Source organism: Zea mays, chromosome 2 (genome assembly GCF_902167145.1).
Source record: "Zea mays cultivar B73 chromosome 2, Zm-B73-REFERENCE-NAM-5.0, whole genome shotgun sequence".
Classification (NCBI taxonomy): Eukaryota; Viridiplantae; Streptophyta; class Magnoliopsida; order Poales; family Poaceae; genus Zea; species Zea mays.
This window is the reverse complement of record NC_050097.1, coordinates 210955447-211097549: the sequence shown is the minus strand read 5'-3', so window position 1 is coordinate 211097549 and position 142103 is coordinate 210955447. Positions and strand designations below refer to the sequence as shown.

The window sequence follows — 142103 nt, the reverse complement described above, 5'->3', positions numbered from 1 at the left end:
AGGATTGGATTTTGGGGAGACATTTGCTCCCGTAGCAAGATTAGAAGCAATCCGGATTCTACTTGCTTATGCTTGTGCACATAATATCAAGCTCTACCAAATGGATGTAAAGAGTGCCTTCCTAAATGGTAAGATTAGTGAACTAGTGTATGTTGAACAACCTCCCGGTTTTGAGGACCCCAAAAGACCTAACCATGTGTTCAAGCTTTCTAAAGCTCTCTATGGGCTTAAGCAAGCTCCACGCGCTTGGTATGAAAGGCTTAGGGATTTCTTGCTTTCCAAAGACTTCAAAATTGGGAAAGTTGACACTACTCTATTCACTAAAAGAATTGGCAAAGATTTATTTGTTTGTCAAATCTACGTTGATGATATTATTTTTGGATCTACTAATGAATTATTTTGTGAGGAGTTCGGAAAAATGATGTCAAAAGAATTTGAAATGTCTATGATAGGAGAATTGAGCTTCTTTCTTGGCCTTCAAATCAAACAATTGAAAGATGGAATTTTTATAAGTCAATCAAAATATTTGAAGGACATGCTCAAGAAGTTTGGTTTGGAAAATGCTAAGCCTATCAAGACTCCAATGGCAACAAATGGTCATCTAGACTTAGATGAAGGAGGTACTATGGTTGATCAAAAACTTTATCGTTCAATAATTGGTAGTTTGCTTTATATTACCGCATCTAGGCCCGATGTTATGTTTAGTGTATGCATGTGTGCTCGATTTCAAGCTTCTCCTAGAGAGATTCACTTGAAGGCCGCTAAAAGAATTCTAAGATATTTGAAGTATACTCCCAATATTGGTCTATGGTATCCCAAAGGTGCTCAATTTGAATTAATTGGATATTCGGATTCGGACTATGCGGGGTGCAAAGTTGATAGAAAAAGCACCTCCGGTTGTTGTCAATTTCTTGGTAGATCTCTTGTTTCATGGTCTTCTAAGAAACAAAATTCGGTTGCTCTATCTACCGCCGAGGCGGAATATATATCGGCCGGAAATTGTTGTGCTCAACTATTATGGATGAAACAAACCTTATTGGACTATGGAATTATTTTCAAGAATGTGCCTCTCATGTGTGATAATGAGAGTGCGGTAAAATTGGCTACCAATCCGGTCCAACACTCAAGAACCAAGCATATTGATATACGGCATCACTTTTTAAGGGATCATGTTGGCAAGGGAGATATCTCTATTTATTCCATTGGCACTGATGATCAATTAGCAGACATTTTTACAAAACCTTTGGATGAAACAAGATTTTGTTCTCTAAGAAGTGAAATGAATGTGATCGATATCTCAAATGTGGCTTGAAGTTAATCACACATGTGTCGTCTTGCATCTCGGGTCTAAGTATGCTCTTTATGCTATTTATTTGGTATTATTTGTGCATTTTTCATTTCTAATTGCTCTAGATAGTTTAATTCAAAAATTTTGCATTTCTCAATTACATCATATGTATATGCATGCATACCAACTCTTGGATTGGACAAAATGTCCATATATGAGCACCAATTCGGATTCGAAATTCAAAATCAGAAAGTGGACCGCAATTGGAAAAATGAGTGTCAGGCCGCGGACCGTCCGCCCATGGACCGCGGACCGTCCGCAGCATCAGGAAATGGACAGTTCGATCAGCCTCGCAGACGATCTGCACACATCAGGGCGCGGACCGTCCGCCGCCCCAGCGCGGACCGTCCGCGACAGGGCAGTAAAGTCGACCAATGGCCGCAGACTTGTCATTTGTGCTCACTCGCTCTTCCTCTCTTGCTCTCCACTCGACAAATACTCTCTTGTGTTGAGTGTGCGCGGACGGTGAAGTGCAGTTGCGTGAGGACAGTCCGACAGCTTGTGGCAACATTTCATCAACATGTCTTCATCACGGTATCTTCAATCTTGTGGATTTCATCAAATTTCTTCCATTTTGCGATTAGTTGGGTTTCCTCTCTGATCTGAAATTGAGCAGTGGGTTTCAAAATCTGATTGGTGGGATTGATAGTTCTCCTCAATGTCCATGCTATGCAAAATTTTGAACTTGTTTGGAAGGGTATTCACTGCAAAATCATCAAATTTAACATTTGTGGCGGCTAGGGTTCTTGGAGTCGCCCCTGGTCGGTCGCGGACCGTCCGCCTGGTGGACGCGGACCGTCCGGGCCTCTGGCGCGGATAGTCCGGCCCCCTTGCGCGGACCGTCCGGACCCTGGCAGAGCATTCCCATTCCATTCCTTATTATAAGTGGTGATTGGTATCAATTATTTATCTATGGATGTCTGTCACCTTGTTGCAGTGGTTTTGGTGGTCTCCGCAAGAAACTTGCAGGTCGCTTTAAATCCAAGCGCCCTCGTGGCAATGATGATGACTATACACCAACCACTGATTCAGAGGCCCAATCCTCAGCTGGGGGCACTGAATCCATGGATGCTGAAGATTTTCCTCATGTTCATCCCGATTATCCCATTGATATCCAAGGATGGACTTATCCAAAGCGGAGATTTTCTATGGCTGAGTACTGCTCTAGACGGACTGTGAACCAGTATACTCTGCCATCTGATACAAATATCCAGTTTTTCCACACTCAGCTGCAGTTTGATGTATTTTGGGGCACCCTGGTCGATACAAATTTTCATAAGCATCAGGTGATTGATTGGTCCTTCTTGCTCAGTCAATCAGTCATGGAGGGTCTCATCCCCAAATTTGAAACATGTGGATCACCGCCTCGATGACATGCAGTCTCGCTTTGACAGTAACTGGGATGCACTCAACTCTGAATTTTCTGAGTTTCGTGATCAAATTCACACTAATGTCACTGATCCTATCATGTCCAGGCTGAATAATATGCAACAGAGTTTTCAAGATAACATGGGTGCTCTCTCCAGTCAGTTTGACAATCTTTCTACAACTGACAACATGCATGATATAAGTCAGAGGCAGCAGCAGCTCCAGCAGGATTTTGGCCAGTTCTCCTCCCTGTTTGACACCTTCAGCACTCACTACTACAACATGCATCCTCCGCCGAGTGATCAGTGAGGCCTCTCCTTTGTGGCAATTGATGCCAAAGGGGGAGAGAATTGATGAGAAGTTGTCTGGCGTCTCCTTCAGGGGGAGTTGGTTGGTGGTTCTATGTGGACACTAAGACCATGCATATGCATATGCATTTTACCTTTTCATGCCGCTTAGTTTATGTCTTATGCATTTGGAACTTGGTTTGATCTATTAACTCTATGTTGTATGTCTGTGGACTATTATCTGTAATATTCTGTGGGATGAACTATGTTTTAGTTCAAATTACTCCGTGTGTGGTTAATCGAGATGTGATTATAATTGCTGCGCTCACTCTACGGATCATCTCTTGTATGCCTCGATAACCATGATTGTAGGAAAGTCTCCATCAAGCTCCAATATATTATGTGTGTTATATCTTCAACTTCAAATAATCCTGCACACACTTAGGGGGAGCCTTTCTTGCATACTGAGTTTTTATTGGGATTTATCTATCTCTCAGACAGAACTTCAAATCAAGATAAGTCCTATGAAACTCATCTCCAAGATCTATCCTATACCTTAGGTATGAGAGAGATTTGGAGAAACTAAACTTCTCTTTAATATACTATGTGGTGTTGTCATCAATTACCAAAAAGGGGGAGATTGTGAATCATCTAGGCCCCTTTGGTAATGTTTTGGTAATTAATGACAACTACTTGTGGACTAACGATTCTTGGAGAAATAAGAATGCAGGGTTGGACCACATAGAACAGGAAATGTTGAAGAGTCATACGCATTGGTTGTGGATCAGATGAAGGAAAAGGTATAATATAGGTTTTACTTTTGCCGGTCTTGAGGAGTTTAGAGAAGATACCTGACCGGATTAGTAGGCTAGATAGCCGTACTATTAAGAGGGGTCAATGACTCAGATCTGTGTAAAACTTAGTGCCTCATAGAGCATCAAGTAGTTGCATTTGCATGAGGACTAACAGCGCTTCTCATTTCGTGAGTTAAAAGTTCATTCAAAAGCATGTTTGATAATTGCGAAGTCTTGGTCGCGCGGACTGTCCGGCCCTTGGGGGCGGACTGTCCGCGATCCTCCAGAGGGTCCGAAGTCTGACCATTTGTGTTGTCACTGTGTTCTATTGCACTGCGGACCGTCCGGGCCTTAGGGCCGGACCGTCCGCAGTCCTGACCAGAGGAAGGTGGCTTCGGGTCAGTCCCTGAATTATAGGCGGACAGTCCGCATGTGTCTAACTCGTTTTTGGACAGGGACTGTGTGTTTTTATAGATTTGTACTACGGACTGTCCGGGGGACCAGTCCGGACAGTACAGTCTCAGGTCATGGACCGTCCGGGATTTATAGCCGGACGGTCCGCGTGTGTTAACTCCGATTGATCCGAGGCTCGGGTGTTTAAATTTGCCAGGTCGCGGACGGTCCGGCCTTCAAGGGCGGACTGTCCGGACCCACCTTTTGAGTCAGCTCTGACATGTTTCAACGGTCATTATAGCCGTTATGGTGTACGGCGGACCGTCCGGCCCTAGGGCGCGGACGGTCCGCGTGTGCGCAGAATTGCCCCCTTCTTGCTCATAACGGTTGGTTTTAGATGGGGGGCTATAAATAGAAGGGTAGCTCGTGTGAGAGAGCTCTCTTGGCCATTCCTTGCACACATTGAGCTCACTTGTGATCCTCCAACTCACTCTCTCACACTCTTTGCTTGAGATTGCATTCTAGTGAGAGATTGAGGGTTCCTAGTGCATTTGCATCATTTGGTGATTCTTGAGGCACTAGGTGGTACACCGAGCAAGCGTCGTTGGCTTGTTACTCTTGGAGGTTGCCGCCTCCTAGACGGCTCGGGTGATTGTCTCCGTCGAGCTCTCCAAGAAGATTGTGGAGAAGCCGCGGTGTTGATTGTGAGGGATTCGCGCCTACCTCGCCGGAGCGGCAAAGGTGACATTAGTGGAATCGAGGTATTGAGTGATTTCTTGTCCACTTGGCTCAAAGATCAAGTCGTGTCTTGATAGAGGAGCAAGTGAGAGCTTGAAGTCCACCTCAACGTGGATTAGGGGTGATCGGCAAATCACCGATACCACGGGATAAATTTCGGTGTCTATTCCTTCTAGCATTACTTATTGCCTTGCAATTGATTAGTGTTTTGCTTATTGTTCTTCAAGTATTCAATCTCCGTAGTTGTCTTTCATACATTGTTGTCGGCGTTTCGAGACAGGGGGGTCCCTAAGCCGACGAGTGAGTGTGCTGCGTGCCCCAGCCCAGATGGGTCGAGCGCGTGGGCGAGCGCGAAGGGGGGAGAGGCGAGGTGGCCGGAGTCGAGCGTGAGAGAGGTGGAAGTCCCGCGGCCTTCGTGTTCGTCCCGCGCCCAGGTCAGGTGCGCTTGCAGTAGGGGGGTTACAAGCGTCCACGCGGGTGAGGGAAGCGAGCGGCCCCAAGAGAGCGCCTATCCCGTCCTCGGTCCCGCGCGGCCAACCTTCTCTAAGAAGGCCCTGGTCCTCCCTTTTATAGTCATAAGGAGAGGATCTAGGTGTACAATGGGGGGTGTAGCAGAGTGCTACGTGTCTAGCGGAGAGAGAGCTAGCGCCCTAGGTACATGCCAATGTGGCAGCCGGGGAGGTCTTGGCACCTTGCTGGCGTGATGTCGTGGCTGTCGGAGGCGCGACGGAGCCTGGCGGAGGGACAGCTGTTAGAGTGGTCGAGTCCCTGCTGACGTCGCCCTGCTTTCGTAAGAGAGCTGGGGGCCGCCGTCGTCACAGAGCTTGTGGAGCGCCATCATTGCCCATCCGGCGGAGCTGGCCGGATGGGACGCCGGTCTTGTTCTCCGTGACCCGAGTTGATTCGGGGTAGGATGATGATGGCGCTTCCTGTTGACGTGGCGGGTCTGTGCCCTAGGCAGGGTGACGTGGGGGCTCCTCCGAAGCCGAGGTTGAGTCTGTCCTCTGTTGCCGAGGCCGAGCCCGAGCCATGGGGTCGGGCGAGGCGGAAGTCGTTCGGCCGAGGCCAGGGCGGAGTCCGAGCCCTGGGGTCGGGCGAGGCGGAGTTTCGTCGTCTTCCGGGTCTTAGCCCGAGTCCGAGCCCTGGGGTCGGGCGAGGCGGAGTTTCGTCGTCTTCCGGGTCTTAGCCCGAGTCCGAGCCCTGGGGTCGGGCGGAGCGGAGTTCGCCGTCTTCCGGGTCTTAGCCCGAGTCCGAGCCCTAGGGTCGGGCGGAGCGGAGTTCGCCGTCTTCCGGGTCTTAGCCCGAGTCCGAGCCCTGGGGTCGGGCGGAGCGGAGCTCGCCGTCTTCCGGGTCTTAGCCCGAGTCCGAGCCCTGGGGTCGGGTGGTGCGGAGTTCGCCGTGGCGCCTTTGGCAAGGCCTGACTGCCTGTCACACTCACTCTGTCGAGTGGCACCGCAGTCGGAGTGGCGCAGGCGGCGCTGTCCTTCTGTCAGACTGGTCAGAGGAGCGGTGGAGTGACGGCAGTCATTTCGGCTCTGCCGGGGGGGCGCGCGTCAGGATAAAGGTGTCAGGCCACCTTTACGTTAAATGCTCCTGCAATTTGGTCAGTCGGTGTGGCGATTTAGTCAGGGTTGCTTCTGAGCGAAGCCAAGGCCTCGGGCGAGCCGGTGATGTGTCCGCCGTAAAAAGGGGGGCCTCGGGCGAGACGGAAGTCTCTCGAGGTCGGCTGCCCTTGGCCGAGGCTAGGCTCGGGTGAAGCGTGATCGAGTCACTCGTGTGGACTGATCCCTGACTTAATCGTACCCATCAGGCCTTTGCAGCTTTATGCTGATGGGGGTTACCAGCTGAGAATTAGGCGTCTTGAGGGTACCCCTAATTATGGTCCCCGACAGTAGCCCCCGAGCCTCGAAGGGAGTGTTAGCACTCGCTTGGAGGCTTTCGTCGCACTTTTTTGCAAGGGGACCAGCCTTTCTCGGTAGCATTTCGTTCCGGTGGGTGCGCGCGAGCGCACCCGCCGGGTGTAGCCCCCGAGGCCTCGGAGGAGTGGTTACACTCCTTCGAGGTCTTAATACCTTGCGTAATGCTTTGGCTGGTCTGGTCGTTCCCTCATGCGAACTGGCCGTAGCCCGGGTGCACGGTCGGGGCCCAAGCTCTCGGGCTGGTATGTTGACGCTGTCAACGGTTCGGCCGGAGCCGGTTTTTGCGAGAGCAGCCCCCGAGCCTCTGCACAGGGCGAGAGGACAATCAGGGACAGACTCGGCTTTTTACATACGCCCCTACGTCGCCTTTCCGCAAGGAGGAGGGGGGGAGTGCGCCATGTTACCCTCGATGGGCACCGAACATGGTGTCTCCGGTGAGCTGCAAGCGGGTAATCCGAGTGGACGTCCGTGCCCCGTTCGTTGGGGGTCGGCTAGGGGCCCAGAGGCACGCCCAAAAGTACCTGCGGGTGATTTGCCGGACCCGGTCCCCTGGCGACGGGGTCCGAGGGCTCGATGCCTCCCTCCGATGGGATTCCGTTACAAGATCGTTCCCGCTGGTCTCGGAAATGTCCTAGGGTACCTCGGGAGCGCAGCCCGAGCCTCGGTTATGTATCGAACGTACCCCTGGTCATCCCTCGCTCGGTGTCTGAGACGACTGTGAACCCTTTGGGGGCCAGCCTTCGAACCCCTGATCAGTAATGGGCGCGGAGCCCGAGTAGCCTGAGGCGGCCATGGAACCCTTCGGGGGGCTGGCCTTCGAACCCCTGACCAGTAGTGGGTGTCGGGCCCACGCGATCTGAGGCGACTGTTGAACCCTTCGGAGGGCCAGTCTTCGAACCCCTGATCAGTAGGGGGGGGGCTCGGAGCCCGGTTCCTTCGTGGAGAAGGGTCCTTTCCGGGGTATCCCCCTTTCCCGGTCCCTATTGCAAGAGATAGAGAAAGAGGAAAAAGGAAAAGGATACTAAATCGAACGACGTGGCGTACCTCTTTTTGACGCGGTTATTACGGCGAAGGCGAGGCGTCGCGCGCTTCTCCCGCCAGAGGCGCCGCGTGTCCCGCCGCGGAGTTAATGCGACGGGGCGTGTAGTTGGCGGGGCGGCCGTTGCGCGTGCGCGATCCGTTCGAGGAACGGGTCACGGGTGCACCGTCTTCACGCCGTGAGAGGAGGCTCTCTTGTTGTCCCAGGATGAGACGTGAGCCTGGCTGACGACGTGACTACTGCGCCCGCCCGCCTGCCACCGCCATTACCGCCGGCCCACTTTCGGTCGCTTTGACCGACGCGCCAGGCTGGCGCTGCTGGGTCGCCTCGAGTCGCGGCATAGGCTCCGCAACCGAAGAGGCGCGACGGTGGCACGAGTGGCGGTGCGGTTGCTTGCATGCAGCAACTGGCGCGCCGGTTGCTTGACGCGTGGGCCTGGGCTTCCAAGCTGGCGTGTCAGAAGTCGGAGAAGCGCGTCCACCTGGCGCGGTTGCATGCCGCCTGCATGGCTGCCCGCCCCTTCCGCCCGTTGGTCTGGGCAAAAGTGGGGGGTCGCTTGTAACCGCTGGGCGGTCGTGCGCACCACGCGCGGCGGTTTGGCTTCTTCTGCCCTGAGCCGGTTTGGATGACATGCGGGACCCAGCCCCCGAGTCGCAGGGGAGGGCCTTGGAGCGTGTTGGAGAAGACTCAGCCCGCGGCGTCTGGGGGCGCACGTAGGGAGAGTTGCCTTTAAAAGGAGGGAGACTCCTTTCAGAAGGCAACCATGTCTTCTTCCTCCCTTATGCGTCGTGTCTTTCCATCTTCCAAGCCCCCGGATGGGGGGTATCCGCCGCCTTTCCGCCTCCTCGTTGGAGGGACGCAACTCCATGGGAGTTGGTACCTCTCCGGTGATGAGTGAGGTATCCGTATCCCGGAGGCGTAGGAATCCCTCGGCCCGTTCGGCCTTGTTATCTGGGGCTCCTCTAGCTTAGTTAAAGAGACCCCTCGGCCGCCCTTCGATGGACCGAGGCCAGGGGTAGCGATATCAGTATGAACAGAGGCGGAGTTGGCTCGAGAATGGGAACCTGGTTGGCCGGAGCCTAGTCGTGTTGTCCGTCAGCGGAGCCGACGCCAAAGTCGATCAGCCGAGGCCTCGGGTCGGGCTGGCGCCCTTGGAAGCCGGTTGGCCGAGGCCCCAGGGGTAACCGGCCGAGCCGCCTGCTCGGGCCGGATTCCCGGAGGAGTCCCTAGAGCGCGTCGCCGTCCGAGGCTGGGTCGGACTTTGCTGAAGACGTCGTCGATGCCGAGGGTGCTACGGCTCCCTTCAGCGTGACGATCCGAGCCTGCAGGATCAGATCGTCTTGTAGCGTGTGCCTTCTGCGGCCGCCGAGGCCAGAAAACACACCCTCGCCGTGCTTGCGAAGCTGCGTCTTTTTTCCTCTCGTTTCGAGCATCTGGACTCTCTGTCGGCAACAGGGATGTTTGTGCGAGCGAGAGTTGCTTCTCGCGGAAGGGACGAGTGAGGTATCCGTATCCCAGAGGCGTGGGAATCCCTCGGCTCGGTCGGCCTTGCCGCTTACGCGTACTTTCACCCGTCCATGAGGCCCTGTCCCCGACTTAGTCGAGAAAGCTCGAAGGACTGCTTCGGCAGGAGAGCTTCCGAACGTGAAGACTTGTTCGGTCCACGGAGTCGCTTTATCCGAGCGCGAGTTACTTATCGCAGAAGGTGATGAGTGAGGTATCCATATCCCGGAGGCGTAGGAGTCCCTCGGCTCGGTCAGCCTTGGCTGCTTACGTGTACTCCGTCGTTTCCAGGATCCGCTTTCCGAAGTAGTCAAGAGGCACGAAAGAAACCCTGCTAAAAAGAGATCCTTTTTCGAGGAAAAATTCGACGCAGAGGGGGTCTCCCCCCTTTTAGCCCCCGAGGGAGGGTCGGGCTTTACCGAGGCTAGGCCGACCCTTCCTTGACGACTAAACTTTGCGTAGGTGCGAGGTATATGAACAACTTGGAAACATCTTAAGGGTAGAAGCGACGTAGCTGTTTGATGTTCCAAGCGTTGCCGTAGATCTTGCCTTGATTGTTGGCCAGCTTGTATGTTCCGGGCTTCAGAACTTTGGCGATGACGAATGGCCCTTCCCAGGGGGGCGTGAGCTTGTGCCTCCCTCGGATGTCTTGCCGCAGTCGAAGCACCAGATCGCCCACCTGGAGGTCTCGGGACCGGACCCCTCGAGCGTGGTAGCGTCGTAGGGACTGCTGGTACCGCGCCGAGTGTAGTAAGGCCCTGTCCCGAGCCTCCTCCAGCTGGTCCAGCGATCCTTCTCGGCTAGCTTGGTTGCTTTGATCGGTGTAGGCCCTCGTCCTCGGGGAGCCGTATTCCAGGTCAGTGGGCAAGATAGCTTCGGCCCCGTAGACCAGGAAAAACGGCGTGAAACCCGTGGCACGACTCGGCGTCGTCCTTAGGCTCCAGACCACCGAGGGGAGTTCCTTCATCCACCGCTTGCCGAACTTATTGAGGTCGTTGTAGATCCGAGGCTTGAGCCCTTGTAGAATCATGCCGTTGGCACGCTCTACTTGCCCATTCGACATGGGATGAGCCACGGCGGCCCAGTCCACCCGGATATGGTGATCCTCGCAAAAATCCAAGAATTTTTTTTGCCGGTGAACTGGGTACCGTTATCGGTGATGATGGAGTTCGGGACCCCGAGGCGATGGATGATGTTGGTGAAGAACGCCACCGCCTGCTCGGACCTTATGCTGTTCAGAGGTCGGACCTCGATCCACTTGGAGAATTTGTCGATGGCGACCAGCAGGTGCGTGTAGCCCCCGGGCGCCTTCTGCAAGGGACCGACGAGGTCCAGACCCCATACAGCGAAGGGCCAGGTGATGGGTATTGTCTGTAGAGCCTGAGCGGGCAGGTGGGTCTGCTTCGCATAGAATTGGCACCCTTCGCAGGTGCGGACAATTCTAGTGGCGTCAGCCACCGCCGTTGGCCAGTAGAAGCCTTGTCGAAAAGCATTCCCGACAAGGGCTCGAGGTGCTGCGTGATGGCCGCAAGCCCCCGAGTGTATTTCTTGCAGCAGTTCCCGACCTTCGGCGATGGGGATGCATCGCTGGAGGATGCCCGAGGGGCTGCGATGGTAGAGCTCCTCTTCATCGCCCAGCAAGACGAATGACTTGGCGCGTCGCGCTACCCGCCGAGCCTCGACTTGGTCGGGGGGTAGCTCTCCTCGACGAAGATACTACAGGTACGGGGCCTGCCAATCTCGATCTAGCGTGGCCCCGCTCTGCTCTTCCTCGACGTCCAGTGCCTCGCCCTCGGGGGCCGAGGGTACCTCGGGCTGTGCCGAGGGTGCCTCGGGCTGAGCCGAGGGTACCTCGGGCTCGGGCGCGTCGTCGATCTTGACAGAGGGTTGATGCAGATCCCGGGAGAAGACGTCCGGGGGGACCGTCGTTCGCCCCGAGGCTATTTTAGCCAGCTCGTCTGCGGTTTCGTTGTAGCGCCGAGCGATGTGGTTGAGCTCGAGCCCGAAGAACTTGTCTTCCAGGCGCCGAACCTCGTCGCAGTAGGCCTCTATTTTCGGGTCGCGGCAGTGGGAGTTCTTCATGACTTGGTCGATGACGAGCTGCGAATCACCGCGGGCGTCGAGGCGTCTGACCCCTAGCTCGATGGCGATCCGCAACCCGTTGACCAGAGCTTCGTACTCGGCCACATTGTTGGACGCCGGGAAATGGAGGCGCAGCACGTAGCGCAAGTGCTTCCCGAGGGGCGAGATGAAGAGCAGGCCCGCACCGGCTCCTGTCTTCATCAGCGACCCGTCGAAAAACATGGTCCAGAGCTCCGGTTGGATCGGAGCCGTCGGCAACTGGGTGTCGACCCATTCGGTCACGAAGTCCGCCAACACCTGGGACTTGATGGCCTTCCGAGGGGCGAACGAGATCGTTTCGCCCATGATTTCCACCGCCCACTTTGCGATCCTGCCCGAGGCTTCTCGGCACTGGATGATCTCCCCCAGGGGGGAAGGATGACACCACAGTTACCGGGTGAGACTCGAAGTAGTGTCGCAGCTTCCGCCTTGTCAGGATCACAGCATACAGCAGCTTTTGAACTTGTGGGTAGCGGATCTTGGTCTCGGACAGCACTTCGCTGACGAAGTAGACCGGCCTCTGAACGGGCAATGCATGCTCTTCCTCTTGCCTCTCGACCACGATCGCGGCGCTAACCACCTGAGTGGTCGCGGCGACGTAGACCAAGAGGGCTTCTCCATCCGCCGGGGGCACCAAGACAGGCGCCTTCGTAAGGAGCGCCTTCAGGTTGCCGAGGGTTTCCTCGGCCTCAGGGGTCCAAGCGAAACACTCGGCCTTCCTTAAGAGGCGGTACAGAGGCAGACCTCTTTCGCCGAGGCGCGAGATGAAGCGGCTCAGGGCCGCGAGGCATCCCATGACCCTCTGTACACCTTTTAAGTCCTTGATGGGTCCCATGCTGGTGATGGCCGCGATCTTCTCTGGGTTGGCTTCGATGCCTCGCTCGGATACAATGAACCCTAGGAGCATGCCTCGGGGCACCCCGAAGACACACTTCTCAGGATTGAGCTTGACTCCTTTCGCCTTGAGACATCGGAATGTCACTTCAAGGTCGGAGAGGAGGTCGGAAGCCTTCCTTGTCTTGACTACGATGTCATCGACGTAGGCCTCGACTGTGCGACCGATGCGTTCGCCGAACACATGGTTCATGCACCGCTGGTACGTCGCGCCCGCATTCCTCAAACCGAACGGCATGGTGACGTAGCAGTACATGCCGAACGGCGTGATGAAGGAAGTCGCAAGCTGGTCGGACTCCTTCATCCGGATCTGGTGATACCCTGAGTAGGCATCGAGGAAGGACAGGGTTTCGCACCCAGCGGTGGAATCCATGATTTGATCGATGCGAGGCAGAGGGTAGGGAACCTTCGGACATGCTTTGTTGAGACCGGTGTAGTCTACACACATCCGCCATTTCCCCCCTTTCTTCCTCACAAGCACAGGGTTGGCAAGCCATTCGGGGTGGAATACCTCTTTGATGAACCCTGCTGCCATTAGCTTGTGGATCTCTTCGCCAATCACTCTGCGCTTCTCCTCGTCGAATCGGCGCAGAGGCTGCCTGACGGGTCGGGCTCCGGCCCGAATATCCAGCGAGTGCTCGGCGACATCCCTCGGTATGCCGGGCATGTCCGAGGGACTCCACGCAAAGACGTCGGCGTTTGCGCGGAGAAAGTCAACGAGCACTGCTTCCTATTTGGGGTCGAGCCCGGAACCGATCCGGACCTGCTTGGTGGTGTCGCCACCGGGGTCAAGAGGGACGGCCTTGACCGTCTCCGCTGGCTCGAAGTTGCCGGCATGGCGCTTCACGTCTGGCACCTCCTTGGAGAGGTTCTCCAGGTCGGCGATGAGGGCCTCGGACTCGGCGAGGGCCTCGGCGTACTCCACGCACTCCACGTCGCATTCGAACGCGTGTTTGTACGTGGGGCCGACGGTGATGACCCCGTTAGGGCCCGGCATCTTGAGCTTCAGGTAGGTGTAGTTGGGGACGGCCATGAACTTCGCGTAGCATGGCCTCCCTAGTACGGCATGGTAGGTTCCTCGGAACCCGACCACCTCGAACGTCAGGGTCTCCCTTCGGAAGTTGGAGGGCGTCCCGAAGCAGACGGGGAGGTCGAGTCGCCCGAGGGGCTGGACGCGCTTCCCAGGGATGATCCCGTGGAAGGGCGCAGCGCCTGCTCGGACGGAGGATAGATCGACGCGCAGGAGCTTGAGGGTCTCGGCGTAGATGATGTTGAGGCAGCTGCCCCCATCCATCAGGACCTTGGTGAGCCTGACATTGCCGACAACAGGGTCGACGACGAGCGGGTATTTCCCCGGGCTCGGCACATGGTCGGGGTGGTCGGCCTGGTCGAAGGTGATGGGCTCGTCGGACCAGTCTAGGTAGACTGGCGCCGCCACCTTCACCGAGCAGACCTCCCGGCGCTCTTGCTTGCGATGCCGAGCCGAGGCATTCGCCGCATGCCCTCCATAGATCATGAAGCAGTCGCGGACCTCGGGGAACTCTCCTGCTTGGTGATCTTCGTTCTTGTCGTCGTCGCGGGCCCTGCCACCCTCGGCGGGTGGCCCGGCCCTGTGGAAGTGACGCCGAAGCATAATGCACTCCTCGAGGGTGTGCTTGACGGGCCCCTGATGGTAAGGGCACGGCTCCTTGAGCATCTTGTCGAAGAGGTTTGCACCTCCAGAGGGCTTCCGAGGGTTCTTGTACTCGGCGGCGGCGACAAGATCCGCGTCAGCGGCGTCGCGTTTCGATTGCGACTTCTTCTTGCCTTTCTTCTTGGCGCCGCGCGGAGCAGACGCCTCGGGAGCCTCTTCCGATGGGCGGCCCTGGGGCTGCCTGTCCTTTCGGAAGATAGCCTCGACCGCCTCCTGGCCAGAGGCGAACTTGGTGGCGATGTCCATCAGCTCGCTCGCCCTGGTGGGGGTCTTGCGACCCAGCTTGCTCACCAGGTCGCGGCAAGTGGTGCCGGCAAGGAACGCGCCGATGACATCCGAGTCGGTGATGTTGGGCAGCTCGGTGCGCTGCTTCGAGAATCGCCGGATGTAGTCCCGGAGCGACTCCCCCGGCTGTTGCCGGCAGCTTCGAAGGTCCCAGGAATTCCCGGGGCGCACGTATGTGCCCTGGAAATTGCCAGCGAAGGCTTGGACCAAGTCGTCCCAGTTGGAGATCTGCCCCGGAGGCAGGTGCTCCAACCAGGCGCGAGCAGTGTCGGAGAGGAACAGGGGGAGGTTACGGATGATGAGGTTATCGTCGTCTGTCCCACCCAGTTGGCAGGCAAGGCGGTAGTCCGCGAGCCACAGTTCCGGTCTCGTTTCCCCCGAGTACTTCGTGATAGTAGTCGGGGGTCGGAACCTGGTCGGGAATGGCGCCCGTCGGATGGCCCGACTGAAGGCCTGCGGACCGGGTGGTTCGGGCGAGGGACTCCGATCCTCCCTGCTGTCGTAGCGCCCCCCACGCCTGGGGTGGTAGCCTCGGCGCACCCTTTCGTCGAGGTGGGCCCGACGGTCGCGTCGATGGTGCTCGTTGCCGAGGTGGCCCGGGGCCGCAGGCGCGGTGTTGCGCGTGCGCCCGGTGTCGACCGAGGCTTCCCGCATGAATCGGGAAGTCGCGGCATGAGGTTCCGAGGGATATCCCTGCCTTCGGGAGGCAGTGCTTTCGGCCCGTCGGGCCGCAGCGCCTTCCAGGAGATTCTTGAGCTCTCCCTGGATTCGCCGACCCTCGGTGGTTGATGGCTCCGGCATCGCGCGGAGGAGCATCGCTGCGGCTGCCAGGTTCTGACCAACCCCGCTGGATGCGGGCGGCGGCCTGACCCTGACATCGTTGGCGACGCGGTGCTGGAGACCTTGGGGCAGGTGACGCATTTCTCCGGCTAGGGGTTGGCCCGCCCATGCCTGTCCGACGTCCCGACGGATCGGCTCAAGCGCTCCTGTTCCCTCGTTGAGCCTGGCCTGCGCCTCGCGGACTTGCTCGAGTTGTGGGTCGTAACCCCCCGCCGGAGCGGGGACCACAGCTAGCTCCCGTGGGATGTCGACGCGAGGCACTGGCCTAGGAAGATCACCGTCCTCCGGCATGCCGAGATGGTTGCCTTCGGAGGGATCCCCTAGCTCGATGTGGAAACATTCGCGGCTTGGGCCGCAGCTCTCGTCGCCAAGGCTGCGGCTTCCGTCGGAACAGTCGGAGAGGCAGTAGTCACATGCGGTCATGAAGTCCCGCATGGCACTGGGGTTGCCAAGTCCGGAGAAATCCCAACAGATGCTGGGATCGTCATCTTCCTCGGACCCAGAGGGCCCGTAGGTCGAGACGTCCGTCAGCCGGTCCCAAGGCGACCGCATACGAAACCCCAGTGGGGTTGCACTCGCCTCAATGAGAGCGCCCGCCAAAACGAGGTCGTTTGGCGGGTTGAGGCCAAGTCGAAATGACGCAAGATGGGAGTTAGTTGGTACCTTTTGGTCGACGGGGAGCGACGTAGTCACATCGGGGACTGGTTGCACCGTCATCTCAGGTACGAGGGCGACGTCCTGCAGGCTTTCCGCGAGCGCGCCGGCGTCGTCTTCTTGTTCGGGGTCGGCGTGTCGCGGGGGGACTGAGAGCACCTAGAGGGGGGGGTGAATAGGTGATCCTGTATAACTTAAACTTATAGCCACAAAAACTTGTTAAGTGTTAGCACAATAAATGCCAAGTGGCTAGAAAGGAGTCTCAACAAAACACAATACCACAAGAGATCAATCACAGAGTTGACACAGTGGTTTATCCCGTGGTTCGGCCAAGACCAACGCTTGCCTACTCCACGTTGTGGCGTCCCAACGGACGAGGGTTGCAATCAACCCCTCTCAAGTGGTCCAAAGACCCACTTGAATACCACGGTGTTTTGCTTGCTTTTTCTCAATCCCGTTTGCGAGGAATCTCCACAACTTGGAGCCTCTCGCCCTTACAATTGAAGTTCACAAAGAACACAGAGCAAAGGGGGAATGAGCAACGCACACAAGACTTCAAAAGATCAGAGCAACAACGCGCACACAAGTCGCAACAAGAGCTCGCAACACAACTCAAAGAGTTCGCAACTCAACAAGAGCTCTAGATGCTATCACAATGAAACGAATGCGCGAGAGCGATGTCTTGGTGCTTAAGAATGTTGTAGGAATGCTTGGTGTGTTCCTCCATGCGCCTAGGGGTCCCTTTTATAGCCCCAAGGCAGCTAGGAGCCGTTGAGAACAAATCAGGAAGGCCATCCTTTCCTTCTGTCATCGGGCGCACCGGACAGTCCGGTGCACACCGGACAGTGTCTGGTGCCCGATTCCTTTCCTTAAATGGCGAAGCCGACCGTTGCAGATCTGGGAGCCGTTGGCGCACCGGACATGTCCGGTGCACACCGGACAGTCCGGTGCCCCCTTCCGACCGTTGGCTTGGCCACGTGTCGCGCGCAGAATCCGCGGCCGACCGTTGGCCCTGGCGACCGTTGACTCACCGGACAGTCCGGTGCACACCGGACAGTCCGGTGAATTTTAGCCGTACGCCGTCAGCAAAATTCCCGAGAGCGGCCTCTTCGGCCGAGGCAGCCTGGCGCACCAGACACTGTCCGGTGCACCACCGGACAGTCCGGTGCCCCAGACTGAAACAGCCCCTTGGCTGTACACAGCCAACTCTTTTCTTTTCTTTTTCTTCCTGTTTCCAATACTTAGACAAGTATATTAGTACACAAAACCAATGTACTAAGACATAGAAACATACCTTTGCTCTTGATTTGCACTTTGTCCATCCACAAGCATGATTTCACATTTAAGCACTTGTGTTGGCACTCAATCACCAAAATACTTAGAAATGGCCCAAGGGCACATTTCCCTTTCAATCTCCCCCTTTTTGGTGATTTATGCCAACACAACATAAAGCAACTAGAACAAGTGCAAAATCACTTCAAATAAAAATAAATTTGAGTTTTATTCAATTTTGGCATATATGGATCATCCTTTGCCACCACTTGGTCTGTTTTTGCAAATCAAACTCAAATCTCTATCTCTAGGTCAAACACACATGTTGAAGCATATAGAGAGTTATTCCAAAAGAGATTGGTCACAGATTTCAAAAACTCCCCCTTTTCCCATAATCAACATTTCTCCCCACAAGAAGCCAACTTTTGATAAGAGAGACAATAAAAGAGTTTTGCCAAAACAAATCTCAGGTGGTAGCTGATCCATTTATTGCTTTGGCCTTTATTTTCTCCCCCTTTGGCATCAAGCACCAAAACGGGATCAATCTTGGCCCTTTAACCCCATTGCCTCACCAAAATCTTCAATTAAGAGTACAAAGGCAATAAGATCATAGAGATGAACTTGGAATAAGTTACCCTCTCATCGGAGTGCAGTGGAAGTCTTGCATGGTCCAAGTCCACCTTTTCCCTTTCAATTCTCCTTCGAGACTAAATCAAGCAAACTCAAACAAATGGTTAGTCTCAAAGGGTCAAGTTGTAGCACATCTCCCCCTAAATGTGTGCATCACTTGCAAAAGGACTTGTGAGGTCCGGGGAGTGCTTGTACAACTTGAGCACCATCAATAAGCAACAAAATGCATAAGGAACATGATCAATGGCATAAACACATGTATGCTATAAGTCAATCCAAGTTCCGCGAATCTAAGACATTTAGCTCACTACGCAGCCTGCAAAAGGTCTTCTCATCTAGAGGCTTGGTAAAGATATCGGCTAGCTGGTTCTCGGTGCTAACATGAAACACTTCGATATCTCCCTTTTGCTGGTGGTCTCTCAAAAAGTGATGCCGGATGTCTATGTGCTTTGTGCGGCTGTGTTCAACAGGATTTTCCGCCATGCGGATAGCACTCTCATTATCACATAGGAGTGGGACTTTGCTCAGATTGTAGCCAAAGTCCCGGAGGGTTTGCCTCATCCAAAGTAGTTGCGCGCAACACTGTCCTGCGGCAACATACTCGGCCTCAGCGGTGGATAGGGCAACGGAAGTTTGTTTCTTAGAATTCCATGACACCAGGGACCTTCCTAAGAATTGGCATGTCCCCGATGTACTCTTCCTATCGACCTTACATCTAGCATAGTCGGAGTCTGAGTATCCAACTAAGTCAAAGGTAGACCCCTTTGGATACCAGAGCCCGAAGCAAGGCGTAGCAACTAAATATCTAAGAATTCGCTTCACCGCCACTAAGTGACACTCCTTAGGATTGGATTGAAATCTAGCACACATGCATACGCTAAGCATAATATCCGGTCTACTAGCACATAAATAAAGCAAAGAACCTATCATGGACCGGTATGCTTTTTGATCAACGGACTTACCTCCTTTGTTGAGGTCTGTGTGTCCGTCGGTTTCCCATCGGCGTCTTTGCGGGCTTGGCGTCCTTCATCCCAAACCTCTTTAGCAAGTCTTGCGTGTACTTCGTTTGGGAGATGAAAGTGCCGTCCTTGAGTTGCTTCACTTGGAACCCAAGGAAGTAGTTCAACTCGCCCATCATCGACATCTCGAATTTCTGCGTCATCACCCTGCTAAACTCTTCACAAGACTTTTGGTTAGTAGAACCAAATATTATGTCATCGACATAAATTTGGCACACAAACAAATCACCATTGCAAGTCTTAGTAAAAAGAGTTGGATCGGCTTTCCCAACCTTGAAAGCATTAACAATTAGAAAGTCTCTAAGGCATTCATACCATGCTCTTGGGGCTTGCTTAAGTCCATAGAGCGCCTTAGAGAGCTTACACACATGGTCGGGGTACCGTTCATCCTCGAAGCCAGGGGGTTGCTCCACGTACACCTCCTCCTTGATTGGCCCGTTGAGGAAAGCGCTCTTCACATCCATTTGGTACAACCTGAAAGAATGGTGAGCGGCATATGCTAGCAAGATACGAATTGATTATAGCCTAGCCACAGGAGCAAAAGTCTCCTCGAAATCCAAACCTGCGACTTGGGCATAACCTTTTGCCACAAGTCGAGCCTTGTTTCTCGTCACCACCCCGTGCTCGTCCTGTTTGTTGCGGAACACCCACTTGGTTCCCAAAACATTTTGCTTGGGACGAGGCACCAGTGTCCAAACTTCATTGCGCTTGAAGTTGTTGAGCTCCTCCTGCATGGCCAACACCCAGTCCGGATCTAGCAAGGCCTCCTCTACCCTGAAGGGCTCAATAGAAGAGACAAAGGAGTAATGCTCACAAAAATTAACTAATCTAGATCGAGTAGTTACTCCCTTGCTAATGTCACCCAGAATTTGGTCGACGGGATGATCCCTTTGAATCATCGCTCGAACTTGGGTTGGAGGTGCCGGTTGCGCATCTTCCTCTATCACATGATCATCTTGTGCTCCCCCTTGATCACACGCCTCCTGTTGATGAACCTGTTCATCGTCTTGAGTTGGGGGTAGCACCATAGTTGAGGAAGATGGTTGATCTCGTTCATCTTGTTCCTGTGGCCGCACTTCTCCAATCGCCATAGTTCGTATAGCGGCCGTCGGAACATCTTCTTCATCTACATCATCACAATCAACAACTTGCTCTCTTGGAGAGCCATTAGTCTCATCAAATACAACGTCGCTAGAGACTTCAACCAAACCTGATGATTTGTTGAAGACTCTATACGCCTTTGTATTTGAGTCATAACCTAACAAAAACCCTTCTACTGCTTTGGGAGCAAATTTAGAATTTCTACCCTTCTTTTACTAGAATGTAGCACTTGCTCCCAAATACACGAAAGTACGATACATTGGGTTTGTTACCGGTTAGTAGCTCATACGACGTCTTCTTGAGGAGGCGGTGAAGGTAGACCCTGTTGATGGCGTGGCAAGCCGTGTTCACGGCTTCCGACCAAAATCGCTCGGGGGTCTTGAACTCTCCAAGTATAGTCCTCGCCATATCAATTAGCGTCCTGTTCTTCCTCTCTACCACACCATTTTGCTGTGGTGTGTAGGGAGCGGAGAACTCATGCTTGATCCCTTCCTCCTCAAGGAACTCCTCCACTTGAAGGTTCTTGAACTCGGACCCGTTGTCGCTTCTTATCTTCTTCACCTTGAGCTCAAACTCATTTTGAGCTCTCCTGAGGAAGCGCTTGAGGGTCCCTTGGGTTTCAGACTTATCCTGCAAAAAGAACACCCAAGTGAAGCGGGAAAAGTCATCAACAATAACTAGACCATACTTACTCCCTCCTATGCTCAGATAGGCGACAGGTCCGAAGAGGTCCATATGCAGCAGCTCCAGGGGTCTTGAAGTGGTCATCACATTCTTGCTGTGATGTGCTCCTCCCACTTGTTTACCTGCTTGACAAGCTGCACAAGGTCTATCTTTTTCGAATTGCACGTTAGTCAAACCTATCACGTGTTCTCCCTTTAGAAGCTTGTGAAGGTTCTTCATCCCCACATGTGCTAAGCGGCGATGCCACAGCCAGCCCATGCTAGTCTTAGCTATTAAGCATGCATCTAGACCGGCTTCCTCTTTTGCAAAATCAACTAAATAAAGTTTGTCGTCTAATACACCCTTAAAAGCTAGTGAACCATCACTTCTTCTAAAGACAGACACATCTACATTTGTAAATAGACAGTTATACCCCATGTTGCATAATTGACTAACAGATAGCAAATTATATCCCAAGGACTCAACTAAAAACACATTAGAAATTGAGTGCTCATTTGAGATTGCAATTTTACCTAATCCTTTTACCTTGCCTTGATTCCCATCACCGAATATAATTGAATCTTGGGAATCATTATTCTTGACGTAGGAGGTGAACATCTTCTTCTCCCCCGTCATATGGTTTGTGCATCCGCTATCAATAATCCAGCTTGAACCCCCGGATGCATAAACCTGCAAGGCAAATTTAGGCTTGGGACTTAGGTACCCAACTCTTGTTGGGTCCTACAAGGTTAGTGCAAATATCCTTAGGGACCCAAATGCAAGTTTTATCACCCTTGCATTTTGCCCCTAACTTTCTAGCAATTACCTTTCTATCCTTTCTATAAATTGCAAAGGAAGCATTCAAAGCATGATATATTGTAGAAGGCTCATTAACTTTCCTAGGAATATTAACAACATTCCTTCTACCAACATTTCTATCATGCACAACATGAGAACTAGAAGCAGTCATAGCATAAGAATCATAAGCATGTGAATCATAAGCATCATAACTTCTAAAAGCATTTCTAGAATTTTTCCTATCATGATACAAAAAGGCATGGTTCTTTTTAACACTAGTAGCCATAGGGGCCTTCCCTTTCTCCTTAGCGGGAATGGGAGTCTTATGGCTTGTTAAGTTCTTGGCTTCCCTCTTGAAGCCAAGTCCATCCTTAATTGAGGGGTGTCTACCGATCGTGTAGGCATCCCTTGCAAATTTTAGTTTATCAAATTCATTCTTGCTAGTCTTAAGTTGGGCATTAAGACTAGCCAATTCCTCAGTTAGTTTGGAAATTGAAACTAAATGATCACTACAGGCATTAACATCGAAATCTTTACACCTAGTGCAAATCTCAACATGTTCTACACAAGATGTTGATTTACTAGATTTTTCTAGTTTAGCATTTAAATCATCATTTTTGCTCTTTAAACTAGCAATTGAATCATGACATGTAGACAACTCACAAGAAAGCATCTCATTTCTCTTAATCTCTAATGCAAGTGATTTTTGTGCTTCTACAAATTTGTCATGTTCCTCATACAACAAATCCTCTTGCTTTTCTAAAAGCACATTCTTATCATTCAAGGCATCAATCAATTCATTAATTTTGTCTATCTTAGATCTATCTAAACCCTTGAATAAGCATGAATAGTCTATGTCATCATCATCACTAGACTCATTATCACTAGAAGAAGCATAAGTGGAGTCTCGAGTACTCACCTTCTTCTCCCTTGCCATAAGGCATGTGTGACGCTCGTTGGGGAAGAGGGATGACTTGTTGAAGGCGGTGGCGGCGAGTCCTTCATTGTCGGAGTCGGAGGAGCAATCCGAATCCCACTCCTTTCCGATGTGTGCCTCGCCCTTGGCCTTCTTGTAATTCTTCTTCTTTTCCCTCTTGTTCCCCTGTTCCTGGTCACTATCGTTATCGGGGCAGTTAGCGATAAAATGACCAATCTTACCGCACTTGAAGCATGAGCGCTTCCCCTTTGTCTTGGTCTTGCTTGGCTGCCCCTTGTGACCTTTTAGCACCGTCTTGAAGCGTTTGATGATGAGAGCCATCTCTTCATCATTAAGTCCGGCCGCCTCAATTTGTGCCACCTTGCTAGGTAGCGCCTCCTTGCTTCTTGTTGCCTTGAGAGCAAGGGGTTGATGCTCGTTGATCGGTCCATTCAAGGCGTCGTCCACGTATCTTGCCTCCTTGATCATCATCCTCCCGCTTACGAATTTTCCGAGTACCTCCTCGGGCGTCATCTTCGTATACCTGGGATTCTCACGAATATTGTTCACGAGATGAGGATCAAGAACGGTAAATGACCTTAGCATTAGGCGGACGACGTCGTGATCCGTCCATCGCGTGCTTCCATAACTCCTTATTTTGTTGATAAGGGTCTTGAGCCGGTTGTATATTTGGGTTGGCTCCTCGCCCCTTATCATTGCAAACCTTCCAAGCTCGCCCTCCACCAACTCCATTTTAGTGAGCATGGTGATGTCGTTCCCCTCGTGAGAAATCTTGAGGGTGTCCCATATCTGCTTGGCATTGTCCAAGCCGCTCACCTTCTTGTACTCATCCCTGCACAAAGAGGCTAGCAACACAGTAGTAGCTTGTGCATTTTTATGAATTTGTTCATTAATAAGCATAGGGCTATCCGAGCTATCAAATTTCATTCCATTCTCTACAATCTCCCATATGCTTGGATGGAGAGAGAATAAATGACTACGCATTTTGTGACTCCAAAATCCGTAGTCCTCCCCATCAAAGTGTGGAGGTTTGCCAAGAGGAATGGAAAGCAAATGTGAATTCGAACTATGTGGAATACGAGAATAATCAAATGAAAAGTTCGAATTGACCGTCTTCCTGTAGTCGTTGTCGTCGTCCTTTTGGGAAGAAGAGGATTCGTCGCTGTCGTAGTAGACGATCTCCTTGATGCGCCTTGTCTTCTTCTTCTTCCCATCTTTACGTCTGTGGCCCGAGCCAGAGTCGTTGGATTTGTCATCTTTTGGCTCGTTGACGAAGGACTCCTTTTCCTTGTCGTTGATCACGATTCCCTTCCCCTTAGGATCCATCTCTTCGGGCGGTTAGTCCCTTTCTTGAAGAGAACGGCTCTGATACCAATTGAGAGCACCTAGAGGGGGGTGAATAGGTGATCCTGTATAACTTAAACTTATAGCCACAAAAACTTGTTAAGTGTTAGCACAATAAATGCCAAGTGGCTAGAAAGGAGTCTCAACAAAACACAATACCACAAGAGATCAATCACAGAGTTGACACAGTGGTTTATCCCGTGGTTCGGCCAAGACCAACGCTTGCCTACTCCACGTTGTGGCGTCCCAACGGACGAGGGTTGCAATCAACCCCTCTCAAGTGGTCCAAAGACCCACTTGAATACCACGGTGTTTTGCTTGCTTTTTCTCAATCCCGTTTGCGAGGAATCTCCACAACTTGGAGCCTCTCACCCTTACAATTGAAGTTCACAAAGAACACAGAGCAAAGGGGGAATGAGCAACGCACACAAGACTTCAAAAGATCAGAGCAACAACGCGCACACAAGTCGCAACAAGAGCTCGCAACACAACTCAAAGAGTTCGCAACTCAACAAGAGCTCTAGATGCTATCACAATGAAACGAATGCGCGAGAGCGATGTCTTGGTGCTTAAGAATGTTGTAGGAATGCTTGGTGTGTTCCTCCATGCGCCTAGGGGTCCCTTTTATAGCCCCAAGGCAGCTAGGAGCCGTTGAGAACAAATCAGGAAGGCCATCCTTGCCTTCTGTCATCGGGCGCACCGGACAGTCCGGTGCACACCGGACAGTGTCCGGTGCCCGATTCCTTTCCTTAAATGGCGAAGCCGACCGTTGCAGATCTGGGAGCCGTTGGCGCACCGGACATGTCCGGTGCACACCGGACAGTCCGGTGCCCCCTTCCGACCGTTGGCTTGGCCACGTGTCGCGCGCAGAATCCGCGGCCGACCGTTGGCCCTGGCGACCGTTGACTCACCGGACAGTCCGGTGCACACCGGACAGTCCGGTGAATTTTAGCCGTACGCCGTCAGCAAAATTCCCGAGAGCGGCCTCTTCGGCCGAGGCAGCCTGGCGCACCGGACACTGTCCGGTGCACCACCGGACAGTCCGGTGCCCCAGACTGAAACAGCCCCTTGGCTGTACACAGCCAACTCTTTTCTTTTCTTTTTCTTCCTGTTTCCAATACTTAGACAAGTATATTAGTACACAAAACCAATGTACTAAGACATAGAAACATACCTTTGCTCTTGATTTGCACTTTGTCCATCCACAAGCATGATTTCACATTTAAGCACTTGTGTTGGCACTCAATCACCAAAATACTTAGAAATGGCCCAAGGGCACATTTCCCTTTCAGGGACGGCGCTTGCCTCCGTCTTGAACGCGAGGTCGACGTCCGGCGTGCCTTCCGCCGGGGCGTCGGGGGCGTCGATTCGCTCGACGGCCAACGAAGCGCGGTCTCCCGCCTGGCCTTGACGGCCCCGCCTCCTCCTCCGTTGGCGGGGGAGAGAACGGAGCGAGCTCGAATGTTGCTCTTCCACCACGCGGGGAAGATGTCGTCGATTCTGCCGCCGGCGGGCGGGTTGTCGGCCGCCATTGTCGTCGTCGCGCGGCGGTGGAAGAAGTATCATGCCGTAGCTGCCGTCGAAGGACATGAACTCAAGAGTCCCGAAACGAAGCACCGCCCCGGGCCGGAGAGGTTGCTGGAGACTGCCCATCTGGAGCTTGACGGGGAGCTGTTCGTCAGCACGCAGCACTCCCCTACCTGGCGCGCCAACTGTCGGCGTTTCGAGACAGGGGGGTCCCTAAGCCGACGAGTGAGTGTGCTGCGTGCCCCAGCCCAGATGGGTCGAGCGCGTGGGCGAGCGCGAAGGGGGGAGAGGCGAGGTGGCCGGAGTCGAGCGTGAGAGAGGTGGAAGTCCCGCGGCCTTCGTGTTCGTCCCGCGCCCAGGTCAGGTGCGCTTGCAGTAGGGGGGTTACAAGCGTCCACGCGGGTGAGGGAAGCGAGCGGCCCCAAGAGAGCGCCTATCCCGTCCTCGGTCCCGCGCGGCCAACCTTCTCTAAGAAGGCCCTGGTCCTCCCTTTTATAGTCATAAGGAGAGGATCCAGGTGTACAATGGGGGGTGTAGCAGAGTGCTACGTGTCTAGCGGAGAGAGAGCTAGCGCCCTAGGTACATGCCAATGTGGCAGCCGGGGAGGTCTTGGCACCTTGCTGGCGTGATGTCGTGGCTGTCGGAGGCGCGACGGAGCCTTGCGGAGGGACAGCTGTTGGAGTGGTCGAGTCCCTGCTGACATCGCCCTGCTTTCGTAAGAGAGCTGGGGGCCGCCGTCGTCACAGAGCTTGTGGAGCGCCATCATTGCCCATCCGGCGGAGCTGGCCGGATGGGACGTCGGTCTTGTTCTCCGTGACCCGAGTTGATTCGGGGTAGGATGATGATGGCGCTTCCTGTTGACGTGGCGGGTCTGTGCCCTAGGCAGGGTGACGTGGGGGCTCCTCCGAAGCCGAGGTTGAGTCTGTCCTCTGTTGCCGAGGCCGAGCCCGAGCCATGGGGTCGGGCGAGGCGGAAGTCGTTCGGCCGAGGCCAGGGCGGAGTCCGAGCCCTGGGGTCGGGCGAGGCGGAGTTTCGTCGTCTTCCGGGTCTTAGCCCGAGTCCGAGCCCTGGGGTCGGGCGAGGCGGAGTTTCGTCGTCTTCCGGGTCTTAGCCCGAGTCCGAGCCCTGGGGTCGGGCGGAGCGGAGTTCGCCGTCTTCCGGGTCTTAGCCCGAGTCCGAGCCCTGGGGTCGGGCGGAGCGGAGTTCGCCGTCTTCCGGGTCTTAGCCCGAGTCCGAGCCCTGGGGTCGGGCGGAGCGGAGCTCGCCGTCTTCCGGGTCTTAGCCCGAGTCCGAGCCCTGGGGTCGGGTGGTGCGGAGTTCGCCGTGGCGCCTTTGGCAAGGCCTGACTGCCTGTCAGACTCACTCTGTCGAGTGGCACCGCAGTCGGAGTGGCGCAGGCGGCGCTGTCCTTCTGTCAGACTGGTCAGAGGAGCGGTGGAGTGACGGCAGTCATTTCGGCTCTGCCGGGGGGGGCGCGTCAGGATAAAGGTGTCAGGCCACCTTTACGTTAAATGCTCCTGCAATTTGGTCAGTCGGTGTGGCGATTTAGTCAGGGTTGCTTCTGAGCGAAGCCAAGGCCTCGGGCGAGCCGGTGATGTGTCCGCCGTAAAAAGGGGGGCCTCGGGCGAGACGGAAGTCTCTCGAGGTCGGCTGCCCTTGGCCGAGGCTAGGCTCGGGTGAAGCGTGATCGAGTCACTCGTGTGGACTGATCCCTGACTTAATCGTACCCATCAGGCCTTTGCAGCTTTATGCTGATGAGGGTTACCAGCTGAGAATTAGGCGTCTTGAGGGTACCCCTAATTATGGTCCCCGACAATTGTCTACTTATTGACACTAGTAAATTTATTCCTCTTGTTGTATTGACTAAATTTACTTAGTATTGTTGTTTTTAGTCAAAACCGTCTATTCACCCCCCCCCCCTCTAGTCGGTGTCCTAGATCCTACAGTGGGGCCGGAAAGCTTTCCTGGGCTCTGGATCTTGAATTAATGGGTTGATGCATTGTATAGTGCGATGGGAAGTGCTGCTGGGACGGGTGAGGATTCTGGTAACAATCCTCCTCAAAAAGGTCATGTGCGGACTGTCCAGACATTGGCCCGGACCGTCCGTGATTATGTGCGGACCGTCCGTTGTTGTACGCGGACGGTCCGACTGGGTAGTTTAGATTCTGTGTCGTGTGTGGTGGTTCGGGCGCATATCTAGGTAACTCATTAAAAATCGGCCCGACTGTTGTTGGTCCGGACGGTCCGCGCTCACGTGCGGACAGTCCGGGCATGTGCAGATCGGCTGATTTGCTGCCGATTTGCGGTTGCTCAGGGTATGTGTCCATCGGCATCCCATAAAGGGGTTGTGACTGGTCGTGACAACCTGTAGCCGATGTGTTACGCGTGTTACCTCCTAACTCAACCTCGTGCGAAGGAAAATTTGTGATACTAGATTTATCAAATGCACGTACTAGTCTCTTAAGATCGCTTTGCATACCCCCTATGATGTTCTGCATTTGTTCACGCTGATCTTCTACATAATTTCTAAGAGATTGCAGATCGTTGGTATTACTAACATTGGGGATATCTGGCGTGGGTTGGAGCGAAGCCGGATCCGTCGCCCGATGTCGGACGACCTTGTTGTTCCTGTCCACTTTGAAGTTGGCCAAGAACTTTGCTTTCGCCTCCTGGATCATCCGCTCCTTGTGCTCCTCGAACTGGAGCTGCTCGTCAGCCGGCAAGGTTTCCCAAGTCGGCTCTATGATGTTGCTTGGAGAAATATCAGAGCTATCCCTTGAACCGGCCATTGAGGGTCGATTTGATGAGCTTAGATATGTACTTCCCCAGCGGAGTCGCCAAAAAGTATGTTGACGCCTTTCCGGAGCGTCAAACACTCAACAAGAACCGTGGTGGTGCCCTCTGCACAGGGGCGAACGGTCCGCGCGCGGGGCCGGACGGTCCGCGGCCTGGTGCGAGGCGCGGTGGTACTCTCTACGCAGGGGCGGACTGTCCGCGGCCTGGGGCCGGACGGTCCGCGGCCTGGTGCGCGGCTAGGGCTTCTCTGCCTGACGGCCGGACGGTCCGCGCCCTGGGGGCCGGACGGTCCGCGCGTACGCAGAGGCGGCGGAAGTCGCCGGCGGCGCCTGGATCTCGCTCCCGGGAGGGACCCCGTCGGGGAGGAGAGATCCTAGGTGGTGTCTAGGCTCGGGCCGGCCGACCTAGACTCCTCTAATCGGCATAGGCCGAAGAGAGACGAAGAATTTGGGGATTGGATAGCTAAACCTAAACTAGACTAGAACTACTCATAGGATAAAATGTGAAATAGAAGTTGTATTGATTCGATTGATGATTACAAATCGGCCGTAGACCTCTCTATTTATAGAGGAGGTGGCTGGACCCTTTACACAACTGATTCCGAGCTAATCCCACGAATATAGCTAACAACCGTAGCACAAAACTCGAAACTCTAATCTGTTCTGCGCACGCGCGGATCGTCCGGACCGCGGACCGTCCGGCCTCAGGGCCGGACCGTCCGCTTGCTCATTTCTGGTTCAAACAAAAACGATAATGATTTTAATGTTTAACGACCGTTTTCATCCCTACTCCTACCGGGCCTCGGGCCTTCGAGGTGTTGCGCTGCTGTGCGTGCAGGAGTGGCCGGACGACCGCCCGCACATGGCGGCGGCGCTCGTTCGGCAACCCGGACGCGATGCTCCTGCTGCCCAGGCACCCGGGCGACTGCGCCGATCAGGGCTCCGCCGCCTCCACCGACGGCGAGTGGTCCTCCACCTGCACCGTCAACGACGTCACCGTCCCCATCGTGGAAGGACGGTGATTCCACGTGGCGCGCGGCAGAGTCGGATACTGCCACGCGGCAGAGTCGTTGATTTCACAGTAAGCCTAACCCTTAGAGCATGATAATTTATCCACGTGTGAACGGGAATGTGGTATTGCATGGAGCAACTTGTTTGCCATATAATCGTCTCATACGAGGACCGAAGAGTAAATATAACAAACATGACTTTGACTGTCTAACAGTAGAAAGAATCAAAGAATGAACAATTTTTAACTGTAATCTTCGGCGTTGACATACCTTTCAAGAGTCTCCGGGGTGAGAAAGAGCAACAAACGCGGCGATTATGTATTGGATTGAATCGGCCAAAAAAATCAGTTAGTTTTTCACCCTAGATTTATCACAGCACATGTATGCTTTCTATGGATGAACTCACCTTAATTGATTTTCATATTAATTCACTTCAATGTACGAATTTGGATATAACCTGGGAAAGTTTTTTTAAAGGCAATACAACACTGGAGATAATGTCCAGTGAAAGTATTTCATAAAGTGTGTGGTCTGTCCAAAGGCATGTGCTCGTCTACTTCCATGGTAGAATAGACAAAGATTGTAGTGTGTGGGCAGATGGATGTGTATGTGTGGACATATTAGCACTGGAGCCAATCTATGTTGGAATTTAGAAGAATTTTCACATTCCAGAAGAGGCACGGTACTAGCAAAAACTCTAAAAAAACCGATCCGAAACTGCATCGGTACCAAATAGTGGGTAAATCGGTATGAAGGGTGATTCCAATATCGTAACATTTTGCAATGGGAATATAAAAAGTTTCCAGTGAACCATTAGTATCAAGCTGGAGATGAATCGGCCTTTCTGTGCCATAATACAAATTGTACCAATACACAGAGAAGTTGCAGGCTGTTCCATTTCCAGGAACCGTGCAGGCTAAGGTCACAATACATTGCCCAATGAAAAATAGGGTTCAACTCAAGATTTACCCAACTAGTTTTCTAAAAGATGCAAATGCATACATAAGCTGTAAGTACAGTTGTTAGCAGAATAGATACTGCATTAACAGCATCGTTGTCCAGGATAGTCATCCCAGAAATCTTTGTAACCGTAGGGCCCCTTTTGCTGACCACCTACAGAGCAACAATAAAATATTATCATATGGAAGTTGCAAGATAATACTTTGTTAAAAGTCATTAACTTTCAAACAAAGTCAAGCTTGTTAATATATTTTACTGCAAGAGACCCCAGCTAGCACAAGGAGCAAATTCTGGCATCATTCTAAATGATTGTTTATACTTGAAACATCCAAATGTACTCGTTATGTTCTTGTACAAATATCATAACTGTTAATAGACGTATATAAGAAGCCCTATTGATATTCTACTTTGAACATGGTGATAAAACGAAGAAATGATTTTGTGCTCTTTGCCGTTATCACTGACTAAACATCAGAGCCATAACTTAAGACCGATGAGTACTATCACAATACACTAGTGCCCTCTTGATGCAATCTTCAATGAAAAAGTTCCAGAGATTGTTCTTTTCTCTAATAGCATATTACCAAGGTGGCACAGAACAGATTACCTTCTTCCGAACACTGCAATACCCACTGAATTCAAGTGTAGCTCCCAGCAATGAATCAATTAGACTCCCAAGCAAACCAGCTGCAGCAGAGATGGGTAGTACTAGGAGCTGCCTGATGGCCATATCGGAAGAACATTCAGCAGTCAACAGTCCAACAACAACGAAAGTGAGACCAATGATAAGGCCTCCTCCTGTGGCAGCAAGAAGTCCTTGTAAGGTGACTGCACCATTTGTACCCTTCCTGACAGGCTTATAGAGCAATACTGTTATCAGCTCACATATAAACACTACAAAAAGAGTAATATTCATTTGAGAATTCGACAGCCCTTCTGTTACAAAAAGCAAGTCATTTTAGACTTCTCATTTTGTTACTAAATGTAAGCCACGGAAGCAATTTGAGGCTCGTTTCTGCTTTTATTCTTTCTTCCTTTTGCCCAGCTAAATTAATGTTACCACTATCATGTGCGAATAACCCATCTTTGCTGATGTAGTCTAAATGAAGGGCAACAAAATCATTTATCTTGTTAGACTGTGTGTGGGCCGGCACTACTGTTGGAGTGTCGTCCCATTAAGGTTAGGGTTCTGTGTCTATATATGCAACCACCACCTCTATACAATACAATCAAAAACACTACATTGTCCCACATGGTATCAAACTAGGTTAAGATTAGGTTTTTACCTCTCCCTACCCAATAGCCGTCGGCTCTCTCTCAAAACTAGCAGCCGCCGCCCGCTCCTCCTACCTTCAGCCACCGGCACCGTCCCCGGGAGGCTCATCCTTCCCTCCCGCCGCAACATTCGCACCCTCACGACGCTGCGACTGCGGGGTGATATTGTAACACCCCGTCCACTCCCGAACCGACGGTACTTCTGGCAGCTCTCTAGTATTATATATTGTCCCCACAGACCAACACGATTCTTTTGTGCGCACTTTGTCCTCACTCATGCGCACCCGAGAAAACTTTCCGGTTGGTCAACCATCCTAAATTGCTTCAAGCCAAGCACGCTTAACTTGAAGGTTCTTTTGAGATAGGCTTCCGAAAAAGAAAATGCACCTTGTTGATATGAGTACTCTATTAATTTTATTAAACCTTGGGCTAGGATATCACCATTCTCTGGGGCCAAGATATCACAGATATCAACCCGTCGGCTCCTAACTTCGACTTCTGCTCCAATCTCATTGTGTGTGGTGCCCCCGTTGCGATTGCGGGGGATGTTAGACTGTGTGCGTGTGTGTGGACCGACACTGCCGGCCCATTAGGGTTAAGGATTCTGTGCCTATATATGTAACCACCACCTCTATGCAATATAATCAAGAGCACTACATCCTCACATATCTACTTCCTCAATTCTTATGTACAAATATAAAATGACTTACATTTGGAATGAAATGGGGTAAAATCTATACAAGAAATGGAAATGAAACAGTAAATATTCTGTCTAATATGTAGAAAACAATAATAGTCATAATCTGTTACACGGTGTAGCAAACATAGTAACTTAGTATAAAAAAACTACTCCCCATTAATGCTAATTGTAAAAACTCGGCAGCGCACACAAAAAAAGGGCTCTCAATACTCATGTGTCCTAGTACTCTATATTAGATCATCATTTCAAAGAAAAATAAAGTGAGCTATTACGCCTTAAACTCAACTCCTTTACAAAACAGCATATTAGAATTAGTAATATATTCGATGGTTGAACGCACAACCCACCAGGGACAAAACTGAGCATAAAATTAGGAAAGTGGACAAGGTCTGTGGTTTTTGTCCCAACTCTGCACATCAGGAGAAAGGTTTCACACGATTGTCTAAGGAATGGATGCATTGTGCATTTTGTATGTGATACTTTGTACTGTATTAGGCCTGACCAGCATACTTTGTACTGTATTAGGCCTGGCCAGCCAGGCATATTGTATGCTTACCTGATGAAGAAGTGATAGATCTTATGGGTTTTCTTAATGTGATGACTCAGTTCTTATTCTTATATGTTAGTCCAATGCCATAAACAATTTGGATATGGCTAGAAGGGTAGCAAGCCCATGACTTTGGAGTCTGGACATTTCAGATCATTTGACCAGAAATCAGATATGGTGGCTCTGTCCAGTCAAATTGGAGGTGCACAAGCCATGCAAAGTAGGATTGACAGATTAAGGAAAGTAGACAAATTTTACAGCCTAGCATGAACTACATATATAATCATGACTGAAGATAACACATGGACACATTAGTATGTAACGCAATATATCTTGTCGCATGGAAAAGGACACGTACCTTAAGGGATGTAATAAGCCTTGGTTGTTCATTACTAAGCACACCGATTTCAGATGACCAAGTATCTCCATTGCAGCAACAGTAGTGGCCAATGATACCACCTATGATGCCAGTTATAAGCTTTGAACCATTTGAGTCCATGCACTGATCTTGCCCTCCAGTCATTAGTGCAAATATCACAACCAGTACAGTGGCAATTGTGCTATTTGCTAGAACTTGGATCCTTTAAGATGTAAAGCGATATAGTAAGATACACCAGCAAGATTAATTTGACAAAACTGTAGCTGCTACGATATATCCTTTATGAAGTATGATGACATCCACATCACAAATCAATTATATGATCGAGGAAAGAAAGAAGAGGTTCACGATATGTTTTTAGCTGCTGATCTGTTTTTTTTCCTCGAACTGAGCAAAGAATGTACCAATTCGAAAATAATTTAAAGAAAAACAGATTAAGCAACACATAATGTAATTTCATCAAAGCAATCAAACATGTAAAGCTTGCAGGGAAATTCTCTAGAATCTATAACATTTTGGCTTAAGTTGGAACTGCAATTACTGTTCGGCTGTATGCATGCTGACAACAGCATAAAGTGCAAACTCTGAACAAAGGTAGTAATATGCTGAGTATCGCAAATTCCCCAAAAGAGTGTTTGGTTACCAGTTGCGCTGCCCGCCCTCCTTGAAGTTCTCCTCGATGCGGCGCTTGTGGTCCTCCCCGATCTTGGTTACCTTGGACGATGAGAAGAAGAAGGCCAGCAGCAGCGCCCCGTACCTGTAGCCGCATGAGATGTGGACCGCCATGACGACGAAGCCGGCGACCCCGCCCGAGGCGTCTAGGGAGCGGCGGCGGACCGCGCGGACGGCGATGACGGCCGCCAGCGCCGCGCCGACGGCGGACCTGGCCGCGAGGGGGGAGTCAAAGGCGTTGGGGATAGCCATGGCGGGGCGGGCGCGCTGGTGCCGCTCGGGGTCAGCAGTCAGTCGCGGTTTGCAGCCGGAGCCGCCGGTGGAGCGAATTTGTAGGGGAGTCGGGCGCGAACCCGGAGCGTGGAGATGACTCCCAGAGTCCCAGACCAGTTAACCACCACGACGGGCGACCGGGCGACTCGCAACGTGATTTTCTAAGTGATTTGGTGACCGAACAGGCTGATTTGGGGCCTGTTTGGTTTGTGGTTAAATATGCCATACTTTGCCTAAGGTTAATCGTTCGAATTGAATAACTAACCTTAGACAGAAAAGTTAGGCAAAGTGTGGCAACTGAGGTAGTGAACCAAACAGGCCCTTGCTCTGCTCGGTGAGTCGGTGCTGCTCAGTCTGTTCGGCGTGTGCGAAATCACGTGGGACGGATCAGCCTACGCGTGCTTCGACCTTTGCCTGGTGCAGCCGTGCCCGTCTCAGACCATGTTTGGTTTCAATTAATCTTAGGACTAAACTTTAGTTCCTACTTGTTTAGTTCTAGGGATTAAATAGATTCTAAAGTCATTAAATACATTGTCCACAAGACTCAAATGCCCTTGGAATACACTCATGTGGGCTTTTAGGGCCCCTTTGGTAGGACTTATTTTTCAGCTTCGGCTCTGGCTCATGCAAAAGTTGTGCCAAACACCTCTTTTTCAAATGGCTTCACCAGTGAAGTGCTTTTCCAAAATGAACTAGAGGGCATGAGCCAAAAAAAGTGGCTCACCCGGCTTCAGCTCACGTCATTTTTGCACAATAGCCCTCTCACCAATCCAAATTATTTTTTTGGTCCTGCCCTCAATCCCTAGCCACACACAATAGCCCTCCCACCAGTCCAAACTATACAAGGGTCTTTCTGAAAAACAACCTATAAGCCGTTTTGCCAAATGATTTTTCAGAATGGCTTTGGCTCATCTAAAGAAGTGGCTTCACCTCGTGAGCCAGAGCCAAAGCCGTTTTTTAAGAAGCCAGAGCCCTGTCAAAGGGGCCCTTAGTCTCTTTTAGCACCTATGTGAAGGACTAAAGACTAAATCATTTTAGTCCATATTTTAGTCCTATTGTTTGGCAAAAAAGGGACTAAATGGGACTAAAAACTAGAGACTAATCTTTAGTCCCTCTAACCAAACACCCCCTCAGTACGATTTTTTTCATTTGCATTTAAGTAGTTGTCATGTAAACATTATAGATAAGAGCTAGTTTAGAAACCCTATTTTCTCAAAAGATTTCTATAAAAAATAAACTAATTTTTCTTAAAAAATAGAAATTACTTGGAAAAATGAGATTCTCAAACCATCCTCAAGGGCTCATTTGGGAACCCAATTTTTATGTTATTTTCATTTTCGAAAATTAGCTCATTTTTCCTTTAAAAATAGGATTTTTTTTTTGAAAAAAATAGAGTTTCCAAACTACTTTTAATAGAAGTTTTACGGCGACGAAAGTCTTTTAATACGATTAACAACCCTCTATAAATCGCCATAAAATAAAACTCTTATTGAAAATTGGTGTCTCATTTATATTTATTTTATATGAATAACGGTCTTAAAAACAACTCCAGTTCTTAAATAGCTTTTAAAGAGAAGCAGTTTTTTTAACGTTTGACAAGGCTTCAGTATGAGTCAGAGCTAGAGCCGCTCAGAGCCATGCCAAAAGAGATCTAAGCGGGGTGTGGCCACGTTGTGACAGTCCATCGAGTGGCATTAGGCCTGTTTGGAACATTTTTTCTGAAAAGCTTTTCTAAGATATTGAATTTCTCTAGTTATCACGAGAATCTGGATATTGCGAGGTTTGTGTGGAGTAACATGAAATGGTCCACATAGTTCAGGGTTTAAAAAGCGATGAATTCATATTGTCACTGTCACGAACTATTCGTAGTCTGGGTTAGTACCACCTCATTTGTGGGAGAGAGGACGTGACCAACTTATAAGGACGAGTTTCCCTTCTCTCTCGGCCTGAGTTTCCCTTCTCTCTCGGCCTGAGTTTTGAGATGTGAGTAAGGAACTCACTGCTCAAGGTCGACACACGAGAGCATGAATGTCCGAACACATGGTTTTTTCGGCGGACTGACCCAGGTACCTAGGTACGAGGTACCCTGACAGCGATTCCGTATTAACGTGATTTCACCAGCCTGGCACGTCTGTCGGCCCGTGCCATGCTGCCACTCTTCTGACTCGGGTCGGGCATAGGCGCGCGTGGCCGACTGACGGCTACCATAGCCATGTCCTTTGCCTGCGCGCCCGCGTCGTGGCCGTACCGTGTGTAGAGCCGGCCCCGTGAGCACCTACCTACCTCCCCCCTCTGTTCGTGACTGAATGGAGTAAGAAAAGGACAAGGTGTATAAATGATCAAAATTATCCTCCTCTAGATTTTGACATACGGTTTAGTCAAGTGGTTTTTATAGTGGATTTTAGATCGCCGATAAAGTTGTTCTACTGTCAATCGATCTACTAGATGCAGGTTGATATTTTATTAGTGAAGCTGTTTCAAACAGGTCTGCAGTTTCGAATCCTCAGCATCGGTCACGGAATCGACCGAACAGAGGGATCGGGACTCAACGGTGGAATGGCTAGGCGGAGCGGAGGACACAGTTCATCTTCATCCTCAGCATTCAGCCGCTCCAGCCTCCAACGGACAACAATGGTGGCATTGGAGTCCATTGCGTACCGCCAGCCTCTGAATTGCACGCCTGCTCATAATTGCATTCGTGTACCTGCAGCCTCGGAATTCGAGCCTGTTATTGACGTTGACAACACGTAGCTACTGCACTCTCAGAAGTCGAGTTCCGGGACCTTTGTCCAGAAAGATGCAATGGCTGGATAGGACGCTGGTCCATGCGGCATCTATGGTGGAGCGCAGGCAGGCGAGGTCGCGACGATGGTGACGACTGACGATAGATAGAGACCAATGGTGCTGGCCGAAGCGGCGGACCAAGACTCGGGTTCCCGGCCTGGTACGACTGAGTGGCGTACATAAGATTTTATTTAGAATTTTATTTGAGGGGTCAATTTTTTTTCTTGTATAATTCGACATATTTATTTTATACTGTTTTTGGCCGAAGGAGGAGGTGGGCCTCCTTCCAACACATTGCATTTCTGCTGCAGTGTAACCTCCTTCCAACACAGTGGTCAAAAAAAATGTAGTGACCTGTAAATGAAAGACGAAAGTTATGGGCCACGCGCATGAGGTTGCAGTAAGTCCAATGTTAACCACAACAAAGGAAGTTCAAGGAGCACATCAAGCTACATTCTCTCTGCAAATGTTTGGCCGGCAATCAACATCCACTATTACACTCGGCAGAAAAATACAGTGTATGTCATCGACCGTGTATGGCAACTTCAATCATAAGCTGGTGCTCCTTGTTGTGATGGTTGTGTGGCGTCTCAGCGAAAATAACCCAACTGTCAAGGAACTGCAGGAAGGTACAGTTGTGTGAGGAGGAAAAAAAAAAGGCTGAATACACAATGCTTCTAAAATTAAAACGTCTGACATTATACATCGGCTATCACTGGCTATACATTCGAAAAGATCAATGAGTCATCACTTGTTCTTTGATTGCCATGAAAAAAAAAAGATTTTTGACATGTTTATATCTCTGATGTCCTCTACATTTAGACCCTTTTTCAAACCTCTAAAACTAATAGTTAGCAGCTAAAATTAGCTGAGATGTTTGGAACGAGTCAGCTAATACACCATCTAATTGTTAGTTATACCTCTCAGATTGCTGCTATTAGTTGTTAGCTGCTGCAACCTAGCTAAAGCCAGCTAATAACATATTAGCTGACTAATAATTAGCTCTAGAGGTTTGGAATAGGGCCTTAGGATTATAAAGAACATTCAATGTGGTTAACGTCTTCCATGAACAGTGAAGCTGGAAATTAACTGCAGTCAAACACATGCGCTGACCTTTCCATCCATGCCTTTTATGGCCTCACCAGCTTCTTGTACAGTCGCATATTTGACAAAGCCAAATCCTCTGGAGTATCCAGATATCCTATCAGTGATTACTCTTGCTGCATACAGTGTTGCTTCATCACATCAATATATGGAATCGGCACTTGAAGAAAAAAAGTTGGTCGAGCAATAATTCAATATATACCTTCAATAACCTGACCAAATTTAGAAAATGCTTCCTTAAGTCCCTCGGACGTTGTGCGTTTATTTAACCCTGCATAGATGCCTTTGTAAGTACTACCATAATATATACCCACATTCCTAGTTTCACACATGATGCATGCGTGCTGTGATGATAACAAACAGCGAACCAAAATTAATTAATGATGAGACACCTTGAATTTTTCCAAATCTCTGCCTTTCTCCTTCGATGAAGAGACTGACTATTTGACACAGATAACCAGATGAACTATTGCCAGAGAAGGAAAATTGTAGGGAGCTACAAATGCACCGAATCCTGCAACAATTTTTAGCACCACCTTCTACATAGGAAAGTGAATTACTCAAACCAGCAGTAATCGCTGGCATTTGAGATGTGTCCTACTTCCAAGTTTACCAAATACTTGTGAACTTGTGTGGTACTTCTCTCGTTCAGAGTGGGTTCAGACAGAGCAAATCGATTAGTATCAGTTTTAGTTCATCAGGTCTACCAAAATTTGAAGTAACTACTGGCTCGCAGATCTCAGACAAAAGCAAACAGCTTCTCCCATACCTAATCCTATCGCAAACATCCACCGCTTGCAACTAATAAAGCGCTCAGCATAACATGTGCAATTAATGAAGCACGCAGCATAAGAACCACAGCGAGGGGTTCCTCTTGCATAGTGTCGCACTGCATCTGGCCTTGGTTGGGAGATTTGTGACCTCCGTGACGATCGTGCCCTCCTCAAGTGCGCACCTCTGGGGTTTACATTCAGGGCATTGGGCTTGTTGCCGGAGCTAGCCGTGTGCGACCCCTTGTCGAGGCAGCGCATGCGGCTACCTCGCATGCCTGACGCCTACTCGCCTCCGTTCATATTCAGCGATGCAAAAATTCCATGTTTTGAGGCCTTCCTTACCGCTTCTTCTATAGAAGAGTATGGTGAGGAGATGTCGAGTGATAAGCATGACAGAGCTGGCGGTATTTGTCTTCTCAAGATCTGGCCGCCGGAGTTTCGATACGTCAATAAATTTGGATGGGTAAATTACAATTCCCGTCCTCAAACTTGGCTACTTGTTTCAACCTGTCCATAAACTTTTAAAGTATATCCTTTAAGGGTCTGATCTCTGTTCAAGTTTCTATTAGAGCAACTCCAGTAGTTCTATAAAAGACTTCCTAAATCAATAATTTAGGTAGTTAATATAAAAACTATTCTCCAACAGTTCTCTAAATGAACTTTCTAAATTTAACAAGTTGTCATCTAACCTCATTTTCTCTCTACATTTAGCAACCATTTAACAACTCGCTAAACAAAAATGTTTACTGCATTATATAGTTTTTGTGACTTATTTTTTATGTGGATAGATACAAAACAAAATTACAACCTATATTTAGAGAACTATTGGAGAACTCACATTTTTTACTTCAAAAGCCATTTAGCAACTTCTTAAATCTATGATTTAGAGAGCTAAAATTTAAGTAACTATTGGAGTTGCTCTTAGATCCTAATAGATCAAAACAGACCCGATAGCCCCTTCTTTCTTGCGCCGTCACGAGGAGGAAGCTCAATCCACCCGCGTCGTCGGGGCACTAGGTCGTACAAGAGTTGGAGACCGAGTTCAACATTTCGTTTTTTCTCTTTTCTCGCTACCATTCAAGAACGGAAAACCAAACGGTTTTCGTCAATTTTTGCCAAATCCCGAATGGAATTTCGGTTGTCTCTAGCGGTTTTCACAAGATCCCGAGCGGTTTTCACCATTTTCTGGGTGATTTTCGGTGTTCCCCAGCGATTTTTGGTTTTTTCAATAAGATTTGATGTACATATTTTCAAATTTTAAAAATACGAAATTCAGCGAGAGCCCGTTGGTAAACTGTGATTTTATGTATTTGTATTTTAATAAAATTTCATGTTTTATGTCACATAAAAGTATGTAAAAAATGATATAACAATAAAGTGGTTGTAGTGTAAAGATTGTGTCGTGGAGCGGACTAACAGTGATCGATATCGACCGGTCAATAGCTACTATGGATATAGGTTGGAAAGGAAAGTCTAAAACCAGCCTAGGTTGGAAGTCTGAAACCAGTAGGTGGCAGATGATGACCATTATCCCACTTCTCTCTAATCATTGGTATGAAATTTGTGGTGCAGCTGATGAATACATTTTCCTATTATGACGTACCTGCAAAACATATATTAGTCACAAGTGGCAGCATGCATCACATTTAATTTTGGTATTTAGCTGCCTTCAAATCCTCTAGGATGGCGTTTCTTGCAACAAGGACGACTTCAATTGTACCATCGCCTTCTCTGATTATAGCTTTGCAGCAAACTTCATACCTGATACTCTTCCATCACTCATATTTCAAGACAAGAAGACAATGGAATATATGTTTTTTGAAATATGTGAAAGCTCATATGTTATTTATAAAAAGCAAATAACATCGAGCGTTATGATGAAAAACAATACAGGTTAAATCGAAAGATGTGGATGGTGTAGCACAACAAGGAAAAATCAAAATATTTCAGGCGCACGATGTTCCAGAAGAGAATGAATTAACATAAAAACCTGAGGAACAATTGCAAACATGTAACGTCCATATTCACACAAGTCAGGCAATGTTGTCAAGTAGTAGAATATTAATGGAATAACAAAATTTGCATAAATGAATCAACAAGCCCATGAACACTTCATTACATCGAGCATGGTATGGCTCTGATTATTTATTATACACCAGTTTCAGAAATCAAATAACAATAGGATATAATGGACAAAAAAATTCAAGGTTTTCTTAACAGCCATTTTGAAAAATGACCAGGAGTTCTCTAGGTCTAAATACAAAAAGACTCAGTTTCAAGTTTAACATATACGTGTGCTTATAAAAGGTCAAGTAGTTGACATCGACATTCGACAATAAGTTTGTATGCGCCTGTGCAGTACTTCTCTCGTTCAGAGTGGGTTCAGATAGAGCAAATCGATTCAGTTCGCAAGATAACACTATTCGACTACGACTAGTATCAGTTTAGTTCATCAGGTATATCAAAGTTGGAAGTAACTACTGGCTAACAGATCTCAGACAAAAGTAAACAACTTCCCCCATTCCTAATCCTACCGCAAACATCCACCGCATGCTAGCACAACAAGCAACTAATAAAGCGCGCAGCATAAGAATCAAGGCGAGGGTTTTCTCTTGCAAAACATGCAAAAAGGGGGGAAATGGAGGCGAGGTTAGTTGCCTGAGACGAAGAGGTTGTTGCAAGGGTTCGCCGCGGGGCGCGCGGCAGGAGGAGGCGGTGCAGCGAAGGCCGAGACGGAGAAGAGCCGCCGGAACCCGGCACGAGCCGCCGCCGCCATTCCGATGCTGAGTCTCCGCAGAATCGGAGGCGATTGAGTGCGGCGCGACGGAGTTGCTTCTCGAGATTGCAATGGGCCAGGCAGACCCAGCCGACGGCCTAAGCCCAATACACTCACGCTTGGTGAAGCACCTCCAAAGGCCCGAACGGCCAGATCCAATCGCTCCTGCCACAAAACCCCCCAAGGCCCGAACGGCCAGACGTACGTGGATTAGTACACCAACATTATACTGTACAAATCAAGAGCGGTAGGTACAGTAAGTCGCAGATGAGACCATAATCCCACTTCCCGCCAATCATTGGTATGAAATTTGTGGTGCAGCTGATTGATACATTTCCTGCAAAATATATATTAGTCACAATAATAATCCTATGTTATTATTGATCACCAAAACTAGGGTCTAAATATTTCCAATTCATATTATAGAAACACACATACTCGTGGCAGCATGCATCACATTTAGTTTAGTTTTGGTATTTCGATGCCTTCAAATCCTCTAGGATAGCGTCTCTTGCAACAAGGACGACTTCAATTATACCATCGCCCTCTCTGATTATAGCTTTACAGCAAACTTCATACTACCCGGTATTGCTTCCATCACTCATATTTCAAGACAATGGAGTATATGTTATTTGAAATATGTGAAAGCTCAAATGTTATTTAAAAAGCAAATAACATCGAACGTTATAATGAAAAATAATACATGTTAAATCGAAAGATGTAGATGGTTTAGCTCAACAAGGCAAAATCAAAATTTCGAAGGCGCGATGTTCCAGAATTTCAGGAGAATGAACTAACATAAAAACCTGTGGAACAATTGCAAACATGTACGTCCATATTCACACAAGTCAGGTGTACAGAAAAAAAAGGATTGCTAAAGTTGGAGATCAGAATTTACATAAATGAATCAACAAGCCCATGGACACTTTATTACATCGAGCATGGTATGGCTCTAATTATTTATTATACATCGGTCTCAGAAATCAAATAACAATAGGATATAATGGACAAGAATTTTCAAGGTTTTCTTAACAGCCATTTTTAAAAATGGCCAGGAGTTCTCTGGATCTAAATACAAAAAAGACTCGGTTTCTCTCAAGCCCGCAGAAAACTGGCATACTTTGCGCCAAGGAAGAGCCTCTGCACACAGAGCAGCGCATTTTTCTGCACTTCAGTGTTTTCATGATTCATGAGCTTCATGACTCGGTCCTTGGCCTTGAGGTCTGCCACCACGATTCGGCCAGATGGATGGTACTGGAGGAACTGTGAGAGGTCGTAGCAGGCCACGGCAAGAGCGGTGGTGTCACTTGATGTGTCAATGATTGTCATGAGAACTCGTAGAATCTGCCAAGTTATAAGTGCAATTTCATCACAACCACAGAGCTAAATGCTTGTGAGCCTATCTAATCTATAACATTGAATTGTCCAGAATAGCTTATCTATGAACACAAAGTTGGAAAACGGAGGGTAAAATCACAATTGCAAGACCAGCGAAGGGTATAATCACAATTGTCCCAAAGAAGAAAGGGCAAGGCATACCTGGAAATCATTCTCTTCAAAATTGTTAATGTTCTCACGCCAGAAACTTGGATCTTTGTGCATTGGAGACCAGTCAAGATGACCAAGAAGAACTTGCTGTTTGTACTTATCAAAGGAACTCAACTTCTTGAGGTTTTCTTTGAGTCCCACCTCTAGTTGATTCAAAGCATCTAACAGATCCTGGTTGTATAAATAATAGCAAATTGCTGTTAGCACAAAAAGGTGCAAAAACATACAATCTCAACCTGAGCAAATAATAGACTAGATACATTCACGTTTTTCTTCTCAAACACGAGAGAGCTGTGCAGCACTACATTAAAGAGATACAGTCACATTTATAATGCTTTCAAGGAAATTCACGAGTTCCCAATTTTTGAAGCAGCATCTACAGAAACCTCCAACACATCCTCCAGATAAAGATGATTCTTGTGCTTCACAAATCACAATGCATGATTAACTAACTATTTGTATTTTGTAATGGTACCAAGCAAACTTCTGCTGTTCAATTACTGGGGATATAGGAGACCTGATCACACAAAAAGGTTCAGCAAACAAAGAAACTACAAGAGGGCTCACTATGTCATTGCAATTCAAAGTAATATAAAGCAAAGAGTTGATACTAGACAGTGAGAGATTCAGATAAACCTATTTCACTTCTATATTTCAGGTGCCTGTTTTTGTGTTGCTGTTCACGCAACATGTAATTTTGTCATGGTTTCACAAGGAAAAAAATTCAAGGTTGCAAGAAATGCTAGAGGCAAGGCTGGCACTAAGCTACTGTCTAGCGCCTAATCACAATTAAACACGATTAAACATTAATATTTCAAGTAACAAAATAGATATGTATGTGGACAAGTAGCTGCATATGAAAGTATACATGAGAAATGAAGAGTTATGTCTATACAGCCCACTCAGCTCATTGTCTTAGGAAAGCCCACTAGCCCATCTAGGTACCATATATATCTCCTACCAGTGACCTAGCTCCTAATAGCCAGCACCACCGATTCCCACCCAACTGCCACCGTCTCAGTTCTCACACAGTGAAAGGGCCTCTAACTAAGTTGGTTAGATGGTTTAAATAGCACCCCTTAGTAGGGGTGGACGGGTGGTAAAGCTCTTTACACTATAAAATCTAAGGTTCGGATCGGATTACGACCGGGCTATATTTCTATTCAATTTTGAACTAAAGTTAGTTACTTAGTTAAGGGCTCAAACAAATTATGAAGAAACATTTGGATCGCGATCTATTACCACCCTTACCCCTTAGATCCTGAGTTTAACTCTCAGTTAGAGCAAATTTCAGGCTAGGGGTAAAAAATCCCCTCGTTTGTCATACGCCAGAGCACATGTTGTTCTCACATGGGCTACAGTGCCACTGTGTATGGTGAGGAAGGGGTTCGGGGCTTTTTCGATCTGCGTGAGAAGATTTCTTAATATAATGTCTGAGGCTGTCTTACCACCTTCAAACAGACACAGTCGGTTCAATCCGATTCAGGTGCTTCATCAAATAGAACCCCTACAGTGACTCAGACATAAAGATTCCTACATTCAATGCATATTTTCTTGTGGACTATTTAAAAATCCAACGGTTTGGAAAGTTCCTCACCTCATCAGTCCATGCTTGAGCTTTCAAGTTTTGTACTATTTGCGGCAATCCAAGATCGATCATCTGGGCAGCAAATGCACCCTTTGCCAGCAAATTACAGAAAGACAACACAGCAACTCTGACCACCTTCAATTTAATGCATAATATTAACATTTCTGACATAATTACAGTGACATAATATGTTATGCAAATTTAGAACATTACCTTCTCTTTAGTAGATCCCTTGACAACCTCAACAAGTCTTGGCATAACTCTTGTGGTGGACAAATAATCAACTGCAGCATCATAAAATGATAAAAGCCAGATGCAGAGGCAAGTTTCATAAAGGAGCTGCACAAGAAATAACAAAAAGGAACACAGCTGTGGAAGTTAGTTCCAGGGTTGAAAGATGAAACAGTTTATGCCTGTTGTCAACAATCGAACTACTAAGATCTAATCACCTAATGAGACAACTCTTCTCCAAGGTATTTCCATTCTAGATGCTTAGGGCCAAGCAATCACCTGAATTGACTGTTGTGTGGCAGCTGGGGAAATTAATGGAATGAGCAGCTTGATGCCATCAGCTTGAACAAATAATGTCCTAACATATGGTTCTCTTAGCGAAGTGGAGAGGCAATGGATGGAAGTAGGAATAGAGCAGCTCGGGTGTGTAGGATTCCTCAGCTGCAAAACACATCACAATAAAAATTTAGAATGCATGAACAGTAGTTTCATAGCACATAACAAATAAAAAGTGATAATCAACTAAAAAGACATTCACATTTCGAACCTGTGAACAGAGCCAATTGACCAAACCTCTCAATACATCATGTGTTGAAGTAAGCTTGCTCTTCGAATTCGAAGCATCTCCATTTGGAAGTGTGCCATTCCGAAGCTTTGGTCGTGCACTATAGTCAAAGTAAAGTAAGACCTACAAATCATTTTACATGATGAGCATTTGAAAATTAGCCAAACTTACCTGATTATAGCAGTCAATATCTTACAACTTTTTTCTTGTACAAACCAGTTGCCTTTCCATAACAACCTGAAAACTATAATTTTGTTAGCTAAAGATGGTGGTCAGAGAACAAGGTAAATCAGGCCTAGCATCGTGTGGATGAACTCTTTCTAGTGTGAGGGTATTTCCTAAACAAAACAGGCTATCAGCTACAGAAGGTGAGTATTCTAATTATAAAGTCTTGTCATCAGAATGCGGAAGGGGCAATATATGTCAATCTATTTGTTGAATAACGAAATGAGCAGATTCCTTAAATTAATAAGACAAAAAATAAAAGAATTAAACAAACATAGTACACTTAACTTAAGAAAGGCTCATAAATATCTTCACCAGACAGAGATTGATCGTAAAACAGTGCTGCACGTTTAGGATTTGCTGAAAACAAAGGTATCACCAATGTATCATATAAATAAGTGATGATCTAATGGTTTAATGATGGAAGTGAATAGTTTTCATCTGAAAGAAAAAAAAGGCTGATAAATAGTGGCATACTCGCAAGCATTTCATCAATGAGGGCAAGCACGTATTCAACAGTCTCTTCCTTGGAGATGCTCCACAGGATATTCAGGAAAACTCGGACATATGCTGGTCCATCCTAAAAGAACAGAGTTTAAGGATCTTTGTGTTATATAAAACTAGTTGAGTAACCAAACATGTAATAAAATATTTGCCCAAATAGATAAACAAGGTAAAAGTAAATTCAAGTAAAATATAATATAAACTATTTTGAAGGAAAAGTATAAGGCAATATAGGCCGTAAGAGTTATTTGTGAGAAAAGAGAAAAAGGGAAATTGGCCAACTAGATCCTGTTTACTGTGAACCTATGAAATGTTGAGTACCCACCCTTGATGCACTGAATCAGTTCAGATATTAAGAAGGGAAAAGAGTGCATGTGTATTACAAATATGCATATCTTATATCCTCTTGTAAGCTAAAAGCATGACCTTGAAACACCAAAAACGTAAGGATAAGATAGTTTACTAAAGAGTGAGAAAACAAGAAAATTGTGATGCAAAGATGAGACGTCAATCATAACAAATCTGAAAGATGGAAAAAGAAGGCAGTGATACAATGGTCTTCAATCATTTTTACCCAAATAAATAATTTAGAGTGAGAAAGCAACTAACCTCCTCAAGTAAAGGAGCTCGCTGGCTCTCCGGTTTGTGGTCATATCGCCGTAAAAGCTGAAGGCACGTTCCGGAGATAAGCTTAGTTGACATGTAATGCTCCCATGGAATATCTCGCTTGAGAACCTTGATATACAAAACCACAATACAAAAAATAATTAAAAAGAACTATACTTTTCCTCCCTGCTAACGTAATGCAACAAAAAAATCCACAATCCACTAATGCCTGCAACGATTTTATGAAAATCATCCTAGTCAAGAACGAAGGCATGCTAGCGCATGAAAACTAATATGCCAGTGCTAGAAAAGCTTAATTTTCCATACACTTCACTTGGCCAGCAAAAAATGTAGTCTCAGTAATTCAGTACATAGTATCAAAATCAACGAGGCATATCGTTTATAAATTTGCCACAAACTTACTAAATGTTGATGGTATAAAGCACCCAGTACATCATATTAGAGTTAGAACCTATAAAGCATGTGTGAAAGGGTCGCTAGCGTAATGGTTAAGATTTCCCAGTAGCACCTCCAGGTCCTAGGTTTGATTCCCCTCGGGGATGAATTTCTGGTTTGGTTAAAAAAATTCCCCCGTTGTGCCCCACCCGCTTCCGGGTTACGTCATGCGCGCCATCCTCCGGCTAGGCCATTGCAGAGCGAGCTATGACGGCCCGCTAGTGATGGGGGCCAAGTAGAGATGGCAATGGGTACCCGAAACCCGATAAGTTTTTACCTATTAGGGTACGGGTTTGGGTCAATTTTCATACCCATGGGTTTGTTAATGGGCATAAATATATACCCGGCGGGTTTATGTGTACGGGTTTGTTCCTATAGTACCCAAACCCGTGAACCCGTGGGTTTTTTAAACCTGACCAAACCTAGTGCATATTGTCATTTTATTTTATAAACGAACAACAAACTTGTTATTCCTTACTTACTTCCTAATTTTTATCAACTGGTGAATGTATCAGTAGTCGGTGAGAGTGTTGCTTGCTTGCTATTATAGGTTTTACTAGCGTTATATATGTGGTGGATGGATAACTTAGTGCAAGGTCACTTAATTATACAACTTATTATTTGTATTTCATTCTCTCTACTAATAATTTTTATACCAAATCATGAACTCGTTGTTCATTAAATAAATTTTGGATCATGATCTCATTAATCATTACGATACTTATTGATTATGAGAAGAACAAGTATATTGGAGATGAAACCCGCGGGTAACCCATGGGTACCCGCTAACCCGATGGGTACGAGTTTGGGCAAAATCTCAAACCCGTCATGGGTACGGGTTTTTTAATGGGCATAGATATTTTTCACGGGTACGGGTTTGGGATGGCAAAACCCAACGAGTTTGTACCCGTTGCCATCTCTAGGACCAAGGTTCGAGGATTTTTTCGGCCGGTACCATGTTTCGTCTCTTCTTAATATAATACCGGGAGGGCGGTATTTCCCTCCCCGGCCGAGTTTTTTGAACCTATAAAGCATGTGATGACAGGTAACATATCAAGAGTTTCTAATAGTTTGGAAGTCAGAATCTATATCCATCTCTGGACATACATGGCAGGAAGATTGTCCCAAGAAAAATATAATCATAATGTGATGCAATCATCTGCAATTTCCATTAGTTACTTCTAACTCTTCCCACCAAAAGTTAAAACTATATGTGCTAACTGATACAAATATAACCATAGCAGTAAGCTGTCATCAGCTTGATGTAAGCACTAATTTTTTTCCCTGGAAACAAAACTCCCTACAAAATCAGGTAAACAAGAACAGCAATATTTGCATGGACTGATTCACTAGCATGACACTGATTAAGCCATAAGTGTATGCATCCATCATTTTAACACAACAAAAGGGTGGCTATGTCTCAGGTCATGCCCCAACCATACAGAAACAGCAAACCTCTTTTTTTCTTTGCATAACAAAAAACCTTTCTCCCATGATAATCACCGCAGTTTCAGTCACACTATCACTATAGCAGTATAGCTCAAGCAGCAGCAGCAGCTCTATGGACTCTGTAGATATGACCACAGCAAAACGTCAGCCTAGGATGCAAGCTACTATGAAGTAACTCGGGCATGAGTGGAAATTTCGATCTTCTTCAAGCACCATTGCAACAGACTGCATAGACTTTTACCCGTCAATACTGTTGAATCATAATTTACCAAAGTGCATCCTTGCCACCATACTACAGCCTCTCAATGCGGCTCAATAAACCAGCCCCGCACACCCTACAGATTGTAAACACTAGGGACGCGGAGCAAGCATCAAACCCAGGCATTCACTGACCTGCTCCGTGGTGAGCTCGGCGCGATCCATGACAAGGGCAGTCCAAGCACCGTCCGCGTGCCGGCCCTGCAATTCGAATCGGGGTCAGATCGGAATCCCCCTTTGTCTCACCGCTCGCAGATCAGGTCGACGCGACAGTTAAAAAAAATGCGGCGAAAGAGCGCGCGCGGAGAAGAGAACCGCGGAGAGGTCGGATTTGCCTCACCTGGCACGACCGTGCAAGGTGGAAGAAGGATCGGGAGGCTCCCGGCGACGATCGGGGAAGACGAGGCGAGAACAAGGAAGCGATCTGAGAGGAGAGGGACAGGGGGCGGATTAGAGATGAGCGCGAGACGATCGGCCCGTGGCCGAGTCCCTCCGCAGTCCGCACCGGTGTGGATGGGGCCCACGTTTACGTGGCCACGTGGCACCTGATGGCGATACGATTCATCCCGCCGCGCGAATCTTAATGCGGATTTTTTTTAAATAAAAAGGAGAGAGAGAAGTAATTCTAATGCAGCCGGTATCCTCCACCCCGCATCGCCGCCGAGCCAAACCATTGGGCGTCGGTGTGAGATCTGCACGAAGACGGGTCTCGGTGTTCGTGGCAATCAACAGCTACGGAGGTGCGGTGGCTGGTTTTCCCAAATCTCAGAGTTCCTGATTCCGGTGACCTTTATATGCCCAACATGTTCTTGGTTTCAATGGAAGACGACGGGTACAAAAGTAAATTGTTTTTGCAGGATTTTAGTCATCGCAAAATTCAGGTGAAGTATATGGGTCCGTAAAAGTAGATCCTTGTGTAACAGACTGATCTAAACTTCGAATCATTTTAACAAAGCATGACAGTTTTTTCACGACTGCCTTGCTTTTTCTATCTATGAGAGCTGAAATCAGGACAGCACAGCACAGCACAGCATCCCATCGACCCTTGCTGCCTACATGGGTCAGTAGATATCATCATGGTGCTAACATTGCAAACAGAATCCAGGTCTAACGGAAGCGAACGCAATGGAGAGGAACTGTGAATTTGTCCACAATCACAAGTTCATTCCTCGATGCCCATCGTGCTATGCGTTCAACACAAAATCCAGCCTTTATCCGTCAGTAAACCAGTTTGACCATGTACTCTTGTCACACTGCCTGCACAAACACTCCACCGCTAGAGTTCTTCGTCGAAAGTGAGGTTTCTGCACTGAAACATGTGAGCTCAATCGGGAATCTCGTCAGTTGCTTGGGACCTCCACGATGTTGGATAAGAGGCTCCTTAGCTCCACCATCACAACATCCTGCTCGCCTTTCACCTACATACACATAGGGGACAATGATGGATTGGCAAATCTAGCTAGCGGATCGGTGGTAGACAAGTCCTCTGCAGACAGTTTACCTCGATGGTGAAGACGCTCTCAGCGTAGCCGTAGAACGTTATCGTGTTCAGGCTGGTGACCTGCGCGTTGTAGCTGCAGAGTGCTTCCAGCACCTTGGTGAAGACGCCGGCCTTCTTGCAGAAGATCCTGAGGTGGTACTTGCATGGCCCCAGAGGAACCAGCTCGATCTGACCCTGCAGAGATGTATGGTAACGGCACGGTGAGTCTGTGAGGTGCCAACGGTCGTGCAAATTACTGTTTGACACTGTAAATTGCACTATTTGCACAGTAGAGTTTGAAATAGAGAGTGTGATAGAGAATATGATAGGAAGTCTGTTATGGATAATCTTAGGGGTAAACGTTCAGCTTCAAATCGGAGATGCCAATGGTTTCATGTTTTCTGATCTCATGTCCTCCAATCCCCTTGCTCCCCCTTGCTGTCAAACAATCCCTTGGTCTAAGAAACTTTCGGAGCTTAGGCTATCCGCACTCGTGAAACCCTAATTTCTACTCTAAAAGGAATATTTCATCCTGTTCAGCGAGATTCTCTACTCTATCATATAATACTCCGCGTTCATATTCACCCTAAATATCTACCCTATACCAACTACCACATATTCTATCATTTTTTTCCCACACTTTTTTATCCCCACCCTATCATCCAGCGACAGACGCCTGCTGCTGCTGCCGTATAGCGTGGAAGCCTGCTGCTGCAGTAGGAGAGAAGGAACTCCAGATTTGGCGTTTCAGTTGCCCTACTCGAAGATAGCGTAACATATCGAGTTGCCGCTGCAGCCCATTTCGCAACTGGAACCGTATAGCGTATGCCTTGGCGTTCTCGACTGCGGCTAGCCTTAACCTTCCAGTATATAACAGTTTGACAGTTGAAGTCTAACAATTTTCTACTGTTCGAATTTAACGAAATCTGAATTGTATGGATTCGAGCATTTGCCAGAGATAGCCAAGTATTAAAAGGTAATAATTCAGTGCCTCCCAAAATCGCGACGAAGCATATAATTTACGAAATGTGAAACCAGTGTTATCTCAATTTCCAGTTCCCAAGATGCACAACATTGGTCCTAAAGTCCAATGCCATCCTAACATTTTCTTGGCTACCAGTAGAACTATTCTCCTCTGGTCCATTCTATAAAACTTTTAAGGATTTGATCTTTAGGTAAATGATAGGTTGCTAGTTGAAGCTAGAGTATTTTCTTCTAGATCAAATAAATATCAGAGTAATTTTACCCTCTTCTTGTTGTCCTTTAAAAAATAGAATCAATCTGAGGGGGATTTATCATTTCAAGCAACGGCTGGTAGTTAGTTGTTAAGGCCTAGTCCAATGTGCCTGAAAATTATGATGAAATTAACCAGACCATGTAGATTCTGAAATGTGGCGGCAGTAGCCCTGAGTTCCAGTTCCAAAGATGCACAGAAATCGATCCTGATGTTTAATATTTTCTAAAACGATGCATGCTTGCGGTATCAACTTGTGACAGCAGCTAGCGATTACCTGATACGGCATGTTTTCCGTGGCAGTGAAGGACTCAGAGCACGACGCGCTGCCCTGCTTCTCCCAGGCCTCTCCGGGCGGGTCGGCGAGCTGGCGCTGCAGCTCAAGGACCTGGTTCTGGAGCCTCTTGATGAGGTCGATAGCGTCCGAGAGGGTGGACTCCTTGCTCATCTGGGCCACCAAACGCACATCAGGGGCGCGTGGCCGACGAAGAGGAACCGTGGCCGTGAGTGACTGACCGGTCAAGTACAGTACAGTACAGCACCTTGGTGATGTTCGGCACCACGGCCCTGAGCGCGAGGATGTTGCGGTTGAGCTTGCCGCGCCGCTTCCGCTCGGCCTCCAGGTTCTTGGACTTGAACTCCGCCGCCGGCTGGCCGTCCCCGCCGGCCTCCTGCTTCTCCTCTTCCCCATCCTCCTCGCCGCCGAAGTTGAGCACCGAGTCGACGAAGTCCTCCGCCTTGAGCTCCTCGCTGCTGCGCGTCCTCCGCCGGCGCGGCATTCCGCACGGCAAGAAGAGAAGTTGAGTGCGGCGCACTGCTGCTGCTATCCCAGCCTCACTGACTCACTCACTCGCCCAACGCCCTGCTGCGGTTGCGTCCGGGGTTCGCGGTTGCGGTGGCTTATAAAGGGCGGGGCGGCTGAGGAATCTCGAACGCAACTGGGGGTGGCGATGGTCCTTGTTCCCCGGGGCGAGTTGGTTGGAGGCGCTTGGTTAGTTACGCTGGCTGTGGACTGATGACAGTCACTGGTGCGGGTTCTTGGCCCCCCCAGGCCCCAGCTTATGGCCGTCTGGTAATGGTAGTAACCGAAAGATGCCGAGGCTCGAGGCGTGGTTGGGTCATGGGAATTCTTCAGTGGGGGTAAAAAAGATCATGGGAGGGTCATGAAGATATCGAACGTGCTGGGATCTGGGCAGATGGAGCAGCAAGATCTCTGGGCAGATGGAGCAGCAAGATCTCTGGAACTATTATGTGCTCCCGGTGATCGTAGGAGTTCTCAAGAGAAAGCGAGGATATTTCGATCCTAGGAGAGGAGGTTTCCTGAGGATAGCGAAGCATATTGCTGCGTGCATCTGATAGCAGCAAAGATCTCTCCAGTGCAAAGGTTCTTTGCTTTCGAAGCCCTCCTTCAATCCTCTCTCTCTCTCTCAACAAACAGAAACAAACAAGAAAGGGACGCCGTCCCCATAGCCCATAGAAAAGGCATCCACGGCAAGCTCATCAAAAGTCTGGACCCAATCCCAACTTCCCAAGTGCACTTAGAAAGAAGCCGGGTGAACCAAAAACTGCGTACTTATGACGTCTTATTCTCTCAATCGATCTGTAGCCTCAAAAAGTTTAGCCAAGCGCAAACGCACAACAATACAGCGAAATGTGGAAACCTTTTGAGCTCCCCGCCTCCCCCCTAACGCTTCGTTTGTTTGACACTGATGGGTGATTCTGCTCGCTGCTCAGGGCCGCCCAGCTGCCCGCCAGGAGCTAGTATTTCATCCTCGCCATTCTTCTTGCAACAGACGCACGTCCACAGCTCGCAGTGTCCGTGGGTGTAGCCCTTCCCCTCGACGCCCAGGCACTCGTCGACGCATCTCTTGTTCTTCACGCAGTAGTTGTCCCACAGCCGGAAGCATTTCCACTGCGACTTGGTGTCTCCGGGGTCCACGTCTCCCTCCAGCAGTGGCGACAGCTCTCTTGCTGCGTGCCAGGGAAACGAATCGATCGAGCTCGTAAAAACCAATCAGTTCAACCATGCGTTTCATTTCACTTTTTTCACAGACCGGTTGTATGACATCGATGAGGTGTACATACATACATCATAGCTTCAGAGAGAAAGGTATATATATACCTGAACCTGATGACAAGGCCATCAGCATCAAGAGGCAGGAGCAGAGCACGACCTTGTTTGTTCCTGCCATTGCTTTCTGGGATACTTGATAGATCTGCAGTGTACTTTAAGCTGCGAGTTGGGATGGGCATATATAGTCACAAGGTTCAGGCTGCATACATGGCAGCGCGCTCTGCAGATTAATGTTATCTAATACAGTATAAGTGTTCATCCTGGTGTGGCGCATGAAATCCGTCAGTTAACAATGGACCAGCTTATTATTCCAGTGAGATTTGTGTGAGGGGTGCGAACGCTAGTTTATTTGGAGGATTTTTTTTTGTATGTCTGGGTGGGGGGTAAGCAGCATTAGTTCCCTGCGATCCTATTCGCTGCAAATCAAGAATGCATTGGCTGCGATGTCTTCAGATACCAAACCGTCACACTACCACGTTAGTAGCAAACTATTCACAGCCTCACTCTTAGAGATTTCTGCGTCCATTCTAAATTATTGGTTGATTTAGCTTTATCCTAATTAAAATTTTCTATTCTAACCAAATTTCTGTAGAATGTATTAACATATCGTATATACTGGTATCAAGTTCAAATTGGTATCAAAATCTTTAGTATATTTATATGCTTTCTCTATGCACTGAATAAATAAAAAAACATGTTTGATATATTTCACCTCACACTATTTTGCATAAGTTTTACTTTTTAGTTGGTATCAATAGAATATTTTTCATCATATATATGAATATAGGGGAAGCTTAATCTATATAATAATGAAAGCCAAATTTTGATCATCTCTTCGTCCAAGGGGGGAAGATGTCATGATTAAGGGGAATAATTGTTTATAGAATTTTGACCCTCCCTAGTGTTTTAATATCTCTCATTTTGTGTTTGATTCTAAAGTGAGAGAATTTTAAGACTAGAAGCAAGCTCAGACCCATGTCAAATATCAAAATCACAAAAAAAAACATTTTGTCATTAGTATATAACATGTTGTGGAAGCCATATATATTTGGATAAGGGAAGTTCTTAGAGGGGGAGACATATATGATCACTTTCCAAAAGAGAATAATGTCATCCTATATTGGTATATAGTCCAAGAAAAGGAGTTTAGGGTTTATGGAGATATGAGAGACTTAATTCCATAACACCACAAAACAAAATAGGGACATCTAGTATCGACAAGAAAAGTTTTGTTTGAATACCATCAAGTGGTGTCTTTTTATATCATATGAATCTTGCCTTTGTATTTGCATCCTAACAACTATATTACAGTCCGATTTTTTTTTGTTTTCTTTGATTGTGTTGTCAATTTGTCATCAATCACAGAAAAGGGAAAGATAGTAAAAAAAACTAGGACGAGAACCATTTGATAAATAGTTTTTTTACATTTTATAATCAACATAACCATTTAGACTACCATTATTTACTAGTTTCTATGGGTATAGTTCAAAGAATGCAACATGTACTTGGATGAAGGTAAAGAGATTATCAATACGATACACACCTCAAGGATTGCATTAGAAGACCCATCAAAGATCTACAAGACTACAACAGCATGTAAAAGTTTAAGACGCAAGATAGAAATAAACCGAAGATATGAAGGAACAAATAAAAAATGGTTCAGAGGTCATTAGGCCAGAGCGTCGAACCAATCGAAAAGGAGTGTCGATTACACTCTAAAATTTAATCCTAAATCGTTGAATAACACGAGTCATTAGACATTTAGACCCGAGCGTCGGACTCATTGAGAAGGATGTCGGACCAAATAGTTCAATTATTTGTTACACACATGCTTCAATGTATGAAAGTTTCTATGTTGCCGACGAAAGTTTTTACAATTACGCACAATGGATTCTACCTGCTGTGTTTTGCGGACGTGTGTTCGTAAGATGTGTCGGCGTTTCGATATCGGGGGGTCCCTGAGCCGACGAGTGAATGTCGCTGCGTGCCCCAGCCCATATGGGTCGAGCGCGAGGCCGAGCGCGAAGGGGGGAAAGCGAGGCGGCCGGAGACCGGCGTGAGAGAGGTGGGAATCCCGCGGCCTTCGTGTTCGTCCCGCGCCCAGGTCGGGTGCGCTTGCAGTAGGGGGTTACAAGCGTCCACGCGGGAGAGGGAGCGAGCGGCTTCAAGCGAGCGCCTGTCTTGTCCTCGTCCCCGCGCGGCCAACCCTCTCTAAGAGGGCCCTGGTCCTTCCTTTTATAGGCGTAAGGAGAGGATCCAGGTGTACAATGGGGGGTATAGCAGAGTGCTACGTGTCTAGCGGAGGAGAGCTAGCGCCCTAAGTACATGCTGTCGTGGCAGCCGGAGAGATTTTGGCACCCAGCTGGTGTGATGTCGTGGCCGTCGGAGGAGTGCTAGAGCCTGGCGGAGGGACAGCTGTCGGGGCTGTCGAGTCCTTGCTGACGTCTTCTTGCTTCCGTAAGGGGGCTGAGAGCCGCCGTCGTCACAGAATATGCGGGGCACCATCATTTCCCATCTGGTGGAGCGAGCCAGATGGGACGCCGGTCTTGTTCCCCGTGGCCCGAGTCAGCTCGGGGTAGGGTGATGATGGCGCCTCCTGTTGACGTGGCTGGTCTGCGCCCTAGGTTGGGCGATGTGGAAGCTCCTCCGAGGCCGAGGTCGAGTCTGTCTTCCGTGGTCGAGGTCGAGTCTGAGCCCCTGGTTCAGGCGAGGCGGAGACCGTCGGCTGAGGCCAGGGCAGAGTCCGAGGCCTGGGGTCGGGCGGAGCGGAGTTCGTCGTCTTCTGGGGCTGAGCCCAAGTCCGAGCCCTGGGTCGGGCGGAGCGGAGTTCGTCGTCTTCCGGGACTTAACCCGAGTCCGAGCCCTGGGTCGGGCGGAGCGGAGTTCGCCGTCTTCCGGGACTTAGCCCGAGTCCGAGCCCTGGGTCGGGCGGAGCGGAGTTCGTCGTCTTCCGGGACTTAGCCCGAGTCTGAACCCTGGGTCGGGCGGAGCGGAGTTCGCCGTCTTCCGGGACTTAGCCCGAGTCCGAGCCCTGGGTCGGGTGGAGCGGAGTTCGCCATCTTCCGGGACTTAGCCCGAGTCTGAGCCCTGGGTCGGGCGGAGCGGAGCTTCCTATGGTGCCTTCAGCCGGGCCTGACTGCCTGTCAGCCTCACTCTGTCAAGTGGCACCGCAGTCGGAGCGGCGCAGACGGCACTGTCCTTCTGTCAGGCCGGTCAGTGGAGCGGCGAAGTGACGGCGGTCACTTCGGCTCTACCGGCTGGGGGGCGCGCGTCAGGATAAAGGTGTTAGGCCACCTTTGCATTAAATGCTCCTGCGATTTGGTCGGTCGGTGCGACAATTTGGTCAGGGTTGCTTCTTGGCGAAGACAGGGCCTCGGGCGAGCCGGAAATATATTTGTCGCTGGAGGGGGGTCTCGGGCGAGACGGAAATCCTCCGGGGCCGGCTGCCCTTGTCCGAGGCTAGACTCGGGCGAGGCGTGATCGAGTCCCTCGAATGGACTGATCCCTGACTTAATCGCACCCATCAGGCCTTTGCAGCTTTATGCTGATGGGGGTTACCAACTGAGAATTAGGAGCCTTGAGGGTACCCCTAATTATGGTCCCCGACAGTAGCCCCCGAGCCTCGAAGGGAGTGTTAGCACTCGCTTGGAGGCTTTCATCGCACTTTTTTGCAAGGGGACCAGCCTTTCTCGGTTGCGTTTGTTTCCGGTGGGTGCGCGCGAGCGCACCCGCCGGGTGTAGCCCCCGAGGCCTCGGAGGAGTGGTTTCATTCCTTCGAGGTCTTAATGCCTCGCGTAATGCTTCGGCTGGTCTGATCGTTCCCTCATGCGAGCTGACCGTAGCCCGGGTGTACGGTCGGGTCCCAAGTTCTCGGGCTGGTATGTTGACGCTGTCAACGGTTCGGCCGGAGCCAGGTTTGCGAGAGCAGCCCCTGAGCCTCTGCACAGGGCGAGAGGGCGATCAGGGACAGACTCGACTTTTTTACATACACCCCTGCGTCGCCTTTCCGCAAGGAGGAGGGGGGAAAGCGCCATGTTGCCCTCGATGGGTGCCGAACATGGTGTTTCCGGTGAGCTGCAGGCGGGTAATCCGAGTGGACGTCCATGCCCCATTCGTTAGGATTCGGCTAGGGGCCCAGAGGCACGCCCAAAAGTACCTGCGGGTGATCTGTCGGACCTGGTCCCCTGGCGACGGGGTCCGAGGGCTCGATGCCTCCCTCTGATGGGATTCCGTTACAAGATCGTTCCCGCTGGTCTCGGAAATGTCCTAGGGTACCTCGGAAGCGCAGCCCGAGCCTCGGTTATGTATCGAACGTACCCATGGTCATCCCTCGCTCTGTGTCTGAGGCGGCTGTGAACCCTTCGGGGGCCAACCTTCGAACCCCTGATCAGTAGTGGGCGCGGAGCCCGAGTAGCCTGAGGCGGCCGTTGAACCCTTCCGAGGGGCCGGCCTTCGAACCTCTGACCAGTAGTGGGTGTAGGGCCCACGCGACCTGAGGCGGCTGTCGAACCCTTCCGAGGGGCCAGCCTTCGAACCTCTGATCAGTAGGGAGGCTCGGAGCCTGGTTCCTTCACGGGGAAGGACCCTTTTCGGGGTATCCCCTTTCCCGGTCCCTGCTGCAAGAGAGAGAAAGAGGGAAAAAGGAAAAGGATACGAAATCGAACGACGTGGCATACCTTTTTTGACGCGGTCATTATGGCGAAGGCGAAGCGTCGCCCGCTTCTCCTGCCAGAGGCGCCGCCTGTCCCGCCGCGGAGTTAATGCGACAGGGCGAGTGGTTGGCGGGGCGGCCGTTGCGCGTGCGCGAGCCGTTCGAGGAACGGAACACGGGCGCATTGTCTTCACGCCGTGAGAGAGGGTTCTCTCGTTGCCCCCGGATGGGACGTAGGCTTGGCTGGCGACGTGACCGCTGCTCCTGCCCGCCTGCCACCGCCATTACTGCCGGCCCGTTTTTGGCCGCATTGACCGTCGCGCCAGGCTGGCGCTGCTGGGTCGTGCGCTGGGTCGCCTCGAGTCGCGGTATTGGTTCCGCAGTCGAGGAGGCGCGGCGGTGGCGCAAGTGGCGGTGCAGTTGCATGCACGAAGCATTCGGCGCGCCGGTTGCATGACGCGTGGGCCTGGGCCTCCATGCTGGGCGCGTTGGGAGTCGGAGAAGCGCGCCTACTTGGCGCGGTTGCATGCCGCCTGCATGGCTGTCCGCCCCTTTCGCCCGTTGGTCTAGGCAAAAGTGGAGAGTCGCTTGTAACCGCTGGGCGATTGTACGCACCGCGCACGGCGATTTGGCCTCTTCTGCTTTGAGCCGGCTTGCATGACGTGTGGGACCTAGCCCCCACGCCGTAGGAGGAGGGCCTTGGAGCGTGTTGGAGAAGACTTAGACCGCGACGGCTGGGGACGCAAGTAGGGAGAGTCGCCTTAAAAAGGAGCGTGACCCCCTTGGAAGGCGACCATGTCTTCGCGCTCCCTTGTGCATCGTGTCTTTCCACCTTCCAAGCCCCCGGATGGGGGATACCCGGCGTCTTTCCGCCTTGTCGTCGGGGGAACGCAACTCCGTGGGAGTTGGTACCTTTCAGCCATCGTTCGACTTCAAGGATTTTCATTATGCAGCCCGGCTGCACCCCTCCGCCGGCGGTCACCCAAGACGGTGACCTCCAGTTTGATGGTGGGGGAAAGCGAGCCGGGCTGCGGCCTCTGCCCCTCCCTCAGCCTCAAGGATTTTCATCACCAGGGCTGGGGAGGGGAGTGTGCCGAGTTGGGGTCGGCCCCTGCGTGGGCGGCGGCCCGCTCCTTCCCTCAGTGATCGGGGGGAAGGGCGGTTGTTGTCCGTGGCACCGGCGGCTGCCGCGTGCCTAGTGAAAGGGAATTAGGCTTACACCTAGTTCCTAAATAATTTTGGTGGTTGAAATTGCCCAACACAAATAATTGGACTAACTAGTTTGCTCTAGTGTATAAGTTATACAGGTGTAAAAGGTTCACACTTGGCCAATAAAAAGATCAAATATTGGATTCAACAAAGGACCAAAGGGACAACCGAAGGCACCTCTGGTCTGGGGCACCGGACTGTCCGGTGCACACCGGACAGTGTCCGGTGCACCACCGGACATTGTCCGGTGCACCAGAGGACTCCAACTCAAACTCGCCACCTTCGGGAATTTCCAGAGGCACTCCGCTATAATTCATCGGACTGTCCGGTGTACACCGGACAGTGTCCGGTGCTCCAAGGAAGAGCGGCCTCCGAAACTCGCCTGCCTCGGGAAAACGCAGCGGCTGCTCCGCTATAATTCACCGGACATGTCCGGTGTACACCGGACTGTCCGGTGAACCAACAGAGCAACGGCTACTTCGCGCCAACGGTCACCTGCAGGCGCATTCAATGCGCGCCAGAAGCGCACAGAAGTCAGGCACGCCCATTCTGGCGCACCGGACATTGAACAGTACATGTCCGGTGTGCACCGGACATCCAGGCGGGCCCAGAAGACAGAAGCTCTAACGGTCGGAATCCAACGGCATTGGTGACGTGGCTGGCGCACCGGACATGTCCGGTGTGCACCGGACTGTCCGGTGCACCATACGACAGACAGCCTCCACCAAACGGCTAGTTTGGTGGTTGGGGCTATAAATACCCCAACCACCCCCACATTCAAAGCATCCAAGTTTTCCAGCTTCCAACCACTATACAAGAGCTAGCATTCATTGCAAAGCACACCAAAGAGATCAAATCCTCTCCCAACTCCACACAAAGCTTTAGTGACTAGAGAGAGAGTGATTTGTAGTGTTCATTTGAGCTCTTGCGCTTGGATCGCTTCTTTTCTTTCGCATTCGTTCTTGAGATCATACTCACTTGTAATTGAGGCAAGAGACATCAATTGTGTGGTGGTCCTTGCGGGAAGTTTGATTCCCAAGTGATTTGAGAAGAGAAGCTCACTCGGTCCGAGGGACCGTTTGAGAGAGGGAAAGGGTTGAAAAAGACCCGGCCTTTGTGGCCTCCTCAACGGGGAGTAGGTTTGCAAGAACCAAACCTCGGTAAAACAAATCCGCGTGTCACACTCTTCATTTGCTTGCGATTTGTTTTTCACCCTCTCTCGCGGACTCATTTATATTTCTAACGCAAACCCGGCTTGTAGTTGTGTTTATATTTGTAAATTTCAGTTTCGCCCTATTCACCCCCCCCCCCTCTAGGCGACTATCAATTGGTATCAAAGCCCGGTGCTTCATTAGAGCCTAACCGCTCGAAGTGATGTCGGGAGATCACGCCAAGAAGGAGATGGAGACCGGCGAAAAGCCCACTACAAGCCATGGGAGCACTTCATCGGAAGAGTCCCGCACCAAGAGAAAGGAGAAGAAGAACTCCTCCAAAGGGAAGGAGAAGAAGTCTTCTTCACACCAAAAGGAGAAGAAGGAGAGATCCTCTTCTCACAAGACGCGTCGGAGTGGGGACAAGAAAAAGAGGATGAGGAAAGTGGTCTACTACGAGACCGATTCTTCATCGCCATCCACCTCCGGCTCCGACGCGGCATCCGTCACTTCTAAGCGCCAAGAGTGCAAGAAGTATAGTAAGATTCCCCTACGCTACCCTCGCATTTCTAAACATACACCTTTACTTTCCGTCCCATTAGGCAAACCACCAACATTTGATGGTGAGGATTATGCTAGGTGGAGTGATTTAATGCGATTTCATCTAACCTCACTCCACAAAAGTATATGGGATGTTGTTGAGTTTGGTGCACAGGTACCTTCCGTAGGGGATGAAGACTATGATGAGGATGAGGTAGCCCAAATCGAGCACTTCAACTCTCAAGCAACAACAATACTCCTTGCCTCTCTAAGTAGAGAGGAGTATAACAAAGTGCAAGGGTTGAAGAGCGCCAAGGAGGTTTGGGATGTGCTCAAAACCGCACACGAAGGAGATGAGCTCACAAAGATCACCAAGCGGGAGACGATCGAGGGGGAGCTCGGTCGGTTCCGGCTTCGCAAAGGGGAGGAGCCACAAAACATGTACAACCGGCTCAAGACCTTGGTGAATCAAGTGCGCAACCTCGGGAGCAAAAATGGGATGACCACGAGGTGGTTAAGGTTATTCTAAGATCTCTTATTTTTCTTAACCCTACTCAAGTTCAATTAATCCGTGGCAACCCAAGATATACACTAATGACCCCCGAGGAAGTAATCGGGAATTTTGTAAGTTTTGAGTGCATGATCGAAGGCTCAAGGAAGATCAACGAGCTTGATGATCCCTCCACATCCGAAGCTCAACCCGTCGCTTTCAAGGCAACGGAGGAAAAGAAGGAGGAGTCTACACCAAGTAGACAACCAATCGACGCCTCCAAGCTTGACAATGAGGAAATGGCACTCGTCATCAAGAGCTTCCGCCAAATCCTCAAACAAAGGAGGGGGAAAGACTACAAGTCCCGCTCCAAGAAGGTTTGCTACAAGTGTGGTAAGCCCGGTCACTTTATAGCTAAATGTCCATTATCAAGTGATAGTGACAGGGGCGACGACAAGAAGGGGAGAAGAAAGGAGAAGAAGAGGTACTACAAGAAGAAGGGCGGCAATGCCCATGTTTGTTGGGAGTGGGACTCCGACGAAAGCTCTTGCGACTCCTCCGACGACGAGGACGCCGCCAACATCGCCGTCACCAAAGGACTTCTCTTCCCCAACGTCGGCCACAAGTGCCTCATGGCAAAGGACGGCAAGAAAAAGAAGGTTAAATCCAAATCATCCACTAAATATGAGTCTTCTAGTGATGATAATGCTAGTGATGAGGAGGATAACTTGCGTACCCTTTTTGCTAACCTTAACATGGAACAAAAAGAAAAATTAAATAAATTGATTAGTGCTATTCATGAAAAGGATGGCCTTTTGGATTCCCAAGAGGACTTCCTAATTAAGGAAAACAAGAAACATGTTAAGGTTAAAAATGCTTATGCTCTAGAAGTAGAAAAATGTCAAAAACTATCTAGTGAGCTAAGTACTTGCCATGAGACTATAGACAACCTTAAAAATGAGAATTCTAATTTATTAGCTAAGGTTGATTCTCATGTTTGTAATGTTTCAATTCCCAATCTTAGAAATGATAATGATGATTTACTTGCTAGAATTGAAGAATTGAACATTTCTCTTGCTAGTCTTAGGATTGAAAATGAAAAAATGCTTGCTAAGGCTAAAGATTTTGATGTTTGCAATGCTACTATTTCCGACCTTAGAACTAAGAATGACATGTTACATGCTAAGGTTGTAGAATTAAAATCTTGCAAACCCTCTACATCTATTGTTGAGCATGTATCTATTTGTACTAGATGTAGAGATGTTGATATTAATGCTATTCATGATCACATGGCTTTAATCAAACAACAAAATGATCATATAGCAAAATTAGATGCTAAAATTGCCGAGCATAACTTAGAGAATGAAAAATTTAAATTTGCTAGAAGTATGCTCTATAATGGGAGACGCCCTGGCATCAAGGATGGCATTGGCTTCCAAAGGGGAGACAATGTCAAGCTTAATGCCCCTCCTAAAAGATTGTCAAATTTTGTTAAGGGCAAGGCTCCCATGCCTCAGGATAACAAGGGTTACATTTTATACCCTGCCGGTTATCCGGAGGACAAAATTAGGAGAATTCATTCTAGGAAGTCTCACTCTGGCCCTAACCATGCTTTTATGTATAAGGGTGAGACATCTAGCTCTAGGCAACCAACCCGTGCTAAGTTGCCTAAAAAGAAAACTCCTAGTGCATCAAATGAACACAGTCTTTCATTTAAAACTTTTGATGCATCTTATGTGTTGACTAACAAATCCGGCAAAGTAGTTGCCAAATATGTTGGGGGCAAGCACAAGGGGTCAAAGACTTGTGTTTGGGTACCCAAAGTTCTTGTATCTAATGCCAAAGGACCCAAAACCATTTGGGTACCTAAAGTCAAGAACTAAACTTGTTTTGTAGGTTTATGCATCCGGGGGCTCAAGTTGGATCATCGACAGCGGGTGCACAAACCACATGACAGGGGAGAAGAAGATGTTCTCCTCCTACGAGAAAAACCAAGATCCCCAACGAGCTATCACATTCGGGGATGGAAATCAAGGTTTGGTCAAAGGCTTGGGTAAAATAGTTATATCACCTGACCATTCAATTTCCAATGTTTTTCTTGTAGATTCATTAGATTACAATTTGCTTTCCGTATCTCAATTATGCAAAATGGGCTACAACTGTCTCTTTACTGATGTAGGTGTCACTGTCTTTAGAAGAAGTGATGATTCAATAGCATTTAAGGGTGTGTTAGAGGGTCAGCTATACTTAGTAGATTTTGTTAGAACTGAACTCGACACATGCTTAATTGCTAAGACTAACATGGGTTGGCTCTGGCACCGCCGACTAGCCCATGTTGGGATGAAGAATCTTCATAAGCTTCTAAAGGGAGAACACATTTTAGGACTAACAAATGTTCATTTTGAGAAAGACAAGATTTGTAGCGCATGCCAAGCAGGAAAGCAAGTTGGTGCCCATCATCCACACAAGAACATCATGACGACCGACAGGCCGCTTGAGCTACTCCACATGGATCTATTCGGCCCGATTGCTTACATAAGCATCGGCGGGAGTAAGTATTGTCTTGTAATAGTGGATGATTATTCTCGCTTCACTTGGGTGTTCTTTTTGCAGGAGAAATCTCAAACCCAAGAAACCTTAAAGGGATTCTTGAGACGAGCTCAAAACGAGTTCGGATTAAGGATCAAGAAAATTAGAAGCGACAATGGGACGGAGTTCAAGAACTCTCAAATCGAAGGTTTCCTTGAGGAGGAGGGCATCAAGCATGAGTTCTCCTCTCCCTACACGCCACAACAAAATGGTGTAGTCGAAAGGAAGAATAGAACTCTATTGGACATGGCTAGAACCATGCTTGATGAGTACAAGACTTCGGATCGGTTTTGGGCCGAGGCGGTCAACACCGCTTGCTACGCCATCAACCGGTTATATCTTCACCGAATCCTCAAGAAGACATCGTATGAAGTCCTAACCGATAAAAAGCCCAATATTTCATATTTTAGAGTCTTTGGTAGCAAATGCTTTATTCTTGTTAAAAGAGGTAGAAAATCTAAATTTGCTCCTAAGACTGTAGAAGGCTTTTTACTAGGATATGATTCAAACACAAGGGCATATAGAGTCTTTAACAAGTCCACTGGACAAGTTGAAGTTTCTTGTGACGTTGTGTTTGATGAGACTAACGGCTCTCAAGTAGAGCAAGTTGATCTTGATGAGATAGGTATTGAAGAGACTCCATGCATCGCGCTAAGGAACATGTCCATTGGGGATGTGTGTCCTAAGGAATCCGAAGAGCCTCCAAATGCACAAGGTCAACCATCCTCCTCCACGCAAGCATCTCCACCGACTCAAAATGAGGATGAAGCTCAAGTTGATGAAGTAGAAGATCAAGCAAATGAGCCACCTCAAGATGACGGCAATGATCAAGGGGGAGATACAAATGATCAAGACAAGGAGGATGAAGAGCAAAGGCCGCCACACCCAAGAGTCCACCAAGCAATCCAACGAGACCACCCCGTCGACACCATCCTCGGCGATATTCATAAGGGGGTAACTACTCGATCTCGTGTTGCACATTTCTGTGAGCATTACTCTTTTGTTTCCTCTATTGAGCCACACAGGGTAGAGGAAGCACTCCAAGATTCGGATTGGGTGGTGGCAATGCAAGAGGAGCTCAACAACTTCACTAGGAATGAGGTATGGCATTTAGTTCCACGTCCTAATCAAAATGTTGTAGGAACCAAATGGGTCTTCCGCAACAAGCAAGATGAGCATGGTGTGGTGACAAGGAACAAAGCTCGACTTGTGGCCAAAGGATACTCCCAAGTCGAAGGTTTGGATTTCGGTGAAACTTATGCACCCGTAGCTAGGCTTGAGTCAATTCGAATATTATTAGCCTATGCTACTTACCATGGCTTTAAGCTTTATCAAATGGACGTGAAAAGCGCCTTCCTCAATGGACCAATCAAGGAAGAGGTCTATGTTGAGCAACCTCCCGGCTTTGAAGACAGTGAGTACCCTAACCATGTCTATAAGCTCTCTAAGGCGCTTTATGGGCTCAAGCAAGCCCCAAGAGCATGGTATGAATGCCTTAGAGATTTCCTTATCGCTAATGGCTTCAAAGTCGGAAAGGCCGATCCTACACTCTTTACCAAAACACTTGAAAATGATTTGTTTGTATGCCAAATTTATGTTGATGATATTATATTTGGGTCTACTAACGAATCTACATGTGAAGAGTTTAGTAGGATCATGACACAGAAATTCGAGATGTCTATGATGGGGGAGTTGAAGTATTTTCTAGGATTTCAAGTGAAGCAACTCCAAGAGGGCACCTTCATTAGTCAAACGAAGTATACTCAAGACATTCTAAACAAGTTTGGGATGAAGGATGCCAAGCCCATCAAGACACCCAAGGGAACTAATGGACATCTCGACCTCGACATGGGAGGTAAGTCCGTGGATCAAAAGGTATACCGGTCGATGATAGGTTCTTTACTCTATTTATGTGCATCCCGACCGGATATTATGCTTTCAGTATGCATGTGTGCAAGATTCCAAGCCGACCCTAAGGAAGCTCACCTTACGGCCGTAAAACGAATCTTGAGATATTTGGCTTATACTCCTAAGTTTGGGCTTTGGTATCCTAGGGGATCCACTTTTGATTTAATTGGTTATTCGGATGCCGATTGGGCGGGGTGTAAAATCAATAGAAAGAGCACATCAGGGACTTGCCAGTTCTTGGGAAGATCCTTGGTGTCTTGGGCTTCAAAGAAGCAAAATTCGGTCGCTCTTTCCACCGCCGAAGCCGAGTACATTGCCGCAGGCCATTGTTGCGCGCAATTGCTTTGGATGAGGCAAACCCTGCGGGACTACGGTTACAAATTAACCAAAGTCCCTTTGCTATGTGATAATGAGAGTGCAATCAAGATGGCGGATAATCCCGTCGAACATAGCCGCACTAAACACATAGCCATTCGGTATCACTTTCTAAGGGATCACCAACAAAAGGGAGATATCGAGATTTCTTACATTAACACTAAAGATCAATTAGCCGATATCTTTACCAAGCCACTTGATGAACAAACTTTTAACAAACTTAGGCATGAGCTAAATATTCTTGATTCTAGGAACTTCTTTTGTTAAAATTGCACACATAGCTTATTTATATACCTTTGATCATGTCTCTTTCATATGCTATGACTAATGTGTTTTCAAATCCATTTCAAACCAAGTCATAGTTATATTGAAAGGGAATTGGAGTCTTCGGCAATGACAAAGGCTTCCACTCCGTAATTCTTCCTTCGCCGTCGCTCCAAGTCACTCTCCATTCTTGGTGGGAGAAAGCATGAGCACCAAGCAAAAGGACTTCATCTTTGGTATAATCTTCACTCATTCGTTTTTTTTGACCAAAGAGGGAGAAAGTATTTCGAGGGCTCTAATGGTTCCGTTTTTGGCGATTCATGCCAAAGGGGGAGAAAGTATGAGCCCAAAGCAAAAGGACCGCACCACAACCACCAATTTCAAAAACTTAGTTTTCCAAAGAGTATTTTCAATTGGTATCCAATTGTGTTCAAAAGGGGGAGAAAGTAGTATTTCAAAATGATATATCAAAACCCTCTTGAACACTAAGAGGAGGATCTCTTTTAGGGGGAGTTTTGTTTAGTCAAAGGAAAAGCATTTGATACAGGGGAAGAATATTTCAAATCTTGAAAATGCTTTGCCAAGTCTTACTCATTTACCTTTGACTATTTGCAAAAGAACTTTGAAAAGGATTTACAAAAGAATTTGCAAAAACAAAACATGTGGTGCAAGCGTGGTCCAAAATATTAAGAATGAAAGAAACGATCCATGCATATCTTGTAAGTATTTATATTGGCTCAATTCCAAGCAACCTTTGCACTTACATTATGCAAACTAGTTCAATTATGCACTTCGATATTTGCTTTGGTTTGTGTTGGCATCAATCACCAAAAAGGGGGAGATTGAAAGGGAATTAGGCTTACACCTAGTTCCTAAATAATTTTGGTGGTTGAAATTGCCCAACACAAATAATTGGACTAACTAGTTTGCTCTAGTGTATAAGTTATACAGGTGTAAAAGGTTCACACTTGGCCAATAAAAAGATCAAATATTGGATTCAACAAAGGAGCAAAGGGACAACCGAAGGCACCTCTGGTCTGGGGCACCGGACCGTCCGGTGCACACCGGACAGTGTCCGCTGCACCATCGGACATTGTCCGGTGCACTAGAGGACTCCAACTCAAACTCGCCACCTTCGGGAATTTCCAGAGGCACTCCTCTATAATTCACCGGACTGTCCGGTGTACACCGGACAGTGTCCGGTGCTCCAAGGAAGAGCGGCCTCCGGAACTCGCCTGCCTCAGGAAAACGCAGCGGCTGCTCCACTATAATTCACCGGACATGTCCGGTGTACACCGGACTGTCCGGTGAACCAACAGAGCAACGGCTACTTCGCGCCAACGGTCACCTGCAGGCGCATTCAATGCGCGCCAGAAGCGCGCAGAAGTCAGGCACGCCCATTCTGGCGCACCGGACATTGAACAGTACATGTCCGGTGTGCACCGGACATCCAGGCGGGCCCAGAAGACAGAAGCTCCAACGGTCGTAATCCAACGACATTGGTGACGTGGCTGGCGCACCGGACATGTCCGGTGTGCACCGGACTGTCCGGTGCACCATACGACAGACAGCCTCCACCAAACGGCTAGTTTGGTGGTTGGGGCTATAAATACCCCAACCACCCCCACATTCAAAGCATCCAAGTTTTCCAGCTTCCAACCACTATACAAGAGCTAGCATTCATTGCAAAGCACACCAAAGAGATCAAATCCTCTCCCAACTCCACACAAAACTTTAGTGACTAGAGAGAGTGATTTGTAGTGTTCATTTGAGCTCTTGCGCTTGGATCGCTTCTTTTCTTTCGCATTCGTTCTTGAGATCATACTCACTTGTAATTGAGGCAAGAGACACCAATTGTGTGGTGGTCCTTGCGGGAAGTTTGATTCCCAAGTGATTTGAGAAGAGAAGCTCACTCGGTCCGAGGGACCGTTTGAGAGAGGGAAAGGGTTGAAAAAGACCCGGCCTTTGTGGCCTCCTCAACGAGGAGTAGGTTTGCAAGAACCGAACCTCGGTAAAACAAATCTGCGTGTCACACTCTTCATTTGCTTGCGATTTGTTTTTCACCCTCTCTTGCGGACTCATTTATATTTCTAACGCAAACCCGGCTTGTAGTTGTGTTTATATTTGTAAATTTCAGTTTCGCCCTATTCACCCCCCTCTCTAGGCGACTATCACCTGGCCTTCGGACGCGAGTGGCTTCGGAGCCGCTCTCGGCGCCGTCTTCTGCCACGGCAGCTGGAAGAGGTTCTCCCGCTAGCGAGACAGCCAGGGCCGCCCACGGACCGACCTCCAACTCTACAGCCTTCTGCCCATCCTTGCCTCACGAGTTTGGGCATGGGCGGGGGCCTCCTGGCAGCAGCATCCGCCCTGAGGTCATCGCTGCCGCTATTCGGCCCCCCGGAGCAGAAGTCGTCGTCGTCGCCGCTGCTGGAGCGGGCGACGGCGCGCCGTTCGTCGGTCTTCTGTTGCTCCACAGCCCCCCCCATCGAGTGGGGTTGTTCGTACCTGTGGAGGTGGAACCGGAGTTCCGTTTGTAATGGCACTTTAAATGCCAGTGTTTTTGTTCATTGTGGCTGTCGAGGCCTGAACATGTATGTAATTTCGGCACGGAGCCGTGTTTTTTCCTCATTTTCGAGCATTAATACTCGCCTGTTGGTTGTCTGAACCGCTTCACCAAGCGTGAGTCGCCCCGTGCAAAGGTGACGAGTGAGGTATCCGTATCCCGGAGGCGTAGGAGTCCCTCGGCTCGGTCAGCCTTGTTGCCCGAGGCTTCTCTTGCTCAGTTAAAGGAACCCCTCGGCCGCCCTTCGATGAGCCGAGGCTGGGGGTAGCGGTGTCAGCGCGAACAGAGGCAGAGTTGGCCCGAAAAGAAGACCTGGTCGGCCGGAGCCTGGCCGGGTTGCCCGTTAGCGGGACCGACGCCGGAATTGACCTGCCGAGGCCTCGGGTCGGGCTGACGTCCGCGGTGGACAGACGGCCGAGGCCTCGGGGTGACCAGCCGAGCCGCCTGCCCGAGCCGGATTCCCGGAGAAGACCCTGGCAGCGATGGCCCGGGCTTGGTGATGATGCCGTCCTTCAGAGTGGAGATCTTCAGACCGCGTTGTCGTCCGAGGCTAGGTCGGACCTCGCCGAAGGTATTGTCGACGCCGAGGGTGCTGCTGCTCCCTTCAAGCGTCAGGATCCGAGCCTGCAGGATCGGATTGTCTTGTAGCGTGTGTTTCCTGCGGCCGCCGAGGCCAAAACACACCCTCGCCGTGTTGTAAAGCTGCGTCTCTTTTCCTCTTGTTTTGAGTATCTGGACTTTTTTGTCGGTAACAGAAATGTTTGTGCGAGCGAGAGTTGCTTCTCGCGGAAGGTGATGAGTGAGGTATCCGTATCCCGGAGGCGTAGGAGTCCCTCGGCTCGGTCGGCCTTGCCGCTTACGCACACTCTTACCCGTCCATGGGGCTCTGTCACCGACGCAGTCGAGAAGGCTCGAAGAATCGCTCCGGCAGAAGAGCTTCCGAGCGTGAAGACTTGTTCGGTCCGCGGAATCACTTATCCGAATGTGAGTTACTTATCGCAAAAGGTGATGAGTGAGGTATCCATATCCCGGAGGCGTAGGAGTCCCTCGGCTCGGTCAGCCTTGGCTGCTTACGCGTACTCCGTCGTTTTTAGGATCCACTTTCGAAGTAGTCAAAAAGCACGAAAGACATTCTGGCAGAAAAGATCTTTTTTTCGAGGAAAATTTCGACGCAGAGGGGGTTCCCCCGTTTTAGCCCCCGAGGGAGGGTCGGGCTTTGCCGAGGCGAGGCCGACCCTTCCTTGATGACTAAACTTTGCGTGGGAGCGAGGTATATGAACAACTTGAAAACATCTTAAGGGTAGAAGCGACGTAGCTGTTGGATGTTCCAAGCGTTGCCGTAGACCTCGCATTGACTGTTGGCCAGCTTGTACGTTCCAGGCTTCAGAACTTTGGCGATGACGAACGGCCCCTCCTAGGGGGCGTGAGCTTGTGCCGCCCTCGGGCGTCTTGTCGCAGCCGAAGCACCAGGTCGCCCACCTGGAGGTCTCGGGACCGGACCCCTCGGTCGTGGTAGCGTCGCAGGGACTGCTGGCACCGCGCCGAGTGTAGTAAGGCCCTGTCCCGAGCCTCTTCCAGCTGGTCCAGCGAGTCTTCTCGGCTAGCTTGGTTGCTTTGGTCGGTGTAGGCCCTCGTCCTCGGGGAGCCGTATTCCAGGTCTTTGGGCAAGACGGCCTCGGCCCCGTAGACTAGGAAGAACGGCGTGAAGCCCGTGGCTCGGCTCGGCGTTGTCCTCAGACTCCAGACCACCGAGGGGAGTTCCTTCATCCATCGCTTGCCGAACTTGTTGAGGTCGTTGTAGATCCGAGGCTTGAGCCCTTGTAGAATCATGTCGTTGGCACGCTCTACTTGCCCATTTGACATGGGGTGAGCTACGGCGGCCCAGTCCACCCGGATGTGGTGATCCTCGCAGAAGTCCAGGAACTTTCTGCCGGTGAACTGGGTGCCATTGTCGGTGATGATGGAGTTCGGGACCCCGAAGCGATGGAAGATGTTGGTGAAGAACGCCACCGCCTGCTCGGACCTGATGCTGTTTAGGGGTCGGACCTCGATCCACTTGGATAATTTGTCGATGGCGACCAACAGGTGCGTGTAGCCCCCGGGTGCCTTCTGCAAGGGGCCGACGAGGTCCAGACCCCACACAGCAGAAGGCCAGGTGATGGGTATCGTCTGCAGAGCCTGAGCGGGCAGGTGGGTCTGCCTTGCGTAGAATTGACACCCTTCGCAGGTGCGGACAATTCTGGTAGCATCGGCCACCGCCGTGGGCCAGTAGAAGCCTTGTCGGAAAGCATTCCCGACAAGGGCTCGAGGCGCTGCGTGATGGCCGCAAGCCCCCGAGTGTATCTCTCGCAGGAGTTACTGACCTTCGGCGATGGAGATGCATCGCTGGAGGATGCCAGAGGGACTGTGGTGGTAGAGCTCCTTCTCATCACCCAGCAAGACGAACGACTTGGCGCGCCGCGCCACCCGCCGGGCCTTGGCTCGGTCGAGGGGTAGCTCTCCTCGGTGGAGATATTGCAGGTACGGGGTCTGCCAGTTTTGATCAGGCGTGACCCCGCTTTGCTCCCCCTCGACGTGCAGCGTCTCGCCCTCGGGGGCCGAGGGTACCTCGGGCTGAACCGAGGGCGCCTCGGGCTGTGCCGAGGGTGCCTCGGGCTGGGCCGAGGGTGCCTCAGGCTCGGGCGTGTCGTCGATCTTGTCGGAGGGTTGATGCAGATCCCGGGAGAAGACGTCCGGGGGAACCGTTGTTCGCCCCGAGGCTATTTTAGCCAGCTCGTCCTCAGTCTCGTTGTAGCGCCGAGCGATGTGGTTGAGCTCGAGCCCGTAGAACTTGTCTTCCAGGCGCCGAACCTCATCGCAGTAGGCCTCCATCTTCGGGTCGCGGCAGTGGGAGTTCTTCATGACTTGGTCGATGACGAGCTGCGAGTCACCGCGAGCGTCGAGGCGTCGGACCCCTAGCTCGATGGCGATCCGCAATCCGTTGACCAGAGCTTCGTACTCAGCCACATTGTTGGATGCCGGGAAATGAAGGCGTAGCACATAGCGTAGGTGCTTCCCGAGGGGCGAGATGAAGAGTAGGCCCGCACCGGCTCCCGTCTTCATCAACGACCCGTCGAAAAACATGGTCCAGAGCTCCGGTTGGATCGGAGCCGTCGGTAGCTGGGTGTCGACCCATTCAGCCACAAAGTCCGCCAAGACCTGGGACTTGATGGCCTTCCGAGGGGCGAACGAGATTGTCTCGCCCATGATTTCCACCGCCCACTTTGCAATCCTACCCGAGGCCTCTCGGCACTGGATGATCTCCCCCAGGGGGAAGGATGACACCACAGTTACCGGATGAGACTCGAAGTAGTGTCGCAGCTTCCGCCGCGTTAGGATCACCGCGTACAGCAGCTTCTGAACTTGTGGGTAGCGGATCTTGGTTTCGGACAGTACCTCGCTGACGAAGTAGACTGGCCTCTGAATGGGCAATGCATGCCCCTCTTCTTGCCTCTCGACCACAATCGTGGCGCTAACCACCTGAGTGGTCGCGGCGACGTAGACCAAGAGGGCTTCTCCGGCAGCTGGGGGCACCAAGATAGGCGCCTTCGTGAGGAGCGCCTTCAGGTTCCCGAGGGCTTCCTCGGCCTCATTGGTCCAAGTGAAGCACTCGGCCTTCCTCAAGAGGCGGTACAGAGGTAGACCTCTTTCGCGGAGGCGTGAGATGAAGCGGCTCAGAGCCGCGAGACATCCCATGACCCTCTGTACGCCTTTCAAGTCCTTGATGGGCCCCATGCTGGTGATGGCTGCGATCTTCTCCGGGTTGGCTTCGATGCCCCGCTCGGAGACGATGAACCCCAAGAGCATGCCTCGGGGCACCCCGAAGACACACTTCTCGGGATTGAGTTTGACGCCTTTCGCCTTGAGACATCGGAATGTCACTTCAAGGTCGGAAAGGAGGTCGGAGGCTTTCCTCGTCTTGACTATGATGTCATTGACGTAGGCCTCGACCGTGCGGCCGATGAGTTCGCCGAACACATGGTTCATGCACCGCTGGTACGTCGCACCCGCATTCCTCAAGCCGAACGGCATGGTGACATAGCAGTACATGCCGAAGGGTGTGATGAAAGAAGTCACGAGCTGGTCGGACTCTTTCATCCTGATTTGGTGATACCCTGAGTAGGCATCGAGGAAAGACAGGGTTTTGCACCCAGCAGTGGAATCCACGATTTGGTCGATGCGAGGCAGAGGGTAGGGAACCTTCGGACATGCTTTGTTTAGACCAGTGTAGTCTACACACATCCGCCATTTCCCCCCTTTCTTTCTCACAAGCACAGGGTTGGCAAGCCATTCGGGATGGAATACCTCTTTGATGAACCCTGCCGCCATTAGCTTGTGGATGTCCTCGCCTATGGCTCTGCGCTTCTCCTCGTCGAATCGGCGCAGAGGCTGCTTGACGGGTCGGGCTCCGGCTCGGATGTCCAGCGAGTGCTCGGCGACATCCCTCGGTATGCCGGGCATGTCCGAGGGACTCCACGCGAAGACGTCGGCGTTCGCGTGGAGAAAGTCGACGAGCACTGCTTCCTATTTGGGTTCGAGCCCGGAGCCGATCCGGATCTGCTTGGAGGCGTCGCCGCTGAGGTCGAGGGGGACGGACTTAACCGTCTCCACTGGCTCAAAGTTGCCGGCATGTCGCTTCACGTCTGGCACCTCCTTAGAGAGGCTCTCCAGGTCGGCGATGAGGGCCTCGGACTCGGCGAGGGCCTCGGCGTACTCCACGCACTCCACGTCGCATTCGAACGCGTGTTTGTACGTGGGGCCGACGGTGATGACCCCGTTGAGGCCCGGCATCTTGAGCTTCAGGTAGGTGCAGTTGGGGACGGCCATGAACTTCGCGTAGCATGGTCTTCCCAGCACCGTGTGGTAGGTTCCTCGGAACCCGACCACCTCGAACGTCAGGGTCTCCCTTCGGAAGTTGGAGGGTGTTCCGAAGCAGACGGGAAGGTCAAGTTGTCCGAGGGACTGGACGCGCTTCCCGGGAATGATCCCATGGAAGGGCGCAGCGCCTGCTCGGACGGAGAACAGATCGACACGCAAGAGCCTGAGGGTCTCGGTGTAGATGATGTTGAGGCTGCTGCCTCCGTCCATGAGGACTTTGGTGAGCCTGACGTCGCCGATGACGGGGTCGACGACGAGCGGGTATTTCCCCGGGCTCGACACATGGTCGGGGTGGTCGGCTCGGTCGAAAGAGATGGGCTTGTCGGACCAGTCTAGATAGACTGGCGCCGCCACCTTCACCGTGCAGACCTCCCGGCGCTCTTGCTTGCGGTGCCGAGCCGAGGCATTCACCGCTTGCCCACCGTAGATCATGAAGCAGTCGCGGACCTCGGGGAACTCTCCTGCTTGGTGATCTTCCTTCGTATCGGCGTCGTGGGCCCTGCCACCCTCCGCGGGTGGCCCGGCCCTGTGGAAGTGGTGCCGAAGCATGACGCACTCCTCAAGGGTGTGCTTGACGGGCCCCTGGTGATAGGGGCACGACTCCTTGAGCATCTTGTCGAAGAGGTTGGCACCTCCGGGGGGTTTCCGAGGGTTTTTGTACTCGGCGGCGGCGACAAGGTCCGCGTCGGCGGCGTCGCGTTTCGCTTGCGACTTCTTCTTGCCCTTCTTCTTGGCGCCGCGCTGAGTTGACGCCTGGGGCTGCTTGTCCTTTCGGAAGATAGCCTCGACCGCCTCCTGACCGGAGGCGAACTTGGTGGCGATGTCCATCAGCTCGCTCGCCCTGGTGGGGGTCTTGCGACCCAGCTTGCTCACCAGGTCGCGGCAGGTGGTGCCAGCGAGGAACACGCCGATGACATCCGAGTCGGTGATGTTGGGCAGCTCGGTGCGCTGCTTCGAGAATCGCCGGATGTAGTCCCGGAGAGACTCTCCCGGCTGCTGTCGGCAGCTTCGGAGGTCCCAGGAATTCCCGGGGCGCACGTACGTGCCCTGGAAATTGCCGGCGAAAGCTTGGACTAGGTCGTCCCAGTTGGAGATCTGCCCCGGAGGCAGGTGCTCCAACCAGGCGCGAGCGGTGTCGGAGAGAAACAGGGGGAGGTTGCGGATGATGAGGTTATCATCGTCCGTCCCACCCAGCTGGCAGGCCAGACGGTAGTCCGCGAGCCACAGTTCCGGTCTCGTCTCCCCCGAGTACTTTGTGATAGTAGTCGGGGGTCGGAACCGGGTCGGGAACGGCGCCCGTCGGATGGCCCAGCTGAAGGCCTGCGGACCGGGTGGTTCGGGCGAGGGACTCCGATCCTCCCCGCTGTCGTAGCGTCCCCCACGCCTGGGGTGGTAGCCTCGGCGCAACCTCTCGTCGAGGTGGGCTCGACGGTCGCGGTGATGGTGCTCGTTGCCGAGGCGACCCGGGGCCGCAGGCGCTGTGTTGCGCGTGCGCCCGGTGTAGACCGAGGCTTCCCGCATGAATCGGGAAGTCGCGGCATGAGGTTCCGAGGGGTACCCCTGCCTTCGGGAGGCGGAGCTCTCGGCCCGTCGGACCGTGGCGCCTTCCAGGAGATTTTTGAGCTCTCCCTGGATTCGCCGCCCCTCGGTGGTTGATGGCTCCGGCATCGCGTGGAGGAGCATTGCTGCTGCAGCCAGGTTCTGGCCGACCCCACTAGATGCGGGTGGCGGCCTGACCCTGACATCATCGGCGATGCGGTGCTGGAAGCCCTGGGGTAGATGACGTATTTCTCCGGCCGGAGGTTGGCCCGCCCATGCCTGCCCGACGTCCCGGCGGATTGGCTCAGGCGCTCCTGCTCCCTCGTCGAGCCTGGCCTGCACCCCGCGGATTTGCTCGAGCTGTGGGTCATGGCCCCCCGCCTGAACGGGGACCACAGCTAGCTCCCGTGGGATGTCAACGCGAGGCACCGACCTAGGGAGATCACCATCCTCCGGCATGCCGAGATGGTTGCCTTCGGAGGGACCCCCTAGATCGACGTGGAAGCATTCGCGACGTGGGTCGCAGTCCTCGTCGCCGAGGCTACGGCTACCGTCGGAATAGTCGGAGAGGCAGTAGTCGCATGCGATCATGAAGTCCCGCATGGCACTGGGGTTGTCAAGTCCAGAGAAATCCCAACAGAAGCTGGGCTCGTCGTCTTCCTCGGACCCAGAGGGCCCATAGGTCGAGACGTCCGTCAGCCGGTCCCAAGGTGACCGCATACGAAACCCCAGAGGGTTTGGGCTCGCCTCTACGAGAGCACCCGCCAAAGCGAAGCCGCTAGGCGGGTTGAGGCTGAACCCAAATGACGTGGGATGAGAATCGGTCGGTACCTCTTGGTCGACGGGCGGTGATGGAGTCACGTCGGGGACTGAATGCACCGTCGTCTCAGGTACGAGGGTGACGTCCAGCAAGCTTTTCGCGAGCGTGCTGGCGTCGTCCGCTTGCTCGGGATTGGCGTGTCGCGGGGAGACGACGCCCGTCTTCGTCTCAAGCGCGAGGTCGATACCCGGTGCGCCCCCCGTTGGGGTGCCGGCGCTGTCGACTCGCTCGACAGCCGACGAGGCACTGCCTCCTGCTTGGCCTTGGTTGCCCCGCCTTCACCTCCGTCGGCGGGGAAGAGGGCGGGATGAGCTCGAAGGTTGTTCTTCCACCACGCGGGGAAGACGTCGTCGATTCCGCCGCCGGCGGGCGGGCTGTTGGCCGCCGTTGCCGCTGTCACCCGACGGTGGAATGAGTATCATGTCGTAGTTGCCGTCGAGGGACATAAACTCGAGACTCCCGAAAAGGAGCACCGTCCCGAGTTGGAGAGGTCGCTGGAGATTGCCCATCTGGAGCTTGACGGGAAGTTGTTCGTCAACACGCAGCAGGCCCCTACCTGGCGCACCAACTGTCGACGTTTCGAGACCGGGGGGTCCCTGAGCCGACGAGTGAATGTCACCGCGTGCCCCAGCCCAGATGGGTCGAGCGCGAGGCCGAGCGCGAAGGGGGGAAAGCGAGGCGACCGGAGACCGGCGTGAGAGAGGTGGGAATCCCGCGGCCTTCGTGTTCGTCCCACGCCCAGGTCGGGTGCGCTTGCAGTAGAGGGTTACAAGCGTCCACGCGGGAGAGGGAGCGAGCGGCTTCAAGCGAGCGCCTGTCTCATCCTCGTCCCCGCGCGGCCAACCCTCTCTAAGAGGGCCCTGGTCCTTCCTTTTATAGGCGTAAGGAGAGGATCCAGGTGTACAATGGGGGGTATAGCAGAGTGCTACGTGTCTAGCGGAGGAGAGCTAGCGCCCTAAGTACATGCCGTCATGGCAGCCGGAGAGATTTTGGCACCCAGCTGGTGTGATGTCGTGGCCGTCGGAGGAGTGCTGGAGCCTGGCGGAGGGACAGCTGTCGGGGCTGTCGAGTCCTTGCTGACGTCTTCTTGCTTCCGTAAGGGGGCTGAGAGCCGCCGTCGTCACAGAATATGCGGGGCGCCATCATTGCCCATCTGGTGGAGCGAGCCAGATGGGACGCCGGTCTTGTTCCCCGTGGCCCGAGTCAGCTCGGGGTAGGGTGATGATGACGCCTCCTGTTGACGTGGCTGGTCTGCGCCCTAGGTTGGGCGATGTGGAAGCTCCTCCGAGGTCGAGGTCGAGTCTGTCTTCCGAGGTCGAGGTCGAGTCCGAGCCCCTGGTTCAGGTGAGGCGGAGACCGTCGGCTGAGGCCAGGGCGGAGTCCGAGCCCTGGGGTCGGGCAGAGCGGAGTTCGTCGTCTTCTGGGGCTGAGCCCAAGTCCGAGCCCTGGGTCGGGCGGAGCGGAGTTCGCCGTCTTCCGGGACTTAGCCCGAGTCCGAGCCCTGGGTCGGGCGGAGCGGAGATCGCCGTCTTCCGGGACTTAGCCCGAGTCCGAGCCCTGGGTCGGGCGGAGCGGAGTTCGTCGTCTTCCGGGACTTAGCCCGAGTCCGAGCCCTGGGTTGGGCGGAGCGGAGTTCGCCGTCTTCCGGGACTTAGCCCGAGTCCGAGCCCTGGGTCGGGCGGAGCGGATTTCGCCGTCTTCCGGGACTTAGCCCGAGTTCGAACCCTGGGTCGGGCGGAGCGGAGTTCGCCGTCTTCCGGGACTTAGCCCGAGTCCGAGCCCTGGGTCGGGCGGAGCGGAGTTCGCCGTCTTCCGGGACTTAGCCCGAGTCCGAGCCCTGGGTCGGGCGGAGTGGAGCTTCCTATGGTGCCTTCATCCGGGCCTGACTGCCTGTCAGCCTCACTCTATCAAGTGGCACCACAGTCGGAGCGGCGCAGGCGGCACTGTCCTTCTGTCAGGCCGGTCAGTGGAGCGGCGAAGTGACGGCGGTCACTTCGGCTCTGCCGGCTGGGGGGCGCGCGTCAGGATAAAGGTGTCAGACCACCTTTGCATTAAATGCTCCTGCGATTTGGTCGGTCGGTGCGGCGATTTGGTCAGGGTTGCTTCTTGGCGAAGACAGGGCCTCGGGCGAGCCGGAAATATATTCGTCGCTGGAGGGGGGCCTCGGGCGAGACGGAAATCCTCCGGGGCCGGCTGCCCTTGTCCGAGGCTAGGCTCGGGCGAGGCGTGATCGAGTCCCTCGAATGGACTGATCCCAGACTTAATCGCACCCATCAGGCCTTTGCAGCTTTATGCTGATGGGGTTACCAGCTGAGAATTAGGAGCCTTGAGGGTACCCCTAATTATGGTCCCCGACAAGATGCGATCAAAGGAAAATTGGAAACTACATGGCAAAACCATGGCTTGTGTGTGTATGTTCTAAGAATAATAGTTTATTATATTAACAAATCACGGTCTAGGTTTGAACAACCATCATTTTATTGTCCTCACCAGGGTTTTCTAAACCGTTTAGCGCAATAAAAAATGACACTTAGCAACGAAAACCCGCTGAAAAACCATCAAAATCAACGATTTGTAAGTTTAAATTAAAAAGTGCTTTTAAATCCCAGCAAGAAACCATGTTTCTGGACCGTGAAATCAGTTTTTGCTGATTTTTAGGTTTTTTTACCAGTTTGTATTTCTAAATTTAAATAAAATGGGTTTCATGAATTTGTCGGCTAGAAACCTATATTTTATTGTTTATTGTTTTTTTATTTCATTGTTTTTAACAAAAGAAATTGATTGATTTAGAAACAAAAATTAATATGAGGTTGTCGGAGAGGAAATCTCCTGCCGGCTGGCGGAACGCATCCACCCTAAATCCTAAGATGAGGAGGGGCCTAAGCGTTTTGTCTGTCTGCTAGATGGTCGATGAACACGAGTGAACACGAGGATTTAGAGTGGTTCGGGCCGCCGGAGCGTAATACCCTACTCCACTGTTTGTGTGTTGTATTGAGTTTGAGAAAGCTCGTGAGCTTTGTTCGAGAGTGTGTGTGAACTTGAGAGTCCCCCTTGTAACGTTGTGTGCCTTCCCTTTTATAGCTCGAGAGAGGCACATACAAGGATGCTGAGCCCCGACATCTGGGCCTAGGAGCATAATGGAAGGAATACATCGTAGGAATAACTAATGCAAGTCACGCGTGAGCAATCTCCTGGCGTCATAATGTCCGCAGTCCACACAGTATTGATATGCGGCGACTGCTTCCTTGGTAACGTGCGAGTCATGATGAGCGTAGTGCACGTGACAATATGTGTGTGTTGCCTGCCAGTGGAATGGACAGGCACGCCGCCTGTCGCCTGTGGAATGGACAGGGCGCTGCCTACCAGAGGAATAGACATGCCTCAATAAATGCTGAGGCGGCACATCGCCTGCCAGAGGTGAAAGGGAATTAGGCTTACACCTAGTTCCTAAATAATTTTGGTGGTTGAATTGCCCAACACAAATAATTGGACTAACTAGTTTGCTCTAGTGTATTAGTTATACAGGTGCCAAAGGTTCACACTTAGCCAATAAAAAGACAAAGTATTGGGTTTAACAAAAGAGCAAAAGGTCAACCGAAGGCACCTCTGGTCTGGCGCACCGGACTGTCCGGTGCACCAGAGGACTCCAACTCAAACTCGTCACCTTCGGGAAAATCCAGAGGCGACTCCGCTATAATTCACGGGACTGTCCGGTGTACACCGGACAGTGTCCGGTGCTCCAAGGAACGGCGCCTCAGGAACTCGCCAGCTTCGGGAATTCACAACGGCTAGTCCGCTATAATTCACCGGACTGTCCGGTGTGACATCGAAGCAACGGATACTTCGGCGCCAATGGCTACCTGCAGCGCATTGAATGCGCGTCAGCGCGCGCAGAAGTCAGGCACGCCCATACTGGCGCACCGGACACTCTACAGTACATGTTCGGTGCGCCACCGGACAACCAGGCAGGACCAGAAGACAGAGCTCCAACGGTCGAATCCCAACGGCTTTGGTGACGTGGCTGGCGCACCGGACATGTCCGGTGTGCACCGGACATGTCCGGTGTGCACCGGACTGTCCGGTGCACCATACGACAGTCAGCCCCACCAAACGGCTAGTTTGGTGGTTGGGGCTATAAATACCCCCAACCACCCACCATTCATTGCATCCAAGTTTTCACACTTCCAACCACTTACAAGAGCTAGGCATTGAAATCTAGACACACTCAAGAGATCAAATCCTCTCCCAAATTCCACACAAAGCTTTAGTGACTAGTGAGATAGATTTGCTTGTGTTCTTTCGAGCTCTTGCGCTTGGATTGCTTTCTTCTTTCTTGATTCTTTTTTGCGATCAAACTCACTTGTAATTGAGGCAAGAGACACCAATCTTGTGGTGGTCCTTGTAGGAACTTTGTGTTCCAAGTGATTGAGAAGAGAAAGCTCACTCGGTCCGAGGGACCGTTTGAGAGAGGGAAAGGGTTGAAAGAGACCCGGTCTTTGTGACCACCTCAACGGGGAGTAGGTTTGCGAGAACCGAACCTCGGTAAAACAAATCCACGTGTCTCACTCCTTATTCGCTTGCGATTTGTTTTGCACCCTCTCTCGCGGACTTGATCATATTTCTAACGCTAACCCGGCTTGTAGTTGTGATTATTTTTGATAATTTCAGTTTCGCCCTATTCACCCCCCCTCTAGGCGACTTTCAATTGGTATCGGAGCCCGGTGCTTCATTAGAGCCTAACCGCTTGAAGTGATGTCGGGAGATCACGCCAAGAAGGAGATGGAGACCGGCGAAAAGCCCACTACAAGCAACGAGAAAACTCTATCGGGAGAGTCCCGCAACAAGGAGAAGAGGAAGGAAAAGAAGAAGGAAAAGAAAACTTCTTCCCACAAGTCGCATCGGAGTGGCGACAAAATTAAAAAGATGAGGAAGGTGGTCTACTACGAGACCGACACTTCATCACCTTCTACCTCCAGCTCCGACGCACCCTCCATAACTTCAAAGCGCCATGAGCGTAAGAAGTTTAGTAAGATCCCCTTACATTATCCTCGTACTTCTAGACATACTCCATTACTTTCCGTTCCATTAGGCAAACCGCCAACCTTTGACGGTGAAGATTATGCTAGGTGGAGTGATTTAATGAAATTTCATCTAACCTCAATCCACAAAAGTATATGGAATGTTGTTGAGTTTGGAGCACATGTACCATTCGTAGGGGATGAGGATTATGATGAGGACGAAGTGGCCCAAATCGAGCACTTCAACTCCCAAGCCACAACAATACTCCTTGCCTCTCTAAGTAGGGAGGAGTATAACAAGGTGCAAGGATTGAAGAGCGCAAAGGAAGTTTGGGACGTGCTCAAAACCGCGCACGAGGGTGATGAACTCACCAAGATCACCAAGCGGGAAACGATCGAGGGGGAGCTCGGTCGCTTCCGTCTACGCCAAGGGGAGGAGCCACAAGACATGTACAACCGGCTCAAAACCTTGGTGAACCAAGTGCACAACCTCGGGAGCAAAAAGTGGGATGACCACGAGGTGGTTAAGATTATTCTAAGATCTCTTATTTTCCTTAACCCTACTCAAGTACAATTAATTCGTGGTAATCCAAGATATACACTAATGACTCCCGAGGAAGTTATCGGGAATTTTGTGAGCTTTGAATTTATGATCAATGGCTCACGGAAGATCAACGAGCTTGACGGTCCTTCTACGTCCGAAGCTCAACCGGTCGCATTCAAAGCGACGGAGGAGAAGAAGGAGGAGTCTACACCGAGTAGAACACCCATCGACACCTCCAAGCTCGACAACGAGGAGATGGCACTTGTCATCAAAAGCTTTCGCCAAATCCTCAAGCAAAGGAGGGGAAGGATTACAAGCCCCGCTCCAAGAAGGTTTGTTACAAGTGTGGTAAGCCTGGTCACTTTATAGCTAAATGTCCTATTTCTAGTGACAGTGATAGGGGTGACGACAAGAAGGGAAGAAGAAAGGAGAAGAAAAAGTACTAGAAGAAGAAGGGCGGCGATGCCCATGTTTGTCGTGAGTGGGACTCCGACGAAAGCTCTAGCGACTCCTCCGACGACGAGGACGCCGCCAACATCGCCGTCACCAAGGGCCTTCTCTTCCCCAACGTCGGCCACAAGTGCCTCATGGCAAAGGACGATAAAAAGAAGAAGGTTAAATCTAAATCCTCCACTAGATATGAGTCCTCTAGTGATGAAAATGCTAGTTATGAGGAAGATAACCTACACACTTTTTTTGCCAACTTAAACATGCAACAAAAAGAGAAGTTAAATGAATTGATTAGTGACATCCATGAGAAGGATGATCTCTTGGACTCCCAAGAGGACTTCCTAATCAAGGAAAACAAAAAACATGTTAAAGTTAAAAATGCTTATGCTCTAGAAGTTGAAAAATGTGAGAAATTATCTAGTGAGCTAAGCACTTGCCATGAGACTATAGACAACCTTAGAAATGAGAATGCTAATTTATTAGCTAGGGTTGATTCTATTGGTTGTAATGTTTCAATTCCCAATTTTAGAAATGATAATGATGATTTACTTGCTAAGATTGAAGAATTAAACATATCTCTTGTTAGCCTTAGGAAGGAAAATGAAAAATTGATTGCTAAGGCTAAAGATTTTGATGTTTGCAATGCTACTATTTCCGACCTCAGAACTAAGAATGATATATTGCATGCTAAGGTTGTAGAATTAAAATCTTACAAACCCTCTACATCTACCGTTGAGCACACTTCTATTTGTACTAGATGTAGAGATGTTAACATTGATCACATGGCTTTAATTAAACAACAAAATGATCATATAGCAAAACTAGATGCTAAAATTGCCGAGCATAACTTAGAAAACGAAAAATTTAAATTTGCTAGAAGTATGCTCTATAGTGGGAGACGCCCTGGCATCAAGGATGGCATTGGCTTCCAACAGGGAGGCAATGTCAAACTTAGTGCCCCTCCTAAGAAATTGTCCAACTTTGTTAAGGGCAAGGCTCCCATGCCTCAGGATAACGAGGGTTACATTTTATACCCTGCCGGTTATCCCGAGGACAAAATTAGGAGAATTCACTCTAGGAAGTCTCACTCTGGTGTCCCAATCATGCATTTATGTATAAGGGTGAGACATCCAGTTCTAGGCAACCAACCCATGCTAAGTTAGCTAAGAAGAAAACTCCTGATGCATCAAATGATCATGACATTTCATTCAAAACTTTTGATGCATCATATGTGCTTACTAACAAATCCGGCGAGGTAGTTGCCAAGTTTGTTGAGGGAAAACACAAGGGCTCCAAGACTTGTGTTTGGGTACCCAAAGTTCTTGTTTCTAATGCCAAAGGACCCAAAACCGTTTGGGTACCTAAAGTCAAGAACTAAACTTGTTTTGTAGGTTTATGCATCCGGGGGCTCAAGTTGGATCATCGATAGCGGGTGCACAAACCACATGACTGGGGAGAAGAAAATGTTCTCCTCCTACGAGAAAAACCAAGTGATTGAGAAGATAAAGCTCACTCGGTCCGAGGGACCGTTTGAGAGAGGGAAAGGGTTGAAAGAGACCCGGTCTTTGTGACCACCTCAACGGGGAGTAGGTTTGCGAGAACCGAACCTCGGTAAAACCAATCCACGTGTCTCACTCCTTATTCGCTTGCGATTTGTTTTGCACCCTCTCTCGCGGACTTGATCATATTTCTAACGCTTACTCGGCTTGTAGTTGTGATTATTTTTGAGAATTTCAGTTTCGCCCTATTCACCCCCCCTCTAGGCGACTTTCAAGAGGAATGGACATGCCTCAATAAATGTTGAGGCGGCACATCGCCTGCCAGAGGAATGGACAGGCGGCGCGCCTTATCCGCAATAAATGCAGAGGTTGCGTAGCCCAGAGGCCTTACGTCAGGCTCTGCCTGTTGGCTTACGTCGCGTGCAGTAGGCTACGTGGCAGCATCGGGTCTCCGACTGGGCGGGGAGCAGAAGCGTATACGATAAGATCCGGACACGTGTCGGCTCCGGACCCCGCCTGGCTTTGATCAAGGCGCGGGTATTCTCTGTCCCAGAATCCCGGGACCCGTTGTGTGTGGCCTAGACCCCCACACGGAGGGGTCCGGATCCCATCCCAGGGGTCCGGTTTGCTTACGTGGAGGTCCTGGACCTTACCTGGAAGCCCGGTCCGTATATACAGGGGTCCGACACTTTCTCATGGGGTCCGGACTCACTGTTGATACCTTGGAGTACATCGTCTTCTCTGGCCACGTGGCGGCCCCGGAGCCGTCCACGTGGTGGGGTCGGGTGTTGTTGATGGCCCAGAGTAGTCACTCGAAGCCGGAGTGAGTCACGACCTGGCCCACGCACAGTTTCATCACCGCGCGACCAAAGATAGCCGCGTGGGTACTGCGTCTTCATACAGCAGTAAGGAGTACCCCTGTTTTAGGGTACTGACAGAGATATACTAGATTTTTTTGAAGTTTTTATCATAACTTTTTCCCTGTTTTTATAAATGTTTTTAAATCTTTTGTATTTTAAAGGAATTTTGAAAACAAGAAGAGGCCGGGTTGGTTTATATAAACCGAAAAGTTACCGAAGTGTTTTCTAACCTTGGTCTCATACAAAACGAGTATTTTTTAGTATAGAGTTATCTTCAATATATTTCTGATCTCATTTCCTATTCTATCTTTTATTTAAACTTTAAACTTTAAACTAGGTCTATGCCCGTGCGTTGCTACGGGTGCATTAAAATGCATAACAATGTTAGTGATAATGTGCCATTATATAGGAACTAATCCTTAGTAATATTGCACTCTTGTAACCGAAGTATCATCAGACCAATACAAGCGAGTAAACTCAATAGTCGCCCAAAGCGAAACAGCAAATTTGCCGCAAGCTGCCTACTGCTGGGCGCACTGCACCCTCTGCCCACCCGCCTGGCACATCATCATCCTCGTCGTAGGCATCCTGGTGCTACTGCTGCCGCCTCTGCATCTCCTCTTCGATGTTCACGTCGTAGGGCATCGTCTCCTCGCACTCGTCCAGCTCCATGTCAGTGTACTGTGATACTGGCTTGGGCGGGAGAACAGCCTCCAGGGCCTTGCACTGCTCCAGGCTCAACGAGTCCGGGAACTCCACCGAGAAGTGGATGTACAGCTTGCCCTTCATGAAGGGCCTCTGATACATGGGCATGCCTTCATCGTTGATTGCCTTGAAAGAATCTGCACAAATTTAAAATAAACATAATCATACGTCAGAATCAAAGCCATGAGAATGGAATTGGACTGTTGACAACTGACATGGTACCACCAAGACACCAACAACATTTTTAGATATTAAATTTTGTTACAACATAAAAGGAATTGCAGATTTCCAATAAAAGTGTGACCATCAAAGACAATAGCTTTAACTAACAAATCAACACCATCTATATCAACTAAAAAATAGGTTGTCTACACACCTAAAATTGATTGCATAAAAAAATCAGGTGCTCACTTGGCAAAAATCATCACAGATCACATCTTAACAATCAGCAATATAGTTTAGTACCCCATTGGTTGTATAGACCAATAAATAATATAATCAGTACATATACCAAAAGGTAACAAAATGTAGCCAAATCCCCCATTGTCAATAACTAAACGCCCCTGACGAACTACCAACACCTACTTGTTAAACTCGGAAGAGTCTATGCAATGCAACCGGTTCAGGTGGTAGTGTAGCCGGCTAATCACTAGCACAAACACAAATACTGTCAAATTCAAACCGCAAGCAGCCCTGAACACAATGAATCGGATTCCTCACCAGGCTTCACAACTTCGCCAGGGTTCACAACTTCGCCAGGGTTCGATTTGATCAGCAGCTGCCTGTTATCCAAGTGAGTCAGAACAAACTGGAAGCCACACAGAGATTCAGTCAAGGTCAGTGTGTGCTCATAGAAGAGGTCATCGCCCTTTCTCTTGAACTTGGGATGCTCCTTCTGCTGGAGAACAAAGATGATATCTCCAGTGGCAGTATCAGGCTGCACACGAGCACAAGGTAGTTAGAACCCAAGGTTGCACACATTAGTTAGAACAGAAGTTTAGTTTGTGCCAGAGGAATAACTTTAGAACGGAGGACTAAGGAGTCATTACCGCTTCATCAGCTTCGCCAGGGAATGTGATCTTCTGCCCGTTCTGCATACCTTTCTAAACTACCACTTCAAGAACTTTCTTCTCTGGCACAACTTTAACACCTTTGCATTGTGGGCATCTATCCTTATCGCTGATGGTCTCTCCAGAACCCTTGCACTCATTGCAAGGATGTTGCATTTGCTGAATCATTCCATGTCCCAACTGCCGGATTTGGACCTTGAAGCCAGAACCTTGACAACCAGCACACCTCGACGAAGCTCCAGACTTGGAATTTTCATTGCAATTCATCACCATCAATCAGTCTAGCCAACCAGAACAACCATGGCTCATACATGGCTCATGAGTTGCTTCCAAGTTCCTCCACCACTCTTCAACCTCTAAATCAAATCATCAAGAACGAATTCCTCTTATATTCTGCTAAGATTAAGCATATCAATGCAATTCCTACAACACATGTATCCTTTTTATACAGTTTCCTGCTTGCTTTGCGATCACTACAATTATTAATTTAAGAAACAAAACAAAAGGAGACCAGAAATCAAACAGGCACAAAAAAGAAAAAAATCCAATCATGATCTCGTTGCACAACCAAATCGAGCAAATTATGGTCAGATACCTGCAAAAGCGACGTGACATCATTGGTTATGCCCAGCTCTCGTCGAAGCCAGCGCTTGTGGGTCTTGCTTCTCCCTATCCTGCTCCTCCTCCCACCGCTACGTCGCGGTGGCGTGCTTACCTGGTGGAATCACAACATAACTATTAGCGAGAGTGCATTCATAAATGTAGAAAAATTTGAAGAGTTTTACCTTGAACCAGAAGGCAAATTCAAGACGCCTCATGTGTTCAGTCCTGAATGGTTTATCAGTTGGTTGACTGCAACACAAATATTTAGTACGTGAGAAATTTAACTTGTACCACAAAAATAATTCACTGTCAGTTGTAGTGATGCTCAGCTATACAAAACCAACCCGATAATCTTAGTTATAAGGGATATCGCTTATAAGGTATACCGAAAATGGTATACACCAGCGGAGGTAGTTGCATCGTCGATGTCGCACTCGACAGCGTCGTCATGCTGGGAAGCAATCGGCAGACCAGGACCCTTCTAGTGAGCAACGCACATATTAGAAACTGAAGTTAATAGAGGTTGCATAAGGATGACAATTAACAAAGAGCATTCTTGAAATAAATATGAAGGTTACACATTTTATGCTGGATTTTTTGTTCTTAAAATAGATAGTGCAGAGTTTGATGTGTTTCAAATCAGTAAAGTACTTCAAAAATGAGTTTCTTTTTTATCCTAAAAGCAAAAATAGTAAACAACTTTATCATATCTTCATCACTGTTATTGAAATTTACCTAGCAAAACAATCTCAGGGTACCCAGAATTGTGACCGAGAAGCGGATTTGTAGCCTCTAAAATACATTTATTCAAATAGTGTTGGATCAATTAGATGTCCACGAACAAAACAATCCTACTAATCTGTACACCATGTGAATCCAAATAGCTGATTCTTGACTCATCCCGGCTCTACCAAATGGTGAACCTCTTAGACTTCTACAGCCTTTGAATGACCTTTAGTTTCTTCTATCCACACCAGCAGGGCTGCTCAATGTGTCGTAAGCCTTGCATTCCATCTGTTGTTGCTAATGCTGGTGATGGAGTTGTTGTTGATTTGTCGGCGCTGGCGCGATAGCATGTGAAGCTAACTCGCCGTGCTGCACCTGGATGCAGAGGATCTCAGCCTTGGCGAGGGCGAGCTGCACCTGTACCAATGGATCAATGGTTTAGACGTTCAGTGTGTGCTTTGAGATGTCTGAATAAACCTTCTAGTCCCAAACGGGGGACTTCTTGGCGAGGGTGGCGGATGGATAAGCGAAAGCCACGCCGCGAGCTCCTTGTACCTTCCAACTGTCTTCCTCTTCCTAGATAAGCGCTCGACCATGAGGACTCTACACTTCTTGGACGGCGGTGCCGTCTTCTTCTCCGTCGTGGCCGCGGACTCACCCTGCCTTGGTGGACCGGCTGCTGCTTCTGCGGTGTGGCCTCCTGGGAAGCAATCAGAGATTGGGACCCTTCTAGTGACCAACGAAAATGGTAAAGCAAAGGGAAGCTATGATAATATATGTAGAGTCACAACAACATACCCTTATCCTAGCCATATTTCTATAGCTGAGCATCACTACAAAACCAACCCGATAGGTCGGAGTTAGAGCGCGACTTGCGCGCCTCCCAGGCCGCGACGGGGATGGCGAAATCCTCGGGCCCCGAGAGCCCCAGGCTGCGGCAGAGTTCGTCGACCTCCCCCTCTACGCTCCCGCTGATCCGGAGGTCCGCTCCGGGGGCAAGGTCTAGGGAACGCGAAGGCTGGAGCCCCGGGCCCGTCGAACGCTGCTGGTCCACGGAGGACGAGAACGACCACGACGCGGCCACCGACACGGACGCCCCCGCGCCCGCCTCGTAGTCGACGCGCTTCACCGCGTTGCGGCGATCCAACCGCGTACGTGTACGGCGGGGGAGTACGGCGGGGGAGTACTTGGCGCGGGCATGCATCGCGACGGCCGGCGTGCGTGTGGGCGGCGGGGGTTTCGCGGCGGAGGTTTCGCGGCGTGGGGATGCGGCGGCCGTAAGGAGCGTCGCGGCGGGGGGATGCGGCGGCCGTAAGGAGCGGCATTTGCGGGTCACACGCGTTGTGCGGTGAATCATGGCTGGGTGGGGCCGTGCGGGCGCGCGCGGGATCGTCGTCGGCGGTTGTTTGCCGGACGGCCTGGAATCGTGGCTGGGTGGTTGCGGGCGCGAGTGTTGGGCGGGGAATCCCGGCTGGGTGCGTGCGGGCGACGGGATCCGCGGGAGGCAGGGGAGAGCGGGGGCAGTCTACAGATGACTCTTAATAGTTGTAGAGATAATATCAAACACCTATTTTAAATGACAAGATAGTATAAGCCTAACCTAGCCGGAGCCTTCTGATTTGACACGAGGATCAGTAGTGTTCGAGACTTAGATCATATTTGTTTACTCCCACGATTATATAATCCAGCGATTATATATGTACCTATTGACTTTTTAATGGGTTATCATAATTTAGATATAATTTATCTAACAATCTATGTTGTTTATTTATCTTTCAACTAAGATAGATTATTCGTATTCTATTAGGGGCGGGCGCAGGCCGGCTCGCCGTCCTCTCGTCTCGGGCTCTCGGCTCGGCTCGGCCACCCAACGGGCAAGACGACGAGGGTTTTTGCCGCCGCCATGGCGATCCCTCGAGCACGTCTAACTCGCCTGCTCCTCCACTTCGGCAGCCGGGGCTCCAGATTCCTAGCGCAACCCTTCTCTACCTCTTCCTCCGCACACGGCCTCTTCCCCTCTCTGTGGCCAACGCCGTCCACCGCCGGCGCGTGGCGGCGCGCGTTCCACGATGGGCGGCCGCGAGGGCCGCTGTGGCGGAGCAAGAAGCTGATCGGGAAGGAGGCCTTATTTGCGATCCAGGGCCTCAAGCGGTTCAAGGGGGACGAGGAGAAGCTAGCGGATTTCGTGCGGCGGTATGTGGCCAGACTGCTCAAGGCGGACAAGCTTGCCGTGCTCGGCGAGCTGGAACGCCAGGAGGAGGTCGATCTGGCTGTCAAGGTGAGGCATTTCCCCTAATTATTAACCATTTGAGCGATCTCTTGCTTCGAGAGCTATTCAGGAGCTTGATTTTGCTTAAATTGTTGTTCTAATCCACCGGGAGGCTGAGTTACAAGACGCGTTACGTTCACACTCTGGCTGAATTGTTTGTTGTTTGCTTAATACTGATAGACATTAAGCTTGAAGAAATTGATTGGAGAGGTGATGTTGACAAAATGTTGACCCTCAGGATTTACAAACATGAGATTACTTTCTCAGAGGGCATATAGTTTTGTTAGATTGTATTTGGTGGATTTGTTTAACGAAATTCTTTTGGATTAGTTGTAATGGGTGAATTTGAGCTTTCACTAATAAGTGTGAGAAGTAGTGTTATTTAGGACTGCACACCTTTAATGCTGGTTAATTGGTCAGGCAAGACTGGCACAAATGTTTGCTCTATGAAGGTGGACATTAGTTTTTTTTTATTATGTTCAAGGTCTTTGTGATTGATCAAGAGAAACTAAAATTATGGTTTAAAGTTTTAAACCAGAAATAGTTTGGTTTGGCCTTTCTTGAGATATATCTGGGATCCCTAGAATTATTTACCTTATTGTCAATTGCATTTCTTTGCCTTTTGAAATGTGTTAAATTCTCATAGTACATTCATGGCTATGCATGCTTGCTTCCAATACAGAGTCTTTTCTTTCTTGTTCTCCATTCTCTGCGGCATGTGTCTAACACGGATCAAATTTTAGGCAACAGGCTGAGTATGTTTTCAAGTGATAAGTTTTTAATGAAGTGAATTCATGTACTCCCTCCGTTCTTTTTTTATTTGTCGTGGTTTAGTTCATAAATGAACTAGCGGGCGACAAATATTCTAGAACGGAGGTAGTATTTCTTAAGGCAGAGATATTGTGATCTATGCTGCAAAAAGAACATTGCAATATCACAGGGTTTAACCAAGTTTATCATTTCCATGGAACACTAAGGCCCTGTTTGTTTCCTTCCAGGACTATATAAGATTATATAAACACCTATTGACCTGCCTATGAATTATCATAATCTGGGTATCTAGATTACATAATCCACCTAACATCTCGACTTATTTAAGCTGGGTTATATAATCTAGAGAGTAAACAAACAGGGCCTAAATTCGTGAAATGGTATTCTCATCATTTCAGTGGAATAGTTTGCAACAAAGGATTATGTACCGAGTAATAAATTTATTCTCTAAACATGATGGCATTTTCATCGTACACATTTATTCCATTTTGAAATGGTGTTTTCTGATGCTTACTTTTGTTGACCTTACTAGTTTATAAACCTTTGCTTATCAGATGTTTAGGATCATACAAAAGGAGGACTGGTATAAACCAGATATTTACATGTACAAAGACTTGATTATTGCATTAGCCAAATGCAAGAATATGGAGGAAGCAATGGTAATCTGGGGGAACATGAGAGATGAGAACTTGTTTCCTGACTCACAGACTTATGCCGAAGTAATAAGAGGATTCTTGAGATATGGCTCCCCATCAGATGCAATGAATATTTACGAGGACATGAAAAAGTCACCTGATCCACCAGAAGAGTTACCTTTTAGGGTATTGTTGAAGGGTCTTTTACCTCACCCACTGCTAAGAAATAGAGTAAAACAAGATTTTGAAGAGATGTTCCCAGAAAGGCATATCTATGATCCTCCAGAAGAAATTTTTGGCATGCACTGAGGTAAGGGTATTCATAGCCACATGAACCTTCTCAACCTTTAATTATAACCATATCATTTGGTTGCTCTACTGATTGTTTTAGTTCTTGTATCTAAAGACCATTCCCAAGAAATTGATTTTTGTGGTGGAAATTTATTCAGGTATATTCAGAGGCATGAATGTGTTTATCAATTGGATGGTCGCGTTGCAATAAATGGGCGAAAACTGAGAAGCTGATTATTCTGATTTCTGATAGACAGATTAGTTGTCCATATCATTGTGCTGTCCTTTGTTGTTCAGCCAAGCTCATTAATACTGGGCCATCTATTCAACTCAACCAGTACAACTTTGCATGGTTGCAATGCCTGATCTTATGAGTAGTAACAGAAAAAAAATGTGTTCTTCTTTGGGCCCACTTGTATGATTACGTTGTTAGAACAATGTACTGGCGTCTGGCTACATTCATGTCGTTCCTTCCCTAACTGCATGAGAGACCTACTTCGCATGAACATTGTGATGGTACCTCATTTCGTGACCCTGTTGAGTTTATGGGTGATGATTATTGTTATTTGGTCCCTGATGATTTTGAGAGTGAGACTCAGAAAGTAGAAGTGCAGCAAGTGGATATTGTGAAATGCTTTGCCTAAGAAAGTGTACATATTGCTACCCTATAAACAACTGCTGAAAGTGCGATTAAGGTCAGCATAAATGCCTCCGAAAATGTGCTAGAGTGGTATATCAAACAAAATACTAATTTTGAACCTACAGGGACTCCAAAACATTGGCTAGATACTTTGTTAATATAAATATGGGTCTACCTTCTGGTTTGTACACTTGTCATTTATATGTGCTCTGCCAGAAGCCAATAGTTTTTATGCTCCATGTTGCCCTGAATGATGCGTGTTCCAATCGAGCTGATTATTGTCGAGTCAGTGCTGTTGAATCATTTTGCTTGTTTAGATTATTCAGTTTGTTGAATAGATGAACAAATTCCAGCTGTTCTTGGTGATTTAGCATAGTTCTTGTAAACTAGAGAGTATTTCAAGTGTTATTTACAGTTGAAAAAGATAACATCTACTGAGGTCAAAAGGATATCGAAGTAGGAGTGGACCAGTTTACACGGAAGCATTATTACCTGTAAAACAGACAGTTTCCTGACTGATCTGCAAGACTGCAACTAGAAGCAGACTTAGTTGTAAGTGGTAACGTTCATCTGATACTGAACCGGCTACCACCAATTTCATCGAGTTCCCTACAGTTGACACCGAAACTTCATCTTAATAACATATCAGACGCAAGCTCAAGTTGATCACATGACTCGGCAGAAGTGTCCAAGAAATGAACATGTTTTAACTGGTCACGAATCTGGCTTGGTTCTTAAAAGCTGGAGGAGAGTCAAGTGTGTCATTGGAAGATGAAAGCAAAACATCTGATACTAAAGCGGCTATCGTCAAATTGATCTGGTTCACTACCGTACCGTTGACACACTGCAGTTTCACCTGAATAGTATACAATGACAGTTGACAGGCCCAAGTTGATCACGTGATTCACAGCAGCAGTGTCATCGCAAGTACAGCACTTCGCACCTGATGAGCACAGCACAGTGCAGTGCTCATCGCGCCATTGTCAACGACGAAGCCCTCTTGCACCAACCAACGGCAAAAAAAATATGCACGGAGGAATCTCTCGGACGATGCATGCATGACCAAGACACAAAGCACTGGAACAGCATCTCACGGGATGCTTTGCTCTGGGGAAGGTCTGCTCCGAAATGGAGATCTTAACAAGAATTCAGTACCACCGATTTATCATTTATGTCGTATATGGCGAGCAGGTTAACGATGTCAGGATCGTATGATGAGCAGGTTAATCATGCCGGAATCATTGATCGGCAGGTTAATGATGTCAAGATCATAGGTCCTGAAACGACGGACAGCTCATGTTGGTACAGAGAAGACAGCCTGAATATTAATCGAAGGCTCTGAATATCTCTGCGGTGTTGGGTTAATTTAGTGTTATATTATGTGGTCTGTGAAAATATAAGTATAATTACTATGTTCTATCGTTAAATTAGTTTAAAATTAATTAGAAATTAATTATTATACACGTTTTTTTTTGCTCTGTCTCAAGAGCCAGCTCGATATGGAGCCCTAACGAGGGGGCTGGTTGTCCTGGACTTGTCGGTACCGGAGAGGAATCTGCTTCTTGCACCATATAAAACCGAGCTGCTGGCTAAATCCTGTCTGGTGGTTCCTCCACACATGCGATGGCACGATGGAAGTGCATTGTGCAGTATCCAATCGGAAGCATCTTCGCCGATAACGTGGGTCACATAGGTTAACGGCACTGCCCGATTTCTGTGAGACACTGAAAATTCAGTGATTAATTCTGTTCCCGTTGAACCCTCAAAAAAGAGAAATTGGACCACGAAATGCTTGATTCACTGATACCAAGAAAATCTGCCCCTTTCTGAGGCTGGTGGCAAAGTGGGCGGTAGCGCGGGCGAGAGGCGGGCGAGAGAGGGTCGCCGGGCGACGGCGCTCGCGCCCGGCGAGAGCGGGCGATATCGCCTCGCTCTCGCCCGCGCTGGAGCGCCCGCCCGGGCGAGAGGGAGGCGAGAGCGAGGCGAGGCACTGGCGGGGCGAGAGCGCAGGCGAGAACGACGTGGCGCGATCTGACTGGTCCACGTGTCGCGATCTGATTGGTCCACGTGTGCTAGCCGTTGCAACTAGCCGTTTTTGACCGTTTGGAGTCCAAAAAATTCGAAAAAAATGAAAAAAATCATAAATTTCATCCTCAATCCCTCTATATATATATCCCTACCCGGGTGGAGCTCATTCCACATACACCATTTCATCTCATTTCTCTCTTCCAAACTCGCCTTTTCTACTCATCTTCACGTCATGTCTTCCTCGAGCACAAACTCAAGTGAAGGAGCCGAAGGGGTAATGTGCAATGCATTGCAAGCAGCCATGGAGGAGGCTATGCTCAACCTCAATGAAGAGTCGTCGAGCCGGCCCAAGCGTCGTCAACGCTACATCAATCGTGATCGTGAGTCTGCCCATGATCGGCTTTATCAAGACTACTTCGCCGATGACTGTGTGTATCCTCCAAATTACTTTCGGCGCAGGTTTCGACTCGGGCTCTCTCCCCTACAAAAGATGTTGAGTGCACTTTTGGAGTGTTGAAATCTCGGTTCAACATTATAGCAGTTCCTGGACGTTCTTACTCTCAACGTACTCTTGGTTTGATCATGCGTGCATGTGTCATTTTGCACAATATGATCATCGATGACGAGCGTGATGCCGATTTAGACGAGACATATGAGACAACTGATTCTACAGTCGGCCCGTTGATCTACTACAATGCAACCCCGAGCCTAGCAGCTAGGATTCAAATGGACAACGAGATGACGGACACATCGATGTATACACAACTACTAAATAATTTGGTTGAACATGTATGGGGACATAATAATCATTAGATTTATGTAATTTTCTATTAATTATTATGTATTTTTAAATCGTCATGTACTTTTATTTTAATTATTACGCAATTTGTAATTTTTAATTCAATAAAAAATATTATGTTGTGTGTTTTCTTAGCGTTGAAATAAATCCGCGTGAATTACTTAATTCTGAAATAGAAAAGCTGATGTGGCTATAGACTGAGGCTGTAGCGTGCTGCAGCCTGTGCACTGGAGCAGCAGAGGCGAGAGTGGAGGCGAGAGCTGACGTGGCAGGGGCGAGAGGGAGGCTGTGCACTGGACTCAGCCTAATGCTACAACAGCTCCTCATCCGCAGGCACACTTCCTCTGCCGTTCTCAAGGTGTGCCGGCCGCATGATGCGTTTCACCTTCCAAGAACCCGCGCGAGCTGCGAGCAAGCACCGGCAACTGCTGGGGGCAGAGCACAATGCCCCCGCAAGCTAGGCAGCGGCTAGCCGGCTACTGCTTCCGACGCTCCCCGCCTGGACACAGCTGTAGCACGTAGCTTGATTTGAGGAATCTGTGGACGTTGAGTTGCTGCTGCTGCTGATGCAGATGCATATGCAGATGCAGTGCTGCTCCTTGCCTCCTCCTTCGATCTTCCCAGGTCCCAGCTCCATAAACATTCAGTGAGAGGCGTCCATCCAGCCAGATGTCAGTCGCTGATGCACTCGGAGCATCTACATGGCCAGCACAGGCACGACACGAAGAAGCACCGCTCAGACACGATCCGGCTCGCCTAGTATAGTGCTAGTGGCTGGTACGGCAAGGCTATAGTGTCGTGTCTGGGCCACCATCTCGACCCGTTGTGCTGACACAGACACGACACGGTTATATTTTTTATTTTAAAAATAATAGTTTACATATATTAAGTATAAGAATTCAACATATAACACAATAAAACTATAGTTGCACTGGTTAGATGGGTGTGTTTAAGTCTCTCATACATTTGGTTGTGTGTTTGAACACACATAGCTATATATTTTTTTACTAAATTATACAATATACTTAGATTGACCAACGTGCTATCGGACCATGTCTAGGCTGCTAACGCGGCACATGGGCCCATCTGACACGACACGATTCACTAGCCGGATCTGACAGGACGTGCCTAAAATGGGTCGTGGCAGGTCGGATCAGCCCGGTCCTTTTGGCCATCTATATCCACCGGAGTTGAGCGCTGAGTGCCGGCTGGCCCCATGGAATCCTTGAAGCCACCACACCAACAGCCATGCCCATCACGGAGACTGATCATGTAATGCAACTGAAAAAAAATCAAGATCCATAAAAGGGTGAGGCGGCGTGCATGGCCGTGCGGCCTCTGCCGGTCAGCCCAACCCAACATCTCCAACTTTGTTTAGGTCTTGTTCGTTTACGTCGGATTGCATCCGGAATCGTTTCAGCTAATCAAAGTCTATATAAATTAGAGAAGCAATCCGACTATAAATCGTTCCGACCCATCAATCCGGCACAAACAAACAAGTCCTTAATCGGCCGACCAACGGATCATCGTCATCGGGCGGCGAGCAAGCTCAGCTGGCCGCGGGAGGCAGGAGCCACGAGCGAGCCAGCTCCTATATAACGGCCCTCACGGTCACAGCCATCTGATCTCGCTTCAGCTCTGATATCTCCCTCTTTCGTAATCTAACTGAAGAAACACAACACAATGCCTCGGCTCTTCATCTTCTGCTTGGTGTCCAGCCAGCTGGCCGCTACCGCCGTCATGGCGCGGCCGTTCGCCACCGTCCTCCTGGGCGGCGTTGCGGTCAGCAGCGTCGCTGCGGACGCTTCTCGTTCCGCTCCTGCCGTCGTCGCCCTGCGCGCGCACTCCCTGCTGGAGGAGCCCAGGTTCGCCGGATCGCCGCTGAGAGCTCGCACCACGGCGAGCACAGACCCTTTGACCGGACGTTCGCCGGCCGCAAGATCATAGTGGCGGGCCTCGCCGCGGCCATCGTCGCCGCCATCTTCTGCTACATCCGCATCACGAGAGGAAGAAGAACGTGGAGCCAAAAGTCTGATCTAGGGCGCGTTTGGTTGAGAGCTAACTGAAATGGAGGGACTCAGTTTTCTAAGAATCGACCTATTTTATTTTATATTTGGCAAATAAAATAGAATCGCTATATTTTTTGTTTATTTAAAGAGTAGAATAGAGAGTAGTTGTTCCGTTCATTATTTGGTTAGAAAGTTATATAAGCGTGGAGTGGACTAGAGAGAAGAACGTTTGCGTCCGAAAAAACGTTCACATTCGGTCGATTTGATGGAGCGAGAGCATGCTAAATATTTACCATATATAGACTTCAGAAACCGTTCTACTCTTCTTCGTTAGAAACCAAACATAAAAAAAATAAGCAATGAGCCGTTCAATTCACCTCTGCCCCACAACTGAAGAATTTGAAGCCTTATCCGATCTCGGAGATGAGGCAGTGGAGCAAGGCTTCGAGCTGGTTGAGAAGGAGAGGGTCCCGCCCCCGCCGCGCTTTTGCTTCTGTGGGGTTATAGATGTCCAAATAGTGCGGGCCGCCCGTTTGGCCCGTGACACAGCACGAATTTAGCCCGGTCCAAATATGGCCCGGCACGGCCCGTTTAGCGGGCCGGGTATGGACAGATACGGCGGCCCGCGTGCTTTGGCCCGGCCTGGCCCAATAAATAGGTCGGCCCGACGTCGGCCCGCATATTTATGTAAATACTAAATATGTAAATACATTTAATTCTCTCATAGTATGTAAATACTAAATACGCGGCCAAACATATATAAAATGCATACATAAATATAAAATACATACATAAATATTTTGTTGTCTTAATATATATAAATAATATGTTATTATATATGATTAATTCTGTTAAATATATGTATTTATATACCGTTCTACTGTTGGTTCGGGCCAGTGTCCGGCCCGGTCCGTTGAGGCCCACCGGGCCAACGGGCCGGCCCGGCACGATTTTCCCTGTGCGTGCCGGGTTTGGGCATGTCCCTAGGCACATGGGCCAGCCCGACCCGGCCCGAAGCATCAACGGGCCGTGCCTGGTCCGGCCCTATTCGTACCGGGCCGAAACGGGTTCGGGCCGGGTCCGTGCCGGGTGGCCCGTTTGGACATCTATAGTGGGGGTAGGTTTATACGGAATGCAGTGATGGACGAGCCGTGAGTGAATTCGCAATTCGCATGGGATGCCACGTATATCCGGGCGGCCTTGTTTGGTCCGAGGTCCATCGCCATGATGTGGTCCGCCGGCAACGGCAGCGGCGGACTGAATTATTATTTATTAGTGCGCCTACGCGCGTGCCATTAGAGTCCTTACGCGCCGTATCAACAGGGCAAAGGAGCAGGCATTCCTGGCTTCCTTGGTCTGCCATGGCGCAAATGCCACTAGTACAATTTGGCTCTATACAAGCGGTAGGCTTTTTACATCACAGACGGTTCGGTTAGAAAACTGCCTGTAATGTCCCAGACGGTTCAGTACGCCTGTGATGTAATAGTATCACAAGCGGTTTTTGTTTAGGATCGCCTGTGGTGCTCTATCCTTTTCACAAGCGGACCCTAAGACAAAACCGCCTGTGATTGTAAAAATATGAAAATACAATTTAAATATGAAAATAATTTATTTTTTAACAGAAATATGCAAATACAATTTAAATGAATTAATATTTATTTTTAACAATAATATGCAAATACAATTTAAATGAATTATAATAGCACACATAGATAACTAGAGAGATTTTAAATTAATTGGCAACCACAATTCATAGTCGATCATACATGATAACAAATACAATTTGATTCATACAATTTTTCATGAACTACCATTTTTCCGCATGTATGGCTTTAAGTTCTTATCAATTTTCTTTTCCACACGCTTGATTCTCTCTGGACCGTTAAAGACGAACATCTCTTCATACTTATTGTATTCCTCATCTTGGTCTCCCACATTCTCAACTCCAACAATTTTTTGCTTTCCAGAAATAACTACATGCATCTTCTCATCTGCTGGATCGAGTACATAGAACACTTGTGCAACACATTCGGCGAGAACCCACGGGTCATCTTTATATCCTACTTTCTTTAAGTCTACCAGTGTGAGTCCGTAGTTATCCACTATCACCCCCACGGGATGTTGTACCCATTGGCACTTAAATAAGGGTATTTTCATGCTTGGGCCATAATCAAGTTCCCATATTTCCTCTATGAATCCAAAATATGTGGTCTTCTGTCCATGTAGGTCAAAAGCATCGATACGAACACCGCTATTTTGTGCAACACTTTTCATGTCTTTTGATTTAGTGTAGAATGTGTACCCATTGATGTCATATGCTTGTCATGATGTCACAAAACACGATGGCCCAGAAGCCAAATTCTTCATTGTTTTCTCTTCCGAAGAGTCTCCGAATGGGATGTTTTTGTCCATTAACCATTTGCTGAAACGATGTTTGTGCTCCCTCATGATCCAGTCCTCTGTGCGGTTCTGATTTTCTTTACGAAGCTCATTCAGGTGTTCCTCTATGTAAGGCTCGGCTATCGTGAGATGTTGTAGTACACTACCATGAGCACAATGTACTAGCTTGTAATCCTCAACGCGAAAAGTTTTCTTGCCCATTCTCCCTCTCCCACATAGTTTACCCTCATGTTTAGGTACATGCACACCTATCATTGTTCCGTCACTGATGTAATCTATACAGCTCTCAATCACTTCTTCTGTAGTGTATCCCTCCATGATTGAACCCTCTGGGTGAGCGCGATTTCGCACATAACCTTTTAATACTCCCAGGTATCGCTCCAACTGAAACATATGATGTAAATATAGTGGCCCTAATATTTTTATCTGATCCACGAGATGTATGATTAGGTGTACTTGCATATCAAAAAATGATGGAGGAAAACACATTTTAAGCTTGCACATAGTCTCGATGATATATGCCTTTAGATAGTCCAAGTATTCTAAAGCTATTACTTTTTGTGAAACCGCATTGAAAAAGTAACACAAGCGTGTGATGACAACTTTGACATGCTCTGTTTCGAGGGCTCTTACCGCAATTGGGAGGAACAACGTCATCATCACATGGCAGTCATGAGAGTTGTAGCCAAATAGAGACAAGTCCTTCATCCTGACTAGTCTGTTGATATTGGATGAGAAACCTGTGGGCACTTTGACCCCACGCAAACATTTGCAAATCTTTGTTCTCTCCTCAACTAACAAGTTGTAGCTAGCTGGGGGGAGGTAAGGCTTCCCTTTGCCACTATCCACTGGATAAAGTTCCGGTCTGATTTGAAGATCTACTACATCATTGCGTGATTTGAGTCCGTCTTTTGTCTTACTCGGCATGCCCAGCAAGGTTCCAATGATGCTGTCAAAAACATTTTTTGTTACATGCATCAAATCAATGCTGTGGCAAATTTCCATATCCTTCCAGTACGGGAGGTACTTGAAAAAAATTGATTGCTTCTTGAAAGTTGTGTAAGTTGAAGGGTCAGTTCTCTTTCTCTTTTTCTCCTTTGTTTTTTCCCTTTCCGAATACAACATGAATGTTCTTTACAATTTCAAAAACAAGTTTCCCACTATAAGCCTTTGGTGCACCTTCACTTTCCAGTTGATTGTTAAATTCCACTTTCATCTTTCGATACTTATGTTGCTTCATCAAGAACCGTCTGTGTCCCATGAACACCAACTTCTTGGATGATTTAAGGTACATGGAAGCAGTTCCATCGACGCACACTACACAACCATTCTTTCCTTTAGTCTTTTGCCCTGATAGTGTGGCTGAGAGCACCTAGAGGGGGGGGGGTGAATAGGTGATCCTGTGAAACTTAAACTTATAGCCACAAAAACTTGTTAAGTGTTAGCACAATAATCGCCAAGTGGCTAGAGAGAAGGTCTTGCACAATACGATAATCACAAAGAATTCAACACAGAGAAGACACAGTGATTTATCCCATGGTTCGGCCAAGTACAAAACTTGCCTACTCCACGTTGTGGCGTCCCAACGGACGAGAGTTGCACTCAACTCCTCTCAAGTGATCCAATGATCAACTTGAATACCACAGTGTTATGCTTTTCTTTTCTTATCCCGTTCGCGAGGAATCTCCACAACTTGGAGCCTCTCGCCCTTACACTTTTGATGTTCACAAAGAATCACGGAGTAAGGAAGGGAAGCAACACACACAAATCCACAGCAAGAATGCGCACACACACGGCCAAGAATCGAGCTCAAAGACTATCTCAAAGTTCTCACTAGAACGGAGCTCGAATCACTTAGAAAGACAAACGAATGCGCAAAGACTGAGTGTGGATGATCAAGAATGCTCTAAGGTTGCTTGGTGTCCTCCTCCATGCGCCTAGGGGTCCCTTTTATAGCCCCAAGGCAGCTAGGAGCCGTTGAGAGCAAATCTGGAAGGCCCTTCTTGCCTTCTGTCGTCGGGTGCACCGGACAGTCCGGTGCACACCGGACACTGTCCGGTGCCCGATTTCCTTCCTTAAATAGCGAAGCCGACCGTTGGCAGACTTGGAGCCGTTGGCGCACCGGACATGTCCGGTGCACACCGGACAGTCCGGTGCCCCCTTCTAGCCGTTGGCTCGGCCACGTGTCCCGCGCAGATCGCGCGGCCGACCGTTGGCCCGGCCGACCGTTGGCTCACCGGACAGTCCGGTGCACACCGGACAGTCCGGTGAATTTTAGCCGTACGCCGTCGGCAAAGTCCCGAGAGCGGCCACTTCGCTTGAGGCAGCCTGGCGCACCGGACACTGTCCGGTGTACCACCGGACAGTCCGGGGCCCCAGACCGAAACAGCCTCTTGGCTGTACACAACCAACTCTTCTCTTTTCTTCTTCTTTCTGTTTCTGATACTTAGACAAATATATTAGTACACAAAACCAATGTACTAAGACTTAGAAACATACCTTTGCTCTTGATTTGCACTTTGTTCATCCATGGGCATAGATTCACATTTAAGCACTTGTGTTGGCACTCAATCACCAAAATACTTAGAAATGGCCCAAGGGCACATTTCCCTTTCAATCTCCCCCTTTTTGGTGATTTATGCCAACACAACATAAAGCAACTAGAACAAGTGCAATATCACTTCAAATAAAAATGAATTTGAGTTTTATTCAATTTTGGCATATATGGATCATCCTTTGCCACCACTTGGTTTGTTTTTGCAAATCAAACTCAAATCTCTATCTCTAAGTCAAACACACATGTTGAAGCACAAGGAGAGTCATTCCAAAAGAGATTGATCAAAGATTTCAAAAACTCCCCCTTTTTCCCATAATAACTACTTCTCCCCACAAGAGGCCAACTTTTGACAAAAGAGACAACAAAAGAGTTTTGACAAACCAAGAGCTCTACTCTACTATTTTCAAATCTCTCAAGTGGTAGCTGATCCATCTATTGCTTTGGCCTTTATTTTCTCCCCCTTTGGCATCAAGCACCAAAATGGGATCAATCTTGGCCCCAGAACCCCATTGCCTCACCAAAATTTTCAATAAGAATACAAAGGCAATAAGAGTACATGAGATGAACTTGGAATAAGTTACCCTCTCATCGGAGTGCAGTGGAAGTCTTTCATGGTCCAAGTCCACCTTTTCCCTTTTAATTCTCCTTTGAGACTAAAACAAGCAAACTCAAGCATACGGTTAGTCTCAAAGGGTCAAGTTGTAACACATCTCCCCCTGAAATTGTGCATCACTTTGCAACGGACTTGTGAGGTCCAGGGAGTGTTTGTACAACTTGAGCACCACTATAAGCAACAAAATGCAGAATGAACATGATCAAAGGCATAAACACATGTATGCTACAATTCAATCCAAGTTCCGCGAATCTAAGACATTAAGCTCACTACGCAACTTGCAAAAGGTCTTCTCATCTAGAGGCTTGGTAAAGATATCGGCTAGCTGGTTCTCGGTGCTAACATGAAACACTTCGATATCTCCCTTTTGCTGGTGGTCTCTCAAAAAGTGATGCCGGATGTCTATGTGCTTTGTGCGGCTGTGTTCAACAGGATTTTCCGCCATGCGGATAGCACTCTCATTATCACATAGGAGTGGGACTTTGCTCAGATTGTAGCCAAAGTCCCGGAGGGTTTGCCTCATCCAAAGTAGTTGCGCGCAACACTGTCCTGCGGCAACATACTCGGCCTCAGCGGTGGATAGGGCAACGGAGGTTTGTTTCTTAGAGTTCCACGACACCAGGGACCTTCCTAAGAATTGGCACGTCCCTGATGTACTCTTCCTATCGACCTTACATCCAGCATAGTCGGAATCTGAGTATCCAACCAAGTCAAAGGTAGACCCTTTTGGATACCAGAGCCCGAAGCAAGGCGTAGCAACCAAATATCTAAGAATTCGCTTCACCGCCACTAAGTGACACTCCTTAGGATCGGATTGAAATCTAGCACACATGCATACGCTGAGCATAATATCCGGTCTGCTAGCACATAAGTAAAGCAAAGAACCTATCATTGACCGGTATGCTTTTTGATCAACGGACTTACCTCCTTTGTTGAGGTCGGTGTGTCCGTCGGTCCCCATCGGAGTCTTTGCGGGCTTGGCGTCCTTCATCCCAAACCGCTTCAGCAAGTCTTGCGTGTACTTTGTTTGAGAGATGAAGGTGCCGTCCTTGAGTTGCTTCACTTGAAACCCAAGGAAGTAGTTCAACTCGCCCATCATCGACATCTCGAATTTCTGTGTCATCACCCTGCTAAACTCTTCACAAGACTTTTGGTTAGTAGAACCAAATATTATGTCATCGACATAAATTTGGCACACAAACAAATCACCATCACATGTCTTAGTAAAAAGAGTTGGATCGGCTTTCCCAACCTTGAAAGCATTAACAATTAGAAAGTCTCTAAGGCATTCATACCATGCTCTTGGGGCTTGCTTAAGTCCATAGAGCGCCTTAGAGAGCTTACACACGTGGTCGGGGTACCGTTCATCCTCGAAGCCAGGGGGTTGCTCCACGTACACCTCCTCCTTGATTGGCCCATTGAGGAAAGCGCTCTTCACATCCATTTGGTACAACCTGAAAGAATGGTGAGCGACATATGCTAGCAAGATACAAATGGACTCTAGCCTAGCCACAGGAGCAAAAGTCTCCTCAAAGTCCAAACCTGCGACTTGGGCATAACCTTTTGCCACAAGTCGAGCCTTGTTCCTTGTCACCACTCCGTGCTCGTCTTGTTTGTTGCGAAACACCCACTTGGTTCCCACAACATTTTGCTTAGGACGAGGCACCGGTGTCCAAACTTCATTGCGCTTGAAGTTGTTGAGTTCCTCCTGCATGGCCAATACCCAATCCGGATCTAGCAAGGCCTCCTCTACCCTGAAAGGCTCAATAGAAGAGACAAAGGAGTAATGCTCACAAAAATTAACTAATCGAGATCGAGTAGTTACTCCCTTGCTAATGTCACCCAGAATTTGGTCGACGGGATGATCCCTTTGAATCATCGCTCGAACTTGGGTTGGAGGTGCCGGTTGCGCTTCTTCCTCCATCACGTGAACATCTTGTGCTCCCCCTTGATCACACGCCTCCTCTTGATGAACCTGTTCATCATCTTGAGGTGGGGGATGCACCGTTGTTGAGGAAGAAGGTTGATGTCACACCCGGTTTTAGAAGGCAAACCGAATGCGAACCATGTACGTGCCAGGATCAGTTATTCACGTACACAGCAGTTACATAATATGGACATCATCACACAGTGCTCAAAATAGTATTAATAAGGGAAATAGTCGATTACATCATACGCCTGAGACGTCCATATAGTTCTTACAATAAATCAAAGTGCGGAAAAGAAACGTAGATAAACGCGGCCTTCACAGGCAGCCGACTGGGGGTTGCCGCTAACCCACTCCTAGAACTCGTCGTAGTCTTGGAACTCCTGGAAGTCTCCTTCCAAAGCTTCATCTTCGCCTGAGCAGTGGTTGCAATGCTGACAACCTGGGGGGGGGGGGGTTTGGTGTGTAGAGCAAGGGTGAGTACACATCAACATACTCAGCAAGTATCCTGTTTGGCTGTAGTGGACTAGCTTTATGTGGGGATAAGTCAAGCAGTTGCTTTTAGTTGGTCAGGTTATTACTTATTAGTAGAAAGCCAGGTTTTAACATTAACCCAAGTTATTAGCCCAATGTATCCTTTCCAAACGGAAAGAATACCACTTACCAATACCATAATCGTAATCAGAACCATCAATCTCATTGTCACCTGTACCAAAGTATCTCTGATCAAGTATCACTAATCTCTGGAGCTCCCTTGGCCGCTCATAACCGCGAGCACGGCTGATATATCAGTTTCATAACACTCTGCAGAGGTTGTGCACTTTACCCACAAGCCGTGATTCCCTCTCTGGCCCGGGCTTGCAAGACCCTTATTCACTCCCGAGGTGAATGGCCAAGGATTCACTACGAAGCCTTTACAAAGATTCCCCGGGGCTGTAGCCACCCGTTAGGTTTCCTGAATGTATCGCACTCCTCCCCAAGGGACAAATCAACCTTGGCAGAGCGAGCCGCATACACCGAGCCCCATTGACGGCACGACGACGAAGCGAACTACACCCCGGATCCTCTAATTATTCAGCTAAGGGCACCCCATTCCACCCTCATGGTTGCACTGTTTTCCCGGGCGGTCATCCATTGAACAGGTCCTTACGGAGAGGCACTCGAGAAACCGCTCGAGTCCCCTTAAATGCCACAAGTATAATCATAAATAAGAACGGGAAAACAGCGTATCATAGATAACCACATCATGTTCATTGATTAAAGTTGAGCAATAGCATCAAACTAAGCAGTAATAATCCGACCCAAATAGGTAAACAAGGACATGGATAACAAAAAGCTAGTCAATCCTTAGGTATAAATGTGTGATGCGGGAGGTGAATTAAAGAATGATTAGGACAGAGATAGGTCAAAGGACACTTGCCTCCACCAACCGACTGCTGCTCAGGGGCTTCTCCTGCGAATTCCTCGGGCTCTTCGACCGGATCGTTCTCTATGCGATTGCAAACATACATACATCCATCCACATATTTAATACAAAAGAACAGTACACCATACAAGATGACAAATAAAGTGAATATGCATCAAGTATGACATTCGATATCGCATTTGTTATGGTTAGAAAGAAACGGGAAAGGGTCTCGCAGGGGGTTAAATCTTATGCACTAACGATCAATTACAATTGGTTCTTAACAAAAGAATTCTGTTACATATACACTAATGGAAACCTAATCATTTTAAGTTGATCAACATTGCACGAGATAAACAATTAACTACATGAATCAACTAGCATAACGGAATTTTAAATTAAACTTCCTATTTCAATAACATGAACAATGATTAACCTACCTAAAATAAAGTAACTAGGATCACAGAAAGTAAATAAAATAAAATAAAAATAAAAAAAATAAAAAAATAAAAAAAAACAGAGGGGGGGGGGCGGTTGAACCGGCCCTAGGGCGGTTGAACCGGCCCTGCGCAGGGGGACGCGGCCAGGGGCCAGGGCGGCCAGGCGGGCGACCGGGGCTGGCCAGGGGCCGGCTGGGGCTGGCCAGGCGGGGGCTGGGGCGCGCGGCCAGGGGCGGCCGTGGCCGGCTGGGGCCAGGGCGGCGCGGCAGCGGCCGGCTGGGGGCGCGGCCAAGGCGGCCAGGCCAGGGCGGCCAGGCGGCCGGGCTGCTGAGGAGAGAGGAGGGGGAGGGGAGAGGGAGGGAGGAGGGAGAGAGGGAGGAGGGGGGGCTCACCGGCGAGGGGCGGCCGACGGCGAGGGCGGCGGCCGGCGCTAGGGCAGGGGGGTAGGGGCGGTGGCGGCTTAGGGTGGGGGAGAGAAAATGAGAGAAAATGAGAGGGAGGGAGAGAGAATTGGGGAAAAAGGGGAGGTGGGGGGGGGGCGGTTGGGCCTTTTTGGGCCCAAAAGGGGGCGCAAGGGCGGCTGGGCCGGCCAGGGTCGGCCCACGGCGCGGGAGAGAGAGAAAAAGAGGAGAGAAAAAAGAGAGAGAAAAAGAAAGAAAAGATCTTCTCCTCATTTTCGAAATCCGATCTTTCTACATGAATGCATTTGCACTTTCAAAGCAATCAAAAGAAATGCAAGGTTCGGCATGGTGCATCAAACAACATAAAGTATTTAGGGTTTTTCTTACACGGGAAATCCAAACCGAATCCCGCTAGAACTTTGGAAAAGGTCAAGGTTTAGCGAGGGAAAAAAAAGAAAAAGAAAAGGTAACGCCCGAATTTTGGCGAGTAAAGAAAAGAAAAAAATTCAACTGCAAAATTCGGGGCGTTACAAACCTATCCCCCTTAAAAGAATCTCGCCCTCGAGATTCAGGGCTGGCTAGCAAAGAGCTCTGGGTACTTAGCCATCAGATCATCTTCACGCTCCCAGGTTGCTTCTTCCTCAGAGTGGTGATCCCATCTGACTTTGCACATTCTGATGGTCTTCCTTCGGGTGACTCTGTCTGCAATCTCAAGGATCTGAGCTGGCTTCTCAACATAGGTCAAGTCCTCCTGGACCTCAAGACCTTCCACTGGCAACTGCTCTTCTGGCACACGCAAGCACTTCTTCAACTGAGACACATGAAAGACATCATGCACAGCAGACAAATTCTCTGGCAGGCTGAGCTGATAAGCCACTTCTCCACGCTTTGAGAGGATCTGGTACGGACCAATGTAGCGGGGTGCTAGCTTGCCTTTCACTCCGAATCTTCTGACTCCTCTGATCGGTGACACTTTCAGATAGACAAAGTCTCCGACTTCAAAACTCAGCTCTCTTCTTCTTGTGTCTGCATAGCTTCGCTGCCTCGATTGCGCTATCTTCAGATTCTCTCGGACCATCTTGATGTTCTCTTCGGCTTCAAGCAGAATGTCTGGCCCAAACACTTGCTTCTCTCCAGGCTGATCCCATTGCAACGGAGTTCTACAACTCCTTCCATAAAGCGCCTGAAATGGTGACATCTTCAAACTGGCCTGGTAACTGTTGTTATAGGAAAACTCTGCATAAGGCAATCGCTTGTCCCATCCGGACTGATCTTGCAACGCACAGGCTCTCAACATATCTTCGAGAATTTGATTGGTCCTTTCGGTCTGGCCATCCATCTGCGGATGATAAGCTGAACTGAAATTCAGATGCGTGCCCAAAGCTTCATGCAACTGCTGCCAGAAATGAGAGGTGAACTGCGTTCCTCTGTCTGACACTATCTTCTTTGGCACACCATGAAGACAAACGATCCGAGACATATACAATTCTGCCAATACTGCACTGTTGTAGCTGGTCTTGACAGGTATGAAGTGGGCTGACTTGGTCAGACGGTCCACTACTACCCAAATGGAATCGTAGCCGGCTCGAGTGCGAGGCAATCCGACTATGAAATCCATACCAATTTCATCCCATTTCCACTGAGGGATCTGCAACGGTTGCAACAATCCAGCTGGTCTCTGGTGCTCTGCCTTAATTCTTCGACAACTATCGCACTTAGCCACATGCTCTGCGATTTCCCTCTTCATTCCGTACCACCAGAATTTCTTCTTCAGATCCTAATACATCTTCTCACTACCAGGGTGAATCGAATAGGCTGTCTCATGAGCTTCCTTGAGAATCAACTCCCGAATGGACTGGACATTGGGAACACACAAGCGGTCTTTGAACCATATCACGCCTTCTGCACCTTCTCGAAAATCTTTGCCTTTGCCATCTAGAATCAGTCGCCGGATCTCACTGATTTTCTCATCATTCTTCTGCGCTTCTTTGATTTCGCGCTCCAAGGTAGGTTCCAATTCAACTGTGACTCCTCGCGAATTGTTCAGGAACCCGAGACTCAACCTGTCGAACTCCTTGGCCAACTCATAAGGCATCGGGCGAGCGACCATCAGATTGACTTGACTCTTTCTGCTCAAAGCATCTGCCACTACGTTTGCTTTGCCTGGATGGTAATGAATCTCCAACTCATAGTCTTTGATCAGCTCTAACCATCTTCGTTGCCTCATGTTCAGCTCTGTCTGAGTGAATATGTACTTCAGACTCTTGTGATCTGTGTAAACATCGCATTTCTGTCCATACAGATAGTGCCTCCATGTCTTCAGTGCGTGAACCACTGCTGCCAACTCTAGATCATGGATTGGGTAGTTCTTCTCATGAACCTTCAACTGTCGGGACGAGTAAGCCACAACTCTTCCCTCTTGCATCAATACGCATCCCAAACCTGTGTAACAAGCATCACAATACACCGAGAAGGGCTTGTGCACATCAGGCAAGATTAGGACAGGCGAGGTAGTCAACTTCTCTTTCAGCGCTTCAAAGGCCTCTTGACATTTCTGGGTCCATTTGAACTCAACCTTGTTGCCTAGCAACGCTGTCATTGGCTTCGCAATCTTCGAAAACCCTTCAATGAATCGCCGATAGTATCCGGCCATTCCAATGAAACTCTTGATTCCTCTAGCATCTGTTGGCGCTTTCCAGTTCAGAATGTCTGCCACTTTCTTCGGATCCACAGCCAATCCTTCTTTGTTGATTATGTGACCCAAGAACAGGACTTCACTGATCCAGAACTCACACTTGCTCAACTTTGCATACAACTGGTGCTCTCGCAATCTCTGCAACACCATCCTCAGATGATCTGCATGCTCTTCTTCGCTTTGAGAATAAATCAGAATGTCATCAATGAATACCACCACAAACTTATCGAGATAATCCATGAATACACTGTTCATCAAGTTCATGAAGAACGCTGGCGCATTGGTCAAACCAAAAGACATCACTGTGAACTCATACAACCCATACTTAGAAATGAATGCCGTCTTCGGAATGTCCGAAGGTCGGATCCTGAGCTGATGATAACCTGACCTCAGATCTATCTTGGAGAACACACTGGCTCCTCTCAACTGGTCGAACAGATCTTCTATTCTGGGCAAGGGATACTTGTTCTTGATCGTGACCTCATTCAAAGCTCGATAATCGATGCACATCCTCTTGGTGCCATCTTTCTTTTCCACAAATAAGACAGGGGCGGCCCAAGGTGAGGTGCTTGGCCGAATGTAACCTTTCTCTGACAGCTCATCAATCTGCTTCTTAAGCTCAACCAACTCTGGTCCGGATATTCTGTAAGCTCTCTTAAAGATGGGGGCGGTTCCAGGAAGAAGCTCTATGGCAAACTCAACTTTCCGCTCTGGTGGCATACCCGGTAAGTCCTTTGGAAACACATCTGGGAATTCAGACACAACCTTGATACTCTCAACTGGATCTGTTTCACTGCTATCGACAGCCATCTGATAACAACTTCCTTTCTTTGGCTCAGGTGGGACTAACTCGGTCACCACTTCCTTTCCTAGTGGGGACACCAACTTGATTGTCCTTTTATCACAACTGATAACTGCCTGATACTTATCTAACCAATTCATCCCTAGGATGACATCTATTCCCTGAGTACCCATTACTATAAGGTTGGCGGGAAACGCTATCCCCCTTATTTCCACACTTATATTTAAACAAATGCTATCAGCTCGAATTCTACCACCAGCTGAGTCAATTTGAATGGGGGTTGACATGGTAGTAGTTGGAAGATTATGTGCTTCTACCCATGATGCAGTAATGAAAGAATGCGTTGCTCCAGTATCAAATAACACTTCTGCAATATGGGAGTCGACTGGGAACATACCTACTATCATGCCGGGGGTCTCCTGAACTGCTTCAGCCTCCAAGTGATTCAATCTTCCATGATTATAGCGCTGTTGAGGGCGGTTGCCTGCTCCAGGCTGAGACACATTCTGCTTTGCTGGGGCATTGGGGCCTGACTGCTGCTGGGCTGCCTTCTTCGGACATTGCATCACCCAATGGCCCTGCTCTCCACAGTGGAAACATGCCCTGTTTCCAACCTGAGCTGGTGCTGCCTAACTGTTCTGCTGGTTTGCTGGGGCAGGAAGACGGGGTGCTTGCTGATTCTGCCTTTGAAACTGACCTCCTGACTGATTGCTCTGACGGTTCTGGTACTGATGCTGAGGATACTGCCTTTGGAACTGCTGATGCTGCTGACGCTGCTGAGGTGGACGCTGGTTCTGCCTGAACTGCTGAGGTTGATTGCCTGAAAAACGAGGGCGGCTGCTGCTTCCAGGCTGGGGTCCACTGATCTTGCGCTTACGATCTTCCATCTCCTTACGCTTCCTTTCTGTCATGATCGCTCTATCAATCAGGTGCTGGAATGTCGGGAAGGTGTGATTCATCAGTTGATACTGCAGGGGGTCGACCAAGCCTCTCAGAAAACGGTATTGTCGCTTGGCATCAGTGTTGACATCCTCAGGAGCATAGCGAGACAATTGCAGAAACCTGTCTCGATACTCACTCACAGATGATGACCCTTGCTTAAGGGCCAGGAACTCCTCCTTCTTCACTGTCATCAGACCTGCAGGCACGTGGTACTGACGAAAGCTACCTCTGAATTCTTCCCAGGTGATGGTGTCGGGGTTGGCATGGGTGGCGAGGTAAGACTCCCACCATGATTGGGCTGCTCCTCTCAACAGACGGGGACCATACAGAACTTTCTCCCTATCATCACACTGAGCGGTATGCAACTCCCGCTCCACAGTGCGCAGCCAATCTTCAGCATCCATAGGGTCAGAAGAATGAGCGAACGTTGGGGGATGACCTCTCATGAATTCAGCACGCTTGTCTCTAGGCATCTGAGGCATCTGAGGCTGGGGTGGGGCTTGCTGCTGTTGCTGCTGCTGCTGCTGCTGAATGGCGGCTAGAGTCTGGTCGATGGCCTGAACTGCCTGAGTCTGCATCAGAAACATCTGCTCGATCGACATCGGGGGCGGGGGCGGCAGGTGCTGCTGCTGGGGCACCTCATCCTGCGGAGCGGCTCGCTCCTGTTGAGCACGCCTTCCTCCTCTGCGCCTGTTCTCTGACATCTGCAGAATGCAACCACACATCAGAACTGATCTGGCAAATCTTGCAGCATAAGAAAAGAGTATAGAATTCTTCAACAGCACTGAGCAGGTGAGCATCTTCACTGATCTCCAACACAGACCACACAGCTTCTCAGATCAAGAGGAAAGTGGAATAAAATGTTTCCCAACTATATAACTAACTCCATTAACATAATATGTAAACCAAAATGCAGGGGATACCCACACTCTGGTGACAATCATTACAAAGATCCAAACCAAACATAGTTCATCATGACAAACATAAATGCACAGGATATAGCAAACTACCCTGTCTAACTAAGACTAACTAAGACCGAGATTAACGCTAAGACTGAAGCTTCTATGCATATATTTCGTATTAATTACAAGATCCAACTCTAGCGATCTATGGTTCTAGATTTATCTTGGTCTTGCAGTCGGGATTGCCATAAGGCTGGTGTCCACGCTGAGGTGAGCGGTACGGGTGCTGAGTCCCGACGGGAGCGGGGGAACCACCATCCAGATGACGACGTTCCGCGCGCTCAGCCCGCAGCAGGGCGATCTCAGCACGAGCCCTACTCAGCTCGTCTAATGCATGGTCCAGCTCCGTGTTTAGCACGGCGGCTAGGTTGACGGTGCTGCTCAACCTAGGATTGCCCTCACCGACAGGTGAGACAATCACGCCTCCTGTGCTGCCAGATGGACGGCGGGGGTAATACTTCAGGTCAAGACCGTCAGCTGCCCCACCGAAAACCGAGCAGTAGTGCGAAAGCGCACGCCGTGCAGCATCTTGCATGGCTGCCTCAGCTGAGTCCCGTTCAGAGATAGAATAGTGCTCTGAGCAGGCCTCTGCACCCTGGAGACTGTCCTCCGGGCAGCGCACCAAGCAAGTCGCCTCCCAGCGGTCCGGGTAGACCCCGCGACTATGCTGGTAGACCACACAGCGATACTCGACGGACCAAGTATGCCGGTCAAATGCCCGACGTAGCAGGGTGTCGAGCGCATCGTGGAAGTGACACCCGCGAGCAGCGTCGCGAGTGATGGGTCGAGCAACCCATCCTTCCGGCTCAGGGTTAGCAGAGAAGTCGGTGTCGTGGCTCGAGCTGTCGTCGCCATCTCCGTCGTCTGGGTCTCCTCCAGCAGCTACTCCAGAAGCTGGGGCGCCCAGTGGTGGTGCAGGGGGCGCCTCCAGAGGAAGCACAGGAGAGCAGCTCCTCACAGACTCTATCTCCTGGTGGAGCGAGAAAGAAGAGCCCTGCTGCTCCTGTCGTCGACGTTCCTGCTCCTCACGCAGGCGGTGGTGTAGTCTCTCCAAGTGGCTGGACTGTCCGGCCACGGGACGGCGAAGCGGATGCTCAGCAAGGCGGGAGGGTAAGAAGGGGATGACGGACTTTCGTGCAGTGTGTCTAAGTCGAGCCATCTACAAAAGACATCGCAAGCAAAAGGGTGAGAACAGAATTAATATGACCAGCAAATAATGAATCATAAGTAAATGAAGGATTAGAATAAAACATGATTTTCAGCAAGGTATAATATATAGTAGAACATAGGTTTGGTCGGTATGACCAACTTTTGAAGGGATATCAAAGTCAAGGAAGGGACATAGGTCTATAGTCCTTAGAACGGCCATTCTACTCTAGGCTAGCGGTCCTACAGTCAGCACGGCTTTGATACCACTTCAAAAGTTGGTCATACCGACCAAACCTATGTTCTACTATATATTATACCTTGCTGAAAATCATGTTTTATTCTCACCCTTGCTCTACACACCAACCCCCCCCCAGATTGTCAGCATTGCAACCACTGCTTAGGCGAAGATGAAGCTGTGGAAGGAGACTTCCAGGAGTTCCAAGACTACGACGAGTTCTAGGTGTGGGTTAGCGGCAACCCCCCAGTCGGCTGCCTGTGAAGGCCGCGTTATCTACGTTTCTTTTCCGCACTTTGATTTATTGTAAGAACTATATGGACGTCTCAGACGTATGATGTAATCGACTATTTCCCTTATTAATACTATTTTGAGCACTGTGTGATGATGTCCATATTATGTAACTGCTGTGTACGTGAATAACTGATCCTGGCACGTACATGGTTCGCATTCGGTTTGCCTTCTAAAACCGGGTGTGACAGTTGATCTCGTTCATCTTGTTCCTGTGGCCGAACTTCTCCAATCGCCATGGTTCGTATAGCGGCCGTCGGAACATCTTCTTCATCTACATCATCACAATCAACAACTTGCTCTCTTGGAGAGCTATTAGTCTCATCAAATACAACGTCGCTAGAGACTTCAACCAAACCCGATGATTTGTTGAAGACTCTATACGCCTTTGTATTTGAGTCATAACCTAACAAAAACCCTTCTACAGCTTTGGGAGCAAATTTAGAATTTCTACCCTTCTTCACTAGAATGTAGCACTTGCTCCCAAATACACGAAAGTAAGATACATTGGGTTTGTTACCGGTTAGTAGCTCATACGAAGTCTTCTTGAGAAGGCGATGAAGGTAGACCCTGTTGATGGCGTGGAAAGCCGTGTTCACGGCTTCCGACCAAAAACGCTCGGGGGTCTTGAATTCTCCAAGCATCGTCCTCGCCATGTCGATTAGCGTCCTGTTCTTCCTTTCTACCACACCATTTTGTTGTGGTGTGTAGGGAGCGGAGAACTCGTGCTTGATTCCTTCTTCCTCAAGGAACTCCTCCACTTGAAGGTTCTTGAATTCGGACCCGTTGTCGCTCCTTATCTTCTTCACCTTGAGTTCAAACTCATTTTGAGCTCTCCTGAGGAAGCGCTTGAGGGTCCCTTGGGTTTCAGACTTATCCTGCAAAAAGAACACCCAAGTGAAGCGGGAAAAGTCATCAACAATAACTAAACCATACTTACTTCCTCCTATGCTTAGATAGGCGACGGGTCCGAAGAGGTCCATATGTAGCAGCTCCAGGGGTCTTGATGTGGTCATCACATTCTTGCTGTGATGCACTCCTCCCACCTGTTTACCTGCCTGACAAGCTGCACAAGGTCTATCTTTTTCGAATTGAACGTTAGTCAAACCTATCACGTGTTCTCCCTTTAGAAGCTTGTGAAGATTCTTCATCCCCACATGTGCTAAGCGGCGATGCCACAGCCAACCCATGCTAGTCTTAGCAATTAAGCATGCATCTAGACCGGCCTCTTCTTTTGCAAAATCAACTAAGTAGAGCTTGCCGTCTAATACACCCTTAAAGGCTAGTGAACCATCACTTCTTCTAAAGACAGACACATCTACATTTGTAAAAAGACAATTATATCCCATATTGCATAATTGACTAACAGATAGCAAATTATATCCAAGAGACTCTACTAAAAACACATTAGATATAGAGTGCTCATTTGAGATTGCAATTTTACCTAACCCTTTTACCTTGCCTTGATTCCCATCACCGAATATTATTGAATCTTGGGAATCCTTATTCTTGACGTAGGAGGTGAACATCTTCTTTTCTCCTGTCATATGGTTTGTGCATCCGCTGTCGATAATCCAGCTTGAACCCCCGGATGCATAAACCTGCAAGGCAAATTTAGGCTTGGGTCTTAGGTACCCAACTCATGTTGGGTCCTACAAGGTTAGTGCAAATATCCTTAGGGACCCAAATGCAAGTTTTGTCGCCCTTGCATTTTGCCCCTAACTTCCTAGCAACTATTTTCCTATCCTTTCTACAAATAGCAAAGGAAGCATTTAAAGCACAATAAATTGTAGAATGTTCATTCATTACTTTCCTAGGAGCATGAATAATATTCTTTCTAGGCACATGATGAGTAGCATTTCTCCTAGACATATTTCTACCATGCATATAGGAAGAACTAGACGCAAACATGGCATGAGAGTCAAAATCATCATAAGCATTATAATTCCTATAAGCATTTCTAGGTTGTCTTCTATCATAGTACATAAAGGCATGGTTCTTTTGCACACTACTAGCCATAGGGGCCTTCCCTTTCTCCTTGGCGGAGATGGGAGCCTTATGGCTTGTCAAGTTCTTGGCTTCCCTTTTGTAGCCAAGTCCATCCTTAATTGAGGGGTGTCTACCAACCGTGTAGGCATCCCTAGCAAATTTTAGTTTTTCAAAATCACTTTTGCTAGTCTTAAGTTGGGCATTAAGACTAGCTACCTCTTCATTTAGTTTAGAAATGCACGCTAGGTGTTCACTATAAGCATCAATGTTAATATCTTTACACCTAGTGCACGTTACAACATTTTCTACACAAGAGATAGATTCACTAGCAATCTCTAACTTAGCATTCAAATCATCATTAATGTTCATTAATTTAGAAATTGTCTCATGGCAAGAAGATAATTCACAAGAAAGCATTTCATTTCTTTTAGCTTCTAGAGCATGAGATCTTTGTGATTCTACAAATTTATCATGTTCTTCATACAATAAATCCTCTTGTTTCTCTAAGAGTCTATCCTTCTCATTCAAGGCATCAATCAATTCATTGATTTTATCAATTTTATTTCTATCCAATCCCTTGAACAAGCTAGAGTAATCTATTTCCTCATCGCTAGACTCATCATCACTAGAAGAATCATAAGTATTACTGTCTCGAGTACATACCTTCTTCTCCTTTGCCATGAGGCATGTGTGACGCTCGTTTGGGAAGAGAGATGACTTGTTGAAGGCGGTGGCGGCGAGTCCTTCATTGTCAGAGTCGGAGGAGGAGCAATCCGAGTCCCACTCCTTTCCTAGATGTGCCTCGCCCTTGGCCTTCTTGTAATTTTTCTTCTTTTCCCTCTTGCTCCCGTGTTCCTGGTCACTTTCATTATCGGGACAGTTAGCAATAAAATGACCAATCTTACCGCATTTGAAGCATGAGCGCTTCCCCTTGGCTTTGGTCTTGCTTGGCTGTCCCTTGCGACCCTTAAGCGCCGTCTTGAAGCGCTTGATGATGAGGGCCATCTCCTCATCATTGAGCCCTGCCGCCTCAACTTGCGCCACCTTGCTAGGTAACGCCTCCTTGCTCCTTGTTGCCTTGAGAGCCATGGGTTGAGGCTCATGAATTGGACCGTTCAACGCGTCGTCCACGTATCTTGCCTCCTTGATCATCATTCGCCCGCTTACGAATTTTCCAAGGATTTCTTCGGGCGACATTTTGGTGTACCTGGGATTCTCACGAATATTATTCACCAAATGAGGATCAAGAATGGTAAAGGACCTTAGTAGTAGTCGGACGACGTCATGGTCCGTCCATCGCGTGCTTCCATAGCTCCTTATTTTGTTGATAAGGGTCTTGAGCCGGTTGTATGTTTGGGTTGGCTCCTCGCCCCTTATCATCGCAAATCTTCCAAGCTCGCCCTCCACCAACTCCATTTTAGTGAGCATGGTGATGTCGTTCCCTTCGTGAGAGATCTTGAGGGTGTCCCATATCTGCTTGGCATTGTCCAAGCCGCTCACTTTATTGTACTCTTCCCTGCACAAAGATGCTAATAGAACAGTAGTAGCTTGTGCATTTCTATGGATTTGTTCATTTATAAGCATAGGGCTATCCGAGCTATCAAATTTCATTCCATTTACTACAATCTCCCATATGCTTGGATGGAGAGAGAATAAGTGACTACGCATTTTGTGACTCCAAAATCCGTAGTCCTCCCCATCGAAGTGTGGAGGTTTGCCAAGAGGAATGGAAAGCAATTGCGAATTCGAACTATGTGGAATACGAGAATAATCAAATGAAAAGTTCGAATTGACCGTCTTCCTGTAGTCGTTGTCGTCGTCCTTTTGGGAAGAAGTAGACTCATCGCTGTCGTAGTAGACGATCTCCTTGATGCGTCTTGTCTTCTTCTTCTTCCCATCTTTGCGCTTGTGGCTCGAGCCCGAGTCAGTAGGCTTGTCATCCTTTGGCTCGTTGACGAAGGACTCCTTCTCCTTGTCGTTGATCACGATTCCCTTCCCCTTAGGATCCATCTCTTCGGGCGGTTAGTCCCTTTCTTGAAGAGAACGGCTCCGATACCAATTGAGAGCACCTAGAGGGGGGTGAATAGGTGATCCTGTGAAACTTAAACTTATAGCCACAAAAACTTGTTAAGTGTTAGCACAATAATCGCCAAGTGGCTAGAGAGAAGGTCTTGCACAATACGATAATCACAAAGAATTCAACATAGAGAAGACACAGTGATTTATCCCATGGTTCGGCCAAGTACAAAACTTGCCTACTCCACGTTGTGGCGTCCCAACGGACGAGAGTTGCACTCAACTCCTCTCAAGTGATCCAATGATCAACTTGAATACCACAGTGTTATGCTTTTCTTTTCTTATCCCGTTCGCGAGGAATCTCCACAACTTGGAGCCTCTCGCCCTTACACTTTTGATGTTCACAAAGAATCACGGAGTAAGGAAGGGAAGCAACACACACAAATCCACAGCAAGAATGCGCACACACACGGCCAAGAATCGAGCTCAAAGACTATCTCAAAGTTCTCACTAGAACGGAGCTCGAATCACTTAGAAAGACAAACGAATGCGCAAAGACTGAGTGTGGATGATCAAGAATGCTCTAAGGTTGCTTGGTGTCCTCCTCCATGCGCCTAGGGGTCCCTTTTATAGCCCCAAGGCAGCTAGGAGCCGTTGAGAGCAAATCTGGAAGGCCCTTCTTGCCTTCTGTCGTCGGGTGCACCGGACAGTCCGGTGCACACCGAACACTGTCCGGTGCCCGATTTCCTTCCTTAAATAGCGAAGCCGACCGTTGGCAGACTTGGAGCCGTTGGCGCACCAGACATGTCCGGTGCACACCGGACAGTCCGGTGCCCCCTTCTAGCCGTTGGCTCGGCCACGTGTCCCGCGCAGATCGTGCGGCCGACCGTTGGCCCGGCCGACCGTTGGCTCACCGGACAGTCCGGTGCACACCGGACAGTCCGGTGAATTTTAGCCGTACGCCGTCGGCAAATTCCCGAGAGCGGCCACTTCGCTTGAGGCAGCCTGGCGCACCGGACACTGTCCGGTGTACCACCGGACAGTCCGGTGCCCCAGACCAAAACAGCCTCTTGGCTGTACACAGCCAACTCTTCTCTTTTCTTCTTCTTTCTGTTTCTGATACTTAGACAAATATATTAGTACACAAAACCAATGTACTAAGACTTAGAAACATACCTTTGCTCTTGATTTGCACTTTGTTCATCCATGGGCATAGATTCACATTTAAGCACTTGTGTTGGCACTCAATCACCAAAATACTTAGAAATGGCCCAAGGGCACATTTCCCTTTCAGTGGCACCACCGGGAGAATCATGGATGGTAACAAATATAATTGCTCTTAAGTTGAAATACTCATGGCAATACTCATCCCATATTCTAACTCCTTCATTCCAGAAATTTGTCATATCTTCCATAAGAGGTTCTAGGAACACATCAATATCAACACCAGCTGATTTCGGACCTTAAATAAGAATAGTCAACATAATGTACTTTCTTTTGTGACACAGCCATGATGGAAGGTTATACATCGTTAAAGTCACGGGCCAGGTGCTATGTACACTTCTTTTTTCACCAAATGGATTCATTCCGTCTGTACCCAAAGCAAATCTTACATTTCTGGTTTCTTTGGCAAACTCAGGATACATAAGATCGAAATTTTTCCATTGTGATGCATCAGCAGGGTGTCGAATCTGTTTGTTATTCTGCTTGCGATTTTCAGCATGCCAACGCATAAGCTCAGCCTCCCTAGGATTTGAGAACAAACGTTTTAAGCGATCAATTACTGGAAGATACCACATCACCAAAGCTGGGTTCTTTGACTTCTTTTTCCCATCCATGTCATCAAAAGTGTCATCATCACTTTCAGGTCCAATAGTGGATTTCTTGTTTTTATTTTTCTTCGGGAATTTTTTTACACAGTCTTGATTGTAGCTCTTCTTGTATCGACTGACATTGCAAACTGGGCATCTTGATGCGTTCTCAAAATCACCACGATACAGAATACAATGGTTCGGACATGCATGAATTTTTTGCACACCCAGAGCTATGGGAGATATAAGCTTCTTCGCTTTATAAGTGCTTGTTGGTAGTTTGTTGGGTTTTGGTAGTAATTGAGACAGAAAATTCAAAAGATCTGTGAAGCTAGTATCAGACCATCCGACGCTAGCCTTTAACTTCAGAAGTTCTAGAAGTGTACGCAGTGTAGTAAACTCTTTGTCACAACCCTTTGATTCATCATATAAAGGTTCTTTTGAAGCACTTTCCAGTCCCTCCATTTTAGATAGCCCTTTCTGCGATCCCACAGAACTCAACATTTCTGGTTCCATATGGCGCAACATCTCTTCGCAATCAAATTCTTCAAAATCTTGATTAGCATCCACATTATCCACTTTACCATCAACTTTAAGATCTAAAATTCCGACAACTCTCTCGTCATTACCAGGCACTTCACACGGATCCAACTCACCATGTTCTGACCATATCGTGTAATTGTTTGTAAACCCTCTTTTTAGCAGATGTGATTGGATTACTCCTCTATCTCTCCAAGCTATCTTATTATCACAGTCGATGCACGGACATAATATCTCCTTGCTCTTTCGCAAATTCGCGTGCTTTTTGGCCGCTTCAATAAAGCTTCTCAATTTTCGAATATATGACGGATGTGGTCTTGGCACATTGTACATCCAACCTCGGTCCATTACCTATCCTTATATTGATTAACATCAATAAAATCATTAATTAATTAAATTCATCCATAAAACATGAAACGAATTGATATGTATGAAAATAAAACAAACATTGCAATAATAGATACCTTGAGGTGAGACAATTGTGTTTTTAAACAATCTTTAAACTAGATCAACTATTATAAGTCCAAATCTTGAATTCCAAAGCTTTTCTTCAAATCCGTTCTATATTACAAAATTAAGGCAAAAAATCGCATCAAAATGAGAAAGAAAACAAATGGAGATCATATATATGCATAAACTATTGAAATCTATCAATAAACTCAAAAACAAAACCTTCTCCCTGTAGATCTAAAAAAAACCCGCCGCCACTATTGAAATTAGGGTTCTGCGAGTTAGGGTTCTGGAACCCGTCGGGGGGCTAGCCCTTTTATAGTGCACACACATCACAGGCGGTTATTTAGCCAAACCGCCTGTGATAGACAACATCATAGGCGGTTTTTGTTGTCGACCGCCTGTGAAGTTAATTTATCACAGGCGGTCGGAGTTAACAACCGCCTGTGATGTTGTCTATCACAGGTGGTTTGGCTAAATATCCGCCTGTGATGTTTTACAATATAAAAAGCTGAGCGCCGCCAGGAACCCTAACTCTTCCCGCCCGAGCAAGAACCCGAGCGCCGCCAGGCTGCCGCCGTGTCCCCGTCCCCGAGCACGAACCCGAGCGCCGCCGTCCTAGTCCCCGAGCTCGAGCGCCGCCGTCCCTGTCCCCGAGCCCGAGCGCCGCCGTCCCCGTCCCCGAGCCCGAGCGCCGCCGTCCCCGAGCGCCCGAGCAACGCCGTCCCCTTCACCGAGTCCGAGCGCCGCCGTCCCCTTCACCGAGCTCGAGCCCCACCGTCCTCGTCCCCGAGCCGAGCGCCGCCGTCCCCGAGCGCCCGAGCAACGCCGTCCCCGAGACCGAGCCCGAGCGCCGCCGTCCCCTTCACCGAGCCCGAGCGCCCGCCGTCCCCGAGCCCGAGCTCGAGCCCCGCCGTCCTCGTCCCCGAGCCCAAGGGCCGTCGTCACGGTCCCCGAGCCCGAAGCGCCGCCGTCCCCAAGCTCTTAAACTTCTTCCTCTCGTAGTAAGGTCAAAGTTCAGGTTCATTTCTTCTAAGTTCATAGCTCGAATTTCCTATATGTGTTTGAATCATATATGTTAATTGATGGCAGATTACTTGTGTTTGAATCATATATGTGTTTGAATACACAGCTGGATATATATGTGTTTGAATCATAGCTTAGGTTAATCAAATGGTTAGGTTAATCGAATGCTTAGGTTAATCAATGGTTCAAACACATTAAGGTGTTAATCAATGGCTATCCCTGATTATCAGTTCTTAGATTAATTACTGTTGTTGTTTTCACTTACATATTTTGTTTGGTTGTCAATATGCTTATTGCTTATTGCTTGGTTGTCAATTACTTGTTTGGCTATCCCTGAATTTTGTGTCCCTCCATCGATTGGGATCTATTTTTATCCCTTCTGATTAAATGTTTTTTCACTTACATATTCAGTTATAAGAAAATCATGGAAGTACATAGCCATGACAATGTTATTATCTCCCTATGTTATAAGACTTGTTCTTATCTCCCTTCTTAGTTTTTTGACTACCTATCTTTGCTTCCCAACCCTATGTTATAAGACTTGTTCTTATCTCCCATCTTTGACTTGTTCATAGCCATGACAATGTTATTTGGACCCCTCTTTTTGCCCTATAAGCCACATCCTTGTTTTCCCTTTGATCCCTGCCTTTGTTGCGATCTCAATTTTGATTGTGAGACTTGGCCATTTTCAGTTTTAGAGATGGAAAAAGAGCCACTTGACATGGTTGAGAGCTCAGTTCGAGTCATCGAGACACATGTTGACATCATTCGCAGTCTAGTGACTGATGGGGTTGTGGATACTAGTGAACCGGAATCAGTGTACACACTTAAGACCACTTTGTTTCAAATTGGAGATGTATGCGACATGCTTGAGAAGTGTGCTCTGTCCATCAAAAAGTATGCTGACTCCAAGAGGGCTAAAATTATTCAAGATGAAGCCCTGCAATATGCTGAAGATGATGAAGCTGCAGATGATTTGGAGGAACTCCCATGCCCAGATCTCCTTACTCAAGCCGACATATTGGAAAAATATTTTGGAATTGAGTATGATAGCGACCAGTCAAGGGGTTGTTGATGTTTAGTCCTAAACAACACGATATGAGTATCGTAGGTTTCACTCTTAGAGATAATGTATTTTGTATGAACCTCTTAGAGAGTGTCAAGTCAATGAACTATCTTCGAGTACTATTGGGAAGTGGATCTCTTTGATGTATTTTTTTTCTAGTGATATCGATGGTGCCGAGTAGCACCAAATTTGGACTTGTGTCCATATCTATAGATGCTAGTAGTTGAGCACTAGCGCCTACAATCTTGACTACCTCATCCCTATTCTCTGTTTGGGACTTATATGGAGAATGTCATCGGCGGGATGCCTGAATCGGGTCGGGAAGCAAGCTCGCAGATAGAAGTGCACTTTCCAATGCAGTTAGACAGAGAAGGCATGGCTGTGATGTTATAATGCTGAAGGACCCCAAGAAGAGATTAAGTCCTGTAGTCTACCACCTCCCGTTATTTGTGGGCTTCACCGATGGCTGGAAACATTTGGTGATAGCAAACGACCTTCGGGCTGAAGACGCCTGCGAGCTTGTTAAGGGGCCAGACGATGGTGAGCCGGTGTACCATGTCCGGATGTGTGGTCACAAAATTTAAAGCTGCCCCGGCTGCATGTGTGTGCTTCTCTTCTCTTAGGTGGGGTGCTAAGTGATCTTAGTAGCCAACATAAGAGAAGAGAAGCGCACAGATGAAGCCGGGGCGGCTTTAAATTTTGTGACCACACATCCGGACATAGTACACCGGCTCACCATCGTCTGGCCCCTTAACAAGCTCACAGACGTCCCCAGCCCGAAGGTCGTTTGATGTCACCAAATGTTTCCCACCCTCGGTGAAGCCCACAAATAACGGGAGGTGGTAGACTACAGGGCTTAATCTCTTCTTGGGGTCCTTCAGCATTATAACATCACAGCCATGCCTTCTCTGTCTAACTGCATTGGAAAGTGCACTTCTATCTGCGAGCTTGCTTCCCGACCCGATCCTGCCCCGGAGGCGGGTTTGGGCTCGATTTCTTTTGAATCACCTTTTCTCCAAGTTCCCTTATTGATGGAACCTACAATCTTGACTACCTCATCCCTATTCTCTGTTTGGGACTTATATGGAGAATGGCATCGGCGGAATGCCTGAATCGGGTCGGGAAGCAAGCTCGCAGATAGAAGTGCACTTTCCAATGCAGTTAGACAGAGAAGGCATGGCTGTGATGTTATAATGCTGAAGGACCCCAAGAAGAGATTAAGCCCTGTAGTCTACCACCTCCCGTTATTTGTGGGCTTCACCGATGGCTGGAAACATTTGGTGATAGCAAACGACCTTCGGGCTGAAGACGTCCGCGAGCTTGTTAAGGGGCCAGACGATGTTGAGCCGGTGTACTATGTCCGGATGTGTGGTCACAAAATTAAAAGCCGCCCCGGCTGCATGTGTGTGCTTCTCTTCTCTTAGGTGGGGTGCTAAGTGATCTTAGTAGCCGACATAAGAGAAGAGAAGCGCACAGATGAAGCCGGGGCGGCTTTAAATTTTGTGACCACACATCCGGACAGAGTACACCGGCTCACCATCGTCTGGCCCCTTAACAAGCTCGCAGACGTCCCCAGCCCGAAGGTCGTTTGATGTCACCAAATGTTTCCCGCCCTCGGTGAAGCCCACAAATAACGAGAGGTGGTAGACTATAGGGCATAATCTCTTCTTGGGGTCCTTCAGCATTATAACATCACAGCCATGCCTTCTCTGTCTAACTGCATTGGAAAGTGCCCTTCTATCTGCGAGCTTGCTTCCCGACCCGATCCTGCCCCGGAGGGGGGTTTGGGCTCGATTTCTTTTGAATCACCTTTTCTCCAAGTTCCCTTATTGATGGAACCAGTATATCAGACTAACATTATATCCCTTTATCGATGGAACCAGCTTGAATGGCAGACAACGAGCAGCCTAGTATGGATGTGGTCTGCACCGGTGCGTCTAACAAAGTTGATGAAGACGCGACCAAACTTGAATGGCAGACAACGAGCAGCTCCGGTGAAGGGAGCGGGGAGGATAGTTCTAGTGACGACAATCCTTGTACTCCTATACCTCCAAGGAAGAAAAAAACATCAGATGAGCTTGATGCCGACTATATTCCCAACGATGAAGAGGTAAATAGAAATATGCCGACTATATTCTAAAATAATGTTCATATATGAAAGGCCATTAATTTTTTTCACTATATAGATTTCAAATGAAGAGAAGAAAGAGGATGCATCTTCTACACGAAACACGGAGGATGCTCCGATGCCTGAATCATCCGTTTCACATAAGCGGAAACGAGGGCGACGAGGTCCAAATCAGATGAAAGAAGGTGCAGTTATGTACGTAACAAAACTAAATGCAGAGGGGTTTCCTGAAGAACCACTTGACGTGGTTACAAAGTTTCGAAATTCCTGCGGGTCTACTGTTAGAGATATAGTGCCAATCACACTTCAAAAATGGAAGGATTTAGATGAAGACACCCGCAACAAACTATGGGCTAAGTTGTCTGAGTCATTCAAGTTCCCAAAAGGCACAGAGGATGCAGTAAGGAAGTCGATGCTCTCTGCTATGGCCAAGATGTTTCGTGGGTGGAAGGCCGAGATGAATAGGGACTTTGTTAAGAAGAATAAGGTTCCTCCGCCCAAGAAAATGAGGAAAATCACTCAAGCTCAGTGGGAGGAATTTGTTCGTCAGAAGACCGAACTGAAGGCCAAAGAACTGGGCGAAACTAATTCTCAGAGAGCGAAGATGAACAAACACCCCCATCGCCTGGGGTCAAGCGGATACCACCATAAAGTTGTGCAGTGGAACAGGATAATCGAGGAAGCTATAACTAACGGCACTTTGGACCCAATATTAAAAGATATCGATGAGAGAGCTATTCGTTGGATCTTAGGTCGGGCAGGTTTGAGTGAGGACGGCAAACTTTTGCATCCAGAATTGGTAGGCGAAGTTTCGACAAAAATTCAAGAATATGCAGATAAGAGAAAAAAAAAGGAGAATTTAAGCCTCGGAGGGAGAATGACATACTAACTGCAGCACTAGGCAATCCTGAACACACTGGACGGGCTCGGGGAATCTCTTCTAAGATTTCCTGGAGAGAGGCGTTTCCAGAGTATGCGTCGTCATATAGGAAACACGAGAAGTCGAAAAGGACCCTTGAAGAGACTATTGATGAAAGGGTACAAAAGGCTATTAATGACGTGATGAACAAAATGAAGAAAACAGAATGCATATCATTTGAACTCAAGCCAAGCCACATGAGTCCACCTATAGTCCCTAGCAGCGTTGGATCTGTGCAAGACTTGACCAAGTACCCTGTAGACGATATTGTTGAGGACAAGCCTTGCTTTCTTCATATTCCAATCAATCGATCTGGGACAAAAACAAAGCAAGCTGCTACTGGTTTGGTAAAACCAGGACTTGTTAACTACAAGGATAATCCTGTCCCGCCACACTATGCTGTGGTCCAAGTTCTAGAAATCACAGACAGTGGTTGTGAAGATTGGGAGATAGATTTTCCAGTTGAGGGGATCATAACTTTGCAGGAGGCAATGAACGAGTTGGTCCTTTGGCATCGACGCGACATCAAGTTGGGTGATGAGCCGAATTCAACACCAATGCAACAAAAAGCTAGTTCGATCATTCCACACCCCATGGTGCAGGAAAATATGACACCGACCTCCAAAAAAATCGTTGAAACAATCATATCGCCTCTTGCGAAGGAACTCGACGAGGGGGACGTAGACAAAATTGTTCCTCAGAATGTCGACGTCAACATCAAAAAGGAACCAAAGGTTGGCACCAATGTTGAAGGGCCAACTATTTCAAAGAAAATTCATAAGCGAATCGCCACTGACGATGTCAAGAAACCGTCAGAATCAGTGGCACGCTACCTGCATAAATTGCAGAGAGTTATGACAAATCAATCAAAAGCGGAATCAGCATCTCATGGAGTAGGCACACGGTCGACCCAAATAGACAATTTCGAAGTATGGGAAGAAGATGGAATGATTCATACTCGAGAATCATTACGTCTTAAAACCAATATCTCGGTATACAAGAAGGAGGATGTTCCTCCTAAATTTGTGAATGGGAGGCCGTTCTTAACGACGGTGCAACTTTCTAAGTTGTCGACTCCGGAGATTAGAATGCATGAGTGGTACATGGTGGCTAGCAACAAATACAAACTCGAGGAATTCACATTTGTTGTGCTAGAAGATGCATTTTGGAGCAATGATCATATAGATCCTGTGCGACATTTATTTTTTGACGATCTCTGGTCGTTGTACCACCGACAAAGGATGGAAACCAACTACTTAACCCTCTTTTGCTTGTAAGTACCTCTAAACTTTCATATTTGTTAGTTTTGTAGACACACACATAAACGAGAGTCTAACGATTAACACTATTACACGTAGGATGCAATATATGGATGATAAGAAGAAACAACTTAAGACAGGGTTTCTTGACCCGTTGATGATATCCCAAGCTCGCTACAAAGTAGTTGCTCGGAGGCATGGAGAAGAATATAAAGACTTGAACGATGCTGAATTTGAGAAAGCCGTCAAACAGAATCAGAGAAAGAAAATGAAGGTAATGGCGGCATACATTGGACGAGCCATGTATAATCATGTACAACATGGCAAGGACTTAATAATAGCTCCGCACCACTTTAAGTAAGTTATCGACATGGTTTAATTTTGAACTATAAATTATGGCAATCGTGATATTAACATGTGTTTTCGTCTATGTCTATATAGTGACCACTACATTTGTATCATGATCTGGCCAAAGGATGGTAAAGTCGTGGTCTTCGACTCACTGAGAATGGAAAAGACTACGTATAATGACTTCTTGAAGATTTTAGAGAAGTATGATTATTATTGCACACTTGTACTTATTACAACTTAACAAATGTATTCTTAATCTCACAATGCTATTCTTATATGCAGTGCATACCGTTTTTATTGGAAAGATCTTGGCGGCGAACATCCAGAGGACAAGCCTAATTTGTCAATATCATTATTTCCATATGGTGACAAACAACCTCCGGGTACTGTCCTGTGCAGTTATTATGTATGCGAATGGTGTCGTGTCACCTTCCATTACATGGTCAATCATGAGGATGTAAGTTCGCTATCATTTTCTATGTTGCAATTTTTATGTTATATTGTTGCTCATCACATTACTCTTAGCACCGATTGCTTTTTGCTTTCATTGCAGGTTCCTAAATCCAAGATCAATGCTGAATGGTTAGAAAGAGATATGATTTCCGTCGGCGTTGCTAAGGTTGTAAGAGACTTGCTTTACTTTATGCGCCGTGAAGTTCTTCATCAACAAGGGCTATTCTACAATGTAAATGGAAATTTGCAAAAATTCCCAGAACTAAGTTTATACACAATATCACACAGTGTTTAGGTCTTTAGTTAGGAACTTTAGATGTTTAGTTGTCTATGGAACTTTGAGATGTTTAGTTGTATAATTCTGTGTATGACGATGGAACTTGATATGTGGATGAATCTGTGTATTATCCCTGTTATGGAACTTGTAATCTGTGTATTATACCTGTTATGGAACTTGTAATATGTGTAAATCTGTGTATGTGGATGAATCTGTGTACAATCTGTGTATTATGCAATCTGTGTGAATCTGTGTATAATCTGTATCTATGAATCTGTTTATACCTGTTTGAAAATTCTGTGTATTATACCTGTTTGAAAATTCTGTATATATGAATCTGTATAATGAAAACAGTCTGTGATTTATAGTGTATGCAGTCGGTTCCTTTGAACTGGACCGCCTGTGATGTGTGTCTATCACAGGCGGTTCCGTTGAACTGGACCGCCTGTAATCTGTGTTTTTCACAGGTAGTTTTTGATTGACCGCCTGTGATGTTGTTTTACATCACAGACGGTGCACCACAAGCGGTTCCTGGAACCGCCTGTGTAGTGGCGAACCAGACCGCCTGTACAGAGGTGTGTTGTAGTAGTGTGCACCGCGCCTGAGCATGGACGAGTGCGTGCATGGACGCGGGATCTCAGATTTCTGTCGCCGGTCGAGTTCTTCGACCTTTTCTTCAGCCGCTGATGTCCTCATGCATGTCAAGTGCTGTAGATTTAGATCCTAACTCACGACCAACATTCCGTGGATGATCCAGCAACTTACTTATCTCTATACATATATTCAAACTCCATTATATATACAGTGCAGTCTATAGTGTAAAACAGTATTTTGAGTGACTATACATGAGCGGATTTGGGCCCCGGACCACCTGGACCGTGGCCCGGGGTGCAGCCCAAAAATACTCTTGTATATATGTTTTTTTTCAACCAAAATATCTAGCCTAAAATACATTTCAGCCCGAAAATGTGGCCCAAAAGACCTTCGGCTTCCACCGATTGAGCCTGGCGCTGGCAGCCTACCTCAGTCACCTCTTCCAATTATTTCGTAAACCCGCGCTTGCATTTCCTATGTTGCCAGTGGCACGCCGCCTCCATTCAGTCCTCTATCGCTCTCCACGCTTCAGGCTCTACGAATCCGGTAAGGGCACAAGGCAGCAACCTCCGAGTCGACCGGGTGGGCTCTGACTCAGGCATCCGCCACCGTCAGTCCGACCTCCACCTCCGTCAGCCTGCCTCCAGCGTCCCTGCGACTCTGTAGCAATGACACGCGCGGCCTGCACTGGCGCCGCGCCACCGCCCAAATCCGCCCCTGCCGTTACATCTTCTCCCAAACTATACAACTTTCTCAACCCGATTCACTCTCTTTTCTTATTCATAGGAGAGGGCGGAGCGCCTCCCTGGCCAATGGGTAGCGACCACCTGAGCGACGAGCGCTGTGTGCTGAGTGTTGACTGTCTGATGTCATGTACCCATGATTCTCCTCTATTGCGAGTAATTGTTCCCGAATATCCAATCCCCTTTTTCTATCTCTCACAGTTCCACTGAATTGTTTTAAATGTTTCTACCCCTAAAATGCGAAAAATTAAAAGACGAGTAGTACATCGTTATATTTGTAGAGTGATCCGGGACGTTATTTTTACGGAGCTCCGCCACCGTGACTATATACAATAGTCTATAGTGCAAAATAGTATTTTAAATGACTATACGATTGAACCGGTACACCCAGTATAAACACAGTATAAAGAGGAGATCTATTAAAAAAATCAGCAACGATATGTTCCTCCTGTCCGTCGTCCTAAGTGCTTACCCTGTCAAAGAAGTGACGCGAGCCGTCCTGTCTTCCTCGTTAATTTTTTTCCCTCCACGTACGTCCGCATGAACATTTAACGCCGGGCACAATCAATCAGGCAACGTGCTACCGAAATGGAGACCAGTAAATAAAGCTGGGACGGAGAACATGGGTGACTGACGGGGACAAGGAAAACAAAACAAAATTCAGATCCCTTTCCATCCACACCCCCCATGTCTGCATCATCATGCCATACGCGACGTAGCTGGCTTCCCTTCCCGTTGGCCGGATAGATGGATGGCCTTTCAGTTTTTTCACGAGTGAAAGGAATACCGCCACCATTTCTTCTTTTTATTCCGGACTACAGCGAGAGCCGATTGATATAGGTCGGGAGAGAATGGGTGCAGATAGATCATACCCTTCATCAAGACTTGCACACCACAAGACATGGGAGGAACTACAACTTTTTACATTATTCTTTATAAATGCTCTCTATGTATAGCGGTCGCCCTGTAGCCCAACCTAATCTAGCAGGAAGAATAATCGCAGTAGCATATATAAGTATATTGTATGGTTTTATTATATACATATACACTCATCAATCCACAAGGAGAAGTGAACCAACCACCAGCCAACACAAAGCTCCACATGAATGAAGGATGTGCTGTGCCCAGCTCACTCCTCAGCTGAGCTGGAGCATGCACCAACAACAACCTACTCTCATCTCACCAGAAGAATTTCCTCCCTGAGGAGGAGAACAAGAATCTATCATAGGCGGCCAGCCAGACCACAGCCCCGACGATTGGCTTCTCAGCTTAACCCTTTTCCTTTTTTTCCTTTTCTTTTTTTTCTGCGTGCTTGCTTATACTAACAATTGACTGACAAACTTAATATCACACAGGTGCATGAACAGGAGAGGAGCTCAGGCCAAAAAAAAGGGGGAGAAGAAATAAAAAAAAAAAGAACCGCAAAAAGGTACCCATATCTTAGTAGATACGTAGCACATTCCAACCTCTGCAGGAAGTTGCAGTTGTTGTTTTTTTTTGTTGCGGCAGCACTCTCTCTCTCTCTCTCACTCACCACAGGATTTTACAAAGCGGGAAACCGGAATTCGGCGTCGTCTCGGGGTGTTGCATTGTCTCCCTCCCTCACCTCTGCTCCTGATGCTCGTCGCTGTCTGCTGCTACCTCTCGCCTCAACCTCAGACCAGTAATAACACCTGCCAGTAAACACCTTCGTTAGACCCCCGCTATCAAAGGCACCAGCTGTATTTTGATGAACTCAAACAAAAAAAAAACATTGCACGGGGAAATTGTGGAAGGAATCCATAAAAGGAGAGTCCTATGCTGCTTAGGGTTCACATCAATCATGTGAAGTTCGACCATTGGGGGAAACAAAGTGGGTGGTGAGCTCATGTCATGTGTATGCTCTTGCAAGGGTTCGTGTTTGCTGCACCAGCTTTCCATTCATTCTTTTTATTTTATTTTACCAACGGAGGTCAGGTGGCAGCCACTGAGAAAGGACGCTGTAGAAGGGGACAGGTGATGAGACGAGGCACACACAGCCCTGGCCCTGCCCGTGACAAACTAAGGCCTTGTTCGTTTGTGTCGGATTACACCCGGAATGATTCCCGCTAATGAAAGTCTATATAAATTAGAGAAGCAATCCGGTTAGGAATCGTTCCGACCCACCAATCCAACGCAAACGAACAAGGCCTAAGGGTTTTAAGAAGGACAAATTTGGACTGGTAACCAATACTGATAGATCGACAAAAGCCTGCATCAGGCAAAAATCTTTGCTGCAAAAGCATAGAAGGCCACGAGTGAAGCATCTAAGAGTAATGCTTAATACACTCCGTCTTGACACCCTCATCACGATTCTCGCTGTAATCTGACCAAGTGCCCATAGGTCCAATGACAGTGGATTCAGTCAATCACAATAGACTTGCAACCCAGAAAGGAATTTTCCCCCTTTTTTACCGAATCCAAGTAATCATGCTACGAACTATTTCCTGTGCAAGAGTTTAAAAAAAATGAACCTGAGGTGCTCAGAATTCCGCTGCCAGAGCCATGGTTTGATTCCGCAGACAAATGAACGAGTTTCCTGCGGAGTTAATGCCCAAAAGTTCAGCTGTAACTGAAGTCTTTAATGGATCCCCTACTCCTCCACAAGCTTCCAACTCCAGACGCCATCAAATTTCAATCTTTCCAGCTCCCCCTCCCACACCGAACGAACCGAAGTTGTCAACTTGTAACTGGGCGCGTGCACTGATCTCCAAGGAAGGCGAACCGAGATCACATTTTTTTTTAAAAAAAAAGAAAATTCTGATAAATCAACTCTCGGAATCCAACGCCTGCAGCTGCATCTCCTCATCAGCTGGGCTAAGATTTACAGCCGATTCGAAATCCAATCGGCGAACTGGACATCGAAATCAGAGCCTATAAGTTCAATGAATTCGGCTAAAACCACAACGAGTGGACGGAATCTTGGGGTAGCTAAAGAATTCCATGGAGTAGACGTCTGGAAAAGCGCGACGAAGAAACAGACCATCTATCTACCTACCGGCCAAGCGAGAGAAAAAAAAGAGGTTCCTAACAAATCGAGAAGGGAACCACGTCCCCCGAACAAATCTGAAACAGTGGCGTGTCGGAATCTCACCTTGCCTACCCTTCCACCTGGCGGCGGCGACGGCGGCGGCGGCGCTCATCCCGCTGGCGGCCGACGGCTTGCAGTCCGGCGGGTCCTCGAAGAGCGACCTCGAGAGGCTCTTGTGGGCGAAGCCGATGTCGAACAGGATGACCCCGGGCTCCTGGTCCTGGACGAGTATGCCCTTGACGGGGAGCCAGACGAAGAGCTCCTCCTGGGAGAGGCCCTCCACGCCGCGGAGCGCACCCTTGCTCAGGTTGCCGCGGACCACGTTGTCGAAGTAGGCCAGGTCGCCGTTGTCGTACTTGGCGTAGCACGGCGCCGACAGCCGCGCCTGCAGCAGACCGCTTGATTCGTCCAGGGTGTACGACTCCACGCCGCGCGGGAGCAGTCCTCCGGGAAGGCCGTGATCTTTAAGGAGTTGATGTATCGTGTTGCCTGCGCCGGCGAAGGAGACACCGTCCTTCGGCGCGGCGCGGGAGGACAGGGCGGGCCGCGGCGCAAAGAGCGGGAGGATGCACACGAGCGCGAGCACGGCAAACGGACAGCGTAGACGCGGGAGCTTTGCCATGGGAGGGGGTCCGCGGCGGCGGGGAGGGCAGGTGTGGGGGGTGGGAGGAGGGGGCGGACGGGAGGAGAACGAGGGGCGATGAGGTTTTAAGAGAGAGAAAGTAATGGGATTTGAAACTGTGTAAATGGTATTGACATATGGTTCATTTTTTTATTATCATAAGTTGTTTTTGTACTGACGATTTATCTCGCCTAGTAAGAAAATGAATGAGAAAATTAGTTCTTATATATATTTTTATTTTCTAAATAATTATAATTATGCTGGCTCACACGTTTTTTCTCATTTCTTAAATAGTTATTGTCGAGTAGTTAGGCATAGGGTGCCCCAAGAAGGTCCAAAAGACCTCCCAAAGACTCCACTAACCGACCAGTCCACCTGCCGAGCCCGAGGCGGTCCAAAAGTCTTCTCAAAGACGACCGACCAGCCCACCTGCCGAGCCCAAGACGGCCCAAAAGGCTTTCCGAATACGACCGATCAACTCACTCCCGAGCAAATCGGCAAGGCGGAGTTGCCAAGTAGCGAGCAAGTTGGCGACCAACCCTCTCGCAAAGCAGACCCACAGGGGAAAGGGGGCTGACCCAGTACCACTGATCAACATCAGCACGACGAGACAGACTCCCAATACGTCACCAAACCACGTCCGTAACAGGGGAACAGTGCCGAAGGACCTCTGTCAAACACGACCCCCCAATACGTTCTCAAATGTGCCCCCACTGACCGGTGGGACCAGTCAACTCCGATCGCAGGGACCTTAACATCGGAACATTTACGGTGACCAGAATTACTAAAAGAACGGGACAGTACGCCATACTGGGTGTATGCCAACACGTAACGAAAGATGACACGAGGGTCATGACGGAAGATGAAGTTGTACTGGACACAACCCTGAACCTCGCCATGAGGCCACTCAGCGGGACTCGCCGGGAATTTCTGAAAAGCACATCAAATTGAATTCCACATATGATGGGGGTTTCTTTTCCCATCCATTCTCTCCTTGATTTCTATCAGAAATGTCAAATGTGTTAATTGTCTCTAGAGTGCTCATCTTAGTTGTACATCACATATCCATTGTGATCATGTTATACATGGAGGCATTGTTGCTTGCACATGGTAGGAACGTAGGATGCCGTTGGGATCCTAGGATCATATATATGGCCTTTGGCATCATATACATGGCCCATGGTGAGATTTACTTGATCTGTATTACCAGCAATAGATTTCAAGATTAGCCAAGCAGCATAATGATGAGCTGGTTGTTCTAGAACGATGCAATTTTGTACACAACCAGATCAATAAGTTTGGTATATATCATTATTAGACTAGAAATATTATTCGTGCATATCCACCCAATATAGTCTGATGGTGACCGGAAAGCCGCGGCAGTAATACATCCTATTTTGCGCAAAAAAAAGATTATTAGCTGGGAAATCTCCCGTGATCAGGGCAACTACTAATGGTATTTGCAGGATGATTAGCTTACACGAGTAGCAATAGATCGATTACACACACCATCATCATATATATTTGATTTGAAAAGACACGGCCTGGTACATTTCCTTTTCTACTACTATGCTGCTACTGTCGTATCATGCGTGTACAGTACATGTCATTTTCACATGTGTGGATCTGCGCACAAAGTTACAAACCGTACTAGCCCTGGGCCTCCGAGTGAGTGCTAAAGAAGCAAGCTGCGACCCACACCGATGGATCCAAAACGAGAGCTCCCATCAAGTTGAGCCACTTGCTGCGTTTCATTGTCTGCACATTTCATGCCTTGCAAGTTAATTAAGTATTGACCCCCACCCCCCGGCCCTCTCAAAGGAAGTAAAACGTTTTCATATTGTAGGCCATTATAGTTCCAGATCCATCCTAAGAAAAGCGAGTAGTCGGATAAAATTGTTTTTATTTATGCATATATAGTAGGTAAAGCTGTGTTATTTACACCTACACCTCGTGTGTGTGTCTATATATATATATATATATATATATAGATGGTATATTAGGAGCCCTGGGCTTCCAATAACTAAAGGAAGCCCGGGCCAGACAGTGCAATCCGGTCGAGCCGGACCACATCCGGACGTCTATAAAATAGGACCCGGAGTGCTAGGGTTCAGTTTTTCATACCCCATCTCGATTCATTAGCGACGGCGGTTGCCCGATAGCGCGCGCGGCGGCGGACCCCGGCCAGTGCCTGCGGTGGCCGTGGCTCCCCGACCTCGACATGCGGTGGCAGCGGTTCCCAGGCCGGCGGTGGCGGCCCCCGATCCAGAGGGCGAGCGGCGACGGCGGATCCCAGGCCGGTGGCCGCAACTCCGTTACCTCCACGCGCGGTGGCGGAGGTTCCTCGATCCACAGCGAGGCCCTTGTGCGGGCAAGCGGCGGCGTCCCCGAAGCCCCGAGGAGGCGGCACTTCCAAGGCCGACGAGCAAGCGACGCCCGTCGACGTGCGAGTAGCGACGGCGACGCATGAGGCGCGATGTTCGAGCGAGCGACGTCACGGAAGGGGCGAGATGCGCGCAGCGATGATCGCGCGTGACATCCTCCGATTCGGCGCATTTTCCTTTTCGTTTATTGTGTTTTATGCCTACCACATGTATTATTTATGCTAAAAACTGTTTAATTTTATGCTTTAACACAGAGTTCGTATATCAGTTTACTGCATGCACATTGGAAAGGCAATTCCTTGATTTATGTTGTTCTTAATTTGCGCGCATGCAATGGAAACTCCCACGATTTTGCCATAATTTTTGGATCTGTATAAAAATAGAAACCGCATGCATGCGGCTGCCATGTTTTTCGGATCTGTCATAAAAATAGGATCGTAATAACAACCTACTAAAGCTATCAACCTCTAATTGACTCGGTATTTACGCTTATAATTGAGGGATTTTATGCTCAAAACTTAAGGTTTTTACGCTCCACCCGGAGATGCGTCCACCAGTGAACAACATGCCAGATTTTTTACGCAGTGTAAGGAATTGCATAAATACCTACACCGTGTAGTATAATTTGTTTCAGTATACATCATAAACTAGTTCTAATGCGTTTAGTTGCATGGCTGTTGGAGGGATCCTATATTTATGAAGCAAATAAAACATTAAATGTGATTTTTTTGTTTGTATGCATGCAATTCATTTCCTTTCATTGCATATCCTTTCTATCATAAATTCGTGTGCATGCAGCCTGTAGCAGATTTTTACGCAGTATACCGAATTGCATAATTATCTACACAGTGTAGCATATTTAGTATCAGTATATAGCATAAAATGTCATTACGAGTTTTAGTTGCATGTCTGTTGCAGCGATCCTAAATTTATGGAGTAAATAAAGCATTTAAAATAGAAACTGCCACACATATCTTTCCTAAATTTACGCGCATGCAAGGGAACGTGTTTGACTCATGCATGCATTTTGCCATAATTTTAAGATCTGTATAACCGCATGCATGCGACTGCCATGTTTTTCGGATCTGCCATAAAAATAGGATCGTAATAACAACCTACTAGAACTATCAACCTCTCACATTGGCTCGGTATATACGCTTATAATTGAGGGATTTTATGCTCAAAACTTAAGATTATTACGCTCCAACCCGGAGGTGCGTCCACCAGTGAACAACATGCCAGATTTTTTACGCAGTGTAACGAATTGTATAAATACCTACACCATATAGTATAATTTGTATCAGTATATGTCATAAACTAGATTCAATGTGTTTTAGCTGCATGGCTGTTGGAGGGATCTTATATTTATGAAGGAAATAAAACATTAAATACGATTTTTTGTTTCTATGCGTGTAATTCATTTCCTTTCATTGCACATTATTTTTATCATAAATTCGTGTGCATGCAGCTGGTAACAGATTTTTACGCAGTATATCGAATTGCATAATTATTAACACAGTGTAGCATATTTAGTCTCAGTATATATCATAAAATGGTCCTTACGCGTCTAGCTGCATGGCTGTTGCAGTGATCCTAAATTTATGGAGGAAATAAAGGATTTTAAAAACAGAAACTGTCGCACATATCTTTCCTAAATTTATGCGCATGCATTGGATCGTGTTTGACTCATGCATGCATTCCTTTTTTTGCGCTAACAGACGTGGGGCAGGTGGCGCACCCGACAGCCTGTTTGGGCGCGCTGGTTGAACCAGTTTGCAGGGGTGGTCGGCCTGGGCTTCCTTTAACTATTGGAAGCCCAGGGCTCCCGTTATACCTGCCCTATATATATATATATATATATATATATATATATATATATATATATATATATATATACCAAAACAACTCCACTTTTATATCGAGTTTCACTATCTATATCTATACTACTTCTTAGGACTACAGTGTAGACGTACACGGTGCATGGTTCTGCCCTCCCCCACCTCTGCTCCGCGATCCCCGTCATCCGCCCCATCACGCCCTTCTCCCCAAGCGCTCAGATCACGTCTTCTTCAGGCAAAACTGCCCCTGACCCTCCACCATCAACGGCCACCTTCCATCGACCCCACCGACATCCTCTCCTCTACTCCGCGATCCCCGTCATCCGCCCCATCGTGATCGATCCCGATCTGCAAGAGGGAGAGGGTGGCGATCTTCTGGCGCGAGGTGCCGACCTCCACCATCTCGACCAGGACGGGGATGCCGCCTTCCTCGACGGTGGCGGCGCGGCCCTCGCCGGAGCTCACCAGGGAGTGGAGGACGTACGCGGCTTTGTCCACCATGCCGGACTCCGGGTCGGCCATGAGGTCCAGTAGGGGCCACACGGCGTCGGTCTCCACAGCACGCTGCCGGTCTCCTCGAGCGTCCGGCACGCCGCCGCCAGCTCCTCGGCGCGCTCTGTCACGTCCCTCACGCGCTCCTCGTCCACGATCCCCTGCCGCCGCCACTCGTCGTCGTCCTCCTCCTCTTCCTCCTCGGCGATCTCCTCGAGCACGCTGTTGAGCTCGCGCGCGGCGAGCTCCACGGCCTGCATCTCCACGAGGAGCCCCGACGTGGTCGCGGAGCCAGAGCAATATCCCTTCTTTTCCTTGCGCCTCCACTCCTCCATGATCCGCTCTTGGAGCGCGGACATGGGCGCCGCCCACTGCGCCTGCTTCGGCGACGCGACGGGGGGCCGGTGGCCGCGGACGCCAGGTTCTAGCATGGCACTGCGCCGACCAACGCCCACGTGGCGAAGACGAGGACGGAGCTCATGGTGTACAGCGCCAGTCCGAGCCCGCACCCCGCGCCCAAGCCCGAACTCCCCACCGTGCTTGGGCGAGGTGGTGGCGACGACGTTGACGGAGATGGCGACAAGCAATCCTAGCAGGGGCATGGCTTAGAGATGCAATGCGAGGTGTTTGCCCAACTGCGCTCCTTCGCCGCGGTCTCTCCAGCCTTCATGGACGCGCTTTGGGCCCATTTCAACCGCCTCGGTCAGCGGAGACGACACCAACCTGCCGTGTGCTCTCAGGTCTGTGATCCCTGCTTTTAGATCCCCTTCTTACTCCCTTTGCTCCCGAAGCGCGTCCCCTTCTTCCTCCCTTTGCGCTCCCTTTGTTCAGCGAAGACGGCACCGACCAGCCTTCTGAGTTGTAGTCTCTATCTGTTATAATAACAATAACATCATTTTCGCAAATTGTTAGGAACAGCATGTCAACACTCAATGGCACATTGGCACATGTATATTTGCCAGGTCTGCAACTACAGCTGCATGAAAAGCTAGGCATCTGCAAACCAGCAGTAGGAGTATCTTTTAGTGAGGACCATAACACAACTTGATAGCATAGATAAATCCTAAGGATGCTATAGAATATTTGGACAATAATGGTTCTAAAATTCGAAGTCAATGCTTTTGGAACTTTGAGTTGTAACATGTACGAGTCAATGCAAGACAAATTTAATTAATTTGACAAACTGACAAAGCTAAGCATCTATGGATCAGTGAGCAGGGTTTCTGATTATGTATATGGGCTTGACAAAGAATAGATGGCTAGCTGACAGGGAAGTTCTACATCGTGGAGTTGGGTAATTAGATGGAGCTATCGCCTACCCGAAGACGTCAGCATATCCTCATAAGTGTCAGCTAACTTATTGACGTAGTTATTCTTAATCTCTACTACACCTTAAGACTGGAGCGAGCGTCCACCAACCTGACCGTGCCCCCGCTCCAGCCCCCGCCCGCGCTGTCTTCCTTCCTGCAATCTCGCCCCCGCCCACGCCGTCTTCCCTGCATCCCGCCCTCAACCGCGCCGACTTCCTTCCCTGCATCCCGCGGCGACCCCGCGCTCCCATCCATCTCGCCGCTGATGGCGCCCATCGTGGGAGGCAGGGTGGGCGAGGTCGCGCGTGTGTCTCCGGTCGTGGTCGTTTCGTTTGGGCCGACCGTGGGGCGCTACTGTTTCCATCCTCCTGCTCTGACTTCTCTGCTTCATCTGATCCCCTCTCCCCCACCTGCCAGACTCCCCGCCGTCCACCGCTCGCCGCCCCCGGCCGCCATCCAGCCGCCGGTACAGGGCTCATCCTCCCGGTCGCAGCCGTGTCCAGTTCCTTCACGAAGAGAGGCGCGTAGACTGGGGAGCTGGAGCGAGGACAAGGAGACGAGGGAAAGGATGCAGCAGCTGCAACCGAAGCAGATGCACTGGGTGAGGGCCGACTCCTCCGACTTCGGGGGCGACCGTCCCGCCCCCCGCAGGTATCCATCCAGCTCCTCTTCCTCCTCCTCGCCGCCGCCGCCGCCTCGATCCCGTCCAGGACTGGAGTCTCACCCTACCCCTCTAACAAAGTAACAACCTCACGATTTTGCGATTTCGTGCAGCGGGCACACTGCGGTTATCTATCGTCACATGCACCCACCGCCGCGGCTCCTCCTCCGATGCTTGCCTCTGACTCCCCGATTACTCCATGCGACTTCTTCCATGCAACATTCATCGCCCCCTATGTGGCCTCCCAGTCACCAGCGCCACGACGCCTCTTGCGAAGAGGACGATTTGTACGGGTATGGGGGCATCGTCAATGAGTGGGGCACGATTGGGCTGTTGCTGCTCGAGGCGGCAGCCGAGCGGATCGTCGGGGATGGGGCCCTCGAGACATGGGGTGTCACGGATAAGGCCACTCGTGTGAAGCTCTGCATGTTGGCTGAGGATCTTTTTGTGTGTGTGACAGTCCCCGGCTCCTTCATCTCGCCCTCCGTAGCTCCCTCCCTCGCTCTCTATCTTTCTATTGTTTTTCCGCTTCTGCAGGTGTCCTTGTGGGGGTCCAGCGCGAGGGAGATCACACGCGTCGCGTCGCGCCGCGCGGAACGTGTTCGAGGAGCGCCAGCTCCATAGCCACCTCCATCGTGTTGTCGTGGCTGCCCTCTCCATTCAGGTACCTCACCTCCCACGCCACCATGAAAGGTCTTCCGGGAGCACAGGGATGACAAAGAGCCATAGGATTCCATCATGCCACCGGTAACCAGTCCCACAGTAGAGATTTCTTATCTGACTCAACCTTCATGTTAGTTGTGGCCTTCCTTCTGAAGCGGGTCCGATAGAATGGAGGGCCCCAACCATAGCAGGTGCTCTTATTGCAACCAACTCAGATGTGAGTGTGAGTGGAAGTGGTCCAACCAGCGAAGCCTCTGGTCTCCAGCAAAGCACCAGGTGATTGGAGCCAATGCCGGCACTCCATGACCAGCTAATTCGTCTGCTGGTTTGTTGCCGTCCTAATGGAAAGATTCATCTGAATACCTTTGTGATGATAAAAAATTACCAATTTGTTTTTATGCACCTAAATGTTAATAGTTCATACTTGTGCTGGTTTGATTCAGCCATTCAGGGTGTAGTGGTTGGGACAATCACATATCTTAGTAACTTGTATGGCATATGACTTGCATATATTCTTTTTTAGTTTTTTTCTGAATAAATGAATCTGAACAATTATTCACAGTGATGCCCTATTTGTCTGCCAAGAATCAGTAAAGAGCATCACTGTGAATAACAATTTATTCACCTTTTCTAGATTTCATGAATGTAGAATTTGTGCATTTAATCCATTCTTTATTGTTATAGGTTCCAGATTAACTCCTTGTTGAAAGGGTGGCTGGAAGATGACTTGATCTTGTAACAGGGAAAATTTATCATTTGAAATATTCTCTACTAAAGAATGAAGCGTTTCAAGGCTTACACAAAGGTTTGACGACAGAGAAGAAAAGGTGTGTATTTGTACAGGTTATGGGTAAGAGTAATGTCAAATGCAATTGTTGGGTCTATCATTAAACATGATATAATTGCTTATATAGGTACTCCCACCATTCATTGTTATTTGTTGCTGGTTAGTACAAAATTGAATAAAGTGGCGTCAAATAAATAAAAATGGAGGTAGTATACATTGTTATTGTGAAGTGCTTTTCCTTGCTCTTCTACTAGGCAAGCAAGATCAACATGTTTTATGATGTGCCTACTGGCCATATCTAAACTATTCAGTGCATATATGTTCAAATCCACTAACACACATGCATTTCCATTTGAGAGGTAGAAGCACCACATCTATGGTATTAAGATCCTACATTTGTAGTGTACCAGGTTCCGCTCTGATGGTCAGGTTTTTTTCACTATTCCATGTTCTTGTGATGGTCTACGTTGTGGTTTCATGTGGTCGAGTA

The 142103-nt window shown here is 48.8% G+C and overlaps 7 protein-coding genes and 3 pseudogenes across 9 annotated transcripts; 3 read left to right on the top strand and 7 right to left on the bottom strand.

Moving 5' to 3' along the window:
- Positions 1–29804: 29804 nt before the first annotated feature.
- LOC100280088 (uncharacterized) lies at positions 29805–33971 on the bottom strand. Of its 2 annotated transcripts, none has more exons than NR_158543.1 (4): positions 33477–33971; positions 32813–33035; positions 30540–30730; positions 29805–30085 (listed from the first exon to the last, which is right to left on the bottom strand). NR_158543.1 is itself a non-coding variant. In NM_001361019.1 (4 exons), exons 1-4 carry the CDS (start codon positions 33755–33757, stop codon positions 29954–29956), a joined length of 885 nt encoding a protein of 294 aa, NP_001347948.1. In that variant the 5' UTR covers positions 33758–33951; the 3' UTR covers positions 29850–29953. The 2 variants fall into 2 exon arrangements, 1 of the variants encoding a protein (NP_001347948.1); NM_001361019.1 differs by having other exon boundaries at positions 29850–30085; positions 30540–30788; positions 33477–33951.
- A 3022-nt stretch (positions 33972–36993) lies between these two features.
- Positions 36994–41297, bottom strand: LOC100282339 (ELAV-like protein 4). The gene is made up of 4 exons (NM_001157046.1): positions 41098–41297; positions 37869–37937; positions 37676–37782; positions 36994–37181 (listed from the first exon to the last, which is right to left on the bottom strand). The coding sequence occupies exons 1-4, from the start codon at positions 41213–41215 to the stop codon at positions 37086–37088; spliced, it is 390 nt and encodes a 129-aa protein (NP_001150518.1). The 5' UTR covers positions 41216–41297; the 3' UTR covers positions 36994–37085.
- Positions 41298–42111: 814 nt separating this feature from the next.
- LOC103647744 (probable V-type proton ATPase subunit H) lies at positions 42112–49062 on the bottom strand. The gene is made up of 12 exons (NM_001301434.1): positions 48986–49062; positions 48781–48846; positions 46486–46611; positions 45850–45952; positions 45660–45732; positions 45319–45384; positions 45130–45247; positions 44862–45023; positions 44565–44690; positions 44361–44486; positions 42755–42934; positions 42112–42559 (listed from the first exon to the last, which is right to left on the bottom strand). Exons 2-12 carry the CDS (start codon positions 48808–48810, stop codon positions 42311–42313), a joined length of 1359 nt encoding a protein of 452 aa, NP_001288363.1. The 5' UTR covers positions 48811–48846; positions 48986–49062; the 3' UTR covers positions 42112–42310.
- Positions 49063–49482: 420 nt separating this feature from the next.
- ms32 (male sterile32) lies at positions 49483–52707 on the bottom strand. 2 transcript variants are annotated; one of them, NM_001382614.1, is made up of 4 exons: positions 51902–52429; positions 51637–51807; positions 50147–50320; positions 49693–50063 (listed from the first exon to the last, which is right to left on the bottom strand). In NM_001382614.1, the coding sequence occupies exons 1-4, from the start codon at positions 52136–52138 to the stop codon at positions 49986–49988; spliced, it is 660 nt and encodes a 219-aa protein (NP_001369543.1). In that variant the 5' UTR covers positions 52139–52429; the 3' UTR covers positions 49693–49985. The 2 variants fall into 2 exon arrangements, with proteins under 2 accessions (XP_035820787.1, NP_001369543.1); XM_035964894.1 differs by having other exon boundaries at positions 49483–50063; positions 51637–52707.
- A 211-nt stretch (positions 52708–52918) lies between these two features.
- Positions 52919–53578, bottom strand: LOC103647743 (uncharacterized). Its single transcript, XM_008672257.2, has 2 exons — positions 53482–53578; positions 52919–53330 (listed from the first exon to the last, which is right to left on the bottom strand). Exons 1-2 carry the CDS (start codon positions 53549–53551, stop codon positions 53044–53046), a joined length of 357 nt encoding a protein of 118 aa, XP_008670479.1. The 5' UTR covers positions 53552–53578; the 3' UTR covers positions 52919–53043.
- A 31666-nt stretch (positions 53579–85244) lies between these two features.
- On the bottom strand, positions 85245–86883 carry LOC103647742 (dnaJ protein homolog 2-like; annotated as a pseudogene).
- Positions 86884–89726: 2843 nt separating this feature from the next.
- LOC100276080 (uncharacterized) lies at positions 89727–92455 on the top strand. Its single transcript, NM_001149959.2, has 3 exons — positions 89727–90202; positions 91519–91909; positions 92049–92455. Exons 1-2 carry the CDS (start codon positions 89828–89830, stop codon positions 91906–91908), a joined length of 765 nt encoding a protein of 254 aa, NP_001143431.2. The 5' UTR covers positions 89727–89827; the 3' UTR covers position 91909; positions 92049–92455.
- A 4452-nt stretch (positions 92456–96907) lies between these two features.
- On the top strand, positions 96908–97474 carry LOC103647741 (uncharacterized; annotated as a pseudogene).
- Positions 97475–130790: 33316 nt separating this feature from the next.
- Positions 130791–133509, bottom strand: LOC100273003 (uncharacterized). The gene is given in 2 exon segments (NM_001147453.1): positions 130791–131480; positions 132920–133509. Coding segments are annotated over 2 exon segments (630 nt in total). The 5' UTR covers positions 133479–133509; the 3' UTR covers positions 130791–131409.
- Positions 133510–140333: 6824 nt separating this feature from the next.
- LOC103649254 (uncharacterized) lies at positions 140334–140928 on the top strand (annotated as a pseudogene).
- Positions 140929–142103: the final 1175 nt, after the last annotated feature.

Bases quoted from the DNA above. Each gene is read 5' to 3' on its own strand.
- LOC103647744 (NM_001301434.1), bottom strand. From the start codon at position 48,810: ATGGATCGCGCCGAGCTCACCACGGAGCAG. The intron at 45,953-46,485 runs GTTAGTTGCTTT...CTGTTCTTTTAG, and splicing joins GAGCTCCTTTACTTGAGGAG to GATGGACCAGCATATGTCCG. The intron at 42,935-44,360 runs GTGAGGAACTTT...TTATACAACCAG, and splicing joins CTCAAGCATGGACTGATGAG to GATCTGTTAGATGCTTTGAA.
- LOC100280088 (NM_001361019.1), bottom strand. From the start codon at position 33,757: ATGGCTATCCCCAACGCCTTTGACTCCCCCCTCGCGGCCAGGTCCGCC. The intron at 33,036-33,476 runs GTAACCAAACAC...TACATCTTAAAG, and splicing joins GAGGGCGGGCAGCGCAACTG to GATCCAAGTTCTAGCAAATA. The intron at 30,789-32,812 runs GTACGTGTCCTT...TTGCTCTATAAG, and splicing joins GGCTTATTACATCCCTTAAG to CCTGTCAGGAAGGGTACAAA.
- LOC100282339 (NM_001157046.1), bottom strand. From the start codon at position 41,215: ATGGCGGCGGCGGCTCGTGCCGGGTTCCGGCGGCTCTTCTCCGTCTCG. The intron at 37,938-41,097 runs GCAACTAACCTC...GCATCTATGCAG, and splicing joins CAACAACCTCTTCGTCTCAG to GGTTAAATAAACGCACAACG. The intron at 37,783-37,868 runs GTATATATTGAA...CACTGTATGCAG, and splicing joins ATTTGGTCAGGTTATTGAAG to CAAGAGTAATCACTGATAGG.
- LOC103647743 (XM_008672257.2), bottom strand. From the start codon at position 53,551: ATGGCAGGAACAAACAAGGTCGTGCTCTGCTCCTGCCTCTTGATGCTG. The intron at 53,331-53,481 runs GTATATATATAC...CCTGGCACGCAG, and splicing joins GGCCTTGTCATCAGGTTCAG to CAAGAGAGCTGTCGCCACTG.
- ms32 (XM_035964894.1), bottom strand. From the start codon at position 52,050: ATGGGGAAGAGGAGAAGCAGGAGGCCGGCGGGGACGGCCAGCCGGCGG. The intron at 50,321-51,636 runs GTAATCGCTAGC...ACATCTCTGCAG, and splicing joins CGGAAAACATGCCGTATCAG to GGTCAGATCGAGCTGGTTCC. The intron at 50,064-50,146 runs GTAAACTGTCTG...ATGTGTATGTAG, and splicing joins AGAGCGTCTTCACCATCGAG to GTGAAAGGCGAGCAGGATGT.
- LOC100276080 (NM_001149959.2), top strand. From the start codon at position 89,828: ATGGCGATCCCTCGAGCACGTCTAACTCGCCTGCTCCTCCACTTCGGC. The intron at 90,203-91,518 runs GTGAGGCATTTC...TTTGCTTATCAG, and splicing joins AGGTCGATCTGGCTGTCAAG to ATGTTTAGGATCATACAAAA.